The 144,179-nt window shown below is 37.0% G+C and overlaps 3 protein-coding genes across 5 annotated transcripts; 2 read left to right on the forward strand and 1 right to left on the reverse strand.

The window, feature by feature from the left end:
- Nucleotides 1-38,863: 38,863 nt before the first annotated feature.
- On the reverse strand, nucleotides 38,864-74,471 carry myom2b (myomesin 2b). The gene is made up of 39 exons (XM_079239507.1): nucleotides 74,346-74,471; nucleotides 71,044-71,145; nucleotides 69,125-69,182; nucleotides 68,705-68,859; nucleotides 68,423-68,509; nucleotides 67,171-67,259; nucleotides 66,895-66,945; nucleotides 66,605-66,769; nucleotides 66,105-66,266; nucleotides 65,729-65,870; nucleotides 63,097-63,296; nucleotides 60,893-60,946; nucleotides 60,656-60,783; nucleotides 60,358-60,541; nucleotides 60,101-60,275; nucleotides 59,763-59,884; nucleotides 59,440-59,627; nucleotides 59,196-59,322; nucleotides 58,883-59,061; nucleotides 56,986-57,100; nucleotides 56,722-56,884; nucleotides 56,508-56,614; nucleotides 55,462-55,506; nucleotides 55,034-55,170; nucleotides 54,404-54,548; nucleotides 53,933-53,995; nucleotides 53,555-53,622; nucleotides 52,861-52,974; nucleotides 52,037-52,124; nucleotides 51,359-51,397; nucleotides 50,395-50,500; nucleotides 49,637-49,703; nucleotides 49,205-49,301; nucleotides 48,582-48,618; nucleotides 46,746-46,768; nucleotides 46,597-46,652; nucleotides 46,434-46,523; nucleotides 40,597-40,722; nucleotides 38,864-40,227 (listed from the first exon to the last, which is right to left on the reverse strand). Exons 2-39 carry the CDS (start codon nucleotides 71,124-71,126, stop codon nucleotides 40,009-40,011), a joined length of 4,254 nt encoding a protein of 1,417 aa, XP_079095633.1. The 5' UTR covers nucleotides 71,127-71,145; nucleotides 74,346-74,471; the 3' UTR covers nucleotides 38,864-40,008.
- Nucleotides 73,333-86,972, forward strand: rnaset2 (ribonuclease T2). 3 transcript variants are annotated; one of them, XM_079239516.1, is made up of 10 exons: nucleotides 73,342-73,440; nucleotides 79,839-79,916; nucleotides 80,128-80,182; nucleotides 82,247-82,296; nucleotides 83,634-83,691; nucleotides 83,978-84,042; nucleotides 84,910-85,023; nucleotides 85,236-85,281; nucleotides 85,414-85,488; nucleotides 85,600-86,972. In XM_079239516.1, coding segments are annotated over exons 1-10 (738 nt in total). In that variant the 5' UTR covers nucleotides 73,342-73,438; the 3' UTR covers nucleotides 85,795-86,972. The 3 variants fall into 3 exon arrangements, with proteins under 3 accessions (XP_079095644.1, XP_079095642.1, XP_079095643.1); XM_079239517.1 differs by lacking the exon at nucleotides 73,342-73,440 and adding an exon at nucleotides 77,629-77,795; XM_079239518.1 differs by lacking the exons at nucleotides 79,839-79,916; nucleotides 80,128-80,182 and having other exon boundaries at nucleotides 73,333-73,440.
- A 2,425-nt stretch (nucleotides 86,973-89,397) lies between these two features.
- Nucleotides 89,398-110,140, forward strand: rps6ka2 (ribosomal protein S6 kinase, polypeptide 2; the record flags this gene model as incomplete). The annotated part of the gene is made up of 22 exons (XM_079240786.1): nucleotides 89,398-89,502; nucleotides 94,271-94,387; nucleotides 96,023-96,104; nucleotides 97,996-98,076; nucleotides 99,095-99,174; nucleotides 101,202-101,308; nucleotides 101,416-101,453; nucleotides 101,540-101,682; nucleotides 102,534-102,604; nucleotides 102,964-103,052; nucleotides 104,153-104,217; nucleotides 106,245-106,347; nucleotides 106,578-106,726; nucleotides 106,958-107,080; nucleotides 107,239-107,328; nucleotides 107,458-107,616; nucleotides 107,813-107,974; nucleotides 108,068-108,144; nucleotides 108,498-108,615; nucleotides 108,728-108,784; nucleotides 109,359-109,439; nucleotides 109,976-110,140. The coding sequence occupies 22 exons, from the start codon at nucleotides 89,398-89,400 to the stop codon at nucleotides 110,138-110,140; spliced, it is 2,262 nt and encodes a 753-aa protein (XP_079096912.1).
- Between the last annotated feature and the right edge of the window lie 34,039 nt (nucleotides 110,141-144,179).

Here is a 144,179-nt window from a genome sequence, read left to right on the forward strand (position 1 = left end):
AGGAAGCAGCTGACTACAAGGTATTTACACACACACACATCCACACACACCCACACACACACACACACACACACATACAACACTGAATGAAAGTGTTGTTATCAGCAGGCCACGCAAGAACAAAAGGTTTAGAAAACTCATATGACACATTATGGGTCAGTGTTGGAGGATATTATCTGCAAAGATGAAGATAATGACATTATATTTCCTATGAAAGTAAAATAAAAAGTAAAAACTGGGTATATTTTACAAAGGAACAGTGCATTTTACCAGGTCTTGTAATGACGTGGTTTCATTTCAACGGCGTAGACAGAACAAGCTTCTCATGCAGGTTTAGATCTTTGAGAAAAAAAAAAAAAAACAGAAATCAATCTGTTATTGGCCAAAGGTTGACAGCATCCCTACTTCCCTCTTCAGTGCGTATTGAAATATATGTTTTGCTGTCCCATTTAGCACAAACATAAGTTGACAAATGGTTCTTAAATAGAAGTTTCTATCAGCATTTGTTTTGGTTTTTTTGTTTGTTTTTTTGTAAGCATCATACCTTTCATCAATCATCTCTCACCACCATCATGTGCTGCTGAACTTGAAGTAGGTGCAAAGAAAAGATAACATTTTTGTACAGAAATCTATTTTTTATGGCGAGATTTGTAAAAAAAAATAAATAAATAAGAAAGAAAAAAAGAAAGAAAGAAAAGAAAAATTATTATTAAACATATGCTGTACTTTTTATTATTAATGATGTAGGTAAAAGAAAATCTTCCTCATTCAAGTCAATGTTTTTACTGTTACACATCATGTAAAGCTATATGGTTCAAACTGAGTATCAAATATCAACTCGTCATATAAAGTTGTCCATAACAACTGCTTTTACACAAGAACAAAGAATTTTCATGGGACCTGGAGGTACATTTCTCCTGCTTGTCTCCAAGTCATCCAAAACACTCCTTTCTTGGCAGCTTGCGAAACAGCATAATTTTTTTTTTAAAGCATTAAAGCTTTTAGGGAGTCACTGCAAATTATACGCGCCACTGTAATGACACATAAAACCGTCTGCGTGGCAGCTGAGTTGCTCATGAATTGGTATGTCTTCACATTTCGATATTTACACATTTTTAAGACTTTAGAGTCACACTTGTACACTGAGAAAAAAAAAAATAAACACCAGATGTTCATAATGTCACAAACATGTGCAAGTTAAAAAAAAATAAGCCTTCATTGAATAGATGTTCTTTTGTAAAAGCAGCCTTGTGTGACTGGTCCTAATGTTTATGACTGAGAAGGAGATGACTTTTACAGGTGCAAAAACTTCTTGACCCCTTTACATTGTCAAATCTGATCTCCTATCAACACGAGAAACCCGACACCTTGTTTTGACGTTATCTGCAGAGAATTGTATTAAAGCATTAAACAGTGGTAAATTTGAAATGTTAGTAGGATTAGCAAATTGGCAACTTTATTTTGTTTATTAATTTTTTTTATTTTTGTTTTCTTTCAGCTGGTAAAACTACACTGGTCCTAAATGTTTTAAAGTAATATAAAAACCATCTTTAAGATCCGCGGGGAGGAAACATAACAGTGCTATAAAGAGTTAAATAACAATATGTGAATGCAGCCTCACAATCTGTTGTCAAAGAGACTCACAGTTTATCTATCAGATATTTTGGAGACATTATTTGAAAATAAAGTTTTTGATACAATAATTCCTGTTGTGTTTTACTATTGTGGTTTACCTCCATGATTTTTTTTTTTCAACCGAAAGCTTATCTGTGCAGTTCATGACTGACATCACCCCTCTGGGTGGAGAGATGGTTCGTTCACTAACAGGTGCCACGAGTCACTCCTCTGACTCATAACGAAATTCTGTATTTTACAGCGGGAATATAAAGCAATTAAGCTCTTTGGTTTTTGCACAAATATTTGTAATCTGTACACAACAACCCCATAAAACAAAAAGAGAAAATGTTCAGATTATTTTTAATTATCCAAAAAGAAATTCTACAAAAGACTCCCGTTTTGCCGGTGGGACTCTGGAAGCAACTGATGGGTATCAACAAGTTAAGTGGAATATGGGATGTTTTGGATTGATGGAAGAAATAATTTGAAGACTTCTTCAATCTCATCAACATGTGTTCCAATGAGGCTCTCCTATCTGCAGGGCTGAGGTTGCTGAGGTAACAGCGCACAAAAGGGTGGATGAGTCCTGCCCCAGAATCTTTAAAGCTCCAGATGTTTTGGTTGAGACACTAAAGCAACATTCCATGGACATCAGGGGCAGTGCCTCTGGCAGATTTGGGTGATAGTCCCCCTATTCAAGAAGGAGGGGACAAAAGGGTGTCCTTTAGCTACAGGAGGATCAAACTCCAGCCTCAGTGGTCCTCAGGCAGAAAAGGGTGGAATGTCCTCTCAGGGTCAGGCGAGACAGGCTGATCATTGTGTCTACAGTGATACAGTTTTTGCATCAGCCTTTCTTTGTGATGAAGGAGCTGAAAATGAAGCTCTACATTTCTGTTTCTACCTTCAGCTAGGGTCATGAGTTATGGCTGGTGACCAAAAGACAGAGATTGCAAATACAAGTGGGCAAAATGAGTTTCCAAAAGAGTGTAGTCGAAGTCTCCCTTAGTGATAGGGGGACTCAGAATAGAGCTGCGGCTCTTCTGCATTGAGAGAAGCCAGATGAGGTGGTTCAGACATCTGGGTAGGATGACTACTGGATGTTTCCCTGAGGATGTTTTATGGGCACAGCCATCTCACAGGAAACCCGGGGAAGACCCAGGATGCACTGTAAGGACTATGTCTCTTGGATGGCCTTGGAACACTTTGGCACACCCCTGAATAAGCTGGAAGAAGTGGGCTGGGGAACTGGGGAGAGGCAAGTCTGGCTGACCATTCTTAGGCAGCTGCCCCCATGACTTGACCCTAAATAAGCAGAAAGAAACAGATCTAATTCAAATTTGGTAATAAACATGAGATGTATATTGAGGCACAATGTTAGAGGCTTATTACTGAGCATTTTTGTTCAAAAAAATCTTGTGAGTTTGATATTCAGGATCTATTCATACAAAGAAAAACATTAGAACACGTTTGAATGGCAACCAACCTCACGTGTTGTAACTTTTCATCCTGTTTACATCATGTTCATTTCTCCTGATCAAATGATTATTTTATCGCATTTAAAATGCATTTTTCATCTTTCTTGAAACAATTACATTCACATTCCGCATTGAAAAACAGGTCAATGGGATATATTTTTCTTCACTTCATTATAATTCACATGTTTGTTCTTAAACTGTCTAACGTATTAAGCAAACATTATTTTGTGATTTGTATGACAACATGTATTTTATCTATCTATCTATATATATATATATATATATATATATATATATATATATATATATATATATATATATATATATATATATATATATATATATAAATATTTATGTGTATATAAAACTGCACTTTCAGACAACACATTTGACAAAGTACTTAAGAGTCATGTATTTGTAATAGACAAATGTACTGCTTTGAATTCTGAAGCTAATTGGTTGACACATCAGTGTCATTGCCAGTGAACTACACACATGCTGTGTTGATGCTGAAAATCAGATACATTTAACTCTATTTTATTTTAAAGTGTTCAACATGATCAATGAATACAGAGAATGCCATTTCTTCCTTTACAATGCAATAGGCTGTGTCGAATGTTATTATCATTTCAGTCTCTTTTGCATACCAATTAGACAATTCTTGCCTTTGAAATGCTGATGGCATTTCTGCAATTCCAGCAGTGCATCTGTTCCGATTCATGCTTCATGCTGTTTTTGTTCGTCATGAGAGCTGTATGGTTAAAGTCGCAAACTAGTTTTCCTGCTAAATATGGACTAGATCGATCACTGTACATACACAACACTGTCTGTCCCACTTTTTTTTTTAAGTCTCTCAGCATCATAAACAACATGAGTCACTCCTATTCAAAGTTTCAAATTTCTCGTCTTGTTCTCAGTAGACAGGATTATGGAATGGCATTTGGTCAGAATAATCTTCACATCAACACAACAGCTTAAATGGCCAAGTGAGAGTGACAATACTTTCCAGACACAGGTAAATGGCAGCATGTGCATGGATTAAAGTCTGCACTTGTCTATGGCAAAACATAACTTTAATATAATTCACAGTTTTATTAATCATGAGCTGACCTACATTTTTAACTCCTGTTAAAGCTTTTCAGAGCATGTGTACATTTTAAAAGACAGATGGTCTTTACGCTTATTTAAACCAGTATCTTAAAAGAGTCTTCTGTCTGTTGAAACAAAAAGACAGAAAGCCAGAGTAACCTGCTGTTGCTTTCACCCTCCAGGCCTTCTTCTGTTCTTCCTTGAGGCCTTGGTACTTCTCCAGTTTCTCATGCTCCTTTTTCCCGATATTTCCATCATTGGGGATGGTTACATTGATCATTGCAGCTTTTCTCTGCTGCTTATCCATGATCACTATGTCCAGTTGGTTGGCCACCATCATTTTATCTGTCTAAGTCCCAGAGGATCTTAGCCCTCTCATTCTCCACCACCTTGTGGGGAGTTTTCAACTCGGACATAGAGGTCTCCATTCCATATTCTGCAGAGATGTTCCTGTACACTAAGCCGGCTACTTGGTCATGGCGCTCCATGTATTCTTTGCCTGCCAGTATCTTTCACCCTGCTGCGAGGTGCTGGAATGTTTCAGGGACTCCTTTGCATAGTATGCACCTGGGATCCTGCTTTGTATGGTAGATCTGGGCCTTGATCGCTCTGGTGCTCAGGGCCTGCTCCTGTGCTGCCATGATTAGTGCCTCTGTGCTGTCATTTTTGTGACTCTGTCCTCCATGCTCTATTGTGTCCTCTGTGTTTTCTGTCTCCTCTACTTAATCTAATTTCATTTGGTGGTCTTCTTACAAAGACCTGTAAGGACAGTATGACAGTAGTCTGGTCTGCTAAAGCTAAATGCTTGGACTGAAACGTCAGCTCAGTAATCCTCAATATAGGATTCTTTAGGATTCTTAATGTAATACAGCCACTGTTAGGCCATTCTTGGCAACATTTACAGCACTTTCAAAGACAAAAGAATAATCAGACAGAGCAAATTCCATCAACACTTCTTTGGAAACATTCAGATCTTTAGAGGTGTCTAGACCCAGACAATGTACAATGACAATGAGTTTTTTTTTCTTTCATATGCTGAGTAAGACCAAAGTTATCAAGAACAAAGTGCAACTCAATGGTCCCTCTGCCTTGGGCATTATCAGCATGAATCTTGAAATCACCAACAATACTTATACAGGTAAATCCTCAAAGATTATTGACACCAGTCAAAAAAAAAAAAAAAAAAAAAAAAAACATTGCATAGTATTTAGGAGGCCTGTATAAGTTAACAAACATCACACAAAAGGGGAAATTCATCTGTAAAGCCACGTATTCAAATGAAGCAAAGACATCGATTTGCATTGGAGGAAGCTGTTAAACTGCGGCTACAATGTGATTAGCCTTTGTCAAACCTAGTTTTTAAGTTATAAAAAGCAAGATCAACACAGATTTCTCAGTTGTAAATATGTTTTTGCTCTCCTTCTAAGAGGGTCGGACAAGAATTTAATCAGCTTTCATTATGATGATCTGTCTGAATAATGTCTCAAATTACATTGTGGGAGAAGCTTCTTTGTGTTTGCTGCTAAATATTTCTTGGAGGTACCTGCCCTTTCCCATGCAGTTTCCACAGATGATTTCCCAGATGGTTCTGTACAACAAACCATCTGCTACAACAGTTGTGTGATGATCATAGACTCTAATTTAAACTATACTGCCTACATCTAGAAAGTGAATGAATCTTCTTTTTAATCATCTGAAAAATATTGCCAGGGTGAATTTGCTTCTGTCTCAGGATACTATTGAGAAACTGGTGCTTGCTTTTATTATTAGTTAGCTGGATGGTTGTTACACTCTTCCAGTCTATCAAAATTATCCGCATATTTATAGCACCTTGTATAAAATTCGGCTGTTGACGAGAATCAGAGCAGGATCACCTTTTGCATGACTTTAGTTAGGGTTTACTGCACAGGATATGTTTGATAATGAATTTTTTATTCTAAGATTATAATAAGTTGTAGTCATTAAATGGCTTTGCAGTTCTAGTTGTAAAATCCTTCAGACCTTCTGTTGGTGTCCCTTATATGGTTCAACTGTGTGGACTACCTGGACACTTATTGCAGATATGCACATGGAGAACTTTGCCTATTACTTGGAGCTATATGTTTCTATTACAATTTCCACTTGCACAGCAAGTCAAGTCTGTGGAAAGGTACACTAATCACAAAAAAGAAAGAAAGAAAAGAAAAGAAAGTCCTTTGCAGAGATTTTTTATTTACTTTTTCCCCAATGTGTCCAGTCCAGCATCATACCATGTAGTTAACAGCCACAATGTGGTTATTATTAACATTGTACACACTCTCTGATTTGTTAATAAACACTTGGTAGTCCTGTTAAGTTAAGAGCTTAAAGCTGACTTCACTTCTGTTGAGGAGGAAAGGGATTTGACTGGAAATCTGACCCTCAGACCCTCATTTAGAGTTCTATTATTCAAGAAATAGAGATGACATGGAGATCAAGAGACAGAGAAGGTGAAACAAATGTATGGAGAAAAAGAACAAACAGCTCCAGAGATACTACTGGGTCTGATTTATGTAACAAAACCACAGGACCAGACAAATGACACTGAACAGCTACCCACAAGTTAGTTTTAGTTCACAGAACAGAACATTTCATCCCTTTCTGTGGCAACAATGGAAGTGAAGACAGCCCTGACAGGTTTGGAGTTTATAAGAAGTAAATAAAGACTTTGATCCTCCATCTGGTAACATAAACTGTGTCTTGTTTTATTCCACTGTATTCTACATCAAAAGTTAAAATGAAGACTTTTTCTGTTTCAAACTTTGTGTCTAAATGAACATTACAGTAACTGGATCATTACAATAACTGCTCTTCACTATTGTCTTTAACTCATCATTGTCAACACTGGCTGAGAAGAGCAATTGTTTTATGGAATTGTTTATGAGCTAAATTAAAAAGTAATTGGTTAACGGATGGTACTTCACAGACAAAAGTAAAAAAAAAAAAAAAAAAAATAGTTCAGTAGATGTGAAGGTTGTGCAAATTACACAGTATCACTAGTTTGTAAAGCCTGCAGCACTGTGATCAGCATCACTGAGCTTAAAGTGTCACAATCAAACTTGTTACCAGAAAATGCCCAGTGTAAAGTAGAAGATGAATAAACTAATGGGGCATAAACTGTATATTTATATATGCCCAACAGGCACCTTTGGCTGTCCTCTAATGTGTCACAGAATATGACACATCACAGAATATAAAAAGAAGTCCTCAGCCATGACGCTGATATTCCCTCAGGTCTATCAGTTCAGGCCATTATCAGGCTCGTATCATATAGTCTTGAGAGGCTTTAAGTGACTGTGAAAAACCGTAAACAAGAGTGAGGCAGTCTGTAACTCATTATCAGGAAAGGAACTCCAGCATTTGTCCCTTGATAACATCACAGATTAGAGCTCTCGCTGCTCAAGGTTTAGTCTTTGGCAGCAAGTTGTCGATTTAACAGGAGGACTTTATCCCCACACGGAATGCTGTCACTGAATTTCATTTTTATTTGTTTTCAATGGAGAGTTTTAGTATCACATCAAAATGGTCACACTGCCAAGATGATATCATGGGGAAACTCTGAAATTTTATGTATTATGCACTTGTATTGGTCAATTGCCTGAAATAGAAAATGGCAGTAGATTTTGGCATCTTTTTTAGGGATTTGTCCATGATGATCATTTTGGCCACACTGCTGCCTGGCAGCATGAGAGAAGAATTTTCTCTTTTGCTTTCTTTCTGTGTATTTCTGTGGATCTGGACGAAAGGATGTAAAAGTCAGGATTGCTGTCAAGCCAATTTCTCCTGAGTCTCCAGTTGTCCTCAGCTTGACTGCTCTCTTTTGTCCTGTTGCTCCTTTTTCTCTGCTCCTCTTTCTTCAAATATTTTTCACTGAATAAAAGCAAAATATGCACAGTCTTGTTACAAATTAAGTTAATACTTCTTTGTACAAATAAATATGGTGTTTTTTTTAGTTCCAAAATGTCTACAGCATGCATGAAAATGGTAAACAACGTGCGTCAACTGATCCACTGTGGTTACATATGTGGTCCAATGTCCTCACGGCGATGACCAGAGCACTCTCTGTTCAGTCCTCGCCAACTCAACTGCTGCATTTTTGAGACTCCAGAGGTGGAAAATGGGCTGACATGTCTCATCCTCTGCCTGGTTGGTTTCCACATGACAAATGTCAGAAAGAACTTGTCTACAGTGTTGTCAGCACATGTAAATTTGCAATACTGAGATTTACCATATGTGTTAAGAACAAGTTTTTCTTGGGAACCTAGACCACCTTAGACTAGATTCTGATAAAAAAAAATACATATTCAAATTTGAATTGAAATATTCGACATGGCAGATTAATTCATCTTATTTGTGAGACATTTTTTCTATTTATTAAAATGCATTTATGACATAACACAAGCCTCAGCACTTTGTTCTGAGCGTGCCCCTATTGGAACTAAAGAAAATTGATACGTAAATGGATACGTACAGTACCAGTCAAAAGTTTAAACACATTTTCCTACTAAATTTCCCATATTTCTTGTTTACTTTTGATTTTCTGCAAGTGTTTACTGTAATTTTTGAGTTATAGAGCACGCCTGATATAAACCACACCTTCATCAAGTGTGCAGCAGCTCGGTTTCCTTCTTCAACAGCCACATTAATCGCCTTTAACCTGAAGGCTGAATCATATGCATTTCTTTGTGTGTTTTCTGTGTTGAAGGTGTGTGCATGAAGTGCAGAATAACTTGGTAGCCAGTAAAAGTCTACAAGCCTCATCATTGTTTAAGCCACAGGATTCAAATCATGGGAAAGAAGTAATGGCTTATAGCCTGGAAATTATGGTAATAAATATCTGGGATATGGTAACTGACAGCGGTTTGCATGTTTTCTATGTAAGACTCAAGGTCACTTCATATGAAGAATTTGTTGAAAAAGTGTCTTGAGACAGTTTTTTTGGGGGGATTCATCCATCTTCTGCTGCTTATCCGGGGATGGGTTGCGGGGGAAGCAGCCTAAAGCCACATTTGCCAACTCTGCAGGGGGGAACCCCAAGGCATTCCCAGGCCAGCTGAGAGATATAATCCCTCCAGGGTGTCCTGGGTCTTCACCAGGATCTCCTCCTCCTGTTTGAGGATACAAATCAGATTATTTTTCCCCTTAAAGCAGGTGGTTCCCTTGATGTTTGTGAAATTGCAATATGTTAATATTATTGTGCGACTCTGTACTCATATGGCTTAGATTGGGTTTAATGGTTCTTTTTATTTAGAACAGAACTTCAATGATTCTTCAATCAATTCTTCTTCAATTATTCTTTCGTTCAGCTTACTGCAGCTTCATCATCTCTAACAGCTGATGAAGGTCCTGCTGTGGCAAACATGCCAGTCATATCTGGAGATTTGAGAACATTTTTATTCTTTTTTTTTTAATTCTCTGTGCTTCCTCTTTTCCCTTTCCTTGGTTCTGACAGGTATCCACATCCACTGACATATAACACAATCAAAAGGGTTTTGATTATGCCAAAATGTTCTTAAAGGATCTGACTGGTTCACCCTGCTGCCAATTAGGAAAAGAATTAATGAGCTGCAGATCAATGTGTTTCATGAGCGGGTGTTCAGGAAAGAAAGTCCTTTCCTTACTATTTGAATGAATGAATTGCTCAGGCACAGGGACCACAGCAAAAGCAGATGGTGTTTAAAATGTGATAAGGTCTGCCCACTGTTAGTTAAGCTGCTGATCAGCTGAGTTTAGGTTTTCACAGTAAGACTTCACAGTGATTTGCAATGCCAAACAACCAACAACTTACAGCCTTCACAAATCCATTCATCAAGTGTGCCACACTAAAGAATGTCAAGTCCATTTTAGCCCTCATGTGGTACCTGTTCATCCAGGCACTTTTTAACACTGGTTTTTTCAGCTCGTGTCCATCCAGTCAATGTCTTTCATCACATGATGTCAGCTGCAAAAATGAACACAAAAGGAATAATTACAAATTAGTTCCCCTCACACACTGCAAAACTGCTGTTCCCTTTCCTCGCCAACTGTTTAGAAACCATCACTTAAGAGACTGTAGCTGAATCTGTATGAAGCTACGGTGAAACAGAATTTAGTTTAGAAAAAGAAGAAAAAAAAAATTAAGATTTGAAGATGTTTAAGGGGCTTTAAGTAGGAGCTTAAGGGGGGTTTAAGGGGCTTTTTTCACTAAACTTATATAACTGTAGTTTCCTTAAATGTAAAATCCAGTAGTTCCTTCCCTTCTGTTACCTAATTGTATGTCAGGAAGTGACGTCACCATGCAAGTACTCATTGCCTACAAGGTCAGGTAAAAAAATTTTATCTTATCACAAGTATTTATCTGCTTTGCATGAAAGTATTTCATAACTGCTCTTTGAGACCACAGCAGAATTTATTTCCTGATACCACATGAACATGTGTATGAACACACAAGTGATCACACTTTCATCCGCAGACTGAGAACATGTCAGCAACACATCAGAAAACATTTTCTCATTCTGGGACATGGAGAATGAGTGAGAAGCAGTCAGAGTATTTATCCTGCTCCAGTGCTAAACCAGGATCATGCCCCTCAGGGGAACATGCACATTTAAACAAGCTGAATCATTCAATTAACCATCACTGTCGTCCATTCTTAGTCATTTTTAAAATGGATGCATTTTTGTTTGTAAGTTTTTATTAACATCAACATGTTATTTGAACTTCAAGAACATTTAGAGCAGCCTTACTGTATGAAACAGTTTTCATCGGAACATTTAATATGTTTAACATTTTTCTGCTCCAAGTGTTTGTTTTATTGCAGCATTTCTGATATTTGGAATATCGGATTTCAGATGTCTATGTAGACATATATCAGATTATTACAATTATCTGATTACCCCCAGATATCAGATTTTGATTGCCATGTAAATGGAAACAGTGCTGGAAAAAAATAATAGTTATCTGAGAATGTCTTTATTATTCGAGAAAAATGTGATCATACCGATTCAGCACAATAGTGGTGAAACTCATTTACTTTAAATAAAATACTGAATACTTAAATAAAATACTGATAACCGAGTTCTTCCAGGTATATTTACTGCAAAATGCATGAACAGTTTCTTGGTCATATATCTGAACCAATGACTTTCATATGAAGTATGGTCTTTGAGTTGAGATTTAATATCCTGTTTATACTTTGATAAAAAATACTGTAAACGTGTCATAAATTTATAAATGATAAAATATCTATGTTTTTAATATATTAATATTACAAAAAGCCCTAACTTCTCTCCCCTCCATCCAGGCCATAGCACGGAAGCGCTGCTTATCTTGAGCTGAAAATATCAGCAGACAGCCCTCTTACCCCCATCATGGACTTCTGGCCTCTGGTAAGAGGCTCTGCAGCATTCGGTCTAGGACCACCAGGCTCCATAATAGCTTTGTCCTCCAGGCCATCAGACTGCTGAACTGTAAATCTAACATATACCGCATTTCCTGACTTTTATATTTTTCACATTTTAGTATCGCACAGTACATTACATTTGCACTGTATCTTATATTATACATTATTTTATTCCATTTTATTTATTTATTTTTACTATGTATTGGCATATTTTGTATGTTTTTAGCACTACTGAGTCAATTAAATTACATTTCCTTCTGTATACACTTGTACATATATGAATGATAATAAAGCCTGTCCAGCTCAAACACAAATTATTCAGAAACTTGCTCCAATTTCAGAAGTTTTTTGTTTCTATTGTCTTATTTGTTTGAGTGACAATTATTTCCATCCCCTCACTTTTTCACCAATCCTGTAAATAATTAAAGTTAAAATGCTCAACATCCAAACTTTCAAAAGCACAAGGTATGAAGTAAAAATTAACTACTCACCGAGAATCATACTGACAGACTCCTGGATACCTTTTGCTTCTGACACTTTCAGTTCAAACACTGCAGTATGTCCACCATCTGAACTTCGTTAAGATGGAATGAGTAAACACAGTCCTCCCCTGCCTCTGAGTGGATTCCAGTCTTGCTTCCCAGATTCATGTTCATATTGATCTTTTCATTTGTTCGTTTAAATGTATTTGTTTGGTATTCATAGAATCTTAATATTTATCTTAAGTAGAAAATCACTGTCACTTTTTGAAATTTCTTTAAACTTATTTCAATTGCAAAATAGAGTGAATCTGTGTATCGATAATAGACAGCACAGCTTTGGTTTCCTTTTATGCTTCATTCCATCATTAATTTGTCCACCTCTGGCCTATACATGCCATTCATATTAAATTGAATAAAAATGAAAACTAGTTAATTTAATTCAGCAGTTAGTTTTTTAATCAAAATAAAAACATTAATCAATAAGAATATTGCTGATTGTTCTGGGTTCAATGGACTTGACAAAGACTCACACTAAACACACTTTATTGTGTTTTTACTGTGTATTTCTGCGTTCGTTGGGTTTTGGACAATCAGCTCCAGAGTTCTTCCGATAGCACATTAGCCTTCTTGATCGTTTGTTGAGTCTCTGGCTCTGATGTCGCTCCCCTAGCAGATGGCTACAAAGCTGGTTGCACTTTTCACGACACACTTAAAGAAGACATTCAACACGGTGGTGTCATGACTCCCATTCCTCCTCTGCCAGGTCTGTGCTCATCACTCTAATTCAGCCCACCTGGGTTTACCTAATTGCTTTCTAGTTTCACCTGCTCACACCTTAACTTTAGCCAGGGGTGTCCGGCTCCGGTCTTAAAAGGCCACAATCCTGCAGGTTTTCCATGCATCCCTGTTCCAACATACCTAAATAACTTCATTTGCTGTTGGATCCATTTAATGGAGATCAGGTGTGTTGGAACAGGGGTACATGGAAACCTGGAAGGACAGTGGCAAGGACCAACTCGGGCACCCCTGACTTAAAGAGGTCCTATTATGGTATTTCGAGTTTTCTGAGCTTTCTACAGTGTTACAGTGTTTAATCCTCATCAGACATGTGAACGGCACTGTTTTTTATCACCTAAACGCATATTTGAGTTTGAGTTCCAGCACTCTCTCCGTTCGGTTTCCATGGCGACGAAAAACGCGTCGTTTTACATAGTCTCTTCTACTTCGAAATCCTTGTGACATCCCTGGGTATAAGGTTCGGTGATTGGTCACCTTCTACTGGTTAACAAGGGCATGTACAAATACATCAGGCGGGTGGAAAATGTCGGATAAAGTTATTTCCAACGATGGCTGGTGAGTTTACCAAAGAGAGACATCCTGCTGCATTCGTTGCTGTGGGTTGCTGTTTTCCACTTCGTTTTCAGGGTCTGATTCAGGTTCCAACATGTAGAGCTGTATGCTATGTGTTGACATTGTATGTTGTTTTTTAATTGAGTTCATATTAGCCTAATCCTTCTGTTTATGAGATATGTTACAATGATGGCGAAAGCAGTTGCGGTGCACGCTCCCGATGTAGTGCAGTAGCAGCTGACCAATCAGCAACTTATATCTGGCGGGAGGCGGGGCTTAATGCGGAAGAGTCTTAATCCACTCGTTTTGCCCACAGGCTGATCTGACAGCCTACGGAGAGGGTCGGTCTGAAGTAAATAAAGCAATTTGTGACAATAACTCGATCAATCCCAGCCCTTCTGGGCTCAGAAATAAAAATAAACTAGCCTGAAATGCACATAATAGTTCCACTTTAAGCTCTCTCCAGTCTTTTCCTCTCTGCCACATGATCAACAGGTTTTTTTTTGCTAAACTTTATTTTTGTGCTCTTTCTATAGTTTGTTCAAGGTTGCCTACCCATGATAGACATGGACATGATGGACATCGGATACCGACCCAGGTTTTGTTTCTGGACCACCGACCCTTGCCATCTGATTCTGTTCAGTACCTGCATTCTGCATGCCTGTGTATTCGTCTGTTTCTGTTTCATGTTACTGGACTCTGGACTCTCTCAGTTCTACTCAGGATCAAGTCTGAACTCCAGAGTTCTCCACTTGCTATCCTCCACAACAAAATCTGTTTTTCTTTCAAACTACTGTTGTTGTGTGTTGTTTATGTGTGAGCGGCTGAATTTCTGGGTCCTCACCGTTGCTTATTGCAGTTGGTGTAGACACTGAATAATCTAAGCTTCCTTAATTACTCTGTTCTGTCCTTTCATGTGAATGGCCTCTGTTACTTTTAATCTGTAATTTCTGAACTCCAATGTACTTGTATTCCTCCATCTCCACCTTTTCTCCCGGGATTTAGACAGTGTTTTTATTCATATTCCTCCTGAAGTCAATCATCTCATTTGTTGTCAACATGAGATGATTGTTACTGCACCATATAAGAAATTGACCGACAAGTTATCTGTATTAGCCTCTTGTCCATCACTGATACACCCTACAGCTGCTGTGTCAGAGGATTTCTGCAGTTGACAGTTCATAGTAGTATTGGAAGTCTGAGGTGTACAGAGAAATGGTGCAAATACAGTCCCTTGTGGTGTTCCACTGCTGCAGACCACCATTTCAGACAGATACCCAATTCAAAAACAGACATTTCATCATTTCATGAAAAATATGTACTCTAAATTATTAAAGAATAGATTTCTATGCATTGGGTCTAAGGAGTTGCAAAAGTTAAGGGAATCTGAGAATTATTTGAGAGCTTAATAAGAGCTCATGACACCTAAAACAACCTTTCAGTGTGTTTAAATTTTACATGAAAAAAACTTTAGAAAGTAGAGAAATAACCTGCTGACTCATTTTGGTTTTACACAGCTCTCACTTTTGTCTAGGAAAAAAAAAAAAACATTTCATTTCTGGTTTTCCTTTCCTCTGGGAGATATTTTTGTGCCCATTGGGAGCCAGTTTTTCAGGTTAGGAAACAACTTTTTTAAATCCAAATGAAGACTGATAACCCAGAATTTCTGCAAAGAATTTAGTAAACAATCTTGCTGAGTTATTTGAGTGGTAGTCTGACTGACAGATTGAAACTTAGAATGATAAAAGTAAAGAGCGGAGATGGGGGGGGGGGGGGGTATGTCAATATACAGAGAAAAGGGTATATTACAGTGGAGAATGAAAAGATATATCCAGACTGACTGGACCACAAAACAGACATTTGAGCCAGGTGTGCAGGGTGAATTCGTTCTTGTGAACTCTAATGACAAACTTTGACATGGATTGTCCTGTGTGAAATCAAGTCCAACATTTTTTGGAAATGTGTTTGTATTTATGTAAGTGTGCTTATATGTCAGGATAGGGACAGAATATGTGATTGCACACAAACTTGGAAAGATTTCCCCTGAACTGGGAGACTAAATTTGGTTAACGAGAGTTTATATGGGTCGAAACTTACACTACTCACAAAAAGTTAGGGATATTCAGCTTTTGGGTGAAATTTCACAACAAGCCTAAAATGCATTCAAACCTGTACAGGTGAACTTAATGTGATCTTCTCTAAGCTTTTAAATGCACATGTCCAACTGTTAAATGTTTCAATAAATTTTGCACAAGTTGCTGTTCTCTAACAAGGAGCTTAACGGCAAAAATCACGGCAAGTGTGTGATCCTTGAATTGACCAATAAATGTCCTGGTTCAATTAGAGCTGGTGTTTAAACAGTTGTCCTCATCATGCTGTTCACATTTTGACATCATGAGACCAAGACGACACCTAACAATGGAACAACAGTCCCTTGCCATTGCGATGCTTCAAACAGGACGTTCTCAGACAGAAGTGGCCACTGAGCTTGGAGTGTCACAGAGTGTCATCAGCAGGTTGCAACAGAGATATGGAGAGACTGGAAGAGTCACAGAAAGGCCTAGAAGTGGACGTCCTTTGGCCACATCCCGTGCTGATGACCGCTACATTGTGAACACTGCCCTGAGAAACCGGATGATGAATGCCACTCAACTCCAGGCACGTTTAAGAGAGGTGAGAGGCACCCAAGTGTCACGTCAGACCATTCGAAACCGTTTACATCAGCATGGTCTGCGTGCTAGACGACCTGCACAGGTACTTGACCACACCACCAGGCACAGGCATCATCGTCTTGCATGGGCCAGGGAGCATTTACGCTGGATGAGGAACCAGTGGGCCTCAGTGCTGTTCTCTGATGAAAGTCGATTCACACTGAGCAGAAATGATGGCCGGCAACGATGTTGGAGACGTCAGGGAGAGCGCTATGCATCAGCCACTGTTGTCACCAGGCGAGCTTTTGGTGGTGGCGGTGTTACAGTGTGGGCAGGGGTGTCCACTTGGTACAGAACTGCCCTACACTTTGTGAATGGGACAGTGACAAGCCCATACTACCTGAATAACATCATTAATCCAGTGATTGTGCCCCTACATGAACAGCACAGGCCTAATTTCATCTTCATGGACGACAATGCTCCTGCTCATCGAGGCCGCATCATCAGGGAACGGCTGTTGGAGACTGGTGTACCTCAAATGGAATGGCCTGCACTCTCTCCAGACCTGAATCCCATTGAAAACCTGCGGGATCAGCTGAGCCGTCGTGTAGAGGCTCGAAACCCTGCACCCCAGAACCTCAATGACCTGAGGGCTGCCCTTCAAGAAGAGTGGGATGCCATGCCTCAGCAGGCAATAAGTTGCCTTGTGAACAGCATGAGACGTCGTTGTCAAGCTGTAATTGATGCTCAAGGGCACATGACGAGATATTGAGACGTTCAAATTTTTTGTTGTGGTGTAACTACCATTGTTGTTACCTTTTGTGTTGAATGAATTTTTTGAGATGAGGAAATCAGTAGTGCATCCTTCTACTTAAATGTCTTACTTTTATGATATTATATCACTGTAGCATGAAGATATTGCATTTTCCATAAATTTCACCTGAAAGCCAAATATCCCTAACTTTTTGTGAGTAGTGTAGTTTTAAAGCCAGGGTTAGAATTAGATGGGGTTAGGTTTTAACCTCATGGCTGAGGTTAGTCTAAGGAGCTAGGAAATGCAATGCATCAAAGAGCAATCCCACATGGATAAGAAGAAAAAAAAAACTAGCATGTGCATGTGCATGTGCATGTGCATGTGTATGTGCGTGTTTATGCTGTCAGGGTGTCAGGTGTTATACCCTGAAATCTGCAGAGGTTATCATGCCCTGTATACACACATGCACACAGTGTAAGATATCGGGTTATGTGATGGTGTGAAAGTCCACTGAAATAGAATCTGAAGAGACATGGACATACAGAGATTTATGAGTATATGCTTTTTCCTCCTCGCCCCCCCAGCAGGTTTGTTTCTGGTGCTTTGTAGCATCGAGCACTTTTATTCTTTAAATTACATTTTGACAATTCTCTGGACTTTGTAAAAAAACAAAAAAACAAAAAGAGAATCAGAAAAAGAAAAGGAGAGAAAAAATTCACTCCTCCACAGTCTCTTGCTCATAGTATTTTCCCTTACTTTTAATTGAACTCATTTTAGGCAGCATTTATTATTGCAGTTATGGGTTTTATACCCATTGATAATTAAAGGCTTTGGTACTTATCTACTTTATGTTTTCCTGGTTGGTGGCATTAGGGTTTAATGCTTTAAAGTACAGAACTAAGAAAAGTATTTACCACCTTTTCTGTTTTATTGCCTTATGATCCAAACAACTGAATAAGGTGGACTTGGTGGTCAAAGTGGAGTGCTTGTTTGGTGTGTCACAAACCTTATTTTCAGTCTCAATTCTGTAGAAACTTTGTTTTTTTTATCAAAAGGGATCAATATCTTCTACAATGCATACTTCACTATAGGGGTGACATACCAGGGAAAATGGTTTTGCACCACATGCAATATTTCTCTGTGACAAAGAGACTTTTTTTTTTTTTTTTTTTTTTTTGTTTGTTTTGTTTTGTTTTGTTTTTTCTGTCCAGTTTGGTGTGTTTTTTTTCCCAATACAAAAAATTCTAAGCATTTACTAAAAATGTGCTCACTAAATTTCAATATTTCTCCCAGGTTCTTCTTTTCTCAATAACTTTAATACAGTAGCATTTGAGGTAAAGCTTGACCTCCGATGGAATCTCACAAGTTTATATATCATAACTTAACAACATAACTGATTTGATGTCAGTAGTATTTGTATGTAGTATCAGACATTTCTTCTGGTGACCTTTATCGTCAAAACTATCCTGTGACTTTCCATAAAACTGCATATGTTAACATCACTGTCATTACAGTTTAAAATTGTTCATTTTTTAACATCAGTATTTCATTTGGAAGTGACAAATATGACAAATGTTTACAGTTGATTACACTCAACTGGTTTCTTATTGTAGACAGGAAAATCCTGGTACATTTAAATTTTTAGACTGAAATAATTTTTTCATGATTTTATAGCAGTTTTGTGCATTGACACGTGCCCACAAAGGTCGCTAGATGGTATTGAATTTGTCAATAGTATAAAAAAGACTTTAAAAATTTTTGTCCAAAAGAAGAGTTATTGCAAAAATGTAATGCCACTACCATAACACAAAAATATAGAAAAATGGACAAAAGTGTCACAAAGAGGGGGTAATCATTTAAAGAGCTGTAAATGGTTTAAAATATCAAAATAGTTGCAGACTCATTGTTACAGTTCAAATTGTTATATACCGTATATAACATAAGTGAAAGATTATAAAGAAAAATTTGATTATCAGTGGGTTGTTAAACCAGTGAGACATAGTAAATCTGTACACTGTAGAAACAGCATGTTAAGCAGATGCATGCTATGTATAAATAAGTCATGTAACATCAAGGTAGATGCAGAGTTTGCTGCTCTGAAATGTACAACACTGACAGAAGGTACTTCTGTTTGGTTTAATTTTAACTGTTAGCATCTGATGCAGTGTTTAACAGTTTGGCATTCACAAGTTTTTATTTCAGAAACTATGCTAAGGTTGTGTAAGCTTAAAATGAGTTTAAGAAACTTTTAGACAAGTAAAACTGAATAAGAGTGTTGCAAGGAGAGAACCCAGTACATGTTCCTTGCACTTGAATGTGGTTTCAACAATAATCACACCCACAGCCACTGATGTCTGTTCTCACTGTTTGTTGCCTCAAGTGATGTGCAAGTCCTGAATAAAAAGCTTAAAAGTCAAAAATCATTTCACTGACTAGTGAGTCATGATTTCTCAACTGATTTAATTTGTTTACTGATTCATCCCTGTCACTGCTTAACAGATAAACTTTGAAGAGATCAGACTACATGTCACTATTGTGCGACGTCTATTCAAACTACATTTGTATGAGTATATAAAGTTAATTGCATAAATGGTCATCAGTATTTCCCTTCCTGCTATATCCTGTCAACAAATGAATCACTCAAGTACACAGTTACTCAGTAGTCTGCCCCACCCACAAATTTAAAAGATCACATGACCTCAGTCCCTGTCAATCAGCAGGGAACTCACATTGTTTTACTACTTGTAGAGCTGCTCCCCCTACCCGATTTCAAAGAGCAATGGAAATGGATCAAAATCTTTCTGATGAATCTGTAATAGGGACAATGGAAATGATGTAATTTCCAGTTGGCTTTATGGATGCCTGTTTTGATAGTATGTAACGACTGGTGGGCGATATACCAGCATTTCTTATGGAGATTGGAGCAAACTCAGTGTTTTCCTCATGGCCTTGTGCCAGAGGTTAAAAGAACAAATACAGTGTTGGCAGAGAATGCCAAGAAGAAAAAGAAAGTGAGTCACCAACCATGAGGTTGAACAACAGTAAAAAAAAGAAAAAAGAGAGAATAGACCCATACTAGAAAAAGGTAATTAGATATCGTCCTGCTAAAATGTAATCTCTTAAGAACTGGACCTTCTTCAAGTTGTGATTTTTGTCTACAATGAAAACTACAAATGTTTAATAAATATTCAACATAAATGGCTTGGAAGTCTTCATCGTGCATAAACATAAATTATCCATCCATCTATTTTTTCAATCACTTGTTCCAATTAAGCTGGAGCCTATCCCAGCAATCATTGGGTGAGAGGCAGGGTACATACTGGGCAGGTCACCAGTCCATCGCAGGGCCACACAAAGAGACAAACAACAATTCACACTCACTCTTAGAGAAGATTTGGAGTAACCAAATTAATCTAACATGCATGTCTTTGGACAGCAGGCGGAAACCAGAATACCCAGAGAGAACCCACACATACTTGGGGGGACATGCAAACTCCACACAGAAAGGCCCCCATTTGAACCAGCAACCTTCTTGCTGTGAGGCGACAGTGCTAACCACTGCACCAACGTGCAGTCTTAAAACATAAATTATTGTAACATTTATAATACATATTTATTATACTATAGTAAGACATATGATATATAACTTAATCACTAAGATTTATAATTCAGAAAGCAAAGAAAAATGAACCAAAATTAAACTGATTGTCAGAAGCAGCCACACTGCACACCAGTTTGAGGAATTACCCCACATTCCTTACACTGTGTGATCATACATTTAGATTCAGCATTGGTTTGAAAGTTACAACCACAAGGACTTACCGGACAAAATGATCTAAGTTTTTCATGTAGGATCATCCAGTGTTTGCTAACAGAGATTGAATCTCCTTTCCTAATCAACAGGGAATTTGAAACGCTTTTGTGACTTATGCTACTCTGCTACTTCTGAATGTTATTATGATGCTCTTTTCTTTTGTTTAATCTACTTTCTTTGTTTTTCTTTATGAACTGTTATTGAGGAGGAAAGGTGAAATCGGAGAGGTGTCAGTAGCAGTAACACAGTCATTTGAGCTAATCCTGTTTAACCTACAGACAGTTGAATAAATAAAATAAAAATAATAATAATAATAATGATAATACTTAATAATAATAAAATATATAAATAAATAGTGTAAATAAATAAACTAATAAACCTTTTGTTTTTCAAATATCCACTCTTTTTGAGTTTGATGTCTGCAACATGTTGTCAAGCTGGGATGAAGACAACAAAAGACTGGGAAAGTTGAGGAATGCTCAAAAGCACGTGTTTGGAACATTTCACACCACATCTGTATGGCGTTTGAAGGGGTTGTATATAATCTGTGACTGGCCTTGTCAGAATTTATGATTTATGATGACTAAACATGTAGACGTATTTTTATCTGATGTGAGCCAAAAAAGTGAGAGAACTTTGTTTTCCTTTATTTGGATACTTTTTTATTTCAATTAAAGATCTTGTATTTATAATGTATCGTTTCATTTTTTTAATTTTTATTTTGTATAGAGTCCCAACTTCCCTTTGATTCTGATAAATCATAGATGTTGGTCATCATAATTCATCTCCCCTCACCTCATGGACATTTAAGTGTCCAAGTTTTCTGACAACACCAAAGGTGATCATATTGCAGTTCTCTTAGCCTCGGTTGTGGGTGCATATTCTATTTCTGTGTTGGATGCAAAAAAGGATTTTGTCATGATCATGCTCCTTTCCTTTGGTCATTTGAAGTTTTATCCAATCTCAACAGTCTCTCTTTTGGAATAGATACAAAGTGATTTTCAGACTCAGAACGAGCAAAGATGTTTTTCAGTACACCAATATACTTTTTTCTTAGTATATCTTTTTATAACTCCTGTGAAAAAAGCTTCATTTCATGACATTAAAAGAATGTTAGAAAACTTACCTGACACAGTTTGCCTCTCCCCTTTCCTGCTGCTCTCATCTACCTGAGCCACACTGGTTTATCTCTGTTGCTTTCTCTGAGTGACACCATTATGAAACATTTTTAGCAGAACTTCACTCCTTTCTGAAGAAGACTATAAAACTGTCTTTGATATCACAAGAACATTCAACTCACTTGGCATTTTGGTGTACTGAAAAATGACCAGACGTTTAATTTCCCTTTATCTGGTATTTCAACTGATCTGGCTACCTGGCAAAAGTAAATACACACACAAACAAACACACACACGCACACACTCACTATATATAGCGTGTTCAGTCTCTCACAAGAGTGATTTTGACCAAGCCAAATATGTTTAGTTTCCTGATGCAGCACATCTCCTTTTTCTCTCAGCATATACAGTATAACACCAAGGAACCACATAGCAGTGTATTCAAAATTGAAGCTCATAATGTGTTATCATGCATCTTTTTTTTTTTTTTTAAATAAAACAGGACACCTAATCTTTGTAAGGAAAAGAATATTTGTGTTTCCTGATTATTTAAGGCTGGTTAGGATGCCTCCTGGAGGCCTCCTTGGTGAGGTGTTCCAGGCACGTCCCTATGGGAGGAGACCCCGCGGAAGACCCAGGGATTTTATCTCTCGGCTGGCCTGGGAACGCCTCGGGGTCCCCCCCGCAGAGTTGGCAAATCTGGCCTGGGAAAGGGAAGTCTGGGCTTCCCTGCTTAGGCTGCTGCCCCCAAGACCCGACCCTGGATAAGCGGCCGAAGATGGATGGATGGATGGATGGATGCGTGGATGGATGGATTATTTAGGGTAAATTGGAGATGTGATCAGGTGGCACATAGCTTCACATCTATGCTGATGATACACTGTTTTGCATGACTTAGAGCCTGTCAAAGTCCTTTAAAACTGTATTTTAGACATGAAGTCGTGGATGGCAGCAAACCTCTTTAAGTTTTAATTATTGGTGACAATGGCAAAAGAGAGATCATTTTATCAAAATGATAAAACTTTAACCTTTCTTAGTGTGCAAGAAATAGAGGTGTTCTTTTTGACCTTGAGCTGGATTTTAATTAACACATTAGAAATGTCACAAGGACAGGATTTTATTATCTTCGTCCATTTTTCTCTCTCTTGCCAGCATGGAGGTCTATATGCATGCCTTTATTTCCTCTAGATTACATCACTGTAATGCTCTACTCTCTGGTCTTTGGTCAAAACTCTATTTCAAATGTATAATTACTTCTGAACTCAGCGATATGAGTTATGACAAGGACAAATGGACAGAGACATACTGAGTCTACATATCTGTGTAACCCCCTTTTAAATTTTAAACCCATGAGGTCTTCTGGTACTGGTCTTTTAGCTGTTCCTAAAGTAAGCACCAAAACATATGGCGAGGTCTCTTTCCATTATTATGGACCACAACTGTGGAACAGCCTGTTAGAGAACTTAAGGGAGCACAGACTGTAAGGAAAGTAAGTACTTGAACACCCCATAATTTTGTTAGTTATCCCACTTTAAATCTGAAATTTACATTTAAGATCTATTTCCACTGTGAGAGACAAAATCTAAAAAACAAATACAGAAATCACCATTCTAGGATTTTATTCATTCATTCATTTTATTTCATTCTAGGATCAATTGCGCAATGATTCCTATTTAGACATCAACAAATATGCAATCTACTTGCACGCACACAACCTTTCAGTTTTTCAGGGATCTTAGCAAATCAGGTTTTAAGAATGAGTGTGACATAGATTTACTGATCTGTGCCGCCAGGATCTACAGCAAGTGTAGCACTGACATTCAAACTGGTAAGAATCTGGCTGAATAGTGGCAAAGAGAGTGGCGGTATTCCATACAGAGAGCATTGTACTCCTGGAGGGCAGGATAACAGATGTGGAGGAAAGCTACAAGTACCTGGACATACCACAGGCGAATGGCAACCATGAAGAAACCACAAGGAAAACTGCCACAGCTAAATATCTGCAACAAGTGAGGCAAGTACTGAGAAGTCAGCTCAATGGCAAGAACAGGATTGGGAAAATGACTATCTATGCATATATATATATATATATATATATATATATATATATATATATATATATATATATATATATATATATATATATATATATATCATATATATATATATATATATATATATATATATATATATATATATACACACAGACATACAGACATGTATGTCTGTCTGTGTGTGTGTGTGTGTGTGTGTGTGTGTGTGTGTGTGTGAGTGTGTGTAGATATACATGTGTTTTAGGGACGCCTTCAACTGTAATTTGGGATTGTTTCGATAAGCTTCTTCATTGTCACAAGATTTATTTCCATCTATGGTGTCCACCTTTCCATCTATTTTGTTCCATTTGTTCATTTATTTTTTAATGTAGAATATTTTGAACTTTTAAGCAAAGTAGCAGCTGTTAACTACAGACCATAATGAAGAAATTTGAAAATATATTGTCAAACGTTTAGCTCATAAGATTGTGTTGAGGATTTTTTTTTTTTTAAAGAAACCTTAATTCTTTTCTAAATTTTGTCTGTAAAATTGCCATGACTGATGGGTGTTTTTTTTTTTGGCTTATGGATTTTGCATTCAAAGAGAGGGCTTTCCAAGCACTTATCTGTGCTTTTGCAGAGTTACAGTGTGTATATGTGTATCAAAGTGCAGCATGATATTCATATTCCTCATTTGTTAGTGCAGTGTTTGAGGCCCTAGTGCAGCTTGAAAGGACAGTTGCAGTTCAGTTTTATTTGAATGCACATATGAAAAGTAGAAGATTCAATACATGCTCACAAACATGTTTGACTTGTGTTCAGGACCGCTGAGTATGTAGCTCTTTCCTGAGGGTGAACTGCCTGAACATTGCCAGGCATTTACTACATACACTTTTTGCTTACCTAGTTGATGTTACTCACTCTGTGTGTGTGTGTTTGAAAGCAGAGAATAGCAGGCATGGATGACTGCATAGCTGACCCTTGTATTACCAGAGAAAGCAAAGACTGTGTGTGGGCACTCTCATGTGTGTGTTTGTTTGTGGAGCAGTCTTTTTGACAATGATTGGTCATGACAGGGGATGTTCACAGACCTGCTGCCAGGAGCAAAAGCATCCTACTACCACACATTTACACAGACACACTGTTAGAAATAAATAAATTTACTGTATAAAATATTCTTTCTCAAAAACTGACTCTAAATTATTCTCAACTTTTCATGTTTACAGCTTAGATTTGTAAAGTGTCCCTTTTGTTCTTTCTGTTGCTGTGACTTTTCATTTATTTGCTGTCTATCTTTTACAATAAATTGATAAATGATAAAAAAAATGTCTAAGTTTTAGTCTTTTTTGCAACAATGAAGTGAGAACAAAAGTATATTGATAAATCAGTTGGGTAAGAAAATGTTCCACAAAAATATTTAATTCAGAAAGACACATTAAGCCACTTCAGTTAATTTACAATAAAAACTATGTAAAAAATAAGTTGAATTAGCTGTTATAGCTTTTTTTTAGTCATTTAATCTCAACTAAATATAGTAAGAAAGTCCAACATATTGGACAACATAGTTATGAGTAAATCTTTTCTCTTCACAAGTCAGAGAAACAGAAAATTCATCTCATGATGGTCAACTCCCTGGTTGCATTTCCATTCAGTTTATCACACATCTGCAAGGGTTTCCTCAGGGTAATGATAGACTGCAGTGGTAAGCCAGCAGCATCCTGACACCTCACATCTCATGATTAATATATTGAGTGCAGTAAGAGTTACAGCATTTTAAAAACCTAATACATTTTTAATGATTTTGGCAGAGAAGGCTTTTTGTTTTTAGACAAGGTGGCTCATCGCCTTCATAAAATAGCCTAAGAAACGAATTTCCTTTGAAACAAGCAAGTTAAAACTCATATGTGAATACACTATGTGCCTCAAACTGCTCTGAATGTACTGATTCATCTGCATTTTTACCTTGTTTTGCTCTGTTGGCTTTCATTATGTTTTCCTCTCTGTCTGTAAAGCGTCTTGAGATGGCATTGCCGTGATTTGACGCGATATAAATAAGTTGAATTGAAAAATTGAATTGAATTTAGTTTATGGCACTGATTTGCATTTCAGTATTAATTCATTCTTTGACCATATCATGACTTTTAAATCCATTGACACCCTGAGTAATACAGCCAACTAGGACTCCCAAAATTTGAAGTGCAGAATCATTGGCATCTCCCACTTTATTGTTAAAGCATGAGATAAAATTAATTTTGAGTATGCTGAAGCAAGGTTAGCAAAACCAAGTGCAACACAGAAAACCTGTCACATTTGATGAAATTAGGGTTGTCTATATGGTGTCGAAATCTAATGTAAGGTCTGAGATCTACAGCATATTGTATCATACTACAGATCATCATCCATATCCAGTGCACATACACTACACATTTATTTAGGTCCTGTTTACACTACAATGCTGAAACAGTAGAACAGAAACATTTTGTTGCATTCTGGCCTTTCATTTACACGGTTACAAAGTTTTGGGTGAATAAACTGTAAAGATGTAATTAAAGCCAAAACGAGTCCTGTCCATGTAAACTGGAAGTGGAACTGACGACATCTTTCATATCATCTTGCGCACTCAGATTCCGTTTAACCTGCAAAAGGACAACAATATTGATGGACCTCCGTGTCAGATTTGTGCAGCTGCACGTTTTTAATGCAATGTTCGGGTGAAGAAAAACCTGGTAGAACATTTATACCATCGGCAAAAATGCATGGGTTACATGTTCCAGATAACTGGCGGTTAGCATATACAATGTGGTTGTTTTGTGTTATCATCATAAGTATGCAGCACTCGTGATGATAACTCATTAGGTGTGTCATTAAAGTTTTACTGCTCTCTGAAGGCCTGGAAAGTGCACTACATTGTTTCTGGTCCTAATTGTGTTTTCCCCGCACTTAGATAGTTGTCATTCTACTTTTTTTTTTTTTTTTTTTTTTTTTTTTTTTTTTAAAGTTTAGCATTTTGCATGGAAACATTGAGGTGTAGACAAGTGAAGCACCACAGGGTGACACTGAGTTACTTTTAAAGAGTAAGTTGTTTCAGAATTAGTTGCTAACAAAAGTAATGACTTTATGGTAACATGTTACTAACAACGCATTACAACCCAATGCTGATATGTTGTAACTAACTGTGTCTTTTGGACTTTTATTAATGGAAGTAGGACTTCCATCCAAAACTGAATTAATCATGACCAAATTTCAGGGAGATTTTAAGCGGATTGATGTGTTTTAAAGGTCTCTTTGAAATGTCACTGTTACTTAAGAATAAAGTTGCTTGAAAGTCTGTTTTTGATAAGAAAATACATTTTTGTTTGTTTTCTTTGACCCATGCCTACTCGTAATTGTCAATACTCCAAAGTTTGTTTATTTTGGTGCAGCATCACATGACAAACATAATTAATATAGACATGTGAAAGTACTTTGTTCTAACCATGGTTGTGTTGTTATTTTAGTAGTATTAGAGAAGACAACAGATACTTCTATCTTGTTATTGTTAATAAATGTGCACGTTCATTCTATTCTAATTTGTTTTAATTTCTTTGCTATCATACATTTGAAATCAATGTGAAAATAAACCATACTTGCAGAAAACATTGTTGGAAAATCTAAAAACATCTGCCTGTTCAGAAGGTGACTTTCTGACTTTTTAAAGCCCCTGTGGAAGTGATTAAAGCTTCATCTTATTTAAAACCAGACAGTCTAGTGTAAAAACACGTACTGTTACCTTTTGACCTGGTTCTGCACGGGTGACACTGATTAAAGCACAGATATCTAGCTAGGCCTAAAAGGTTTCCAAACAATATAAAGATCTGTGAAGCAACAGGTGAAAAAGTTGAAAGTGAATAATTCTAAATAATGCAATGAGGAAAAGCAGATCAGAGAGGGAAGACTGCTTTAAGCTTTTATCTAAAATGTTGTAACTTTAAAGTAATTTTTATTTCATTGGACGGCTTCAGAGCAGTGCAAGATTAAAGAGACTGAACATTTTCAGAAACAGACCAATAGACTTTGACTGCAAGGTAGTTTTAGAACAATGCATGAATAGTCCTTCAACATGCCTCAGCAGCAAATCTTTTTGCAGTAGAAATAGTGAGGCAGGCATGCATTATAATGCATGTGCTCACAACGGCTGTGCAAAATATGTGAGTCACTCTCATTAGGCTTCAACTGTTGAAGTTGATCCTCTTGACCTGGTGAGTTGAAGTCATCTCCTCTGATTGTAAGGTCACAACCACTGTACTCTCATGTCTGTGCATGCATATTAAAACACACTTTCACGTGGCAACAATCTCTCCATGCTGCACTAAAAGCAGCTCATTTTATCAGTTACAGGATTTGTCATGAAGATCTTGTGTCTTTTTGAACCAATCACTTGATCCTATTTCACATTTAAACAGCTAAACTATCACATATTTACAAGTATTTTTTTAATCAGATCTGTTGTACAGTTGCTGTATCATTTGTGAATCACATATAAATGCAAGTTTTGAGTTTTGAGGCCGACTAACCTTGTAATGTAGATTGCTTGGCTTTGATTTATTATAATAACCCTATTTGAACAGTTCAGCACAACACTGTGCATTAGCATTCATGAACATGTCTTGCAGAAGAAAAATCCAAACTGAAGCATTTTCGATTAACTCATGAAATTTCAGAAGATCATAAAGGCTAATGGCAGCAGGCTGAGATAAGAATGTGTGTGTTTTCATTTTATTTGGGAAAAAAAAAGTGCCCACGGAGACATTTAGTAGTAGCTAAAAATTACCTGTTGTTTTAATAAAAAGTTTTTCAGGCTTTTGCTTGGAGGTGTGAAAAGTTTGATTTGGAGTGGCTGATCATGATGTACCTTCTGCCTCTGATTGTTCCCCTTAGCCCAAGGAGGGGCAGACACCTGTTTGCTGTAAAGGTCAGAATGAACATTAGATTTATAGAAAGCCAGGTGAGGTAAACCTGTTGTGTTGCCTCCACATAATAATCCCAGCATGACAGCTGGCCCCTATATTTCAGGGAGAAATGCAAATTGCTAGCAAACCTAACAGTTCCATTTTGTCTTTGTGGTTTCAGCATGTTGACATGCATCACTGGCTGCAATGTTTCCGATAAACTAAAAATTCATATAGGTTCAATCTGTGGTTAAAAGGTACAAGAGTAAAGTTTACAGCACAATATAAGTACATTACTGTTGTTTGATAAAAGCCTTTGCTAAACTGTCACCACATCTATCAGGTTGCACATTTCTTTCTTTGACCATGCAGCATCCTCTCATTTTCCTCTCAACTTGGCAATAACTTTGAGTGAACAACTGCTTAGGCTTCTACTTGTTAACATTTCTCTCTGACACCCCTTTTAGTTGCGAATAACACTATGTTTGTGACTGTTTCACTGTGCGGGCGACACAGAAAGTGAAAATTAAATGAAAAGCGTAACATGCACCAGAAAAAAAAAAAAAAAAAAAACAGAACGGGAGGCTTGCATAGTGTCGTTGTCCAGTTGTCTGGGTGTGCTTGTGAAGCTGGAAAAATCATTCAAATTGGGAAAGGAATGTAGGAATGCTCACTAGTGATTTTGATCTGAGCCAAATTTCTCTGTCAGGAAAAATCCCCCAGTAGCTGCCATGCAATTTCACAGTGATTGGACAAGGAGTGAAAGGAGTGAGGGAGGAGAGACTGGAAGGGAGAATGCACAGAAGAAGAACCAGGAGAAGAAATGAATAGAGGGTAGAGGGATCAGAGTTAGAGGAAGAAAAAAAAAGCAGAAAGGCAGACAGACTGAGGAGAGTATGGTAATACTGAGTTCATTTTTATAAGTATTTCAGCTACGGGGAGAGGAGAGCAGTGCTGTCAGATGACAGACTTACATCTTTGAAAGTAAGCTTTTTAGGAATGAGCAGCTAAGGTTAAAAATCTCAGATCACTGCCATTGTCTTCATTCTCCCGAACTCTGCTCAAATTACCCTGAAAAATCATTTTTTTCTACACTTTGGAAAAGAATTTCATCACTGCTACTACCCAGTTTCAATCAAGGGCAGAGTGACACAGTATCAGACAGAGCGTGCGTCATATTCATGAATGTGAGCAATTTAGATAGTTCAGTCAAACTAATATTCTTTTCATTCCCAAGGTACAGATGAGACAGATTCAAAACAGTTTCTCAGCAGGTACTCATCGGGTGTGTACAAAAGTTGTTTTTTTTCCAAATTGTTATGACTATTTTTATTATTGTTACTATTAACAAAGAAAAACATTTTTAAAGTATATGTAACTTTTCTCAATGATGAATGTGGAATCCTTTAATATTAGATATTAAATTACTGCCTGAATTCTTATGATTAGCGACAAACGTTCAATAATTCTCCATTTGGATCTGGGTCTGGCAACGTCCTTTGACAATCTCCATACTTTTAGGTTAAAATTCCCTTGCTGTGAATGTGATCTTCAGTTTCTTGCAGATTCCAGATGGAGTTTATCCAAAATCCAGGACAGGGTACACTAAAATGTTTATGGACTCTCTAATATCAAACATGCACTGCACGAGGTGTATTTTTTAAAAACTTTTTAAACTGGAAATACTTGCAAGGCTACATGGACAAAGTGAACAGAATGCATTTGATAAAGATATGCCTTAGAATAACTTTTATCTTTACAGCTCATAAAGTATTGCAAATATCAATACCAAATATATGCAGATTTATCCTTATTATCATCATGTGGTGAGCAATCCTACAACCAGATACACTTGCTCTTATTAAATGCTCTAGAAGATTAGGTCAGAAATAAAATAGTTTTACTTTATGATCTTTTGGAAATGTTAATCGAGACCTGGCTAGAAAATAACCACATGTATTCCAGAGCAAATGTTGCAGATATTTGCATTCACGCAGGCGTCCCCTTCAGCACATCCCTGACACAATTCAAAGGGCAGCACAGTAAAAACAATTCATGTTTTATGCACTTTGGCTATCAGCCTTTTCTCATAAAAAGGCATTTAAGTCAATTTGTCAAATATTAATTCACCTTTTTGTAGTGTGTGTTCTGAACTTTTACCCCTTACTCACTGATAGATGTGATTTGATGCTATATTTGCACATTTTCATGAAATCCCATCACAGCTACACGTTTCAGATTGCAGCATTGTTGGAATATCTCATTTAGAATAGATTTGCCCTGATGGTTTTCTCCAGAATCTTTATGTTGAGCATTTTTCTCGGGATATCATTTTCTTTGGCAAAGATTCCAGGCCCAGTGGCTTATGGACATAAATAAAAGACAAACAGAAAAACAAAAACTTACTTTGTTAAAAGTGCTGACAGGTGCTTTCAATTATTTTTTTCTTTTCTTGTTTCGATGCGTAAACTCATGTTAATTAATCCTTGTTTTTTTTTCTTCTTTTTTTTTTTCTTTCATGAAGGAAATTTGTATTTTCATTTTCTGATTGGAGGGCTGCTGGCCCAGGTGACCAAACTAATTTGGTGTTGGAATGTTCAATAAAAGACATCCCCTTACTGCTGAATTGTGCTGTCAGCTGAATCAATGAAGCAGTTTTGTTTGTGTTTTTAGGTAAAATCAGTGACTGTGTTTTACATATAGGTCTTAATCCAACACTGAACCATTACGTAGTTTAAATCCGCGAACAAAAGGTAAACTTGTGATTTGCCTGTTGTTGATTGAAACCTCTGTTATGGTAAGCGTCCACAGATAACACCACATTTACAAGAATGTCTAACTTCATATGGTGTTTTGAGAAATCCAAAATTTTTCAGAGGATGATGTAATGCTTAAACATTGTTTGATTCACTGAAAAGAAGATTATGCATCCACAAATGCTTAAAGTGGAACTATTATGTGCATTTCAGGCTAATTTATTTTTATTTCTGAGACCAGAAGGGCTGGGATTGATCGAGTTACTGTCACAAATCGCTTTATTTACTTCAGACCAACCCTCTCCATAGGCTGTCAGATCAGCCTGTGGGCAAAACGAGTGGATTGAGACTCTTCCGTGTTAAGCCCCGCCTCCCGCCACCACGCTACATTGGGAGCGCGCACCGCAACTGCTTTCGCCGTCATTGTAACATCTCATAAACAGAAGGATTCGGCTAATATGAACTCAACAAAAAAAAACAAAATACAATGTCAACACATAGCATACAGCCCTACATGTTGGAACCTGAATCAGACCCTGAAAATGAAGTGGAAAACAGCAACCCACAGCAACGAATGCAGCAGGATGTCTCTCTTTGGTAAACTCACCAGCCATCGTTGGAAATAACTTTATCCGACGTTTTCCACCCGCCTGATGTATTTGTACATGCCCTTGTTAACCAGTAGAAGGTAACCAATCACCGAACCTTATCCCCCGTGACGTCACAAGGATTTTGAAGTAGAAAAAACTCTCTAAAACGACACGTTTTTCGTCGCTATGGAAACCGAACGGAGAGCGTGCTGGAACTCAAACTCAAACATGCATTTAGGTGATAAAAAATGGTGCCGTTCACATGTCTGATGAGGATTCAACACTGTAACACTGTAGAAAGCTCAGAAAACTCGAAATACCATAATAGGACCCCTTTAACAGAATCAAGTCCAGACCTGAATCACATCCAGGTACTGTGGAGGCAGCAAGAGACCAGAATGATTACAAGGACGTCTTCTAACCTGGAGTCTATCAGAGAACACAAGTGTTTCAAAACCCCACCAAAAGATATAAACATAACAAAAAGAAAAAAAAAAAAAAACAGTATTCATGCAATATTAAGAGCTTTATAAGGATAATCTGCCAAGAACTGTTTGATGGATGTCATGGAAAATAAAGACTTCCCTGCTAATCACTTGGGAAGCACAAGATGGAATTCAGACCTTTGTAGTGGAAATCCCTCCAAGACAGAAAAAAAGGAACTTATGAGTGACCTGATAAACCTGAACTCCAAATGATGATTGTGGCTCAGAGGAAGGAAAACATGAACTCTTCACAAGCGCCACAAACCCTTTTCGGAAAAGATCAATACAAGCCTTTTTGTTTCACCAGATCTGACAAAGCTAATCAGACTCCTTGGTGATGATTGATTATCATTTGTTCTTTTGGGGAGAAGTTCATGCAGCAGCTCCTGGAGAAGAGTAAACTATACGTTCTTTCACGTTACTTACTAAAAGTCTCCAGAAACAGAAAAAGACACTAGAATTGTTGACAGTCCTGTTTTTTCTAAATAGACTGGTTAAAAGTAGTAAAATAAACTACACCCAGCTATTATTGAAATAATAGCAAATGTGAATGCCCATTCATTGAACTATGCTGAATGACTGAAATGAAATTCCACAAGTATAAGAAATTGAAAAAAAAATACTTAATTGACATTTTTTCTAGATGGCCCACATCAGGATTTGAACTCACAACTTCCTGTTTTGAGGCACACTGACTTTACTCATCATACCACCAGCCCTCTTAGTTGAGCCTAGGTAAAAAGCATTCAAATTTTTTCTAATTAGCATGGGTATGTCTTTTGTTTTTCACTTCCAGCAGGGGGTAGTTAGCGGGATTGCAAAAACATGTGCAAGGTTCAACTAAAGTCCAGTAAAGATGTGAAAGACTGTTCAATGTGAAAAACTTTTTTTTCAGTTGTTTAAGATTTATCAAAGTGTTGAAATGTTGCAGGTAGCATTTTTGGAACAAATCCTTCATATTTAACTGGGACATTTGCAAATAAATTCCTTTGGTCCTTAAAGTGCGTAGCTGAGACCTATAGTTTATGTTAAGCAGCCTGCAGAAGTGGACGCCATTACACAAGCAACAGCCGACAAACAATAAACAGAGCTATATGTTAAATGCTGCTGCAAAAAAAAAAAAAAAAAAAAAAAAAAACCCCTTTTGTTATCATTAATAAATGTGTACCTTGTATGTGTACCTGTGTCCCAGTGCACAAAATGGACCAATCGCTGAGCTGAATTCTGTTTTGTCCAATCACAGGAACGGATTTCAATACAACTTGAATAACTTAAAAAGGTTAAATGTTACAAAGACCAAAAGTCATAGAACATATCTCCTGAATGGGCTTAAGAGTTTGATACTTGAATGGTTGAAGTGAGACAAACGGTGTAGGAGGAGTAGCGTTTCAAAGATTTTTCAAGAAAGACACTGGGGACGGGAAACTGATGAACCGGACACTGCAAACCAATGCAGAGCTCTGAAACCCTGTTGACCAATCGCTGTGCTGAATTTTTGCAAGGTCCAGTCCGCATATGTTTGGAAGGACTTTAATCCAATCACAAGGCTGAATTTATTTTTACAAAATGCTAAATATCTCAAAAACTACAAAGATTTCAAATAAAAAAAAAATCGTAGCACACATGTCCTGAAGGAGCTGCACAGTTTGAGATGTGAATGATTTAAGTGACCTGAACGGCGCATGAGTAGTAGCACGGCAAAGTTTGGCGGAATAATAATAAAAATGGCCGAACAGGATCTCAATAATGTGAATGCCCACATGGGCGCCAAGGTCGCTGTGCTATTACTGGGGATCTTCTGTTTGTTGGTGTACCAGGAAATTGTGGACTGACAAACTAACAGTGTGTTCAGACCAAACGCATTTTCGGCGTCGAAAACGCTCAAACTTTTGTGTCCAACACCCAAAACGCTCCCAACGCTCCTGCCGCGTTTGCCGCTTGTCTGGAGCGAGCGGCAAACACGGCAGAAAAGAGAGGGGGAAAGGCGGCGCTTTTCTTCCAGTCAATCTGAATGATGGCAGATTCAGTAGAGCGAAGGTATGGTTTTATTTAATAAATAAAACTAGAGAACGTTGTCGTAGGGCAGTGATAGTCAGTATTAATGCCCCCCGCCCCAAACAAAGCGTTGTTAGGCAATATATTCTGCTACGTAGTCAAATCAGTAACATTCAACTTTTTAGCAAGGAATGGTTATCCTAAATATTACACGGAGTAATGACATCTCATCCCCGTGTCTGGGTTCGCCACAGAAATCCTCAGGAGCTGCGAGCTGATTGCTCTGATTGGTTGACGCCTCGCGTCAAGTGGCAAAAGTTCAGCTTTGTCCATCTCTGGCTTTTGACGCGCGTTCCTTCACGTTCCTTCTTAAATTTTCGGCACGTTCTGGAACGCCGATGCTCAAAACGCTCAAAACGCAACGCGAGAAAGCTTGACTAATCAATATTAGGGAGATGATATTAATATTTATCTTGCAAAGGGCTTTGGAGTTAAAAAGACAAAGAATGTGAATGCGAGCCAACCAATGGTAGCTATTGTTTTTGTTTTCGTAAATTAGCACTGTTGCCTTTACTTTTCTCAAACAGTTGCGCGTAATAAAAGTTAAAAACATTCACTTTGTTACATTGTTTACAAACAAAAAAAACTAAATTTTAATTTATCAGGTATCTCATTCAATACAAAATGTTTAATTTGACAAACATAGTTATTAGTAATAATAAAAAAATTAAGTTACTTAAATTTCAGGCAAATTGTATCAGTATTGTTATCAACGATATTTGCTCTTGATTTACTTGGTATCAGATTGATACCAAAATTTGCAGTATCACCCAGCCTTACTAGGAAAAAGTTAAAAATCAGTTCAGTTCTAATTGAATCACTTGGTTGAGTTACCTATTATTTCCTCCCATTCTTTTGACTGTTTTAACAGTAGGAATTACCAACAAATACTTAATTTCCTGACTTATTATCTTTCCTCATGTCCTCCAACGACTCCTCATTTCTCTTTCTAAATCTCTTTTTTAAATTTCATCTTCAACAGCTTCACAGTTTAGCATAAAATGTCACGTAATTGCTTCATTCCCATATTTTGTGTTTACACTCAATTTTCTGCTTTGTTCATTGCCAGTGTTAAATATATATTTGGCTTATTTTAATTGGTCAATGTTGTGTGTTTCCTGCCAGATCTAAGGTGACGTTCAGCACAGGACTCCACCAAGCTAATGTCTTGGGACTGATTTATTTGTGGATATCAGTTATGGTTTACCTTTAGCAATGCAATAAAGAGTGATGCTCCTCATAGTTTTGTATAAAAGATTAATATTTCAGATTAATATTAATGTGTGCCACTAACCACCTTACATTTCCTTTTAAAAAAAAAATGACTAGGTAATTTCCAACCTGATGAAAGCTGTTGGTCAAGTAAAATGTCATCCTTGTTGTAAATTATACTTGGACAATTTTGTGCCCCAGCTGTGCCAGACTTAGCACATCATCAAGCAGCAACATTGATTGTCACAGAAAATGGCATTGGGGGTGAAGATTAGAGCTTGCATGGTATTTTGGGGCTTTTTTTAAAAACCAATGTGGCAACTCTGAGAGCGACACACATCGTTGTTTTTCTTTCACGTCGCACAAGATGATTTATTGCTCAGGGCTGAGACAGTGTCTCTGGATTTTATGTTTGTAAGACCTACAGTAGCAGCAGAGTGGCATTATAACCGCAGCGTAGAATGGCAAGTAGGGACACTGTCCTTGGACCAGAGTTCCGGGGTTTAAGTCCTTGCGTTGTCAGGCATCCACCCCACTGAAGCCTCCAACATCCACACTGAGTCCCTGGAAGCTGCAGGATAGCTGATGTGTTGCTGAGCTACCTGACTTCCATGCTAAAAAGCAAGTTGCATTTCCTAAGCACTTAAGATCTCAAAACCAACCCAGATGTGAACATTCAATGTTTCTTGTGAAAATCTGGGTAAAATTAAGTTTTCGATATATAACATTCCTTAAAACAAAGAGTGTTCATTGAACATACATGCATGATAGGATTGAATCTAATCTGACCTTATTGTTTGAAACTTCTTATTTTCACTATTTTCATTATTCTTGGATGGGCTTAGAGTAGCACAGCAGAACGAATTCAGTGAGCATAAAGAAAGCTCAGTTGCTATATTTTCATCTCTCTCCTACTTGCTCTTTCCTTTTTTCACTGACTTTCCTTTCATCCTCCATTCTTTGTGTCGACATCCTTACCTCTTCTACTGTTCTTTGCTCTATTTGTGATCAGTATTTGTTGTATCTCCTATAATACTTTATACGTATTGCACAGTACAAGAACCTCAGTAACAAGGTTGAAAACACAGTTAAGGATTACTGGCTGATTTCCTCTGAATTTTTCACCAGTCTGAGGGGAAATCAGCTCTGTTGACAAAGGAAAACATGGCCTTTTTGTGTTGCTAGGAATTATGTGTATGAATAACATTAGCAATTCTAACTTTGACATTTTATGATCCTTTAAACCACATCTAAGTGTAATCTCAACTATTTCAGCAAATCCTGCATGCTGTAATAACACATGCAAACAAATGACATTCATTGCTACACACACTTCCATTACAACAAAGTGTGACACTTGTTTTATTGTGAAGCTGTTACATGTCGGTGACACAAAAAAAAGTGATTTACAGCAATTACTATCTGAAGCCATGTGATGTTTGTTTCTCTCCCACCTCTTGAATACCCATCTTTTTTTATTTCCCAAAACATATTTCTCTTTATTTTTTCCTTCTTGCTGTCTTTATGTACTTTCTTTCACTTCCAATTTCTCTCTTCCCATCGTTACCCTTTTTGCTTACAGTAAAGTAAAGAAATGATCATCTGTGTTGAAAAGGCCACTAAACTTTGCAGAATACCATGCTCCTCTTTTTAGTGCTGTCCTTTGCTGTCCTAGTGTCTCTCCCTTCTTCCTGTTTACCAACATTCCTCCTCCTCTCTCTCTTTTAGACTAAATTCTGCAACAATCAATGTCACCACTGGATTAATAAGCATTTACTCCCACAATGCAAATTGCAAATTAATAAATGTGTCAGTGCAAGGATGTGTGTGCGTAAAAGTGGTATTTTAATATGAATCTGTGTGTTAGTGCACACCCACAAAAGGCCTCTGCTTCGAGTTTATCTCATTGCTTGAACAGTGCTGCTTTAATTAGGACAGGCCTGTCTATCTGTGTGTGAGGACAGTGTGCATGTGCCTAAAAGTGAGTCGGAGACATCTAAATTTGCATGTATGGTCCCATAGTGCCCTCTTGTGGAGAAATATAGAAGGCTAGAGACACTTTAGTCTGGTTTTCAACACACAGACACACACTCCGCACACCAATGATACGGTGTTATATTTGGAAACACAATTTCATGCTATCAGTACGTGCTAGCAATTCCATTTAGATAGCAGCCATCTACAGTATATATACGTGTGTTTACGAATGTGCGTGCCAGTGTGTGTGTGTGTGTGTGTGTGTGTGTGTGTGTGTGTGTGTGTGTGTGTGTGTGTGTGTGTGTGTGTGTGTGAGTGAATGTGTTTGTGCTTATGTGCACAGTCGCGTTTCTCCATGCATCGATCATGCATGTCAGAGTGAACAGACTGTGTGTTTCACAGTCATTGTCCAAATTTATTGAAATTAAAAGTTGGTTACCACGGCAACCTATGAATTCACAGTAATTATGTTGAGTAAAAATACAAAAATTAATTTAAGAAAAAAAAAAGTCAGGGAAATGATCTCACAGCAGATGATCAGCAAAACATCCAAATGATTCAGTCCTATCTTTCTCTGTGGTGCCGCAGAAGCCCGTTGTTCTCATAAAACACTGAATCATCTACATTCAGCTCTCACTAAAGCCTCACATTCACACTTGTGCATGTCCAATTTGGCATGTTGAAATTTGTCCTCTTGTCAAAACTAAATTCACACAAACCCCATTTACCAATTTGCTGTTGCTCTCTCCTATTTGCTTCACTCAAATCATTCTCAAGCTGTTAACAAGCGTGTCAAGACATGTCTCATGCTGCCAGAGCAGACACAACGGTAACTCAGCTACAGAAGAAACCCAAAACCCCACGAACCTCAGGCTCTCACTTTATTTCAGGCTTTTGTTTTCGCTCTCTTTCTCTTTGACAGAATGAATTAACAGGCTCAGCAAAGTGTAATCTCATTCTTTTATTAGCAACAGCAAACACAAAAACAATGACTTTACCCTCCACCTACTCCCTCTCTCCTCTGCGTTTGCTCTTCTCATCAGCTTTAATGAACCACAAATCTCATCAACCATCTTCTCATCAGCTCTGCCATCCCCACCTCCTGCACTCAAGCACAACTCTTTAAACCTCACAACTTATTGCCTGCTTCTGCCTGCATTTGGATAAAGAACAGGATGGTGGTACATAATTAATATTTGTCTCTAAGATAGAATAGACATAAATTTCTAAATATATTGTATCCTAGCAGAAAATATATTAATTTAATTATGACAGTTTTCATAGCTGAAACTTCACAGCCTTGGCTCCTGAGGTGATTCACTGCCAGATGATCTTCAGCATGTTCAGCATCTCACCAGATGACAGCGCTGAAGAGGTGGCACTGTGGCTGTTCCGCACAGTCTGGTTTACTCCTGTCTTTACCTGTTTTAACATCCTCCTTGTAAAAGTTTTTTTTTTTTTTTTTTTTTTTTTTTTTTTTTAAATAAGGAGACAGCAACATTGGTCTTGCCAGATGTAGTGGTAAATATGAGCTGCAACACTGTGTTGTGTATCAGCGTTACAGGAGAGAGATTATCCAAAACATGTGAATGTGTTAATGGCTTTGAGGATGAGCCAAACCTCTGATCATATAGGCCCATCTCTCTCCACTGGACCGTGAAGCGACTTGGCTTGGCCTCATCTTCAAAGGGGTGGTGGTTTATGTGTATGCAAGAGAATTAGGAAATTCCTCCCAGTATGCAATAACATGACATGCAGCACACCATAAAGAATTCAGACTGCAGTAAAAAAAAAAAAAAAAGATGTGTACAGCTTTGATGGATTTAAGCATCTGACATCTCTGTGGTAGCCGACAATATATTTGATGTTATGCATATTTTATTATGTTGTCTGTCTTGATCTTTATCTATTTGAACAGCGCTGTACACTTCCCATGTAAACACATTTCACTCATTTGTCAATCAGGTTGTGTTGCATTATCAGTTTTATTCATTTTAATTCAATCAATCTGATTTTTAATTTCATCATGTGTTCATCCAACATTTTTTTCATACAATGACTCTCAGTGAAACCTAAAGGGGGGGTTATGTTTACTCTTTATTGCTAAACATATTAGCTCAGTTTCCAAGAAGGAAGAGAACACCAGTAAAGCTTTTGCATATGGTCTATATGTGCACCACTGTGTTGGCGTTTCTCATCATAATTTATGGCTGTCACGTTTTTTTACTTCCTCCGAGAGGGAGTGGGACTCTTCATCCCTCTTCCAGGTGCTGCCTTTGGGGGCGTGGGGCTGGAAACAGGAGGGGCAGGGCTAGGAGCAGGGCTAACAGGCTGGGTCTTAGGCTGAGGGATCTCAATGGGGAGTTTAGGAGGGATGATCGTTTTAGGGGTCAGAGCAGGCTTTGCTTCAGGGATTTTCTCACCGTGGCGGTATACACTGACCTGGTAAGAAAAGAAAAAGGACAAAGACATTATGGTAATACATTGTAAACATTTCCCATCCCAATACTTCTATGTATGACATTAGAAGACAGAGTTTCAGATATGTGCTGAACAGCTGTTCTGTTGACTATGTGCTATGAATGAATATTGGTTGAAAAGTTGAACTATTTCCTTATATGGTCAAATATCACAACGTTAAAAGTCAAAGGGTCAAATATAAAGTCAGCTTTGTGCTGCTGTGATCATACAAAAACAGAAAACAAATCTCAACTGGCAATGAAAAGATAAGATTTCTGTTGCAGATTGTCAGAAAAATTTCATGGCTCTGAGTAAATCCAGTCATTAGTGGTACACAGCAGTGACACTCACCACTATATCCACAGACTCGCCTCCGTATTTGTTCTGGACAATCATTGTATATCTGCCAGAATCCTCCATGGAAACACCTTTGATTGTCAGACTAGCAAACTTGCCCTGGTCCAGGGAGACCACATACTGAAAAAACAGAAGTTAAAGGAGAGATAAGCAGCACATTGAGTTAAGCATGATTTAATGTCTGAAATGATGACATTTTACTTAATGTTTGATTTACAGTAAATGCTGAGTTGTCTTTAACTGAAAGTAGTACTGTAAGCTTTGATTACCTTAATCAAAATCTTAGGGCTTTACAAACACATAAGGACAGATGATATTCCATTATTTGAGTCTAAAGTCTGTCTTATTCTTCTTAGCCTTTTTTTGCTGGAATAAAAGGCAATAAGCCACATCCATTCTGGAATTCATTGAGCCCAATAAGAAAATACTACAATTCTTTAAAAGTTTCAGAGTCAGAAAACTGACTCTATGCAACTGGTGCAAACAAGTTTACAATAGCTATTTTAATTCCCCTCATTCATACCTGCCCCCTCAATTTTAAAGGTCTGCTTATTAATATATGTTTTTGGAACTGCACTTATAATTGGCTTATTACATCCCTATTAAGAGAAACACTTGCCTTTAATTGTCAGATGTGAAAAAGCTTTACCAGTCTAAAATCCTAGAAATGCTGGCCATTTTTTTAAACAGTTTTTGATAATACATTTATTTATTAGACCACTTTAGATGAACATCTTGTGCTTGTTTCTTTCTCTTTTGTTGTACTGATGGAAGAAAGCTTTCATATGAAAAGCATTATTTGGTGATTGCCTTTGTTTTGGTGACAACATTGGGAAAGGCACTAAAAGATTTTAATCAGTCTCAAAATGTACAAAAGCACATATTTATTTATTTATTTTAACCATCTTCTCCTCTTTGCCTCTACTTAATCGTGTGCATCTCTGTCTGCGTATTTCTACCCTGGTTCAGAGCAAAATTCTCTGAATCTGTATATATTTGTTTGTTTTTCTGTTATCTTCATATCCTCTGTGGCCTCTGCTTTAACAAGGTAAGGAGGAGAAACCCTTGAGGCTTGAAAAACATTTCACCAAGGACCTCAGTTCTTGTTATAGACAGATTATTAGCAGGTGAGGGAATGAATAAAGAAGAGGGCAAACTTGAGCAGAAATTCCTCCTGGACCATGGTTTCTCAAACTTGAATCTTCAAAGCTGATAGGAGCCGCAGGATGCTGTTGAAAGAGCCTCTACTGACTAGGGAAAGACTGAATAGACTTACTCTGGTTGGCAAGTAGGTCGAATAGTTATGTGAGGTTTATTTGTTCCATTACTGATCCATGAGTGTGCTCATAATACTGACCTCACCTAAAGCCCACTGCAGCAGAGGTCCTTTGTTCCTCTCAATTCCTGTCACTTCATTAGTAAACAAAGGGAGAACTTTGACTCCAAAGGGACCTCCACTTGCACTGTCTGTTCCCAACAGGGAACTAAAGTGTATCATCTCAAATCTTGTGTATTTCATCAGAATGAATTAAAACATGCAATACTGGAACAACACAACTTAACAAATTGGTTGTTTTTCCAACATAATAAATGTATTTCATTCCATTAGATTATATAAAAAGTTTAAGTTAAATAGCTTGTTTGGTCCTTTCAATGATATTTCAACCATTGGTTTAAACATTTTAAATATTGTTTTTGCATATTGCATAGTGCACCAATGTCACCACATAAAGCTCTTTAGGGAACCAAAAAAATTTTTTTTCCTTTTTTGTTGTTTTTATTTATAGCTTGTATATATATAACAATAGTTATGCAGTGGTATTTACCCTTTCAATCTCTTTTTCATTCAGAATGTCTGATGAATCTAATATTTTCAACTTTTGAGTTTTGTACTTAGCTGCTGTAGCAGTTCTTGTGAAAAATGGGAAAATGTATTATTAAATATATTATTTAAATTTATTTTTATTTTCTCCCTTATTGGAGGAATTGTAGTGATAAGCAGATTTTTTAATGGTTTTTCTATAGACTTTAATGCGACCTCATCTACCTACACAAGAGAACACACTGAGACCTCCTTTGCCTTTACTTCTAATCTTCCTGTCTCCTGCAGTCAGGTGAAAAAGCAACTAGACTGAACTGCAACAAGGTTGCAAGTCTGAAAACCTGTTCAGAACAACTATGCTGGATTCTTCAGCACATTTCCAACACCAGCCTGATTCAGAAAAGAGTTCTTGTGCTTTGAAAACCATCCTGCATTGTTCCAGTGCCTAAAATATCCCAACCATCTGAAACAAACCAGCTGCAGGAGTTGATTGTCCAGAAAATAATGATGCACAAGCTGCAGACGATAATGGACAATTCTTCACTTCACTTCACTGCATCCACTACACAACACAGTGAAAAAAACAATGGCGTGTGTTCTGTGTGAGGCTTCATCAAGTCCCAATGCAAGACAGAAAGGTACTGGAGATCATTCATGCCAGTAGTCTCACCCTCTGGAACAAGGCAATATCTTCTGAAGAATTCTTATCGTTTTATTGAAGAAAAATTTAAAACCATTTTCCTTTGGAATTTTTAGACGTCAGTTATAGATTATTCTTGTACAATTATTGCCAAAGAAATCATCATGATTTTAGCATTCTTTCCAAAGACCATAAATCTATAAAAAAAAATATATGATCACTCCTTATAGGTCTCTGATTTCTGTTTATTTATATGTTTTGATGCCAGGATAACAAAATCATATTACAACTAAGTAACCAAGGAGTCTCATTTCAACTAAATCCCCTCTGCTGTGTGAAGAGTAAATGAGTTCCAGCATATTTACTCTGGATTTATCCCAGAGATAACTGATAGAAAAGACTACAGGACCTCTACCTGGACTAAGCCAGCTTCATTCTTGAAACTGCATTATGAAAACTGTTTTCAAACATTTCTTTGCAACCAACATAGAGAATTTAAAAATGCATGAAAAACATCTAGCTATCTTTGACTTTCAGCTGTCCTTAGGAGAATATCTGCTGTTTGACGCATAAATTATACCAGAAGAGTGGAAATAAAGAAATTAGACCATTTACTTGAAATACTGGCCCTGAAATTATTTGTCATCAGATTGATACCAAGATCAGCATAATCATCCAACAATAACAAAGATGACTTCATCTGTCTGTTTGGGGGAAATAGAGCTGTATTTTTAATCGCAAGGTGTTTGCATAAGGTGGATTACCACGTCATCCCCATATGCTCTGCGTCAGCTTGACAAGGGTCAGACATGATGGCTCAAACATAATCTTTTTTTTTTTTTTTTTTTTTTTTTAAAAGCAGACAATATTGAAGGATATACAATTCATTAATCATAGCATTTGATACTGTGATTAATTGTGGAATTTAGTAATTGTGACATCCCTACTGGCTTTCATAAGGTATTTTTTTCATTTAATTTTTGTTTGATACAGTGCATTAAATGAAATAGTTGATTCTGTCTGTTTTGACATCTGTCCTTTCCTTTCATGACATCCAAAATGTATAAATTTATTCTAAATAAATCCACACAGATTAACAGATTATATATTGGATTCCATGGTTATGATATCAGAATAAATATCTAACTTACATATAAATAATTAGCAGCCTTCTTGCACAAAACATCTACATGCAAGAAAGATACAGCTATGCACGTGAGATCAGCTCACTGCACACAGCCAACCCCCCAACATGCACTCAATGCCTCTCCATATGCACATGGGGTTCCTCCACACATGCAGGACATTCTGCCTGGTCCCTGCTTGGGAGTATTTCTGTCCTCACATGTAGTTTTGCTATGAAAATTTAAGTTTGCTCACAGAACCCATCCTGACTCCTGACAGCTCATTTATAACTTTCAGTTGTCCTCACTTTGATTGACAGGTGGCGTGGATATGTGCGACGCTACCTAAATAGTGGATTCCGACACTGTCCTACTGACAGGATTAGGGACAAGGACCTGCTATCACATGGTTCACGTAGCAGTTAAAAATTCTAAGCAGCTCCATCAGCAGCACTATATATGTGAAAGCTTTCTGTAAATCCTCACCCATATTGTTTATTGATCACTATATTGGTTAAGCATACATGTAGATTTTCATAGCATACCCAGTTTAAGCCTGTCTGCATTGGATTTTACACCCCCGATGAAGTTGTGATGTTGTGACATCAACATCACAAAAAAATTAGTGTACAATGATTTGCAAATCCTTTTTAACCTACATTCAGTTGAATACACTACAAAGACTAGTTACTAAATGTTAAAACTAACAAACTTTATTGCTTTTTGTTTGGTTTTTCAAATATTCACCTGATATTGAATTTGATGCCTGCAACACATTTCCAAAATGCTGGGACAAGGGCATGTTTACCGCTACATTTCATCACCTTTCCTTTTAAAAACAGCATTTGGGGACTGAAGACACTAATTGTTGAAGCTTTGCAGGTGGAATTCTTTCCCAATCTTACTACATATGCAACATCACGAGCACATCAAACTCCCATACCATCAGTGATGCTGTCTTTTGAACTTTGTACTGATCACAATTAGAGGTGTAAAAATGATTTCATTTGAAGTTAATCAAAGTAGTAAACAATATAAATTGTAAGGATCAATCAATATATAATTTTTTATAATGTCTGAACTATAACGCGGATCAGCCCAAAGTCTGCATAGAACACAAACAAAGTTACATCATTTCTGGGTGTTGCCACATTTGTCAAAAATTGAATTAAGTCAAAAATTGCTAAGACAAAAATTGATTAAGTCATCCTTGTCTGACTTTTTCTTTCGTCATTTTTGTAATTGTTTTCAGAAAAGTTGCAGAGAAAAGAAGAAATACATAGAACACATTTTACCACATAGTAAATAAGGTCAATGCACAGCAGGCACGTGCCGCGAGCCCAAGGGTTAGGTAGGCAGGCAGTCGCCAATTACACTGTACACATATAAATATTTAAATGTGTAGGCAGATAATTGCCTGCTTAATTTATCACAAACAAGATCAATTTCAAGACGCCATTTAAAAACTTGCAAAGCTAGTGAAATGATTCAGTATCAGTCTCCAGACTGCTTAACTTTGTATGTCTTCACAACCAGCCACAATAAGCTTCTCTAGCAGGGTCATTCCTCGCATGAACACGTCAACCAACTTTGAGAGCAAAGCATCCATCTACTATTTCTTTTGAACGTACGTGGACAATTGACATGGTGCAGTAATGTAAAAAGGCAATGTAGCGACCTGCCTTTGTATGTACATGATTTTATATGGGGAAAAAGACTGTGGAGGCATGAACACACATCGTTGCAATGAAAGGAAAAAGCAGAGCAGGACTGTGCCTGCCATTACCTCAACCGTACAGCTCAAAGGTGAGCTGTGCAGCTTCTCTGCCTGGCCAGGAGGAGGTGCTGTTTAGTCATTTTTAATTGAGCAATGAAAAGCAAGAAATGCCATCGGCTTCAAATAGATTGTTACTACAGGTTTTAGGAGATTATTATCTCAAAGATTATGTTAAGCTGTGAGTAAGGTAATCCTAAAGTATCCCAAGGATTTATCAACAGCTCAATAGGATTGTGTGTTATTGAGTAAAGAAGCTTGATGTTACAATGAAACATGTAATTTTGTTGGCTTAAGTCAAAGTCTGCAGTTGTTTTTTGGCACTTAGGAATCAAACCAGTACATAGAACCCGGTGGTATTACTTATGACTCACAGAAACTAACTCGTATTTATTGTTAAAACACATGAAGTTGCTGTCAGGTTGTGAAATGTATCTTGACCCTGTCATATGTTCAGTTAGAGTAAATTACCTGATCATCAGGTTCAACTTCTGCTCCATTCTTCAGCCATGACACTTGAGGTTTGGGGTCTCCGCACACTGTACACGTTAAACTCAGGGTCTATTTAAAGCAAAATATCACTTTTTAGAAGAGCATATGAGAAATAAGTATGTGCACACGCTTGAGCACTTACCTTCTTTTCCATAATTGTAACCACATCAGGCAGTCCTCCAACCACTTTGCCACGATCTAAAACAAACCATAACGTTATTACTTATAAATATTGCATATATTGTGAAATTGTTACACAAAGAAACAATGAGAACAGGAAACTGAACTCACTTTTCTCAGCATATGCCTCAGCCCTGAAAAACACATCAAATTAGATATAAAACAACATTTCTGGCATTTTGAAACATTACTGAGATTGGCCACATATTTCTTCCAGGAAAAAATTCAGCAAATAATAAAAATATAACTGCATTCACTCTATGATTCACTTATCTTGTTCTTTGCACCGATAACACACACAATTTATTCTGCTATTGAATAACTGACATGGGTCAGTTGGTATGTCCAAAGGAATTCTGGGATTTGGGCCAAATGACATTGTACTGCTGTGTAGAGTTTCTGAATCTTTTCCCTTGAAAAAATTATATTGTTTGGTGAGGTCTGTCAGAGCAGCATGGCAGGGCCAGAGGTCAGCCACAGGACCAGATGGCTGGGGAAGTCTCTTCTCCTCTTGGCATGCTGATGCTCAATCAGAAGGGCAGCAGGGTGTCACTTGTTTCAATGTGTTTGTAAAATCTTGTGCCTTAATGTATCTCTTTGAATGTTAATTAGAAAAATGGGTTGAATGGCTCCCACTTTGCATGCAGTGCAGCCTTTGGAGTTTCTTTCATTTTTATTTCAATGGATTTTCAAGATTCAGTGTGTGGAATTGTCTTTGGTCCAATTAGCCAAAGGGACACTTTGAATCTCTGCTACCTGATTGCTTCTATTCCTAACCTAACTTCTTATCTCAGATCATATTACTGACCCCAAGGCTTGGAAGATTTAAGTAAATGTTTGGTACATTGCACTTGCAGATGGAGAGATTAGTCAAATCCAGCTATGATAAATATTCATGTACTCATATGTATTGCTCAGAGTTCATAGTATTTGCAAATTTAAGCATGCAGAGGAGATGTCAAATTTACAGTATTTTCAGAGAACATTTCCAAAGAAGTAGCTAAATCTAAACTGCAATAAGGCATTAAGCAGCATGTGTTTAGGTTCCATTCATCATGCAACACTATCAATACTGCATTAAGTCAACTAGTTCAAGCATAGAGTAATACTCACGCTTAGTTAATATGGCACGTTTGGATACTTCACAGAAGGTTTAATACATTAAGGGTATCTTTTTGTTATCTGGGTTCACCAACCTTCACATACAATTATGCTAAGCTGTGCCACTACAATGGTTATTAACTTAGTTCAGTTTCTGAGTGTTTAGATTATTATTTCTGGTGAAACCCAAGCAATGTCAACTAGACTGGAGCACTTAAATCTCATGGTGTCTCTCTACTCTGATCAACATCAGCCAGTCGGCGGAGTATAATTAGACAGAGAACTCTGAAAGAGTCTATTTCTATGAAAGAATTGTGGCCCATGTTAACTTCCTAAGATATCCTGCCGGTTAGGGCTGTGTTGAGCTTGTCATGCTGAACTTCTGCAAAATGTTATCGATTCCAAATATTCAAAACCACACTGAAGGATGGCAAAAAGATCCAGAGTTATCAATTTACTGACTAAATTAATAAAAATGTTGTTCAAATGTAGTAGCTAAAGCCATGCTGTGTGCAGAAATGGACAAATATTATTTTTCAATTTTGCATAATGTATATTCTTTAATCAGTCTTATAATAATTCAAATTAGGAAATGAAAACTAAACTTTTTAAGATGGCTGGCAGATGCTATTTAAAACATCTAAATTAGTCTGTAAGAATGGCAAATTGACCCTTTTTAACAAGGTACAAAGGCTAGTGGTCTTTGTTTGAACAATGCAGACAGCAGTAATTTAATCAATGTAATGAAAATGAAACCCACCATTATGAAGGGAATTGTAAAACAAAGTGTGACTAAATATACCCAAATGTGCAGGACAATATAAAGACACAGACTTGAAGACTTACTTGAGTTTCTGGAACTCAGCAAACGCCTTCTCATAAACTATGAAAAACAAAAACAGAAAGTTATTGCCACTTTTCATACTAGTCTTTCCTTAGCTTCATTTTACAGAACTTTGCCTCAAAAAATGCATCTTTAGAAACAGTACACTCAAGGCTGGTTAGAAACCTTATCTTTTACTTGCTGCTATATGTACAGCAAGGGAGGAGGATGACAGTAATACATGATGCAAAAAATGCAATATCCACCGTCTGTTGTTGTTTAAATATACTGAACATACTGAAAATATGTTGGGGGATGAGAAGAGCAGAGAGATGTTCTGCATGTAAACCCACTGCAATGCATCGCAATCAGCATGAATTCAATCTGACCGCAGACGCAGTTCTTTGTGAGGGAGCAAACTGCAAACTTTTCAATAGCCAGATTTTAGCCCTGAGGAGCTGAATGTTTGATACTCAAAGAATAGTTTCTGATTGGAGTAGCACTTGAAGTATCAAGACTTCAAACTGAAGCCAAGAAAACCATAAAAATAAAGTGACGGTGTTGTTGCCATCCTTTCTCCTTTCCTCTGGATTATCAATTTAGAAAAATAAATGAATAAATAAATAAAAGCGGGAAGGGCACTGACCTTCACCACTGAGGTCCAGGATTCTTTTGTGTGAATTTTCAGAGTTGGCGATGACAATGGAATATGGTCCTTTGTCCTTATCCACTGGTTCAATCACCTGGGAATCAGTCAAGCAACAAACTGCTTAGATTATGTGACCAACTACATTTTTACAGGTGTGTTTTGCCTTGACTCCAAAATGATCTGTTTATCTAATAGGTCATAATAATAATGAAGTTTCTGTTAAAACAAAAGAAGAAAACATGGTTCAGTTAGGTTAAAGAACTCCTCATGGTATTCACCTTAATATTCATTAGTGTCTCTTCAGAGGCAGTTTAAGGACTTTTTTAAACAACAATGTTTGGAAACAGTGCCTCTCTCTGAGGTGCTTTACGGTAATTAAATTACCCATTTCTTCTCCAACACGGAGGCATATAAAGAACACGTTCATACCTCCATTGTTGCCATAGCAGGGGTTCCTCCAATCACCGTCTTGTCACTGTGGGAGAGCTTAGTCTCACTGAAAAGTACAGAGGAGAGGATACATTAGCGCGGATGTGTAAAAAAGTAAAGTATGAGTAAAAAGTGAAACCCATTTCATATGTGAAGGTAAAGCTTATTTACAGAACTCCCTAATATTTGAAATGAACATTACGGAAGAAAGTGCCAATAGCAAACATTTTCTTTACATCTATTTTTCCCTCATTTCTTCTTTATTTTTGTTTCTTTCGCTATCTGTTTTTTTTTTCTTTTTCAAGTTAATCTCTAATTCTTTATCACACACGTTCCACATTTTCTCATCTCCAATGTAGGAAATTTGGTTTTAAATGCAGAAAACCTCTGTGTCTTCAATGAAAATATTAAGTGTGTTATATCTGCAACAAAGCAGGGAAATTAATGCAACAACCAAGGGTATGAAAACACTGATCAACAACCCCAACTTTGATGACATGGCTTTTCCTTTGTTGCTTTTTTGATTGTTTGTTTGTGTTTTCAGTCGTGACAGTTTATCTTGAGAAAAAAGTACCGGTAAAGATAATGGCGTTTTGGTCAACATGTTTTTTATAGGACTACTCCGATGTCTTTAATCATTTTTGTAACTACAAATTCGTCAGTAACTCATTTTTATGTTCTTTCTTCCCTTCTCATTGATATCTTCATATAGCATTAGTAGCAGGAGTGTCATTAGTCTTAAAAATCAAAAGCCTTACCCATGATACCAAGTGACATTCATCTCTGAGGTGTAATACTTCAAGTGACACTGTAGCTGAATGCCTGTTGCTGTGCACTTAATCACCAACTCTTGTGCACTGGCTCCTAAAGAAGGTGACAGAGCACATTTCAGATTAAATTCTAATACAAGTTTCCTACCAGGTTTCACAGTCTTACCCATGAAGGACACAGCATGCATACAGTACCCATCCCTCTAGCCACTAGTTATACATGCTTTACATGCATAACACGATTAATCTAGCAGAATCTGCTTCTGTTCTGGATATACAGTGATGTTGTCCGATTTTAGGCAGCAGAGTGTTTGTGTGTTGGATTCACTGCAACCATAAGAGGCTTCATTACTGTTTTATCTTTTTTTAAAGCCATGATCTCTGAAAGACTTTTTTTTATACTACACTATATCTGTGTGGAACTTTGCTCACTGCACATTACAAGTGAACAAGTGTGTCATCCACCTGGTCACATCACCATGGTTTCCCATTATCACAATAATGAACCCTGTTCTCCTCTGCAAGCACTGCTGTAACAGCTGCTGCAGAGCTGTCAAGTGAATGTCGCTTAAAATAGGAGTAAGATGCTCCTCCACACTGCCACTGTGACAGTGCAGTGGAATTTTAAAGTGATTTTACCTCATGATAGCAAGATGGCATTATGTTTTCTGCATGACAACTTCTGCCACCTCCTGAAAAGCATGTATGTGTGTGACAGAGGGATTTTAAAACAGGAACATCTCAGTCTGATGACGTGTCTCTTTAATCTTCTGCCAGTGTGGTGTAATTTTTTTTTCACAATAGATTATTTCAGCAAGATTTAATGGGTGTAAAATGATCCCAGTGATGTTTGGTGCTCTTTTTCTCATAGGCATATCTGCCCATGAGACAAATGATGTGCACATTCACCTCTGAGCATGTGCATAGGTGTGCATAGAGAGAAGATACCTACCAGCCAGTTGGTTGAGCTTGTTTAGGGCATCTTCAAAGACTAAAAGGGAGGCAGAGGGACATGGGTCAGTGAAGGAGTCAGAAAAGATACCACACTGCCCTCTAGAGGCTGCATTCAAACTCTAGTTGACAAGATTTCAACTGTATTTCTGCAGTTTTCTGGGCATTTGTCACTCCATGGTCACTGTCTCCCACACATTAGGCCTGCCTGACTTACTATCCTTGTTGCTTATACTAACATTTTTTTACACAACTTTCCTTAATGTTTTCTTCAATACTTGCCAACTCCTAACACATCGAATGAGTGATGATCTGAGGAGGACATGCATGAAGGCTTACTTCTGTTCTCAAAATATGAGCTTTGCATGAACTTTTTCTGCTAAGTTAAAATGTATCTTCTTCTCAGTTGATCCATGTAAGTGGTGTTAACTGTCACGCGGCGAGAATTATTGTCAGAGTAGATTTCTTCAATATGTTTTATTCAAAACTGTTTGTGCCATCTATTTTTAATGTGACTCACTATTTAACTTGCATCTCCAACTACTTTTTTGACACTGATGATTTTCATAGGCCATTTCACTGGAGGTTATCATTTGTACTTAGTAAGTGAACATGCCAGCTGCTTAGTCTGTAAATCACTTCTAATTGAAAGCAAATTATGCATGAAAGACATCCATACTTTTCCCACTGATGTCAATTTGGCTCATATCTTTTCCTCTGTCATCACTGATGGTGGCCTTATAAACGCCTGTTGTCTTCACTGAAAACTGGGAAAGAAACAGAGACACGGGGAGCACAGACTTATTCAATTGGAACATTTTATGAAAGCCTTTTTAAATATGTAAAAAAAAAAAAAAAAAAAACATCCTCAGGGATGTATTACACATCCAGGCAACCATAAGGTGAGCCCTGATTAAACAAACACTTAGCAGGTTCTTTGCTCATGCAATGCCTTTCCGGAAATTTTCACATCCCATTTTTACATAACCTTACATCTCACCTCGGTAGAAGAATAAATGTTGTAAAGTTAAACAATTTTATTAGGTAGCAAATTAATATACAAATCATACTTTGATTAAGTTTAACTATCACACTGCAGCGGGATTCTAAGGTATATGAAGACTTTACTATTGTCCATATACATGCAAAAACATGACTGAAAATGAGATATTTAAATAAGTCCCGTAAAAGTGTAAAAATGAAGCAAAGAAATGTAGAAGGTAAATAAAGAGAACCTTAAACTGATCACACATTAATTTTTCATCTTTAATGTAGGAAATTATGAACCATGTTTTCAAACCTGGTGTGAAAGTCAAAACACCTAAATCAAATTTAACTTCAGGTACTTTACCCAGATATACTGTCTTTAATTAATCATCAAATATGCTTTGTGTTGTTTGGTTGTTTTTGTAGAACATAAATAAAAAAAAGAGATTATATATGTGAAATTATTCTCAAGTACACTTAGCCTTCAGAAGATAAAGAATATTAATGTGTGCTTACCAGTTTAATTGGCAGTTTGCAGACTCCTGCTCCGAGGTCAGGCTTAACATCAGGGACAATCTCAGTGTCTTCTTTGTACCAGTGGAACTCAGATTCCTTCTTCAAGTTAGCAACCTTCAATGACAAAAATATCATTATTAAGATCTTCAAAATGATTTTCAACAGCAAGAATATGTCTGTGTGTGTGTTATAAAACATGATGGGTTTAATTATTAGTTTGAAGTATCTTCATGGTTGGTTTTTACCTATTTTCTCCTCCAACTCAGTAAAACTTGCAGTCTGCTCATTGGTGACCACAGATATTTACACATTTATTTTTTTGGCTAGGTAATGATAAACAAACTAAGTACAGATGATTTATATTTCTACCTAGTGTCTACTGTTTATGCCTGCTGAGCAGCATATTTTACAGCGTATTTACTCTCTCTCTAAAAATGTACTTATCTCATCTAAACTGACAAACACATTCAACAAAAATTAACTTAAGAATCTCAGAGGATATGATATAGCATTCTGATTTAAACGTCTCAATAAAATGTTTCCTTTTTTATAAAACCTGGACAAGTCAGACATATATGGTTCTTTCCACTCCAGTTATCATACACTTCACAAAATGTCTACTTACCTCTCCACAGGTAAGATACCCTTTTGTTTAGAATAAAAATATTAAGTAATTTTTAATTTGGCTGCTTACCTTGCACACCAATGTGACGGAACAGTCATCTCCAACCTGAAGTGACAGAAACTCACTGAAGTGGGGGCCTGTGGTAGAAAGAGACAATGCTGAATTTGACTGCAAGTTGCATTGTGCAACAATGACTTCTTAATACAAGCTACTATTGTACAATCTGAAAACATTTTTTCTAAAATCTGGTCTCTTTGTCACGCATCGCAACTTTTTGAGAAGGATCCATTTTGAGTTTTCAGATTCCACCTCCTAGCTAGAGCAGAGGTGTTCCACTTCTTTCATGTATGCTCACTGATTAGTTGTCTCCCAGGAAACATAGTGCTCTGCTGGTCTCAGGCTATGAAAAATAAAGCTTTAAAGTGGGTGAGGTTTTGTATTTCTTACCCTCTTTGACTCTGATGTACTCTCTCCTCTGGTAGTCAGCCTCTGCCAATGCTGCCTTGAAAGCTGTGGATATGGATAGGTGTAAACAGAAAATACTTATAGGATCAAAGTGAAACCCATAGTTGTTAAATTCTTTTTTTCAATCATTGGATTATCTGGCTAATGGTTTCCTGTGAATGGATCATTAACTTCAAACTTTTCCTTTTTTTTTTTATCTATCTACCTAATATATTTCATTAACTTATATGGGATCAGTAAATAGACAACCACATACATAAAGTGCTGCATATTCTGGCTTAGGTTTTCCAACACACCCAGTAATTACTGAATCTGTGAGGAAATTAAAGTCCTTAAAACTGTGGCATTAAAACTTACATAAAATGTTGTGCTAATGTGTGTTCTTTATGTGGCAAAACATTAGGTCTACATGAAATACAATATGGACAAACATTGAGAGCAGGCCACTCTTACCATCTCCAATCAAAACCAATGAGCTCTGTGCTTTGCCTCCACCATCTGTGATCTGGCAGGTAAATGTACCCTCATTGTCTTCTGTGAAATGGTCCAAGATGAATTCAATGATACCTGTAGAGATGTCATGACCCATCTTGTTGGGCTGAAGAAAAAGGAATTATATTGTTGAAAAGACACACACACCCTTTTTTTCTTTGTCTGTGGTGTTTATAAATACATATAAATATATATACATATATAATATATACATATATATATATATATATATATATATATATATATATATATATATATATATATATATATATATATATATATATATATATATATATATGTATATATATATATATATATATATATATATGTATATATATATATATATATATATATATATATATATATATATATATATATATATATATATATACAAATATATTTTAGATATATATATACCAATGTGACTGAACAGTTATATATACAATATAAAATACATACATATATATATATATATATATATATATATATATATATATATATATATATACACATAGTATATAGTATATAAGTATAGTATATATCAGTTCTATATATGTAGTCTAGGTATATTCACACTACAGTGTTTCTTACATCAGCTCCAGACAGTTCTTTGTTGTTTGCAAAGAATTTGTAGGTGACATTGGAGGAAATCCCTTCGGCCTGCAGCCAGAACCTCATTCTGCCTCTCTCCAAAATCTTATAGGCCAACTCAGATTTCAGTGGGATAACTAGAAGAGAGGCGAGGAGAAGAGGAAAGGAGAGGAGATGGTAGTTAGGCAAGTGATGCAAAAGCAGGTAAGATTTTTTGGATCAAATACAAAAGAAAATATGCCCCTAAAAGAATAGAAAAAAATCTGAGGGGTTCAAAAGCAGTCGGAAGAAGGCAAAAATGCAACATGAAAGCATGAAAGGGAGAGACAAGAATAAAGAAACTAGGCTAGGCAGATTAAGATGCAGCACAGCAGAAGTTAAGAAGACATGCTAAGAGGACAAAGAAGAAGATTATGAGTGATACCTACTTGGATGTCTGATATCATAGCTCAGTGCCAGCATCTTTTCTAACTCTGAAACACAGAGTGGATTTATTCATTTTCTGCTGTCATGCACACAAGAAAAAGCAATTCAAATATACATTATACTTATTATACTGGTGTAATTTTTTAACCATGCAAAGATGGAATACTTTAAGTACTAAGCCTAGAGTTGGAAAAGTGACTGCTTTAATTGCATTTAATGGCCAGATGAATGCACAAACACTTTAAAACTGGGGCAAATACATTCACAGGGAAGACACTGCATCAAGGCTGAGTGTTGCTCACAGTCTGTGAGAAGTAATTATTGAAGCCTTAGAGCCTGTGATGTACTGAAAAAAATGTAAAACTTGTAAACTTGGAGATCAAACACATATTGTGACTTACGGTGAAATATCTGAGAGTTGAATGTTAGAGAATCTGTGGAAGGTGCACTGAATAACACATTATAGCCTAGTAGCATAGCGGCGCAATAGAGGGGGTAAAAAAACATACTTTGAAACTTTCTGACAGGAAGTCTTTTGCCATGAAGACGCAGCGATAAAAAACACACACTGCCCCAAGCTTGGAGAAATAATGTGAGCAATGTGCTCAGATGTTATTCATCAGATGTGCAATGAAATTTTTCATTGCCTACATGCCACTGAGATCATTCCTAAGTACGGTCTCATTGCTTTCATCTTCATTGCATCCTACACAGCACTGCAGTTCTTCGATACACAGTTTCCTTTTGATATTTTTGCTCAAGTCTGTACTTTTGATGTGCTTGTCTGGATGTTGCTGTACAGCTACTCAAATTTTCATGATCAAGGAATAAAAGATATTTACATGCAATACAACAAAGAAAGAAAAAAAACCAAATATTTAACATAACTGAAAGTAGCAAATATGCTGATGAGAATGAACAAAGTAACATCACAAATTTTAACTGTGAAGTTTGCAGTTTCTCTTTTTCTGACTACATTTTCAAAGCCAGAGCTTGGCTGGGTGGTTAAGCACCAGTTACACCAACATTAGTGATGAATGAATCCCACCTTCAGCTGTGATTGTATGGCTGGATGACACCCCATCTGTGTTGGTGACAGAAACAGAGAAGGTTCCAATGTCTTCTTTATCTGGCTTTGTAAAGATCAGCTTAGAGCTGTGATGTAGAGACGGTTGAGGGTTAGTAAAATGAGACTTTAAAAATACAACATTTTACAGACAGTATGTGTAAAGTTGTGTTCTTGTGTGTGTCTTTAGTCTTACTGGCTGCCTTCAGTCTTAATCACTGTTCCTTTAGAGAAATCTGTGATTTCTTTATAATCCTTCTTCCAGATGAAGTGAGAGCCCTCGTTCATTTGGCAGGACTCAAATGACAGAACAATATCACCTGACTTCTCGTCTACCACACAAGCCACCTCCTGGGAACCTGTTATACACAAACACACAGAAGCAATTTACAAACTAAAACCTGTATGGTACAAATATATATTCAGATATGATGCCCCACTCGCTCTGGTTAATGGTTACCTGCCACAGCCTTGGCAATCACAGGATCAGAGGCCATTGATGCTTTGCCTACACCCGCAGCATTGACCCCACGCACTCTAAACACATAGCTTGCACCAGCCTCCAGACCTGTTACCTTGGAAACAACCAGATAATGAAAAAAGTGCTGAACACAGGAGCAGAACTGTAAATATTTAGAAATGTTGATTGAAAAGTCTTATTTCTAAGAGGTAAGATGGTGACCCTGTAAGGTTCCCTACCCTGCAGCCACATCCTAAAAAAGTTAGCACGTTGTGGAAAATGATAAGAAATGACAGCAGATATTTGAAATCCTATGTGTAATTTAAACGACACAACAAATGTTATACTGCAAAAGTTAGTCTAGCGATATATGCTCAATTTACATTTGATGCAAACAATACTTTGAAACTGTCTGAGGACAGAAGGAACATGCTGACATGAATCAAAGTATTTTTAAAAAGCCTAAGCCAGATTGTCTCACTCCTCTTTAGCTTGGAAAACAAAGTTTTCATGATTTCTCTATATATTGTCGTTTTTGTTAGACCACAGGAACGGTATTCCTTTCAACTGAATCCATTTTAAATGGCCTACAGCTCATAGAATGATGGACTTGGGAAAGTTTTGTGCTTAAGTGAATATCTTATTTGCATGGTCATTTTGATTTACATAAATGAATCCAAAGACAAATTATGTAAATAAGAAAATGTTTTCAGAAGTGTTTCTGAACCCAAGCAGCTGTATCCAGGAATCACGTCTGTTTTTGATTAAGCCACCTGATCATTTTTCTTTAGAATTTAATGCTGATTTTTTTTTTTTTTTTTTTTTTTAATGTAGCACCATGACATCTGTTTTAACATATGTACAGTGGTTTAGAAATATAATGCATAATGATAATAATAATAATAATAATAATAATAATAATAATAATAATAATAATAATAATGTTGTTATTGTTGTTGTTGTTATTATTATTATTTTTATCATTTTTTTAATTATAATTATTACTAGTATTATTAATAAATTTTCTTCTGCTTATCAGGGGTCCAGTCGTGGGTGAGCTGACTAAGCTCTTTCCCTTGTCACGTCTTCTAGCTTATCAGGGAGGATCTTGAGGAATTCCCAGGCCAGTTGAAAGATGTAGTGGGACATGCCCAGAACACCTCACTTAGGAGGTGTCAGGAAGCATTCGAACCAGATGTCAAAGCCACCTAAACTGGCTTCTCTTCCTGCAGAGGAGCAGTGGCTCTACTCTGAGCCCCTCCCAATGACCAAGCTTCTGCCTCTATCTCTAAAGCAGGCCAGCCTGCAGAGGAAACTCATTTCAGCCACATTCACAGTCTTGGTCAGTATCCACAGCTCGTGACCATAGCTCGTGAGACCTAAAGTTGACTGGTAAACTGAGAGCTTTGCCTTTTTCTTTTTTCTTAAATTTGCATTTAACACAAAATCTTGACTGGTATTAGCATATTTCTGAAACCTATGTGCTTGTAAAATGAATTTTTACAAGTCAACATCTACTTGTTTTTTGTTTTTTTTTTTCGTTTTTTTTTTTATTCATTCATGTATAATGTATTTCTGTTTTATGATCTTGTATGTCTCTTACATAAATCAGATTTGTTCAGTGACAACATTAATTCAATTAATCAGTCAACTTTTTAATGCACCTTAAATGTACCTTTGATTTTTCTTAGTTATTGAATAATTACTTACTTTACCCACTAGATGTCAGCATAGCGCAATTTAAAGTAACTGCAGCGTAGTGTTTTATAATGCAGTGTTCAGTACAATGGCCTTACCTGTTAAGTCCTTTATAAATGATATTAAGATAACTATTTTAAATAACATATTATCATCATCCAAAATAAATTCAGCCTAAAGACCCTATAGATCCTCTTACCTTTAAGAAGCGGTGACTGACGGCTGTTTTATTAGCTGTAGTCCATTCAGAGGTTCCCTTTTTAGCATACTCCACATGATAGCCTGTGATTGGTCCAGAACCAGCATAGACAGGCTTTTGCCATTCAACCACTAATGAATTGTCTCTCACTTCACAGAATGTGAGGTCATAGGCAGGGCCTATATGAAAGATAAGGAGAAGAATCATACATTCACTCATTGCATGACTGCCTGCCTTGATGTATTAGAAACCCATGTTTGATTGTTTATTTTAAAATTTTAACAGTGTCTTTAAACAGAAAACATTTACTAACCTGGCTCTGGCATAGTCCAAGCCTCACATGTAAAGTCTTCTGAATGTTTGGAAGCTGGTCCAAGGCCAGCCAGGTTGGCTCCATACACACGGAACTGATAGACCGCTCCTTCGGTCAAGCCTTCCACCTTTTATTGAAATATTACTATTTTACCAATGTCAATATCTTTAGTTGACCTAATATGCTGAGTTTTTAGGCTTAGTTTGAAAAACAGTGAATATAGTTAAAAACAGAAGTTTCATACCGTATAAAGTCTTTCTTTGACTGGTGGGATATGAACTTCCCTCCACATGGTTGTTCCACTTTTTCTTTTATCCACATAATATTCCTTGACGTTGGCACCTCCAGAGTGAAGAGGCTTCTTCCAGTTCAAAACCATTGAATGGCCATTACAGTTCAGCAGCGCAATGTCATAAGGAGCAGATGGGGGTGCTAAAAATACGTTTAGGAATATTTGTTAATTTAAACAATACAATATTTTTTTCAATAACAATCAGTAGCTGTGAGGAAATGCAGACAATGATTATGATCATATGAAATAGCAATCATAACTATGGCAATACTAACTCAGAGCAGCTCTGACACTTAGAGGAGAAGATTCCTGGGATTCATCACTAAGACCCAGCTCATTTATAGCCTGGACACGGAACACATATGTTTCTCCGGTGGTCAGGCCACTAACCACAAATCTGAAGAAAAATAATCATAAATGAGCATTGCTGTCACACCTTCTAGCCTTCAATAATATATATACATATATATATATATATATATATATATATATATATGTATATATATATATATATATATATATATATATATATATATATATATATATATATATATATATATATATATATATATATGTCATAACAATCTCATTTATCTGACTAAAAAAAACTTACTTAGTGTCCTTGTGAGGCTTGTGATTGGCAGAGGTCCAGTTTTTGGACCCCTTCACACACTGGTCAATGTAATAACCAATCAGATTGTTTGGTTCTTTTGGAGGAGCCCACTGGATGACAACAGAAGTGTCTGTTTCTCTTGTTGCAATCACCTGTCCGGGAGCAGATGGTACGCCTGAAGAAAAATAAGATAGAAAGAATGTAGCAAATGTAGCAAATGCAAAGAATTACAATAATCCCTTCCTGACTTGTCAGACCTTTAAGTGCCTGAGTCTCAATAGGTCCAGTTGGGTCTGATGGCTCACTGATTCCATACATATTAGCCGAAAGCACTCTGAACTTGTATTGTTTGCCTTCCGCCAAGTCAAAGACGGCGTAACGGGGAGAACGAATAGGGACCTGAGTGTTCACACGTTGCCATGCATTGCTGTCTGCCATGGCCTGTGGACAAAGACAATGGTTCATAAAATAACAACTTAAGAAGGAATACATTACCAAAAAGCTACTGTGAAAGTACTGGTGAGAGGTGTTCATTAAACTGGCCACAGTTTTTACCTTTTCTATGTAGTACCATATGGGAGCCTTGCTGAAATATGCCGGGGCTTTCCAGCTCAGAACAACATATGTCCTATCTGTTTCAGAAGCATAAATTCCTGAAGGGGCACCTGGGGGCTTTCCTTCAGCTACACAAAAAACAAGGACATATAATGGGATTATAAGAAAAATTATATTATGCGTAGTAATGAATATATACTGTATACATATATGAATTACGTTGAATGAATATCTCACCTTCCACATCATCATGGTAAGATACAACATCCACTTTCCCTCCAAGCTTTTTGGCTAGAAATGAATAAAGACGTCATAATTATCAGGTTGTTGGGTGGTAACACTGACACTTATGGACTCAAGATGACAGTTTGGTTAGATTATTCATACTCATCAACATTCATATGAAATTTATAAAGTAGAGACTGGTCATGAAACATTTAACAAACTTAACATGCTGAATTTTTACCATTGTTTATGATTGTTGTGAGTCTTTTTGTTTGTCTGGGTGATAGTTTACATACAATACATACATACTTTTTAATCTGAGGTTTAGGCTGACATGTTTTTAACATTTAGACAGTTTGGGCTTTGTACATGCAGAAGTAAAGATTGATATATTTACAGAATCTGAACAGGATGCTGAACAAACAGGTGTGGTGAGACACCAGAGATGAAAACAGTTGTCGGCTGCATGTGCAACAAGGAAAAGTCTATAAAATAAATGGTAACAACCTGGATGACACAAGAAAGTCAGTTTTGTTGACAAAGTTGTGACCAGTTGTTGTGCTCTGATTAACATGTGTCCCAGTGTTGTTCTGTCATCAACTCAGATCCAGTGAAGTTTTCTTTTTGTTTGTTTGTTTTTTTTTTAAGATTTTTGCTTGCTTTAATTTTTACTGCTCATTTTGCTCAAACAACATGTATTAAATAGATAACATAATTCCGTTTATTTAAACATCTGTTTTGGCTTATAAAATTATTAAATATATTTATTCATCAGACATTAATCAACATACACTACTACTAGAAAATGTTAAGGATATTCAATAGTCAGGTGGAACATACAGAAAAGTTCATTCCACACTTATATTCTATCATGAATTTATGATATTTAAGTAAAATTATACGATGGTAATTCCTTTAGTCCTGACAATTAGTTGAAACAAAAACTATCAACAGAGGTGAGTATACAACAATATATAAATGTCAACGTCTTTATAAATTGCCATGCATTCGGAACTGTCTCGGTCTGATGATGTCTGAATTTGAACAGTATAATGAAGAAGATTATTCAGATACAAGCTATAATTAAATCAGAACATTTTTTGTCAATTTATGGGCATTGAGAATGCTGCAGTTTGTGGCATGATTCATGAACATACTTGTTCCTATAAATTCATGTTTCACAGCCTTCTTTTAGGTTTTTTTTTTTGTTGTTGTTGTTGTTGTTGTTATTGTGGGTAATTATCTTCTCAGAGGACTGAGTACTTTAACGCTTAGAAGTTGTACACTTGCATTCAAAATTTTTGTGAAATTTAAATTAAGTGCATCTGTAAAGGTTATAGAACATTTTGACATCACTAAGCAAGCCAAATACCTCTTACTTTTTGTGAGTAGTGTAGCTGAGCATATGCTTCATATATCAAAATCATAGTATCAAATCATTATATGTAAAAAAAAAACAAAAAAAAAACATATAAGCTAAATAAACGGTACATTGGTGGAAGCAGGTTTCCATCCAGGCATTTGTAAAATTGCTGCATGTGCATTTAATGATTAGTAATGTCAAATTCATGACATGTGTATGAACTTATAATAAACACAAGTTTAAGCATTGATTTCCAAGACTGTAGCAGGTGGCAACACTTGTAAACCTTATTTGTAGTTGATGTAATAATCAAGCAGTTATTAATTAGTGCTGTTTTTGCACCAAAACAATTCTGCTTCTCTCGTGAGCTCGTTTTTAAACATTTTTAAAATAATCTTGAAGTAATAAAACTTGAGAGTTTATATGTAAATAGTAGCAAGGTTCCTCAAAACAAGCAGATAAAGCCTCTAGGACATTACATGTGTGTTGTTGATTGAATGGCAGTCATGCAGAACTGACACTGGGTATGTTCCAACCAGTTTCAGTTCATTGTATACGTGTGTTCATTGCTTCATTTTAGTGATGTGGCCTATTAGTTGAGCATATGGGTCAAAAGGAAACTGTGTGCGAGTATCTGGATGCTATCTGTCAAGCACTTAAACATCAGTTCCAAAGCTGGGTCTACCCTACAGAGAAACTACAGCAGCTGAAGCATTGCTATAGTTTGACATCATAGCTTTAAATCTAAACATGTCAAACCAACACGATCTGCATAAACTACAAGGACCCATTTATATGATGTTTAAATAAGGGGAGATATGATGTTTCTTTATAATAATGGAGTCAAACCCACCATGCAGTCTTTCAAACTCAGTGGGGTCCAGCGCAGCAATGGGATCAGACATTCGGGAAGGTTTGCTGATTCCATGGGAGTTGACAGCTCTGACTCTGAAGTAGTAGGAGTGTCCTTCAAACAGTCCAGACACTGGGTATTTACAGATCTTTATGGGGTGATCGTTGCATTGGCTCCAGTTTTCAGTTCCAACCTCACATCTGAATTTAAAAAGACAAGTAGAAAAGAGTTTAGGAAATGAAGAACTTAGAGAACTTGATGTAAACTTGGGGTTTGTTTAAAAAAAATCTGTCATAACAAATGTTTTGTTTTTGATATGTATTTGATATGATGATGACTTTGTCCCACTATATGATGTAAATTATTTGATAACCCTACTATATTCCCATATAACATCTGTTTGGATGCCATAGAACCAAACACTCATTTGTGGATTTGGATGTGGATGTGTATATGTGTAATGGTGCAAGGAACCTGGTTATTTCATATTAAATAAGAAACTTTGTCTGTGTACAATTGGCAGGGTCCACATCTGCAAATGCCATGTGCTGTATACATTTTTTTTACTTTCTTACTACTTTGATCACCTGTTTATTAAAACTATCCATTCAACCTTGCATCAGCAAAAATGCAGAAGTGACAACTTTCTGCTTCCTACTTTTCCACGTTAACCACACCCACCTCAAATGTTTGACCAATAACACATTACTTCTTCGAGTCACACAAGAAGCAAGTTCAGTTTGGCTGATGTGTCAAGAACAAGCCACAAAATGTCGTCAATCCCCTCATTTTGTTCTTGTGGCCTTAAGAACAGGAAAAAAGCTCTCACTTCTCCCAGATCACGTAACAGGCTTAACATGAAATGAATATCTCATTTATGGGTTTGCACAAAATTTGATGAAGTTCATCAATCTGAATCAGGTAGGTTGGAACAGCAAAACATCTAAAACATGCGGGACAGTGTGTCCTGACGATCTACACTGAGAAGCACTGTTGTAAGAGGCCCTTCCTACTTCACATAGTGATATAATGCTGTTCTTCATTTTTTTAAGTGATTGTACCCTTTTAAATTCAGTCCCTTCATTCTAAAGACGTGGCTCTTGGACAGAAATCTGTTGTGAGAATTGGCTCTTAGAGTCGGTTTGTTCATCAACAATGCATCACAACTGAGCCATGAGAGAGCTAAGCAGCAAAAGGAAAAGACTAAAATCCGTTTTTTCTGATTCACTACTGATTCATCTGGATTCACTTGAATCTGCCTCCCCTCCCGCCAGACCTTCAACCAGGTTATACCATTTTAATTTTTTTTTTTCTGGAGGATCAAGGTGGGACCTCCCCCTTCCTCAGGCTCCCAGGAACAGTCATTCTGCTTTCCTCCAGGCCTCACCAAAGGACAAAGCCTGGGGACTTCAACTTCCTTGTCTGTCATCTCCAATTCAGCCTGCTAGAAGCAGTCAGTTTCTGTTTTGTTTTGCAGCAGCAGTTCAAACCCTGAAATCTTCTCAGACAAAAGAAGTTTCCCTCCAATACAGCCACTTGATTAGCCTTATTGCTAACATCCCCAACCGAGAGGAAGCAACCAGCCTCCTGAACGCAACTGGACACAATTCGATCAAGCTTCACAAAGAATGCCTTCCCAGCTATCCGTCCTTTTCCTTAAGAACCATTTCCAAAGGATTGTGGTAACAAGGACACAAACTTGGCTTTAGAAGTAAGCATTAGCTTTACTCTATGGCTAATAAGGGGCCTCCAGCGTAATCCCTTTGTTCTGTTGTACCACATGTGTTGTTGCTAACAAATGCTGGCACATGGATACACACACAAAGAACCACATGTTCACAGGTCTCCATGACAACAGCAGTCCTCTTGAACAACGACGACAGCCATTGTGTGTCTTCCCCATGCACATGACAATGTCTCGATTTTGCCCCCATTTTTTATCACCTAAATTTGCACTAGCACCACATACCCACACACACACCCTTACAAACACAGACAGTCACCCTCACACCCAACACAGGTGTTTGCCTTTACTGTACAGTTACTAGCATTCATATAGTATGGTAGAGTTCAACCATAGCATTTATTAACTAAAGTATGATTGACTGATAATCATTGTGCTCTACTTTAATAATAAATGTATTGTTATATTTTTAAATGAAAACTTGTTGTGTGATCATTCTGTTTATGTATTGTGATTACGGCTGGCTGTGAAGGTTAGTCCTTGGATTCATAGCCTTCATTATCTGCTCTGTCTATGTCATATCTGTCTAAGACTGACACATACATACAAGACACATGTTCAAGTCTGGTCAGCACTCGGACAGCTGAGCTTCCAATCCCAGAAAGCCATGAGTTCTGGGATTTCTTCAGTTGTACCCCAGAGTTAATGTTTTACTAATGACTCTATTAAATATAAAATAAGTATTTAATATCAAATAAGTAAAGACATGCAATATTGAAGCAGCGTTACAAATTAGCTGGTTCTCGTTAGTTCTCTTCTCTCTACAAATGAAAAATCTTTTATTTGTACAGCTATCTAAGAAAACTTGATGTGATGACTCACAGTAATGAATTTGTCTTTTATGTTTCATAGTTTGTCTGTTTATATGTTTATATGTGAAACTCCTACTTGTCCACAAAGTATCCCAGGATTGGACCCTCTGTAGTTGTGTTGGGGGGTTTCCATGACACAATGACATAGTCTCTGTTGGCATCATGGATCTTGATGTCCATAGGAGCACCAGGTGCATTTGGAACTGGAGGAGGACCATCTATACAGGTAGCAATGTGGATAAATTTGATCAATTTTTGTGAGCAACAAGGTTTTACAACAGTTTCCATATTAGTAAAATGGCTGTTATATTTAATAATATCCATAAAATTGTTCAAATTGGCAAGCATTAAACTGGCAACGAGTCAGTGACAAGGAATTTAAAAATTCACACCTAAATTTGAATCATTGATCCTTTTTCTTAGATTAATTTAATCAGAAACTGCTATCTCACCTGCCACTGAGACAAATGCACTATGTTCTGCTGTTCCTCCTTTAGTGACCATGCGCAGTGTGTAACAGCCTTCATCATCTTTGTACAGAGTTGGGAGAGTCAGTTTGGTGAATCCTCTGCCAGTTTCAATCTTCACCCACTTGGAGTCAAACAGACGAGTGTCTAGAAATTTAAGCAAATCACACAAACATTAGAAATAATGTTGTCAATGTATAATTGTTAAAAATCAAATAATTTGTAAAGCTTGAATAGAGCAATTCTGCACAACCAATCATTCATATAGAGCAAATGAAACAATCACAGCCAACTCATGTCAGCCATTTTAACTGTTTTGGGTATAATAATGGGTAATAAAAATATTATCTGGATGATATTTTCTTATTCTCTCCTCCTATACTTCTAGTAGCCTGTAAGCTAACTTTGATGTGCTAGTCACCGTACAAATAATAGTAATTACAGCGTAAATACTATGTCATAAAATATGACTTCGTAGCATTTACCATCTCTATACCACTGTGCCTCTGGCTGTAGGTTGGCCAGGTTGGGGTTCAAGGTCATTGTTGCAGACAAAGAAACAGAGTCTCCTTCTGTAGCAAACACTGGGCCAAATTTCTCCACAAACGTAATGTCGATTTTAGTGTAATGGATCTTGGGAATCATGGCAGCTAGGAGACAAGAAGAAAGGCAGATATAGAGTGAGAGATGGACATTGAGTTTATTCAACAGACATTAAATTAGCAACATTACTCTTGTCAAATTTCGACAAAGTTGAAAATAATTTGGAAGTTACCCGTGTATGGCAACCATGCATATGGAGAAGACTCCTCCTCCTCCTTGTATCCTGTACATCCAAAGTAAATAACTAGATTAAATGAAGAAACACTACAAAGTCAACATTTAAATATTAAATGACTCTAAACCATGTTTCCACAACAACTGGTATCTTTTGCCGTGTTGTTTCCAGAACATTTAAAAATATTTTCAATACTTAGAATAATTGTTAACAAATAATCTTGAATTAAGAGTTAAAGTGAATGCTGTACATAAAGAAAATATGGTAACTTACGTTTTACAATAATAGATGCCTGAGTAGAGACCTGCCCGTGGTTGTTCACAGCTACAGCAGTGTACTGAGCGGTATCCTCAGTTGAACATCTGTCCATGAAAAAAGGAGCAAAGGTTTGAGGTTCAACATAGCACTCGGGTTGTCACACAGTGTTTGTCAAGAAATGACACATTAGAGAATGAACAACACTATTATTTTGGACGATATAGTAACATTTTCTTTTTTTTTTTTTAATCAAGCCATGTTTGTGTTTCGTCTTAAGACTGAAGTAAAAGATCCACTGCATAGCTGTGAGGATCTGCTCTGACTTGCAAAGTACATAAATAATTAGTTATTTGCTTCTACATGTAAAATCAATGCAACAAGTGAGCAATTATTGTCCCCATGAATGCCCCATGTTGCCGGGCATAATAAGCAGCAGATCATCCATCAAAATCACAAAGGACTTTACTATTTACGCATAAAACTCAACCAACATGTTTGATTCTGTTATTTAGGGAAGATATTTGTATTTGGTCCACAGCCCCCCTGTAACATGCAATTACTGCTCCAGCCATTCTCACCTTATATTTTTTGCAATGATTACAGAACTGTCAGTATATAACATTATAAATAAGACGTGGTTACTTTATCCATATTGTTAGATCTGTTCAAAAATGTTTCTTTTAAAGGCATGTTTCTGTGAATCTGCAAATCTATTCCACACATTCAAGAATGAATACGTCACTCAAGGAAAATGGTCACGTATCTAACAGTGTTATTAGTTTTAGACCACTCAGGAAGATGGGATCCATTCAAAGAGTGATGAGTGAAAGAATCCTGAAGTATCACATGGCACTGTGGTCAGCACTTGAACAGCTGAGCTTCCAGAGACTAGAGTGGGAGTTAGACTTGCTCTGCCTCTACTGTAAACACGCAGCTGGCAGCCTCATATTCAGCTGTTTCTGTACTTCTGTACTTGATCATAATTTTATATTGGTCCCTATAGACTTAAGAGCACAGATTTGTGTTTGGTGTTTGTTTTTAGCCCAGTGCCCAGCAATTTATTAAAGCACATTTTATTAAACAGACTTAGAAACCATGATGTTAAAACTCTGAAATGAATCAAACAAATTAATTCACCATGATTCCTTTTACCTGTAAAAAGGAGCAAGGAGCCCAGAGAACCACATTATCATGAAAAATGCTTATATGAGGCTTTTTTTAGGGTTGAAAACTAGAAACTAGAAACCTGCTGTAGAATATACTGTACCTTGGGATCTTCAAAGAATGGCTTCCACCCTTGACTTCAACCAGGTACCTTCCTGAGGACAAGTCCAGGATCACACCATCTTTGTACCTAAAGAAGAAGCCCCATAAAACAGCAGGTCACCCAACACCCAACATGTCCAACCATAATCAGAAATATTCTAAAGCAACTCTCTTAATTTACTCTCATATTACCATTTATCTTAAAGAAAAACAAAAAGATTTGAACTGAAAGATTCCTTGTCATTGCTAACATTCCCGTGATAGATTAACATTGCTTACTTACCATTTTACAACTGGCATGGGGAAGCCCTCAACAGTACAGAAGAGCTTGATTGGAGTGTTTTCAAACACAGTGTGGGATCTAAGCCTGACCAGGAACTGTGGTCCCCGGATCATGGGCTCCTCCCGCACATACTTTTCCACCATCTTTGCTTTGATCTACACAAGAAAACAGGATAGCTGTTAATGCTGAGTAACCTGATGACATCAGTCATTTTGTTTCGCACATTACTACATTGCCTTCAGCCTTCATACTACATTCCACCAGGTCTAAATGCATGAATGTTAAAAGAAGCCCTTTGTGACATCTAAAAGCACCTAACTGTTATTGCATAAATATGAAGTTAAATGCAAGTCATTACAGTCCTTCTTCACTCAGTGTTAATAAGCAAATTTCCATAAAAAAGACTGCACATATTCTTACCACTTCCTCGATTTGAACTCGAGTTTTGTGCTCATATCTTTCCTCCATAGCCTCAGAGCTAAAGACAAACATTATGTCAGTTTCACTAATAATTTCTGTGAGTAACGTACCACTGTTTCCTTGGCAACAGGTTAGTGCAAAAATCAAATTAATAAGCACCGAGTGCAGCTCATGTTGACAGCAACATTCTGCATTTATCTGCCAGCAAAGCATCTCTAGAGTGGTGATGTGTGCGAGTTTCCTTTTATCTTTCTGCATGTACTCTGTGACAAAGCGCATGTGTTGATCAATTAAATTTGGCCTACACTTATTTATCTAATTAGTATGTTGCACTAGCAAACTTTTCAGGTCAGCTCAATGTCGTCTGCCAAACACAGGCAGTGAAATTTGCATCTTCAAAACTTGCACGGTGCTGTCTGAAAGGTTTGCTGCTCTCCTCCAACTGGGTATCCAAGATGAATGATAAAGTGGCACTGTAGAGGCTGTGTGTGTTTCCTCTGTATGAGTGAATAACCTCTTTTTCCAAAGGTTTCTTTTCTCAGACAAATCCTTGTTCAGGTCTGTATTTAGTCTCTTACATAGCAAAGCATACATTTCTAATTACCATTTATGGACCTCCTGACAAATCCAGACATCAACTGATTGAATTTGGAGTTTGAAAGATAAATATGACATAGAATAATGACTAATCACAACAATCTATTTTCTCATACTTCTTATTTTCCTTCCTGTCGTGGCGTAACACCTGCTAATAAAGAACTTCAAGCGCTGCACAAGATGCAGCTCAGAGCTGCAATCTGGGAAAGATCCATCCAGTCTGAGCATGTCTTTTAGCACTGGTATCTATAAAGCATTCGAGCAATAGCAAACATCACCAACACCACCAGATGTCCTCTTCCAAAAACTGGTGAGACTGGACCAGAAGGAAAGATGTAACATACAGGGAGAAGAAACGGCCACCCTAGACCAAAATATTAATAAGCAAATGGCATGTTGGGATACTTCTGGTCACACAGTCTAAAATGCAACTGGGTATTACATTTTTATATTAATATTCTGCAAATCAACCAGTCTGTTTGTCGTTAATTCAGGAAACATACAAAAACTTACACTTCACTTATACCCAAGTTTAAACAAAAAATTTGAAAATCAGTAAAGGAATAAGATCTATAGGAGCAGAAGCACAAATATTGTTTTTGCAAAACAAAGCCAACATTTGCTGCTGAAAGCTTGGATCAACTCATGAAGTAGCCTTTATTTTGTTTGTTTGCTGCATATTAGCAAACATGCAAAAGAAATAAGAAGAAATGAACAATTGTAGAGACAACCTTGAAAGACTTCTTTTAAACTAAACAGTTGTCGAGAACCTGACTGTATACATAAATGAACATACACACTGACATGAAGAAGATTTGCCCATTGGTGTTGGAAAAGGTAACTGTGAAAATTTCAGTGGGTTGATTCTCATTTTTATTATTATTAAAAAAAAAAATAACACAGACTACATGAAACAAAAATCAAGCAAATCAAGCCCACATTGGAGAAATTATTCTTGAAAGACTGTCAAAAGATCCCTTTATTTGTTTCTCTTCATGTATTCTGTCATCTCCGGGAAGCCCAGAACTGAACTCCTGCCATAAAGTTATATTGACTCTGCATCTACTTTTGAGGAAATATGTGTTGAAACAAAATTTAGCAAGCTTGAAGCTATTAGCATTAATTTTAACCATAGTTATTTTTGCAGGTAGCGGTGAATACTGCTGGATTAGCATGTTTATTGTGAGCAACGTCACAATGCTCTTGCAATTTTATAGTAACATATATATAAATTTATAGTACTTATATTAGTAATGATATAGTGATTATTATTAGTGCTGTATTAGCTTAGCACCTTCATTATTAGCATGGGTCTCTTGTACCTGCTGTATTCTTTAACCACATATTTGCTCTGCTTGTGGTGGAATTCATGGTTGTAAGTTCCAGGTTTGATCCTTGCTGACATGATGACTGTTGACACAGACCTGTTGGACAAGCAACACATATAACACACAGACTGACACAATAACTAAATTACATTGGCAGTTTGGACCAGGAAACTATAACACAGACAGACAAATGGCACACATTCAAGGCAAATGTTGAGGAGTGCTCATCTAGTTGCTTAGAGTCTGACATTATGTTAGCATAGTTTTCCAGAAGATGATCCATTATTAATAACAATGGTAAAGTTGTTTGAGAGTTTAGAAGATGGTCAATTTTCAAGTCATATTGAGTCACCAAAGTGCTTTTTATGCAAGCCACAATTACCCATTCAGACACAGGTCCATGCAAAGCTTTTTTATTCTACATATTGAGCAATGCTGCCATTATGAATTAGAAATCCTGGTGGACCAAAAGATTTTTATTGTAGGGATTTATTATAAAGGGCACAACTACAGAAAACGGAAAGCATGTTGATGGAAATGTGTGTTTTACATGATAAAAAAAAGTGATTGCTACTCTGGATAAGAACTGAAAAAATAAAAAATATGACTCAAAAGCAATAGAATTTTGCAAGAAGAGTGTGTAAGCGCCAGGGAGCCATTGACAGCCCTTCTGATACCTGTAAAAGGACAATAAGGAACAAGAGCCTTGTTTTGTAAAGCCTGGCCTTTGTCAAATAAACTCAGCTTAAGTGGAAATATGGATATTGAATTTGTCACATTTTCAAACTTGCTGCATGTCATTTAAATCAAGAAAAATACTTTATGTCAGAGATGTTTTGTTGTATTTATTATTAATGTTCAATCCTGCTAAGAGAAAAAAAATGCAATAAACATTTTCTTTATTAGAAATACTCTCTTTTTACTTTGTATGACTTTCCCTTGTAGTAACTAATCTTATTACAACTCACCTTTTTAAACTGAATTAGCATATCAAATTTAAAGTTATCACAGAATGGGCACTTCTAAGTTTTGACTAATAAGTGTCATGTTTTTATTTGGAGCCAACGCTTAGCTTCACTGAACACTGCAAAAAACCAAATAGTTTGAGCAAAATGTTGACCACAAACAAGGGTGTTGCATCATTCATTCATGTGAGGAGCTTCTTCAATTCTGTACTGAACTGAAGGAGCCCTTCAAATGAAAGTGAAATGTCTTCATTAATAAAAAAAAAAAATTTAAAAAAAGCCTTTATACAAGCTGCCAAGAATAATATGACCGGGATGACTGACAAGTTATACTTGTTACGTATAACATATGGTTAGGTCCATCCTTTATATACAGTCTATGGTGTTTATTTACCCTCTACAAAAAGAATCGGCCTTCTGGAATTTGAGCACATGGGACTTGCAACACTTCCACACACACAAATAAACACAAATACAGCATATGGCAGTTTTATGGCCACAAGGAAGGTCACAGTGATTTAAAGACACCAGCAACAAAGGCACGTGTACATAGATATAAACATAAGGTATAAATGTGGACTACTGTTAGACTAGAAATGTATATAACAAACAGTAACTGGCCACAAAGCTGCACTAAAGATCTATGCAAATTTGACAGCTTTTAATTCATCTCTACCATTTACAGCAAGTTTAATTAACACCCAAGAATTGCAAAAATCTATCTTTAGTGAACAAAAGATTATCTAAAATATAACCTGGAGAAAGTTACTAACTTTCAGCCATATAGGATATTCCTGTTTGGTTCTATTGCTTACAATATTCTATTGTTTTTTTTATAAGAAGGGAAACTCATTCTCAAACGGTGTTAATAACAGAGTTTGCATCTCATTTCCTAAGTGTCTCCAAGAAACATGCTTTATGATACTGCCCTTCAGTAAGAGGGACAATAACAATGCCTTACATCATGCATACAAGAGAGCATAACTGCCTTACACCACTTCATAGTCCTCAGACACCCAAAATAAGTTCAGTTAAAAAGTCATTCCCTCAACCTAACCTCCCCCTGAAGGCGAGTGAGACGTGTTATGTCACATTCCTATTTCCATATCCCTGAGATGTTGTTCCCAGCTTCAGTGTCACCTTAACGATCACCAAAGCCAAGTTCAACTTACATTCGGTGCCCTAAATCTGCCAGTCAGACAGGGAACCAACCAGACAAGTGAAACCGCATCACGTTCTAACCCCCTTGCCATCTAACCTCTAACCCTTTAGTCAGTAATAACAGTCTAACTCCATTTGACTCGTTTGGCAGTGTGCTCATAGAGTTGAAGTTCAAAGTAGTTTATCACTCTTTCATTTTCTTAAGGTAGTAGCCCTCCCACATACATATGTCCTTTTGAAGAGGTCCACTGAGACCGCAAAAAATGTGAGTACACACATTTCATACCTCCTTAACAACCAGCTGGTCTGACTTATTGCAGAGTAGCATCACTAAGGTCCTCACTATAACCTTGTGAGGGCGAAAAGCTTATTCATAAATCATATTCTAAAGGTAACAATAAATCAACACAGGACGAAGGTGTACTTCTGATTCAAGTAAATATTAAATTTATCTGACCCCAAGAAATATCACGCAGGTAGATCATATTCTTTTGCCATAATTCCTGCACTTCACTCGCTTTGTCAGCCAATTCAATACTGTAACGGCAAAAACGAAAAAAGAAAAAAACTGAAAAGTGATACCCAGGCTCTTACATCTATATGCCTGTAACTGTAAACCTCCAAAACTCTCTGACAGTCATACAGTCCAGTGCGATACAATTCCAATATCCATTTTGCTATGCACTAACATCAATAGTTGTAAAACCACTAAATAACAACGATTCCTTTATTGTGATGTGTGTGCCACTGAATTTACACAAAGTCAACACATTTTAAGCCTGAGTTTTACTAACAGGAGTAAAACAAATGTCCTTGCCAAATGTATTCTGCTTCGACAGATTGCTAAAATTTTGATAAATACCTGTTGATTGACAAACAATGCCACTGAGCAATACACCACTGAGCAATAGCAACAAAAAGAGCCCCCTGTTGGACACTCATTTATTCCACTTAAATCACCACACATCCTTCATAATCACTGTATTATATCATTCATCACCTTTAAGTACCATTAGCCGTGGCTAAGGATCATAACACATCTCTTGGCTGTACTCTCCATAGCCCCCCCATCCCACTGAGTCCACCTTTGAGCTTGAAATGGTGGATTGAAAGGCTGACAATACAGAGGACATAAGACCAGAAAACAGAGTTTAAAGTTCTTTTTCTTACCCCTTGAGGTGATTCTTTTCAGCAACTTCGGTTGTCAGCCTGAATCCACAGGGAGTCAGCCTAAACCAAGTACTGTACCAGGCCAACAAAACCGCCACCCGTCTCCAGTCGTCCCCCACCTGCCTCTCCGAGAGGCCTTATAAGGACAGAGTGCTGCCTATATATAACCAGTATCCTTCAAGACTCATAGCCAGTACAACCAGTGAACTATTTGATGAACAGATGAACATTACAGTTATTAAAGCAAAGGTTTTAAAAGGGAATTACTCATTTCTGTCATATTATCGGAAAACTGCATGCCAAGCATATGGTTGTGAAAACATATCAGGTTTTCCAGACAATGCAAAAAAAAAAAAAAAAAAAGTGATAATGGTGATGTTATTGGGGAGAATAACAGACATTTACCTGAATAATCAATGGCTCCAGTGCCAGAATAGCAGCTACAGAATGAACTTTCTTAAGTGATATATTAAGCTTGACCTTTGTTTGCTGCAAATGCACTTGAATTTATACATACATTTGTACATACATGTAAAATCTTAATTTATTGTTGTATTTCAACATAAATAATATCATAAGAATACAGGTGTTTTAAATCTAGCATTGCTTTGGTCAACACCAAGCGCGCTGTAAAAGCGTTTTGTCCATCTGCATTAAGAAATATCTTGAGATGCTGTGCCGCATGCTGAACTTTGGCCATGGACTATATATAACAGTAGCTACAGTTACTGCTAGACTATTCCTGACAGAGTGAAGGAGCTGGGAAACTCATTTCCCATCCGAGACTAAATCATGTGAGGAGACAACGTGAGGTTACATTTTGCAGCACAGGGGTCTGGGAAGGAGTGTTTAATGTGAGTGATGTCGATAGAAGGAAGTATGTAAAGGAAAGCACTCATTTAACTGCTAATGTTGCTGTCATTTGGACACGATCTTTTAATCATTTTTTTTAACAAATAACTGTATAACTGTCAAGCAGAGAATCAATCAGAAAATTCTGGGATATCATTTTCTTAACCTTTGACATCTAACCTCTGACCCCTGAAGTCACCTGTGCCACTTTGCATGGAATTTTGCAGAAGAAAATGATGTGAGAGATTCATTTGTTCATGCACCATGAAGCCATAACAAAGCTTTGTTACAACTCAGGAAGAAAAATAGATTTGCAATATTTTTTATATTGAATAAGGCATCATTAGAAAGATAGTTTTCTCATTCTGGCTTCATGTGTGCGTATTCTTGCATGACAGAAAACCGGTCTGACGTCTAACTGAAAAAGAGCCTTTTGTTTCCAGCCTACAGTTACTTCAGAGCTCAGTGCCATGTGTTCTGACAAGGACTAGAGCGGGTCGAAACACTACACCAATTTTAAAATCATTGTATTGGACCCCATACAATTCAGGAGTTATTTCAAAGGTCTTTTAGCAGTACATAAAAGTCTTCAAGGTCTGGGGCCTTCTTATTTATCTGACCTGCTTTATATTATCCGTCCTGGAGAACCACAAGGTCCTCTGGTACCGGTCTTCTTGTTTGATTTTGTCTAAGTCTTATTAATTTTATTTAATTCCTTTATTCTATTTCATTTAAATTAATTTTTTATTGTGAACTCCATTATTTATTTGTAGTTTTGTCACTTTTGTTACTGTACTTATCTGTAGTTATTGTTTTAGGTTTTTTTTTTTTATCTTTTTTTTTTACTTTTTAACTCCAGTGATTTCCTCCTGGGCACTCAACACTTAAGTAACTTTGTCCACTTGGTTCATGTGGTTGTTGCAGTGCTGACCGCTCTGGTCTGGGTGGCTGTGGGGGTCCACCACTACATGCCTGTGGCTGTGGTGTTGACCCTGGTCCACGCTGGCCTGGGTGGGCTGGCTTCTGGTGTAATAATATCCCCAAGATATAGCTTCTTCACAGTAGCATCAAACCAGATGTTTTTATTCAAGTGATCATTTTATGCTGACATTGATTTGCAAGACAGTAATGAGGGATAAGAGTTAGTGGAAAATGGAGTAGAGGTATGTAAGCAAAATGTACATGTGCTCTATTTGTATGTGTCTGTGTGATTGTGTCTAAAAGAAAACTGAGTTGAGTGTGTTTTTAAATTGCTACTTCATGGGAAATCATGTTACAGTAGTTTGTTTTGTTTATGTTTTTTTTTAAAAAATAAAATAAAAAAATAATTTACTTTAAGATGCAAAGATATGTATTTATGTATTTATTTATTGCTCTGCAATTGTGAACGCAAAGGTTTTTGTTGTTTTGTTTTGTTTTTTCCCAAAGAAAACCTGCAACAGTCTAAAAAATATTAGTGCAATGCCCCAAAGTAACCGGTAGGGGACGATCAAGCAAGCCCAAACTACTGCGTGCTGACGTTCAGTCCATGCGAAACTCACGATTTGCTGAGAGTGGGTCCGCTCCTTTCCTGTTATCAGCCGGATGACGGGGAGAAATGAATGGGAGCGGCCGATGAGGATTTAACCATTTAAATGGAGTGGAAAACGGCTTTGCCTAAACAAAAGGGCCATGCCGAAATAATAATAATAATAATAATAATAATAATAATAATAATAATAATAATAATAATAATAATAATAATAATAATAATAATAATAATAATAATAATAATAATAATAATAATAATAATAATAATAATAATAATAATAATAATAATGTCCTGCGATGGACTGGTGAGCTGTCCAGGGTGTACCCTGCCTGTCGCCCAAAGCCGGCTGGGATAGGCTCCAGCTTCCCCGCGACCCTGAATTGGAATAAGCGGTTCGGAAAATGAATGAATGAATGAATGAATAAAAATAATAATAATAATAATAATAATAATAATAATAATAATAATAATAATAATAATAATAATGCAAGTATATACAAATTTGTTTCCTGTTATAGTTTTCAAACATGTATGAATGAAACATTAAACATGTGAAAATGTTCAACGAAAAAGGGAAATTTGGTGGATTGTAACATAATGTCGGTACTTAGTACAGATAAAACTGTTATAAAATAAGCAGAAGTTATTTTAGGAATCATATTTATGCAAAGTTGTCTACTGAACTTGAATAACACATCATTATCTAGTTGCAACGTTGTGGAAAAGTGTATCTGTTTGTTTAACCCATGTGGTAAAAAGGGGGTGCTCTCACTGAACAAGCCGTCATTTCTGAACGGGTCATGATCTGGCTGGTGCCCTGGCTGTTTCTCGGCGTTGCTGGTTTTTAAATGTAGTGAAAACTCCTCCCAGCCTGCTCTCCGCCGGACCATCCTAGCGACAAATGGTGCAGACCCACGGAAGAAGCCTCGGGATATAAACAACTAGCTGCTGTGTCTTGGTAATGTACTCTCGTTGAATGTTGTAACCTAGTTATCTCAACAAGATACACCCCGGCCTTCATTTCAACACCACACCTCTCTCTTACTCTTTATACGATCCAAGGAAAGGTAAGTTTCTCTAATGCTTTAAGTCTAATTCTCTGTCTGCTAACTGAACTTATAGCTTCCATTAATGTTTTCTGCGGAAATAGCATTTTCCTCACGAGCCTGTTAACTACAGCTTTGTGCTCTTTTCTTCGTCTTAGAAGTCGAAGTTTGACTAAATATGGATTTTCCAGAGGCTAATATAAACTAAGTTTTCCTTCTCCTAAACTATTAATAGTCAATATCCACGACACTTTGTTCTTCTGGTGGCATTATGAATTGCAGCGCAGTCTTAAACGGTTGCTACATAGTTACCTATATGCGACATTTACATTTATTAGGATTGTTTTCTAGATTAAAAGTAGCTGGTTTATCTTAAATGTAACTAAGCTTTAAAGTTGAATATTGAATGGAGGAAATGTGAGTTTAGTTTTTCAGCAGTACAATAGTTATTGTGTTTAACCCTTTATGGGGCAAGTGACTATTTTTGATCATTTCGTTTTCTTTCATATTGTTGTTGTTGTTAATGTAACAACGGAATGGAGGTCTTTATACATACCAGAAGGACAATTTCAGGTTAAAATTTCTAATTTCAAGGTGTTTCACTGAGTGCCCTATGAAGGGATAAGGAGCCTTCCCAAAGAATTTCCAAACTCACTTGCAACCAAAAAGTAACATTAGCATGTGTCATTAAAATCTTTTTAAAAAATAAATTCATATGTCTTTGTGTGGAGCAAAGGCATGTGAATAATTCATCAAACTTCCTGGAGCGTTCAACAGGAATGTTGACTGAAGCAGCGACCACAGAATAACAAATCATTTTTAAAGGAGTCACTTCATTGGTAATGCCACATCTGATAAAGACCTTTAAGCCCTCAGTAGTATTTCTGGTGATGAAATAGGTCAGGTCTTAATTCAGGCATCTTTGTGGCCTTTGTCAGCCGAGCAGTGAAGTGTTTGGAAGCATGTAAAAGGACATTGCCCAGTAAAGATTTTAGGCCTTCAGATACGCTGCAAAGTTATTCCTGAACAATTGCTTGAAGCTTCCAAAAGCTGTTCGGTCAGCGGAGTCAATAAATTATGAGTCCATCATCAACTCAACAGGGTTCATTTAACATTTAGTTTATGGCATCTGTCTGTGCATAGCAATACACTCTCACCTGACTGGGACATTACTTGCTTCCTGCTTATGATGTTAATCTTAGTACTTCAATGCATTTATCCATGGCCACGTGGATGCTTTACATCTTGAATCTCTAGACACTCTGGCAAACTAAAATGTAGACTGGCATGTTGCTTTGTGCTTAGACTATCCATCCAACCATTCACGCTCACTCCTAGGGACAATCTAGAGTAGCCAGTCGGCCTAACATGCATATCTTTGGGTGGTGGGAGGAACAGTACCTAGAGAGAACCCACACATACATGGGAAGAACATGCAAACTCCCCACAAAAGGCCACAGTGCTAACCACTACACCATGTTTACACTATAATATGTTAAATATATTTTGTTCTCACTTATATATGTATATTTTTACTTTCCGTTGTTACAAACATTTGTATAAGTAGATCTGGAACTGTATAGTCGATTGATTTAATGTCTGTGTGAATGATGAGTTTAAGTTTATTGTTGGTTCAACTCTAACAGGTGGGATGTTTTCAACTATGATATTTCAACTGCATTGAATTATTAAATTATTAATTAAATGATTAATTATTAATTAAATGATCACTTGCTAATTTACACCATTCTTAAAATTTCTCATGTCGGTCACTAAAGGTAACACTTCTATTTTGGAAACTGTGTGTATATGTGCATGTTTATAACTTGCCTGATCTCTCTTTTTATTATTATTTTTCATGCATTGTTTCACCAAAACCTTGAAATAGCAATGAGTAACAATGAGTGCCTATGCTTTCTGATTAAATTCTATTCACACCAAGGTTAGTATGTGGTTTTAATGTGGATGTTGCAGTAATCTGGAATTCTGTTGTTCAGTACTGAGTGCTACATAGAAACAGTTTCCTGAGTAAATTTTCTTGTGAAATCTGTTTTTCTTTTCTAGGTCAGCCATGAGGCTCTGCTCACCTCTTTTAGTCTGCCTTGCTGCAGCCCTGTTCTCTGGAGCTGTCATATCTTCTCCGTGAGTCCAGATATCACAGGAAATGTGTAGAGATGATTATCATAGGAGATTGTCCAAGTATGATGCTGTTTTACTGCCTCTGTTTTTGTCTGTTTTTATATTTACACCAGCTCTCTCTGTGTAATATTGTCTTATAATTATAGTTGTCTATGGCATTTTATACAAATAACAAACAAATAAGAAGCTGCTAAGAAGTGTCTGTTCATTTCAGCCATATGTGGACCAAACTGGTCCTGACCCACCACTGGCCCAACACCTTCTGTTCTGTGAGTGTCTTGTTGTACTTCACATTTTGGAACATGTGCTTTTTTTTATTCAATGTTGCAATTACTATGAAAAAATGATAAAACTAGAGCCAGCTTTGATTATATTGTGTTGTTTATACACATTAGTAGTATGTTTTTACTTAAGATCCAGAACCCAACAAGTTGATGATTACTTGCTACAAGATCGTGCATAATAAGATCATAAGATACAGTCTCTTTGCCACAAAAAGTCAGTCCTGAATGATTAGAGACTTAAATTACTTGTACCAAAATAACACCCTGTTTTATGATCTCACATGAAGTTGTTTGGAGAAGGAAGAAAATGTGGTTTGACAGTCTAAAAATGCAGAAGTGGGGAAGATTTGTAGCTGTCAACAATATCCAAGATATTATTCCTTTTACAGAGATACTGACCTTTAACAAGCTAAACAAAAGAGGAAAACAATTAAACTGCATCTGGAAAGTTCCACATATGTGCTGATGATGTCATACAATTTCTGTTGTTATGAAAGTTTTGGGGATCTGCGCCTAGAGAAACCAAAGTAGTATAGAAGGAAAACAACATCTTCATGTGACTGTAAGGTCTAGCAATGGCAGCCTTTTACCAGAGACCAAGCCATCTCATCCTATCCATTCTCCTCCAGCTCTGACATAAGCATCTGGGCCAGAACAAAAATGTTTCTAAAAAGCTAAATAAATACTTATTGTTATTAGTAGGATATGGACATACATTGTTGGCTTTTGCATCAATATATATTGTTGAATATGTCTTCTTGAGCAACTTTATTTGGTCCATCTGGCTTTGACGTGAAAGAGCCAGTAATCTTGACAAGCTGGTGTGAAGCATTGTCAAGTGAACTACTTCTCTGTAATGATTGGTAGAGAAAGATGAAAAGCCTTTGTCACCATGCCATGTGTAAGTCATGAGACTGAATGTGTCATCAGTGTCGTAGGGTGTGGTAACTTTCTGCTTGTGGTTGAACAGTAGTTTCTGTAAGTTGCAGCATTTATTTCGCACTTTGTGGCCACACTTTTCCTGCTCATTATGCTCTCTTGAGAACCTTTAAGATAGTTCAGTTGGGTTTTTTTTTTTTACATAAATGTAAGTTGCTTTGGATAAAAGCATCAGCTAAATGAGAATAGAATAGAACAGATGTTTGCTGAATAAGTTTGATGTGTCAACATTGGGTTTTTAGTTTCTATTTAATATTGATTTATTTTTTTTTTAATGTTTATAAATGCTTTTGCTTCAGTAAAGCTGAATATTATGTTGTAACCATCTTGAGCACACTTGGACTGTATGGTGTTGGTGAGGATTATTTGATGGAGAAGCTATGGAAGATGTAAATAGCAACTTAATGGCAAATCAAAGTGCTGAATTTTCAATTTAAGTGGGACCATGTCAGCCTTGAGAAGCGTAAGCTTCTTAATTCAGTTTAATTCAGCTTTATTTGTATCGCGCAACTTCAAAACAATGTTGTCACAGGGCACTTTACATACACGAATCAACATCCACATCATTTCAAGCCAATTCATACATATCCTATTATAGAAACCAACTGATTGCATTGAGTCATGACTTCGATTTAATCCCCCATCCTGAGCATACACGAGGCGACAGTGGGAAGTAAAAACTCCCTTTCACAAGAAGAAAACCTCCGGCAGAGCCCGGCTCAGGGAGGGCAGCCATCTGCCTCGACTGGTTGGGGTGGAGACGACAGGAAAGATAGATCAACATGTACAATTGCACTTATTCAGGAAGACCTGCAGAAAAAAGGAGAAATAAGTTAGAGATGGCAATATTGTCACATATTTATACATTAATACATTAGAGAAATGGAGCGAGGTACATCTCAGTGCATCAGGTGACATGCCCATTGCTACATAAGTAATAGATGGCTAGACTACCGATAACTATAAGAGCAATGAGCATAACATGGACAGTTGGGTAATTGAGTATACATTTCATGTTTGCAAGTTTTAACTGTGTAATACTGACATTGTGCCTTTTATACAGTATTATTTATTTATTATTTATTTATTTATTTATTTATTACATTTTAGATGGAGCACTGTCACCCCAACATTAGCTACTGGACGCTACATGGACTCTGGTGAGTGTGTGCACAAGTGCTTTTTAATCATATTGGAGTGTATTTTTGTATGTGTCCACAATAGCAAGTGATTACTTCTGTGTAAGAATAGTTGTGGAAAAATGTGTTGCCAGAAAGTTTGCCCACAGATACGGGGGGGGGGGGGGCGCAGATATTTCCGAAAGATTTCACACCTCCCTTTGGCTTCCTTAGATCAAACATAATTCAGGCAGATATTTGTTTAGTAAGGACAGTTGCAGGAAAAAAAAATGTTTTATTTATTTAGTTTTTTTCACTGATCAGGTGCCCACGTCACCTTTATTGTGAAGCCCTTCAGGAGTATTTCCAAACCATGTGCATATTGCGAGGAATGTTCTCACCTTCCCATGCAGTGTAGCCAGTGAGATCTGTTTCTGCTGCTGGTTCTGTTATTTGGTTATGAAAAAAACACAGCTGGAACCAGGAATGGTGAATGAAATCGTGTTTATGCAGCATTCTCCTGATCTAGATCAAGGATATGCTTTAGTTTATTTTTTTTCGCACATTTCCAAAAGATCATGCTGCACAAGGTGCTTCACAAGCTAAAACACATCTATCATAAAGAGTTCATAATAATGAATAAAACTAAATCAAAGCAGTACATTGAAGTAAAACAATTAAAATAAAGGGTGTATTTATAATTAATAAAATATTTATATGCAGGTCGGGTGTCAGGTTATATATAAACAGGTCGGGTCCAGATTTCAACAGGAGATATCAACAGGTCGGGTTTGGTCATCGTAATGCATTTAGCTGACTCCAGGTTGTTGTTGGACCCATGTAGGACTCTGGTTCTGGTGTTCCTAACTTTACTGCAGTGTGCAGAACATACATTCTCTGTGTGCGTGCTATTGGTTTTGCTTTTCCTCCTACCCAAGCAATAATCTGCATCACTTCCTCCTCCTTGATGCTTGATGTGGCTGGCAGACATCACTTTCATTTTGGAAAGTCTGTTAGCAAGCGAACTGAAACCCCTGGCTTTCCAGCAGGCACAGACCGGAGCTCACTTCTGTCTACATCAGAGTGCAATTGGTCTTCACACTGTGCCAAAGAAATCATACTATTCTTGGAAGCAAATCATGGTCCGTTTAAAGAGGACCAAACAGCAGCAGTGTGAATGTGGATAGCACTGAAACACTGAACAGGAAAGTGCTGCAGATTTGCAACTATTAACTATGTTGAAATGGGTAAAAATAATGATGAAGTACACAGCAAAAATGTCCTTGATTAATGTTTGGGTTAAATGTGCACTTTTTTTTAGTTCTGTTACTGTCTCTTCTTTCTCTCTGAGGGAAATTGTGAATCTTTGTGTGTTTCAGGCCAGATCAGGGGATCGACTGCAATAATTCATGGCATTTTAACTCTTCCCAAATAGAGGTAAAACACTGTTCAGACCAAACATATTTATCATTTAAACTCTTAAATGTAATTTATCTTTACCTGGACTGTCTCAGACTGGTAGATTAATTAGAATGGTCTCCAGTTCAGTGCAGTTCAGCCAGGATGAAGCAACACTAAAGAATACTACTTTAGGGATGCAAAATAATTAATTTCATACTTGAATCTGTAAAAAATGAACAGATATATTAATGTTTTACTCTTCTATAAACAGAAGACTACCTTCTCTGATAGAATGAATATGTTTTTGGTTGTGTGTTTTCAGGACCTGCTTCCAGACATGGAGAAGAGTTGGCCTGACCTGCGTCGCCCTTTATCTGCTGGCTTTTGGTATAACTGATCTGTCAAGCTTACATTCTTCTTATTGCATGTTTGTTTGGATGTTTTGTTTTTTTGTTTTTGTTTTTGTTTTTTTTAGCTTTTAACACTGCAGTGCTACACTAATACCATTTCTATTATATAATTATCTTTCTACTTGCCTGTTCAACACATACTTCAGGATGTTCAGGAACTTGGTTGTTTCCATTATGGACGATGATCTTAATGAAGAACTACATTATTGCTACTACAAAGCCATGAAATTAGTTTGTGCATAAAGACTTAAAAGAATTTTATATAATAATCTTTTTCAGAATATTTTTTTATTTATTTAAATGGTCCCAAATTATTTAATTTAATGCTTTTTGCTGTTTCAAAGTTTGCCTCCCCTCTGATTGGCTGCAAGAATTTGCTTTGCCAAAGTTTGTTCAAGCTGACTGTCTATGTTTTTTCTCTTCTTTTTGGACTTGCCTGCATGTAGTGTAGGAATGTCCAAAGTCGGTCCTCAAGTGACACTGTCCTGTTCCAACACACCTGGCTTCTATTAAATGGATCCAACATCCAATAAAGTTCTGCACAATGACTTATTAGTTTGAGTCAGGTGTGTTGTTACAGTAATACATGGAAAACCTGCAGAATAGTGGCCCTTCAGGACTGGAGTTGGACACCCCTGATGTAGAGTGTATTTATTATTGTAATGCAATATAAAATATGATATAAGCAGATCTTAGTGAGCAGACCAACTTCACATGTGTCGATTTCAGGAACTATTTACTGAATAGTACAGATATTCCATAATATGGCAAAGTATTTCATGGCTTCTGAATTGAGGATGTTTACATGAAATAATAAACCACCCTATTTGCATTTTTTCAACAGGAAATATGAGTGGCAAAAACATGGCACATGTGCAGCCAAAGCAGCTACATTGAACACTCAACACAAGTACTTCAGTAAGGCACTGGAATTGTACCATAAAGTGGATTTGACCAGGTATTCAGCAATAACATTGTCACACATACATATGTACACAGTCAACTACATTCACACCCACCCGATTTGTTCAACTAGTTGTATTGGTGTTATGTTCTGTACCTTAAACATCCATGTTTGCCATCGATAGTTTTCTGTTTCATGCTTCATTTATTTTTGTCTGCCAGTTACGACTTTGTTACTTTAAAGAATTTGTCCTTCTGTTTTTGCAGCATCTTGAGAAAGTTTGACATTATCCCATCTGAAAAATACTACACAGTAAGCCTTTATTTATAATATCAGTTTTAGATAAACACAGATCTAATCTTGTGTAAATAAAAAAAAAAAACAACTAAATGGTCACTGCTACGGCCTTTCACTAATGCTCTCCTCTCTGCTCATGTTGTGCAGTTTTCCCAAGTTGAAGGAGTGATAGAAAATTTCTATGGGATCAAACCTAAGATCCAGTGTGCCCATTCCTCAAAGGTATACATCTCTAATTTAATTCACACAAGGAAATCAATTCTAAATTATGCGTTTTCCTCCTTTCTAACACTTTGGAGATTAAGTTTTTTTCTTGATTTTTGTGGTTAACAGAATGCTGATGTCCAGATTTTGGGGCAGATTGAGATTTGTTTCGACAGTGACTTCAACCTGCTGGACTGCGAGAAACACTTCATCATGAACACTGTTTCAAAGGCAGGTTGGGACGATGACAGGGCTATTAACAAAGCATCAGGATTCATGGTTTGTGACCATGACATGCCCGTTTACTACCCACCACTTCCATGACATGCATACATAAACTGAAGCGTAATTACACACTAAAAATAAAAAACCTACAACTTAATTCTTGTTTACAAATCAACTGATTTAGTTTGCACACACACATTTACTGATTTTTTTTTTTTTTTTTTTTTTTTTTTTTTAAATTTTATTTTAAATCAGGCTTAACAATAAACATTGTACCTCTATTGATAATGTGTGAAATGATTTAGTGTAATCTAGTAACTCATTTTAAAGGTCTGGCTGGGATTTAGCTTTCAGATAAGATGTTTATATTTCTGCAAAAAAAAAGAGCGCAAACACAAGCACACATGTACACTAACATGATGCTGTGCTGCACTTAAATTCTATCACTGATTCTTCCTTGTAGAGTCTGACAGAGGACATCTCTGCACAACATGTTAATACCATGTTAATCTATAGAGTTTTTGTGTGATGGTATATTTCTGGTGACATGTTGATTCTACAGTTGTTTTTATGTGCCAATTGTTTTTAATGTTATAATTTTTATGTGTATTATTGGAACTTTGTTAGTTGAAAAATGTCTCTTAAAATTACCATTGAAAAAAATTCCAAAAAACACATTAATTGATAGTCATCAATATTGTTGAACCAGTTTGCACATTTATAGTAGTCAGTACACATAATAAGGTTTTTTTTTCAACAGAAAATTGTTATTTTAAGAGCTTAAATGTCTTGCTTTGCATTATCTCTATATTTCATGCATTGTAAATGAATGTGACAATTGTCATTTACTACTTTTTGGATCTTTGCCAAGTAAATGCACTTGAGTTAAATTTGTCCTGCTCAGGTCTGTTTCTCTGTGGGACACACCTGTAAAGGGTTTACTTCCTTCTGCGCAGTTTTTTTTTTTTTTTTACAATATAGTAGCAAATCCTGGAATGTGGAAAACTCAAGGAACATGCACAAGATGTCAAACAATCTCTTTACAAATCATTTTGGCTGTTCTGAGGCCTGTGCAGATTAATGCTTTGTTAAGAGTGATTGATTTGCATAATGGCCTGTTTCTCTCTGGATTGGTTAGCTGGGGCTATTTCCTAGAAGAAGCATAATCAGTTCAATTTAAAGCTAAATGATTTTTCAATATCTGCAGTTGACTCCTGTGATGTAAAATTACTCAAATGAACAGCTGTACATTGTAATTTGTAATGTCAATAAAATATCTTGACATTTTTCCTTTTTGTCATAAATTGCTGTGTCAATATTCAGTACTGTGCAAATATCTTGAGCCAACCTTCATTTCTTTGGATATTAGCTGGAAAAAAGGAAATACTTGCCATGCTTATTGACATGGAAGGATGTACAATTTTTTGAGACACATTTGTTCTTCAACAGAGTCTGAACCCTCTTTGGGATTCATTTTCCAGACATTGAATGATAACCGCACTCTTCTGGAGACCCTTTCTTCTTTTTTTTTTTCTAATAAGGCTTCAGTAAACAGTGGATGGGTGAATTAAAGGGCCTGCTCCATTTCATGTCTTGTTGCTAGATCCTTTGTGGATTTTATTTCTATTTCATAACTTCTTTTTGAATTGCTGTTTATTTACTGTACTTTTAAGACCTACTGCATCTCATGTCCACTTGGCAATTTTGTTCATATATATTGAAGACCAAATCTATCATACTTTGTGCTAATGTTTCTGAGACATCTGCACCACCCACATAATTAAAACTTTTTTTCTCCACTCATGTTCTTTACAATTTGACATTTCTTCTGCATCACAGGACAAGGGATGTTTCTTTGTATAGCATTGTTCATGTATAAGACAACTCAAAGTGCTTTAAATTTGTATTCCAATAGGATTTAATGATTGTATGATATTACAAGCAGTCCTTTGGAGTAATTCTCACAATGGCTGTTAAATATGTCAAGTTTCTGGATAACAGCTCTCAGTTACCATCCATCAAACTTATCTGGGATTTCTTACAGATGGAACTAAAGAACTGGGGACAAATTATGTGTGTTTATGACCAGACTGGACTTAAAATAAAAAAAAGAAATACTTACAATACTCTTTACAATATCTTTTCTATTTGCATTTTTAATGCATGACAGTCACAGTGAATGCAATCTTGAGGTAAAAGTTCATTCTAATGTCTTTCTTTTAATGTAGTAACGCACAGTACAAGTAGGTAGTCACAGTAATATATTTGAGTCTGTCTGTCTCTCAGTTTGTCTGTGAGTATAGATATTAATGTTGTGATCTCCTTACACAGCCTTAATCCTACTGGGACAAAGACACCAGTCCATAATCCCGAATCTCCGCCCACAACACAACACAGCTGACTGACGGAACACATCTGATTACATTTTCAGTGGTGCTGAAATGTCCTAAAACAACATGCCTTATATCCCAATGTGGTCTAAATCCTGTCAAACACTTGATGGTAGCACCAAAAGCTCCACAGGTCATGATAGTTCAGGTTTAGCGATCACAGTTGGAACATTTGAGATGAATTGGACGGAAACTTTCATTTAGAGAAAATGACAGTTTAGGTCAACTGAAGACACTTTACTCAGTTGACCAGCAGTCCTCATTTACCCTCAGCTCTAACCAATCTAGTCTCCATTGCCACCTCTACCCTTTCTCTCCATGATTATGTAACACTGCAGCTCTGCAAAGCTGCTGATGTGACATATCCAAATACCTACACACAGAGATTCGCGCACACACACACACACACGCAACTGATCAACCAGATCATGCTGTACTCTCTGTGATTGCTGTCCCTTTTGCTGTCACCAGTATTGATTGCAGCATTGACTGTTGTCCTTAAAACTACTGAATTGTAGTGTGAAGTCAAGTTATGAGCCATGGTGTTGTTTTATCTCTTGACAGGCGGTAAAGATTTTTTTTCCATTTGTCACACTGCATCTATATGACCAGGGCAAAAGAGAACGGACAGAAGACGAGGGAGACAGGGAGAGGTTGTTATTTTACCCCATGTGACTTCGCCAGCTGTTGCTGTGTGCTGTTGGGAGAGGGGGACAGGGACAGGAACCTCGCGTAGGGAGGGGTCGGCTTGCCGGCGGCGCACAATGTGACTGATGTCAATCCCCTGTTCCGCAGAGAGGAAGGCAGCGGGGGATGAAAACAAACACGCACGAGCAAAGACGCGCGGAGGGTGCTCACACACACGCACGCGCGCGCACACCTCCTGATTCAGCAGAACCGTATTTATTCGTCACCTCTCCGCGCAGCCTCGCGCAGCGTGCCTGCTGCAAAAACACGGGACAATCCCAAACCCCGGCAGCTATCATCCCGCTGCGAGACTGCGTGGATTAACAGCTCTGCTCCAACTCTGCGGGTTTACTGGAGTCCACCGCAGCTGACAGACACTGGGAAAGGGGAGGTGGTGGTGGAGGTGGTGTGGGAGGGAGACGACAGTCTGAAATCCACCACAGAGACAAGCGGCGCGTGAGAACGATGGCAAAACAACGAAGCCACCACCGCACCGAGGATGGAGAAACTGGACAAATAGACAACTAAGGAAACCAATTTGTACGCCTCTACATTAGGACTTCCTCCTCCTGTCGCAGGGAGATGTTGACCATTATGGGATAGATACACAAGTCTGCTTGTTGCCATGGATACCAGCACGCGAAAATTCACAGTGCGGAGATGGTTTTCCATCTACCTGAAGAACAAGGCAGCGCGCAACAAGAACAGCGCCGGATTCTGTCAGCTGGAGGTCAGTCTCTGTCTGGAGTGATTTAGCAGAACCAGCTGATATGAACTGCATGCACGTGCGACTCCGTGTTTTTCTGGAAAGGGGCTCGCATCCTAACGACATGATGTGTGCTTGTGTGATGACAAATAACAGCATCATTTACACAAAGCATTTGACAAACGTGTGTGTGTGCCAGTGTAAAGATTCTGCGTACACATGAAACTGGGTTTGTAGAATTGTTATCTGTTTTGTTTGCATTATTGACACAAATAATGCTGTCCTTATCTGGCCATTAAACAAATAACCAGGAGGCCAGGAGAGGCCAGCCCTCCATTTATTTTCTTGGGAGTGTGTGGTGAGACAGGTTATAGAAAATGTGTCCAGACAAGGCAAGCCAGGCAGATTGCTAGATAAATGGATCCAAGCAGATTGATTCAGTTGACAGCAGAGGAGTTCTATTTATAGCCCAAACACATCAGCAGGGGAGAGAGAAAGCCACTGTGAGGTTTGCAGGACATCTACCTGTCTGTGTGACCTATAAAGAAATAAAGAAAAAACACACACATACTCTCCCTTCCTCCTATGTTTTGTTGTAATTGAGTGGGATCAACGTAGTGATCTACAATGTGGTTGTCTTTCAGGATGGCAACTGTGCCTGCTTGTGTTTGTTTACCTGTTTAATGCCTTTACATAAACAGCAGTGTGGTGGCTTATTCTCTATGAGACAAACACCTCTCGCGTTGAAGGAAAGGTCAGCGTCAAATGAATAACTGCAATGCAAAATATCTTAAACCTTTATTGAGACACTCAGTTCTCTGTAAGCTGAAACTTTCCAGCATTTTACAATCAACACTAAAGTCTTGTTACACTAACATGACTTTATAGTTTTAGGGTTTATTTATTTATTTTGTTAATTTTTTTTAGCTGCAGCAAAACTGAAGTTATTCTTCCTGGAGTCCAACACAGGGTTCAAATAACTATATTTTAAGGAAAAAATCATTTAAAAGATATGTTTTATCAGCTGGTGAACAAAACTTCAAAACTCTTTAGTGCTTCCTCAAATGTTACGCCCTGGGGTAACCTACCAGCTTCTGTCAGATCAATGGAAATAGATTTTCAAGGTAACAACAGGACCAGCTACCCAAAATGGAACCACACATACCTATTGTTCTGTGGACAGCAGCTGCAATGTACTCACACACACACACACACACACACACACACAAATATTAATATAATTAAATCGTCATTTTTAGGGTTTGACTTTGTTTGTTTGCCCTGCAATGTACTGGCAACCTGTCCAGGATGTACCCTGCATCTCGCACAAAGGCTGCTGGGACAGGCTTTCAGCTCCCCTGCGACCGTTGATCAGATATGCGGTTCAGATAATGAATGAATGAATGATCAAATGAATGAATGACTTTGTTACATGTGATATATCTTTGTCATTTTTTTTCATCACATAACATTGTGTAGGCCTTTTGCCCAAAGACTGCTGGAATAGGCTCCAGCTTCCCCACAACCCTTAATCTGACTAAGCAGTTAGGATAATGAATGAATGAATGAATGAATGAATGAATGAAAGGCTATGTAGGTGTATTGTTCATGGTGTCATGAAAATGTGGTTTCAACACTCTTTACAAAATAAAGTTGTTGTACTCATCAGTGTACAGTGTACACATCAATATTGGTGTATTTGTACTTTTAAATACCATCGTACCAGCTAACACAAAACAAACAAACAAAAAAAACAGGAATACAATAAACTTTTAGGCTGTTTTTAGCAAACATAGCTCAAGTTCAATAACTTAAACATTAACATGGGCAATTACTGACCTCCAAATATGTGATATTTCAATTCACTGCACATCATGCATTATGTAACCACCTGTTGTTTATGAACAGCAGATTTTTAAGCCTTGATTGTTGTGTGTGACCAAATTTAGACAATAGCATGCACTGGAATAGGATCCTTAAAAGTTAATTGGAAAAGTGTGTCATTGAAGGTGTATATATGTGTATCAGTATTGCATTAGACACATATATTACTATTGCTTTTTTTTTTTTTTTTTTTTTTTTTTAATTTTAGTATCTAACTCTGCCTACAGCTTTGACTTTACCTTGGTTGTTTAAGAGATTCTCCGAGCCCCTAGTCATCTGAGAGCTCTGACTCTGTGTCTGTGAGTCTGACTTTATCAGAGTGAGTCTACAGACACAGAATGTCCCTGCTGTGGTAGCAACACCAGCAGGCTGGCCAAGGACTCTTATGTGCAAATAATTGAAATCACGCACACTCCTCTCCCAGATACAGTGATATATAGTCTAGTGATTCAGAAGAACAGGACACATTTAATGATCCGTCCATAGTTTTTATTAGTTTATAATGGACATCAGCAATTCAGTTCTCTCATTCAGTGTCTATATGTAGAAGTGTGTGTTAGCATGGCGGCTCTTCTCTTATTTTTTCTCAGGTACACATATACACACATGCAAACATTTTATACATTATCCCGGAGGTGTCTTTACATGTCACAGCCCCTCCGTCACACTCCTTAGGACTTTTGCTGTCTCAGCAGCCACACAGGTGCTCCATCTTTATAAAATGGCTACTGCACTGGGGGCCTTGCAGTGGCTGCATTGGTCCCATCAAACTTTCATCAGAAATTTTCTAAATGAATGTTCAGAATCAAAGTCCGGACAACAGTCAGAGGAAGTGAGTCTAGACAATGACTTGTTTAAAAAATTTACCACCTTTGCATGTAAAGAGAGATATGGAATTTTTAAATGGAACTTTGGATGAGTCCAAGAAGTTTTGGAACCTCTCCCAGCCATTGTTCATATTGCATTTTAGGCACTTATGCATAGGCCATACATCCAACAGCATGTCTTTGTCCATCATTTATCCAGTCTATAGCATGATCTACTGCAGATGTTTGTTTTAGCTGAAGGCCAACATAACATGTCATTGGATTAGCTAGATGTAAGCGCACAAATATGACATAAAAAATACAATAGGGAGTGAAAAAGGGAAGAACTGTAGGTTTATAACTCCACAACAACAACAACAACAAAAACTATGACATTTAGGTCATAACAATACAGCCAGGATTATATAGCAAAACTACTGGCTGTTGAATTAGCAAATCTCTTTTCATTATAGCTTCTCAGTGGCGTAGAGGTTAGCGCTGTGGCCTCACAGCAACAAAGTTGCTGGTTCAATTGGGTGGGGGGTGCTCGAAAGGTGGCCTTTCTGTGTGCATGTCCTCCCTGTGTATGCATGGGTTCTCCCTAGGTCCTCTGGCTTATCCCGACCATCCAAAGGCATGCATGTTAGCTCAACTGGTTACTCTAAATTTTCCCTTGGTATGATTGGTTGTATGTCTCTCTGCCCTGTGATGGACTGGTGACCTGTCCAGGATGTCCCCTGCCTCTGGCTTAATGACTGCTGTTGTAGGCTCCAGCTTCCCATGACCCTAAGTTGGACAAAGTGGTTCAGAAAATGACTGACTGACTGTTTTTATTGGCATCATTACTTAACAGAAGATTTTTTGTAATCATCTGTGATGTTTTCATTAAAGACATACAAGTTTATGTTTCCCTTTAGGAATTAATAAAGTATTTTTCATTTCATTTCATAAGGCAAGTTATATTCTTGTTAGAGTATCGGACTGCAGAATCTGCTTATAATTGCCATAAAGCTCCTGGCACAAGAAAAACTGCTACAGCATATTTGAAATTATTTTGTTTTCTGTAAAGTTTTGTTCATATCCTACTGAATAAAACCAAATTTGGACAGTCAGAATTGCTGTGCTGTATTATTGTTTTTAAGGGAGACTAACAGGAAAGCAAAAGCTCCATCACAGCCTCCGCACTCTCCCTACAAACACAGCATCAAAGAACGTGCTGTCTTGGCAGAAACTGATCCAAGTGACAGTTTATTTTCAGAAAGCTTCAGAAAACCATCCAAGGCTGGTTTTCATAATATCAGTAAATTTCTGTCTACTATTGATTGGGTTGCTGTTAATATAGTTGACAAGGCCTCTGATGGTGACAGATGGTCAATTCTTCAAGGTAAATGTTAAGTTAAATCAGCAATCAGTTCAGGTTTATGGCTTTCTTCATATTTAAACATGCTAGTAATATAAGGCATATAACACAAAAACATGTGTTTTATTGCTTTCAGTCAGACTTTGTGCAACGGATAAAGAAACTATATTGGCTCCTATTTCCCATTTACTTTTGGCCTGTTTTCTGTCATGCCAAGCTGCACATGTAAAGGCCTTTCAGTGAATAAGAAGCACAAATATTTGCTAAAAATAAACATAAGTGACAGTTCATTTCAATCACAATGATGCTGTCAAAGAAGAATGATTTTTAGCTATCACTTTTCCAGAGCAAGCCTTGTCAGAATTTCATGGAAAATTGAAACAGAGATGTTACAGTATATAAATTGATTTGTGACACATTTCAGTCTAAGCTGATTGTCCCCTTGGTGGTTGATCTTTTTTCTTTCCAGCTAGCCAATATGATTCCAGAAATTGCTACAAATTCTCATTTAAATAAACACATAAATAATTTACTACCATTAAGAGTTTTATCCGGTAAATGATACTTTTTGAAAGTTTATTAAATTTGCATTGAGGTTCAATGAGCAATATTCCAATATACTGTTTATCTCAATTTAGTTTTGTTCATGTAAATTATCTTTAGCTTTTGTTAGTTTTTCTTGACTTGTTTATTTTACATGTTAATAACTTGCCAATAATACTATACACCTTCCTCTCCTCAGGATGACAGCGTACTTAAGGAGTTTGACATCAGCCACCATGTTAAAGAGGGCTGTGAGAAGGCAGACCCCTCTCAGTTCCAGCTGCTGAAGGTGCTGGGACAAGGCTCCTATGGAAAGGTACTAACCCAATAATCATTCCCATTTCTGGGTTGTTTTTTTTAATTAGTCTGAGTGGCTGAGAAGACCACCTTCATAATTAGCATGTATGCCACTTGGAGTCTGCTTCTGGTAGTTTTACCAAATTCTCTGAATTTCATAGTATACCTAAAAGTATAAACACAGTTGATGATTCTAAAAAAGCATGACATTTAATTTGCTGCTATGATTGCTTCTAATCTTTTGGGAAGTATTTCAAGTAGAATTTAACTGATATTCTTGCTAAAACTAAAGTCAACACTATTTTTTTTTTTAGGTTTCCAGGCATGGTTTATTCAGATAAAGAAGCAACCTTGCTCTGCTTTCAGTAAATGTGTTGCAGATCTGTTACAATTAGTGGACAGTATCAAAGTGTCACTTGCCATAAGACTTCTGTTTGATTCTTATTTTAAAATGTCTTTAAGTGTAAGGACGATGACTACATTTCAGTCTTTACAAGCTTTTGTTATTCCGAGGTAAATGTTGTCCTGCCCAGTCTTAGCTGCACAGTTGTTACTCAGGAAAGACGCTTAATACACAACAATTCAAAGTCAATTTTTTTTTTTATTGACAATTAATCATGTCAGAAAATAGAGAGGACTCAAAATACAGTTCTCACTTTACCACAGAGAGGATAAGGTCATGTGAAAACAAGTTAAAGACAGACATATAGTCAGACGATAATAGATGAAAATACAAATGAAGTGATAACAGATGTTCATGGGCCACCAAGCAATGTCAGAAAATTCCATAATGCGTATTTAAGAGGCTACAAAATGCTCCTACAAGTGGTTTATGTTTTGTTGTTTGTCAGTAAAGTATGGCACCAAGATTAATGAGACATAAATTAATTACATAATTTTCATATTCAGGAAGTTGAAAAGGCCTGAACACTTTCCAATTGTAAAAAATTACAGCTTTTTAAAAAAAACAAAATAAGGACAAAAAAATGTGTGAAAGGAATGCTTACTTTCATTCTACTGTTGTGTGTGTGTGGGTTTGCTGTTAGCAGCCAGTCATCTGCTAATGATAAGCCTTCTATTTCCAATTAGCTGTAGATTAGCTGCCTTGACAACAGCTTCAGAGATCACTAAGATTATTTAAGTGAGTAAAAGTGCACCCATTGATCTACTACTGCAGATTAGAGGTCTGCATGGGCTGGACATGTAGCCCTGGCAGACACTGGCAGGTGGACACTGTGTGCAAAGCTGGAAGCAGTAAAAGGTAGGTCAAGTCACACAGTGGCCTGGATTGCGTATTTACTGAGCTGCCATGTTGGCTTTTGACATAACTTGCCTAAACCACAGCTGCTGCCACGGCGCTATGACAGCAATAGCATGCCTCTTATATGTTGTCTTGTATAAATTTGATTGGAATGAAACATTTAAAAACATAATTTAAAAAAAAAGACTGCTATGAAATATGTGACTTCAGCTTCTTGAATCCTTGTTTTTTTTTATTTATTTATTTATTTAATATTTGTTCCTAAAATGTCTTTTAAAAGTTTTGAGCCATGATTTTAACCACACATGAATTTCTTTATCTAGCTCCTATGATCGCTGATAAACTACTGTTACAACCAAATATAATCTCAGATAATGTGGTCATGATTTGCAGGTGTTTCTGGTTAGAAAGATAAGAGGAGTGGACAGAGGACAGCTGTATGCCATGAAGGTCTTGAAGAAAGCCACGCTGAAAGGTAATTCAGTAACTTTATATTCACAGATTACATAAAATGTAAAAGTCAATTATAATTAAAAGTTGACATTTAAAATACAGAAATTTTCCCATGTGTTATTTCTAGTTGGCCAAATAAAAAAAAAAAAGGAAATATAACAAACAAGGTAACTTCCTAACAGCTCCAAGTGACAATTTGTTGGAATCAAAATAGGGTTTGTGCAGGAATGAAATGAGATGTGTGGTTGGCAGATTTTCTCACAGTGTCCTAGATTCGGGGGATTTGGAGTAAAACAGGTTAGTTTGTACTTTTGATTCAGATAAAGTGTTTTACTTCAACTGGGATTAATGTAAACTAGAGTGTTCCGTAAAAGCAGGTTGAGATGTCATGCTGATCCAGTGTCTTCGTAAGGGCCTTAATCCTCTTAACCAGCACCTCTGGAATCAGAAGAGTTACAATATCACCCTGTTAAGGAGACAGATGCTGCAATCATGATGTTTTTCCTGGTTTCCGCTGCACTACATAGTTGCAGCACAATGTCATATTCTTAACCTTTTCAGAACTCCCCAGAGTGAGGAATTTAGAGAACAGATGGTGAAATAATGTGCCAAAATGGATATTTTGAGACCTCATCCAGAAATGTCCAAAACCAAACCTTTCCACTTTTGTTCTGCTTCACTTGATGAGACTTGGCCGATGCTTTTTTTTTTTTTTTTATGAAAATCATTATATTTTTTTCTAATTCTTGTTCAATAGAAATATTTCTTAAAAAGCAAACCAATAAGTTAATTTATTACATATTACATCACTCATAAATTAATATTTTGTTAAAAAATCCTTTATTGTTTCTGCTACAGTCAGGTACCTGCTGACAGGTATTTTGTCACTCTGTTCAACAGAAAAGTGCTCTAATTTGTCCGGGGCCAATTTGTCTTTTGTTTTGTTTTTTTGTTTGTTTTTTCTTCTTTCTTCAACTCAATTAAATGAAAAAAACAGTGTCTTAAATTACTAAGTTATATTTTTTGCAAATTTTTAGTAATTGTTCCTTTTTTAAGTCTCCAGTTATTTGAGTGTAAATTCAGCGTTTTCTTCAATGAAAGGGTTTTTGAACTAAAACATATAAATACATATATATATATATATATATATATATATATATATATATATATATATATATATATATATATATATATATATATATATATATATCTTTATATATATATATATATATATATATATATATATATATATATATATATATATATATATATATATATATATGTTGCATATACTTTTTTATTTTTAAAAAATCTCATGATTTTAGAAAATTACTAATAGTTTCAGGCACTTTCGTGGACAGTATGACTTAAAACACTAGCCACTTGCCAGAGTATTTTCCTCTGTTGTGCCATGATGGTGGAATGACCTCCAAAACTCTCTGATCTGCAGAGTCCTTGTCTACTTTTAAGAACAAGCTGAAGTGTCAGCTCTTTAAGGAGCACTTCCACATTTACCTTCACTATATTTGTCAGAGGAGTTAAAGAACTTAGCCCTGTTCTTTACAACAAATATTGTGGTATTCATTCTTTGTATTTTAACATTGGGAATGTTGTGGGGTGGGAAGAAAAAACAAAACAAAACAAACAAACAAACAAAAAAAGCCTGTAGCACTACATGTCATCACCTGCAACCAACTGGACTCACAGCAGTCTACTGGCACCTTCCTATGATGTCCTCTACTGTTTAATTTCGTGCTTTTTCTCACTGTCATAAGTCGCTTTGGATAAAAGCCTCTGCCAAATGACAATAGAATAGAATAGAATAGAATAGAATAGAAAAACAATATTATTGTATCAGAGACCTTTCACAATAAATGCAGCTCTGTTAAAGACATTGTTTATATCTTTCTCAGTTCGAGACCGAGTGCGATCGAAGATGGAGCGGGACATTCTTGCCGAAGTGAACCACCCATTTATAGTTAAACTCCACTATGGTAAGTGTAGATTATTCACAAATTTGCTGAATGATATTTCATTACATTTCATATAAACACACAAATCTTTATTTATTTACTTATTGACATGGAAAGCAAGGCTCTTTTGAAGCAACTTTTTGACTTCACAGCCATAATTGAGCCATATCAATAAGTCATGCAAATGCCACTTCATACTGTTGGCTTTTACTTGTATGTGTACTTCATTTAAAACCCATCATTTAAACATTTTTTTTTGTTTTTATATTTTCTTCCTGATTTTTACCCTTATATTAAAGAAAAAAAATGATCTTACTTTCCACAAAGTATTTTCTAATTGCCAGTTTATTGGAGCTTGTGTCCAACTTTGTTTTCTTATTTTCATTAGCATCAGTGTAAATAATTGTGTGTGATGGTTCTCCTTTTTATTTATAATCTTTCCAAATATTTTTGCCTTTTCAAGAGTATGGTATTTGAAATTTTCAGAGTTGGTAGCTTTTCTTGCTTTATCATTTCAGTTCAGTGTTTGTTTTCTCTTTTAATTGCTTCATAGCTCTACAAAGTCACAATGACTGAGTTAAAAGGACAGGACATGAGCATCTGACGGAAACTGCACACATGTACATATCTGTGTATGCATATGCACAAGAATCCACACTCAGTTTATTGCATCTGGCCAATAATTCTCATCAAAATCTACTTTGGCAGCTCGGTTTTAGAGCTGAGTCAGTGGCTAATAACCCAGATGGTGCGAGTAAACAAGTTGTTTTCATAATATGGATACTGAATACACAACATGTTAATGAAAGAATGGAGAGACCAAACAAGTCAGAGGTTTCTTTAGGTTTGCTGTAACAAAGATATTTCAGAATGTTGCTATAAATGAGCTTTAAATACAAAAACATGCCCACATACAGATGAATATGCTCACTGCACAGCAGATATTTGGACAAGACATCCATGAGAATAAAATATATTACACTTAAGTTTTTAATAATACCTTACTACTATGTCTGTGTATCTGTATGTGTATGTACAGCCTTCCAGACAGAAGGGAAGCTCTATCTGATCCTGGACTTTCTCAGAGGAGGAGATCTATTCACTCGTCTCTCCAAGGAGGTAGGTTTGGTGATCTATTTCTAGAATAAAAGCAGCAACAAACAAAGAATATACACACAGGTACATCTCAGAAAATTAGAATATTATGAAAAAGTTCAATATTTTTCATCACTCATTTTAGAATGTGAAACCTATACATTATATAGATTCATTACACATGGAGTGAAACATTCCAACCATTAATTCTTTGAAATTTTAATAATTGTGGCTTAAAGATAATGAAAACTCAAAATCCAGTGTCTCAGAAAATTAGAATATTGTGAAAAACTTTAATCTCGCTAAGTCATGGTGTCACACATTAATCTACTAATTCACTCAAAACACCTGCAAAAGTATTCTGAGCCTTTATGTGGTCTCCCAGTCTGGGTCAGATGGCTACACAACATGGGGAAGACTGCTGACTTGACAGATGCCCAGAAGACGATCACTGACCCTCCACAAGGAGGGAAAACCATAAAAGATCATTGCTCAAGAAGCTGGTTGTATCCAATTATTATTAGTGGAAAGTTTAGTGGAAGGAAAAGATGCACCAGCAAAAAGCAAAACCGCAGGCTTGAGAGGATTGTCAAGCAACATTCATTCAAGAATTTGGGGAGCTTCACAAGGAGCGGACTGAAGCTGGACTCAACGCATCAGCAGCCACTACGCACAGACAAATCCTAGACATGGACTACAAATGTCACATTCCTTGTGTCAAGCCACTCTGTGATGATTTGGGGAGCCATGTCATCTGCTGGTGTTGGTCCATTGTGTTTTCTGAAGCACACAGTCAACACAGACATCTACCAGGAAATTTTAGAGCACTTCATGCCTCCTTCTGCTGACAAGCTTTATGGGAGATGTCGACTTCATTTTCCAGCAGGACTTGTTACCTGTCTACACTGCCAAAAGATGCTTCAGTGACCATGGTGTTACTGTGTTTGATTGGCCAACAAACTCATCTGATCTGAACCCCATGGAGGATCTGTGTGGTATTGCCAAGAGGAAGATGGGAGACACCAGACCAAACGATGTAGATGACCTGAAGGCTGCTATTAAAGCAACATGGGCTTCCATTACACCTGAGCAGTGCCACATGCTGATCACTTCCATTGCCACGATGCATTGATGAAGTAATTAATGCAAAAGGAGGTCAACCAAGTACTGAGTGCATGGAAACGAACACACTTTTCAGAAGCCTGATATTTCTGTTTAAAATATCCTTTTTTTTTTCATTGATCTTGAGTAATATTCTTATTTTTTGAGACACTGCATTTCGGGTTTTCATTATCTATAAGCCACAATCATCAAAATTTCAAGAAATTAAAATTTTAAATGTTTCACTCTATGTGTAATGAATCTATATAATATACTGGTTTCACATTCTGAAATAAGTGACGAAAAATATTGAACTTATTTCCAATATTCTAATTTTCTGAGACATACCTGTATGTAAAGTATAATATTATAATATGTAATATATTGTGTTCATATATATAATAAACACAGGGCTTTCTCATTGACAGTCTATCATAAGAAGTTTATTGTGTAAATATGTTGTTGAAGTGATTCCATGACAATGCATGTTGATGACATGGCATGTTGTTGGTAAAAGACCACACACGTTGTGAAAAGGGATTTTTAAAGATAAGTGCAGTCACATTCTGAGTTTCCATTAAAACCCAAAGCTCTAGCCTTCTGGCTTCACTGAAGCTATTTTGTGTGATTTAATGAAGCATTTCCATTCTCCTGAATTCAGTCTTTCTATTAAAAGAAAAGAAGAAACTAATTCGCATATTAAGCTTAAAAATTAAATAAGAGTCAGATATTGGTCTTCTGTGAGGTCTTAAAAGGGAAAAGGACAATGTAATTGTAAATCCTTCATTTTCTGGTTTTGCATTAGAAGTTTATTAAAAAGTTATTTATTCATTTATTAATTGTTTTTTCTTCTGAAGAGGTTTAGGCAACAGTCCCGATTTAATCAAGTTTTGACTTAAAAATGTGTCTGACCTGACTGTTAATATATCCACATGTCTGTATTTGTTAAGGTCATGTTTACAGAAGAAGATGTAAAGTTTTACCTTGCAGAGCTGGCTCTCGCCTTGGACCATCTGCACAGTCTGGGGATCATCTATAGGGATCTCAAACCAGAAAAGTATTACTCTATAAAGGCTCTTTTTATTTACTTATTTTTTGGTTTGTTTGTCGGTTTTAGAAAGTTGCAACTTCAGGTTTTAAACATTTCCATTTTTCCCCTGTCAGTATTCTTCTGGATGAAGAAGGACACATTAAAATTACTGGTAAGCTGCAGACAGTGCAAATCCAAACTTTTCTCCTTCTCTTCAAATTTGTCTTACTTTGTACTTAATCTCTTTCTTTTGCTCAGACTTTGGACTGAGTAAAGAAGCTATTGATCATGATAAGAGAGCATATTCCTTCTGTGGAACAATTGAGTACATGGCTCCTGAGGTCGTAAACAGGAGAGGGCATACGCAAAGTGCGGACTGGTGGTCATTTGGGGTACTTATGGTAAGAACTGTTAAATGTTTCATTGAAAAGAAAATGATTGCATTGTCTATTCAACTTTGCACCCAAGCCTGTGACTTTATTTGCTACTTGTAGATTTTGCATAATAATGGACTTGTTATGTCCTACAAGGTACACGCAAGGCTCTTATTTGCAGTGTCAGTGTTCTGGTGTCCTCATCTGACAGGAAAGCCGCTTAATTACAGTCTCTGCCAGATTAAGTAGCTTCACTTTCAGAAATCATGCAGCTGCTAAATTTAGCTTGTTTTGTTAGCTTTTTGGCTTATTATACTAATGCAAAGAAGGAGGTCATCATTCTTTGACATCTGGCGGTTACACCACTGATAGATGTCACCATCATGTAGCCATGGCTAGTATTTAGAACATACAAGTGTAAAAAAAAATTACATAAATAAGGACTTCGTATTCTTCCAAACACAAATTTGGAAAAGAAGAATGCTGAAAATGAAAACAGTTCTGTAAACAAATCTTCAATCACAAATTACATTCAGTTGAATTAATTTATTACTCAATAGTTTTCAGTGTCCCTTTCATAACTGGAACTACCTGGATTGTCAGATAATTTTGCTGTTTCTTTTTAATGCAACAGATATAAGTTTTCTTTTTTTTCATATTTAATTCCCTAGTTTGTTTTAAGAATAAGAACATGATAGTTTTGATAATATTGGGTCAAATGTGTCTGACTTCATATGAAGCGAATAAAAAAAGCAAAAGTTTGAATGTTTGTTGCTGACGATAGCTTATATCTAGCAGAGATCAGATTGATTCACAACCTCTCTGTCTTTTACCAGTCAGCTGATTTTTCCTGATGGTCATTTTGTTCTGTTTTCCAGTTTGAAATGTTGACAGGATCTTTACCATTCCAAGGAAAAGATCGTAAGGAAACAATGGCACTTATTCTAAAGTAAGAGCAATTAAACATTTCACACTCTTTTAATTCTTCAGTACTGGTTGTTATTTATTTATTCATGCAGTTTTCTGATGTTCAGTTACTATTTTGCTCTTTTTTTTCTGTACTTTTGTTATACTGTTGTTTGTCTGATCAGCCTTCTCCTTCCTTCTTTTTCATCAGTAAATTAGGATAATTTGTCTTTTAATATCTATGATGAAAGGCAGTATATAAATGTAATACATTATTTTTCTACTTGTTGCTTCTTTGTTGTTGTTGTTGTTCTACTTCCTTTTCACTAGATTTAAGGGTTTTTTGTGTGTGTGTGTGTGTGTGTGTGTGTGTGTGTGTGTGTGTGTATGCTGTTGATCCAGAGCAAAGTTGGGAATGCCACAGTTCCTGAGTCCTGAAGTACAGAGCTTATTAAGAGCACTCTTCAAAAGAAATCCTGTTAACCGGCTAGGTATGCCACTATAAATCCTTGGACCCTGTTAAAAAGGGGTTTACATCATCTTATTGTGCTTATGCTATTAAAAGGAACAAACTTTAAGGTACGAAACAGATGTAGATGACAAAAACACCAGATATAAAAATAATGTAAAGGAAAAGTTGAGTCTGTCAGTGTGGCTCAACTTTTTTTTTTTATATACATCTACTATTAAATGCAATCCAACGCAATGACAGCATTACTCGTCTGCAACCCAAACCCGGTTTTAGTCTTGTTAGGTTTGCATACTCATTGTTCTGTTTAAAGTTATATAATGATCAAATAAGCAGTCGCCATCAACTTACTGATTAGTACATAAATATAGCCCACTACAGTTCACCATTGACACATGTTCATATTTACACTCATTTAGAAAACCAGACATCTAAGGGATCAAACCTGTGGACTTAAAAGGAGAAATGTCAGAGTTGACCATCAGGAAGTAAATAAACATCATTGGCACATATTATATTGGCTATTCAACAACATCTTCAAAATTTTATGCAATATTTACAGTGGTACATAAAGTATAGAAACATTTTCATGCAGTAGCTTGTAATAAAAAGAAATACAGCGCTACAGTATCAAAACTTATTGTTTAGGTTAGAGAGATTTTAGTTAGCAGAACACGATCATTGTACGTTCACTTAGAACATATTCATTGATTCATACATTACAGCTGAAGCAAATTTATAGTCACGTCTTTACTTTTCTTTTTCACATTAAAATTGTGGGTTCAGATTCACTTGTAATGTTGTTAAAGTTTACAACATGAAGTGGATCTATTGGCAAAGACAAATATACTACATCTCTATATGTATTTATTGCCCGAGAAACATCTGTGACAAACCACAGTCCAACATTGCCGCACTCGCCCAGAGGTAAATAAACACTGGCTCTGAAATGGGCATTTCACCTTTTGTTTGGCCAGACTGCGGTATATTTGGTTGTAGTTTTCAGTTTATACTACCTTATGTGTCTATAAATACACACTGGACTCTTAAGAAGATTTTTGCATATTGTTTGTATTTCCTGTAGACATCATTGTTTCTATTTTTCTGCTGTATGACTGATAGGTGCAGGACCAGATGGAGTAGAAGAAATAAAGAGACACCGTTTCTTTGCATCAATAGATTGGAACGTGAGTAAAAGGATTAAGAATATCCTGCACTATACATGATTAGGTGTTGGTAACTTGCATGGTATACAGGATTCATACAGTACACTGACAAAAGTAAACTTTTAGACAAAGTCTTAATAGAAATAGAAATAGAAAAAAACCTGACAAAGAAAGCAAGATATTTTATGTACAGACATTTTTTTCTATAACAGTAGTAATTACTAATAATACATTTCTAAATGGTCAGGTTATTTCAGTCAGACAGGATCGTTTCAGCGAAGGAGTTTTATATTTTTTTCCATGGATATGACCTAAAACAACACAAGAATGTGGCATAAATCTTCTAAGTGAATTAAGACAATGCAGTTACACAAATGAGAAAAATAGAACATGTATATTCTTTCATTAGATATTGAGTCTATTTGCATGACTTGATCTTGGAGAAATAATCGCCAAGATCAAGTCATGCAAACATGCAAAGTCACAAAAGAACCAATGGAACTAACAAATGCTGCTTTCACATTCATTGTGTTTATGTGCTTAGTTTCTGTTTGTAAACTCGGCCAGACCTCTTAATTAGTCCACTGTCCAGCCTAGAAGGGGCTGACTTGCTCCTTTTTAATGTGCATAAATAAACTCACAACAGTGTCGCTGTGTGTTAGCATGACTTTTTATGAACTAATTTACTACCATATCATTCAGACGAACATGTTAACATGTATTTTTTTTTTTTTAAAAACTGTCATTTTCATTTATTTATTACTCAGGATCATGTGAAGAGCCAAAAGCTGTTACAAAAATATTTTTTAGATGTATGAGACAAATGTAGAACTTTCCAGTTTAGATCAGGAGATCAGTTTTGAGTCATATTCTTCAATCCAACACATAACATTATCTGTGCTGTTACACCTGCACAGGTCGGGGAATTATAATCACTTGGTCCTATTTTGCTGCTTTATGTATTGATGAAAGCTTGACTTAGAAATTTTACTTTTCATTTTCAGTAAATCAGTATGAATATTATATTTGTTCTATCTTTTTAAATGAGTTATATTTGGAAACTTTAAAGATTTTTAAAAATGAAATAGTTATGTTTCTGTCTCTGTTTGAGAATAGTGACTTTAATTTCCAGCAAATACAATAATCTCTGCCTTCACTGTGGACTCATATTGCTTTTTTTTTTTTTACCACAGCTTGTTCACTTCCTGCCAGGCAGCAGATTTTCCAATTTGCTTAATATTTGCTTAATATGACGAGCTATCAAAAAGAGGCTTATGCTCTCCTCTGCAATTCTGATTAAATCCCTGTCCTGTTATCAGGCAAAGTGGTTTCCTCAGCCTCACCAGTCTTTCAATTACTTTTTTATTTTTGTGTTTTTTCTTTTTACATTTTACATTAAATCTTAAAAAAAATCAAATTAAGAAGGTGCTTTACTTCTTTACTGGTGGCAACAAACACAAATACAGTTTTGATGACCTTTGCAATGTTTATGACCTCTGGCAGTTACCGAATATGTTTCACCTCTAACTGTTTAAAGACGGCAGAAGGGTTGACGCAGCAAATATGACACCTGCAGGCCGTATTGAGTAATACTTCTAAATGGCGTAGATGTGCTGTAGTATTGAATGACATCCATATACAACAACTTTCAATGGGCATTTGAACACCAAGACTGAAAAAAAAGAAAGAAAGAAACATTTTTCTCAGCAAGATATTCACAGTCTTTCCGTTTGTATGCTTTTCATTTCAATTACATTTCAAGGTGTAGGGATAGCACTGATGAGTCAGCACATGTTGAGTTTAAAAGTTATATATGTTTAGTTTGTGTGATTGCATTTATCTGATACAGATACTTTAATGTGTGGCATGTTTTCTTTGTTACACGAAAGATAAGAGTTTCATGGAGTCAAAGTTGATATTGTCTTAATTCATACAGATGTAATCTTGATTTTTTTTTTTTTTTAAGAACATTGTCTTGTAAACGTACACCAGCTTGACAGACCATGTGTATTCTGCTGACGTAACAAAGCTGTTGTTGTCATCTGTAGAAGTTGTACAGGAAGGAAGTAAGGCCTCCATTCAAACCAACTGTGGGAAGACCTGAAGACACTTTCCATTTTGACCCTGAGTTCACATCCAGAACACCAACAGGTAACGAAGCACATATAAAGTACATGTGTGTGTGGATTAATAGTCAGCAACATACTTTGTTTGAGAAGATTCTTTTGTTGCTTTTTAATTTACCTGGTTATTTTAGACAATTTCAGACTTAGATTTTTAAATTTATATTTAGTGAATTATTGGAGAGACTTTGTTAGGAATTACTGAACCCTATAGATCATTTTCTGAAAACTATTTTATTTGTATACTTTTTTATCCAGATTCTCCAGGCATTCCTCCCAGTGCAAATACACATCAGCTGTTTCGCGGTTTCAGCTTTGTCGCAACTAACCAAAGTCAGGAGGTTCCTGTTGCTCCAGTGCCGCTACCAGCTTCCCGTCAGGAGGTGAACATCAACCCTATAGCACAGGTATGTACCTTGTCAGAAAAAAACAAAACAAAAAGCAATGCACAAGCACTTGATGAAATAGCTGTTTTATCAGTTAGATGATAAACAGAGAATGTTAAATGATTTAACATGGCCAAAATACTCCTCTCCCATAAATACTTCTTTCTTGCTGCAGAGCTGCTGAACACTTACACATTCACTCATGTGTATTATCCATGGATGTGTTCATGTATCCGTTGTGCTTTCCAATAGCATATCCGTGGTGATGTGGCCTTCAAAGATGTTTACGAGCTAAAGGAAGAAGTTGAACAAACAGGAGCTTCTGTCCAAAGAAGATGTTTGCATAGAGTCACTGCTGTGGAATATTCAGTGAAGGTAATGGGATTTATTTAGAAAAAAATGTTTTCCTGAAAGGCTTTGGAACAGTTTAAAAAACTTTGTTGTACCCAAAACTGGCTGCAAATTGTTAGTTGGAATATGTTCCAAATATGTGCAATGTAAAAACATATTCTTTGGGTTTGTGCATTTTTCAGATTATTGACAGAACTAGAAAAGATCCAGCAGAAGAGATTGAGATTCTTTTAAGATATGGACAGCATCAGAATATCGTTCCCCTTAGGGATGTAAGTATAACACAGGCTGCCACATTCTACTAGTCCAGTAAGAGCAACTGCAGAGCTTCTCCTCTTTATCTTAAGTTGGAGATAATGATTTTTTCTTTTTTTTTTGTGCATCTTCTCTTCCACCTGTAGGTATTTGATGATGGCCAGTCTGTGTTCTTAGTTCAGGATCTTGTAAGAGGAGGCGAGCTGCTGGACAAAGCTCTGACACTCCCAAATTTCACTGAGAGAGACGCATCTGACATCCTCTGTACACTGACTAAAACAGTGGAATATTTACACTCTCAAGGGGTAAGACAGCTGGATATACATAAGTAAACCAGATTTTTTTTTTTAAACTGGTAATTTGAATGCTTTCATGGATGAAAGTTGTTAAAAGTATTGAAGTTTTTAAGACATTTACATAGGGCATTTATATATTCAGACAAAGTATATCAAAAGGGTATAGTATGGTATAGTTTTGATTTCTTTGTTTGTTTGTTTTCAGGTTGTGCATCGAGACCTGAAGCCCAGTAACATTCGTTATGCAGATGACACTTTGCTCCCAGAATCCATCAGAATATGTGATTTTGGTTTTGCCAAACAGCTCAGAGCTGAAAATGGCTTATTGATGACACCTTGTTATACGGCTACATTCATGGCTCCTGAGGTATAACAGTAATCAGAGCTGTATCATGAAATCTCTCACGTCCTAAATGAAACATCCGGCAAACACTTCTGTGTGTTTTTTCTGTGTGTGCAGGTCCTAAAGAAACAGGGTTATGATGCAGCCTGTGACATCTGGAGCCTGGGGATCCTGCTCTACACAATGATAGCTGGGTCAGTTTTAAATCTGAAAGCAGTTAAAAGTATCAACACTAATGGCTGGTTAGAGTTTAATTTAGCTTTCTCCTGTCAGTTTGTAAACTATATAATTTCAGCATTTTCTGCAAACAACACTGTCAGCAAGCGAGCAGCACTGAGTCCTATTTAAACTGTCTCTGGTGCAATAACAGTTAGGACAATAACAGATTATGTGTTTTTAACTCATCATACCAAAGTTCACTGCTTTATTTTCTCTATAACAGATTTTAAGGTCTCTAGATTCATATTAATTTAGAAAATGTTGTTAAAATATTTTGTCTTACTTATTTGCAACGCAGTGTCTGTAAAGTTGTGTTCTTGTTGTTCAGTTTCAGTCCATTTGCAAGTAGTCCCAGTGATACAGCAGAGGAGATTCTGGCTCAAATTGGCAGTGGGAAAGTCATCATCACAGGAGGGAACTGGGAATTAGTGTCAGATGCTGCCAAGGTAACACCTTCATTGTTTTTTCCATCTGCATTCAATATTTGTCCTGCAGAAGGGGACTGGTATTGTTAACTAATACTAATATCCCCTGTGCATATGTATTTGTGTTTAACAGGACATTGTGACAAAAATGCTTCATGTAGACCCTCACCAGCGTCTGACTGCCCCACAGGTACGATTGTAACAAGTAAAGGTGTAAAGCAAATTAGCTAAAAAGGAAAATAAGAAAATATAGAAAATGCATGAAACATTTCAAAGAAAGAAAAGTGACTGATTATGAATGCAACACAACTCAAGCTGCAGAGAACTGACTTAAAAGTTTTTTTTTTAACCAATTACCAATTGGCATTAAAGTTACTACAGGTGACACCTTCATTCTATTTTATTTTACATCATGTCTGTTTTTATGACTGTTTTGTAGCTTTTATTTTAATTTCTGCACAGCACTTTGGTCCAGTGCGGTTGCTTTGACATGCTTTATAAAAATCGCTGGTTTGGGTTTATTTCTTTGTATTAAGGTCAAACAGTGTAGGGAGAATAAAGAGAAGATACACAATGTATTCTATACCATACACTTTTCCTATATGTACTTTTGGCTTCAGTTGTAGAAGAAGAAATAGGGAAATATTTATTATTTAAAATGAATCAATTTTCTGTAATTGCTTGTAATATACATTGCCGCATTATTTACAGATGTTGGAACAAGTCATTTGGATTATTTTTAGCTTAATTGCAATGTTCTTCAGGTTCTTCGACATCGCTGGATAGTAGAGAGAGACCAACTCTCTGATAAACCTCTTACCAGACAGGATGCACTCACTGTCAAGGTCAGTTGCACTGTGCATGTGTGTTCACACATGGACACGCTCCACCAAACTCCACAAAATCAGCTGCAGCTTGTCCAAATATGCTTTTTGCTATGTAGAAGGATTTATTATTTTAGAGGGTGATTCGTTGAGAAAATATTTTAATACTTTTACCTCATACATTTCTATATTTTTGATTTTTGTGTAATATCTTGCTTATTATGACTGAAAACACTTGAAATTCTGCTGATAGTTTATATGCATTCCCTTTACTAAGCATGTAATATGCAATGTAGTTTTATTTTGAATCAAACAAACATAAATAAATATTAGATATTTTTAGAAAACAACTAGTTGTTTATATTTAAATATTGTCTGTATTATAGTCAGATCTCAGCATCCTAAAAAATATTATCTTGCTTGGAAGGAAGTTGATGTCAACTGTACAACAATGTAATAAACAGTAATGCATCTCTAAGTCCAATAAGCAACATGTCTACAATGGTACGCATTAGTCCCCAGATGTCACTAATGTAGTGCTTCTTATGATCCTGCAGGGGGCTCTGTCTGCCACCTACTCTGCTCTGAGGCGCTGTACTCCCACTCCAGTCCTGGAACCTGTGCAGTCCTCCAGCCTTGCTCAGCGGAGAGGGATGAAGAAACTGGGGAGTCCAAAAGTCACCTCAAACCAGAAAGAGAAGGAAACCCAAAATAAATCTTAAGTCTTAATTACAGACCCTCATAATTAAAGGAAAAGCACAAACCATGCCTGATTAACTTTACCAGTGGATCTTCCCACTGGCATCAGGACTGGCTTTCATTCTCTCAGCTCATAGCAGAAACCTGAAATCTTATCCATTTTAAACTGTGATGTAACATTCAGAATGCGTATCCTCATAGACACCTTGCACTAAACATAACTACAGCACAGAGGCTCAAACAAAGAGGGTTTCTTTTGAACATGCAGATGCCTTGTTAGATCGTTTTTATTTAATTGTCCTGCAGCCATTTCATCCTGAAAGCTTCCGACAGATCCAATTTGTTACAACGTTCTCCAAAATACAGATGTTACAAGCATTCAGAGGAAACTCTCATATATTCTCTTTTTTAACTAATTTATTTATTTTTTATTCTTTGGTCATGTCTGAGGGAAGATTCTTGTGCAATATACAACGCGCAGTATACACAGACATACTGCTACCTGCCTTGAAATGTACAGTGCAGCATCTAGAGTAAAATGTTTTGAGTGCCACAGTCTATGTTAAAACATGTATGTGTGTCACTCCAGGCACCGACACGTCACACACACGTACACATACAGTAGCCTATATAGTGTTGGACAATGTTTTCTTAGATAGAAGATTAAACTGTCTCTGTAATCGGTCTGGGCTTTTGTTAGTTAAACTGTTTAAAAAAAACATATTACTCATCGTTCATCAATGCCGTTTATTCATGATGTGTTGCATATTTTCACTGTAAGTGTTTTCATCTCCCATAAATACAGTATTTGACCCTTTTAAATATTTTAATGTTAAATGAATCACCGCGGCACGTTGCAGATCTGATTTACCAGTGAGCTGCAATTGTTAAGTAGTTTTAAAAACATTGTCTTTCAAGCATTAAAAAAAACTCAAAAGCATACCCAGTTATCTTATACTACAATTATTAAACTCCTTTCAGTTTATACATTACATTAATAAATCTGTTCTTCAGTCCGTGCAGCCTGTAGGAAGACTACCAGTAGGAGTGTTTGTTAGAAGTGTCTGAAAGCCAAAATGTTTGACAACCACTGTGTCAAAAGTTTGTATATACTGTCTATTGCTGCTTCCCTGATTCTAACTGAGATGTACAACCGCTGATACGAGGTAAAATGGAACAGGCAATATGAAATGCAAATATAAGTAGCACTTATGCTGTGTCTAACACTTTAAGTGTTGTACAGTTTGCTAGTCGTGTAGATTATTCTGCTCTGCAACTCATACACACTTACTATACAGAGATAAAACAAAACATAGTGAGATGTGCTACCCAAAATGCACTGTAGCATAGATGTAGTAATTGTATACCTATTATGTTTGCTGATACACACATTATATGAGCTGTGTTGCATTACACAACTGTAGCAAGTGTAGCTTTGAATGATGCCGTATTTAGGTATTCAGATAAAGCTGTAGTTTTTGTGTACAACACTGCAAGCTCGAGGTAAAGCCGTGCATACTGTTGGCTAATTTTAACTGTACATACTGTCACATAAAACCATTGCTGGCTCTGTACAGATACTGAGCGATACATCTGCCCCAAAGTCATCTGTATATATTGTCTTTAAAAATATATTGAGAATGTACAGAATAAGATGTGTTGTGCATATATTGCTCAGATTGCACATACTGTCTACAGCAAGCCAATTGTTGAGATAACTGGCTAAAATGCCAAAGTTTTACAAATAAAGAAAATAAGTGAAAATGGCTGTATTTAAGTAGTGGTGTGTGTGTGTGTGTGTGTGTGTGTGTGTGTGTGTGTGTGTGTGTGTGTGTGTGTGTGTGTGTGTGTGTGTGTGTGTGTGTGTGTGTGTGTGTGTGTGTGAATTATAAACATTTACTGACATTCCTACACAAATGTTTTTTACAGATATGAAACTTCCAGGTTATTTATAGGTATTTTAAACTGGAATAGAAGCAAAATGGCAGCTGCTACTAAAACATACAGTAAACATCTGTTAAGTTGTTTTTTAATACACCCATAAATCAGGTTTTGTGTCAATGAGTCAGCACAGTACCAGGCATTTAAAGCAGTTAACTGGACTACAGCCAGAATGACGAGCAATGTACATTTGCTAGTCCTCATGTTACATCTGAAAATGTATTATTGTGAAGGGGGGCATTTCAGTGCAGTGAAGTATTTAACATCACAGATTATTTTGTTCCTGAGAATAAAAAAATCAGATTATTACATCACTCTCCCATATGTTAACAGAAGAACTAAGATAAAATTGAATGAAAACTAATTCTTGTAAAGACACTTAAAAACAAATAAAACACAACAACAACAAAGAATTCTCATCATTTTCGTATTTTATGATATGATGAAAGTCGGAAATTGATTACAGTGTGGGGAGCAAAAGGGTCAATTCAAAGTTGTTGAGGTTAAGTAGGTCAAACCAGAACCCAGGAAACTGTGTTTAAATACTTCTTTATAATCAAAACCAAAATATCTCTAGAATTTTTAATTCATTCACTTTTCTTCCTTTACTTGATGCAGCGTGATCAAATGAACTAAAAGTGCCATGTTCAGGAAAAGATCATGGTTTGGGTTGATGCAGATCTTTCCAAATCACAAACCTATCAAGACATCTAATGTCTCTTGTCACTATTGATTTAGAACTCTCACATGGAGGTCAGTAAACTTTTAAAAGCCACTGTTCAAGGCTGGATCAAAAATGTTTGCAGACATGTATTCTCCTAACACATAAAACTGATAATTGTCTAGAGAACCAGACATATTTTTAGGTTGCAACAATTTACTCGTGCAGGCATTTCAATAAAAATCAGTATAAAACCTGTAATATTTGCTTTGTCCTTAATTAGTGTGATATTTACTGAGCAAATATGTTATACATATATATATATATATATATATATATATATATATATATATATATATATATATATATATATATATATATATAGATAGATAGATAGATAGATAGATAGATAGATAGATAGATAATAGATAGATAATAGATAGATAGATAGATAGATAGATAGATAGATAGATAGATAGATAGATAGATAGATAGATAGATATAGATATAGATATAGATATATAGATATACTTGATACAGCCACAATAATGGGAATACAACTCCTGGCAAAGCCACTAGATGGCAACAAGTCATAGCCAGTCCTCTCACTTTCACTCTCTCTCTATCTCCTTCTTTGGAGAGTTGTCCTTTTAGAGCTATAATCCCCTCAAAAAGAAGAAGAAACTCTTTAATTTATATCAACCACCAGGTTCACACTCCATAAAAGCTTTTAGCAGGCGCTGAGCTGATGTGTCAAGTGGGTGTGGCGGGCTCATCAGTCCTGACATTTAAGTGCAGTAGTGCTCAGCACAGAAGGGATTGTAGCATATGAGTAGATACAGATGACAAGCCCCCCTACCAGGATGATTGCAGTGGAGTGACAAGAGGAGACCAAACAACAGAAAGAGGAAGAAGAAGGTGTCAGGAGGGGAAAGATGAAAAGCTTTGAGAAACAATAACTTATCCTGACAATTATAGCTTTGTCTGAATGTATATCATAGCTCACAAAGGGAAAGCTTCAAATCTATTTAAAGTAAAGATTTTTATGAGTTGTACCCAGTATTTTAAATATGTTTTCTTGAAGTTTAATGATATCATTGGTAACTTTAGCCTATTTTTATTTCTAATAATAAAAACCCAATATAGGTAGAAGATGTTGATATAGCAAGAAACCAAAAGTAAGAAACTAGATTTTAGCCTCACCACTGTGTTTCCTTGTTATCAGGGAATCCAGTGGATTAAGCCATTGAGCATATAACTTACACATTAGTAGCATAAAAGGACCTTTGATTTTCCTGTAAAGTCAAAAACTGATTTTTTTTCTTTCCCTTTTTGGGGGGATGGGGAGAGGGAGTTGAGGTTGGAGGGGTGTCATTGTGGAAAAGAGTCTGACACTGAAAAGTTATTGGAGGTGAGTTGTTGAAGAAACAATGGTCTTTGTGTGAGTAAAGAGAAGAGGCTGCTACCCAGTCTCATGTCATGCTTTAAAACTTAGTGGCAGACATTTGGAATGAGATCAGGCGCATCTGCTGTCACCTAAAAAACAAAAGAAAACAAAAAATAGATGCTGACAGACAATAGACTAAATCATAGTATATCATGTAAAGAAAATATTTGTCTGTTGCTATTTAAATAAGCATGAGCGCAAGAGGCTCTGGAAGAAACAATTTTGTGAATTAGATGTGCTACGCAAAAAGCAAAGTCACCATATTTACTACAATATTTAAAACTCACACTGTGAGGAAAATTATAAAATAAAAAGTTTCTCATTTGAAATTCATGGAGGAGAACTCTTGACCATATCTACCATATCCTCCTGACTACCAGTAGTTCAAATTTATCCTCTGTGGAGGACCTTTGTAAACCTAAATATTTTCATCTCCATGAATGCTACTGAACTAACACCTTTTGGTCTTTAAGAGGACATTTAGTGCTTTTAAATGGTACCTCATTTGTGGGGGTGGGGCTTTGTGAACTTTCTTTCTCTCTTCAAGAAAAATGGCCTCCATTGCAACAAGCATGTTTTATGGGAAGAGCAAAGTGCATAATACTTTTCTTTGTGCTGATTTGTACTTGAAATTTTGTAGTTATATTTTCATTGAATATCTTATAAACACATTAAATCGTTTCTTAGACAAATATAACTATATTTTACCACAATATTTAAAAGTTTAAGCAATGTCCTCCGTAGTGGACATTTGTAGTTACACAGTTTTTCCTGGTAGTCAGGAGGTTAAATTTGATTAAGCTGTCATAAACATGTGGAAAGACAAAGATGAACACAGGCAAAGAGAGCATTTACCAGTATACACTGCTTAATCCAAATTACAACGCTGTCTTTTGCAAATAGATCTGTTCCTCCCCAGTGCAACATTCCTCCTTTACAATACAGAGAGCTAAAGACAAGCGACATACACACTCTGACAGGGACAGAGATCCCACCACCCATGTCAGTAGAGGCGCACACACACTCACACAAACCCCTTGGACACCCTGTGGCACTACAGCTCGACCTGCCACTCGGACATTCACCGAATCAGACGGACAAATCTCCAACAGACGGCTCCTGACAAAGAGATTATCACCGTGACAGGAGAAGGGTGTGCAGCTGTGGGTGGTGGAGTTTGCAGTGGGAAGATGAGGAAGGACGGGGGTGGGGGTGGGGGGTGTCTTTGTATATTCACACATTTGGCCCTTTCTCATCACCCCAGCATATGCAGTCAAAGACAAGTTTAGTACTGTCTGTATAAGCTACACCTGTGTATGCACTGCACATCCATCACCTCACATCCATCAGCGTGTGTATGATCAAATATGCACTTGTAGTAAACACTCAGGTTGAATTCTTTGTGTCTATGTGTGTCCATGAAAGAAAAAACAAGATGTTAAGTAGGGTAAAACAAAAGTCAGGAGGGGGGGGGGGTTAATGCCAACACTGACAAACATGCAGAAAACTAAACTGTAGTTTTCATTTAAGTTACTCCATGAAAATATGCCAAAAACACATTAATATAGTTCACAAACATACTATATCAGTAGCAGCTACTATATAAATTAAGCCATGGTGTATACTATTGTACTTTTACCTAACAAATAATATATGTCTACTCCAACAATCACTTCACAACAATGACAACAGTGGAGTCTGATTACATACAAACATTTCACACACATTAGCAGTGGTGTGGCTTAGCTGTGGGAATATGAAAACTTGAAAACTGGGCCATTCAATTTATTTTGTGTCCTGGTAGATTACTAGCATCTGTATTTTTAATGTCTACATCACAGAAAGAGCATTGCAACATGGCTGCCAGGGCACTACTTCACTGCTCATTTAAGACCAGTGTAGCTCCAATGTATGCACGCCTCTTCTGGCTTACAGTCATTCACATATTCTATCAACTCATCTTGTTCATTTGAAATGCCGTATTTTTAAAACAGCCACCATTTGTAGCTGAAAAGTTTAGTTTTGTTGAGAACACCCACAGATACCTGACCAGAAAGGCATTAAGTGGCAATTTTAGACTTCCTTGTCCTGGGACTAATTGTCTCAGGTCCATATAGAGTGGGAATCGGCTTCCAGGCATTTACAATTAAAGTAAACAAAAACTGAAAAAGATCCTAACATAATTTCTTAATTTTCTCTTAATGTTCTTTTAATATTCATTATTGCATGTAGTCTTCTTTACATTTTTATGGCATTGCAAATTTTTCTCTTATTACAGCTGTGTTTTTTTTTTTTTCTTGGGGGGGTCCCCAGAAAGATAAGTGGCCACTAAATGGACAGCTAATGGGGATCTTAATAAAACAATAAATACATAATAGTGAAAGTTGAATAAAAAATGAAAACTGCTGTTGACTGTTTACAAAACTTACTTATTTTTATTATTATGTTAAACTTCTTCGTAATAGTATTGTTTTTTTCCTTTTTTTTTGGACATAAGACTCACATTGTTAACATGCCATCTTTGCTGTGAATTGTTTCAATTGGAAATATAAGGCATATATCAAGATTTGTGTATCACACTGTCTAAAACCAAACTATATTTTAAACAACATTGCCACCAAGATTGGCACTAATAGCATGAAAGTATGAAATAGAACAAGAAGAAGCTTGAAAAAGTGGCCGATTGGAAACAGTTTGATATTTTCTGACATGGTCTTGAACCAGCCACAAATTGCCACAATAATTATGATATAATCATGTAATCCAAACACAAATACACTCACAAGTCAAAGGTGCCAGGGGAGGATAAGTGAAGCTCTGCAGAAAGTCAATTAATCTTTTCAGCAGTCCCCCTTCCCTCCGCCTTGCTTAAAAGCTTCATTTACCTCCTATGGAGAAAAGATAGAAACACCATTAGTGAGATGATGGCAGGACTGGAAAGGGGAAAGGAGAATCTCACAGTTGGATGAGCTGAAACAGTATAGGTCCCCATCTCCACAAAAAAAAGTGTGTGCACACAAAAAGACGAGCGCATCTTCTGCATGGATGAGCTCAATTAGGTTCTATCTTGATTATCAAAGGTAGTGATGTACAACTTTTAAGAAGGAAGTGTGCCTCAGATCCAGCAGATGGCAAAGGGTGAGCTAACCTGCAGAGCTGGGCCGATAACACTGGATATATGGGGCTCTTTGCTGAATGGAGCTGCTTTTGCAAGGTGTGCATTAGTGGATCAGACCCCAAACATAATTTCCATATCTCAGCTCATGTCTGTGTGCGTGTGTATATTTTTGTATTTGTGTGTTTCATTGGACCTCAGCTGGATAAATGCTGTTCATGTGTCTTTACATGCACGCGTTTGGTTGTGTGAAATGCCAGTGAGCATGGCGGCTCTGCTTCACTGAGCTCGGCTGGCTAGTGGAGCACAATTGGGGGCCTCTCTGTGTGACATAGGTCGAAACACACACACACACACATACACACAGGAATGCAAACACAAACAAGGAAGTCTGGCTGAAGAGACTTGAGAACTGCAATAATCAAACGGTAAGCAAATTAGCAACTTCCTACTCTTTTACTGAGATAAGCAATTCCAAAATAAATGTCTGAGTCACAATAATTTGACTCTATAAATGTTAGTGTAATTCAGTTATATTTCACAATGTTGTTGCATTTCTTCATGTATTTCCTGACATTTAAATTCAAGCCTCTCAAGTTTGATGCTTTCAAAATTATGTCAGTCAAGTTCCAGGTTATTTTTCCACCTTCACTCTTGTCTCTGCATGTAACTACTGTATGTCTCATCTTAGGGCAGCAAAGTTCAAATTTGCTAAATAAAGCTGCTGCAAAAACAAAAGGTCAACTTGAACATGAGAATGAACAGAAATTCTCAGGCCTCATTACCAGGAGATGCTTGTGTTTACCATGTGAACCAACGCAAGACATGTCGATCAATATGTTCAACAACTGTTTCTACTCATACTTATTAAAGCGACGATTAGCTTGGATTAAGGATTCACAAACTAATTAGTTAGGAGTCAGCAGCAGGATTAGCTAAACTTATCTGTGGGTATGGTACAGTCTCTACATCTCCCACAAGAATAAATACATGGCTCAATGTATCTATGGGCTTGTATTTGCTAGTGTAGTGTGTAAACAAATGTTTTGTCCCAGTTAACTAGATCCCAGTTGGACCAAACCTATTTGGCATTGGTCTATTGATGCTGGTGTGCATGCATTTGGGCTGCATTAACATGTATGCAGGCATATGTGTGCTCTGTGTACGTAGCAGCCGGGGGGGATAGCATGCTGCTGCTGCTGACACTGGGGCTGTCTGCCTGGTGTGTCCCTTTCTGCACCAGTAGAGCTGGCACTGCCTCATGCCTCTGCCCAGCCGATTCACAGCGGGCCAGCTGGGCACTACCAGGAGAGGCCCCGCAGAGAGAGGACACAGGTCAGCTGTGACAGAGGTACACGTGAGGAGGGAGGTGTGGAGTGTAATGGAGGGTTAGATACAACACAGGGATGCAAATACACTAAATGGAAAGTTATGCGGGCCTTGGTGGAGAAAGATGGAGTTAAAAAAAAAAAAAGAGGAAAATCGTTCAGTTGTAAGACAGTCTAAATGAAGTATATTGCTAATCATAAAAAAGAATAATGAATATTTTATATGGAAAAATTTGGCTGATATTTCATCTGCTGTTGTTTTTATATGCCAGACAAATGTTTTACTGCAGTTTATGGCAAATAATAGATTCCAAATGCAGTTTATAAGAGGAGTTAGCTCAGAAACGTCCAAAGTCAGTCCTCGTGGGCCACTGTCCTGCACGTTCTTCATGTGACTTCATGACTTAAATTATTGGATCAGAGTATGAACTTTAGCACAGACCTAATAATTTGAGTCAGGTGTGTTAGAGCAGGGATACATTGAAAACCTGCAGCATGTTGGGGCCCACGATGACCAGAGCTGAACATCCCTGTGTTAGAGTGTACTCAGTTCTTCACTAAAACTCTGTCGACTTCGTAGCTGTTACAGATTAGATTAAGTTGTAAAGAAGCAATAGTATTTCTATCAAAACTGTGACAAGACATTTCCAACATTAAGTTTATGTTACTGTGCAAATGTACTTTAATACAATTTTTATAACTCAGTCTCTCTCTCAACTAATTTGAACCCATCTGGAACTTTAAGTTTTCTCCCGTTTTGACATTATGCACTAACAACTGCTGATGTGCTTAAGAGGTTCTCCCATCTCCTGTTATAGTTTTTCAAGACTTTATTCTAACCTGATAGAAGTAGATTGTCTTAATGTTGGGGTAAGTAATGTTGGGGAGCTAGCAAGATTTGAAAGTAGCACCTGTCTTGGCTCCTTCCCCTCTGGTTTTGATCCTTGCGTTATCCAAGGCTTTTTTCCTAATCTCCGCCAAGGAGGTTATGTTTTTTTGTTTTTTTTACCAGCGTTTATCTGTTTGTGTTCAAGATAACTCAAAAAGTTACTGACGTATTTTAATTTCATTTTCAGGAGTTGTTGGAAATGTGAAAAGGAAGAACTGATTTAATTTTGGTGGTGATCTGGATCACTGTTTGGATCCGGGAATATTTTAAATGCCGTGGCGGAAGTTTGCGCTCTCTGAGTGTTTTTCTTGTTCGCAGCTTTTTCCACCCACGATTTTCTCTTCCTCGGCTGTTTAGCAGGAGGAGGCAAATAAACCGAGCTGGGTCGGGGAAATCCTTCCTGCATTTTCTCAGCCATGTTTACCTTCTGAGTTTCTTCTTCACTACTTTGTATTTTCATCCAAACACGATATTTATATGCAGGCTGTGCGATGCAGGAAGGTGAGGAGGGGAGCGGGGAGAAGAAGCTTACGGAATATAAGAAATAAACTTCAATCCGACCCAAACGTTTTGATTGGTCAGAGAATTTTACAGATTTACAGTAAACTGAGGGGTCTAACTATATTTTTATTCTTCATGATTACAAAATGTATAGGCTACTATCAGGATAAGGAAACACTTCAGTGGTTAAAAAAAATGTCTCTGAACAAGATAACCCACCACAGCATTTATCTGAGTGATGTAGTCAAGTGGTTACAAACACTATGCTGCAACAAGAGCTGGGAGATACTGATTCAATACAGAGCAAATCCAAAGCAAGTATCACAGATACCAATAATATATTGATGCTTTTTGCTTAAAACTTCACAAACATTTAACAATTTTACCTTTACTTATTGGTAATGATTATGATTATAATAAAACACAAGACAACATTTTTTGTTAAATTCTTTTATTAACATGAACTGAACTGAACAGAGCAGAGAAATGTAAGCTCCCCCCCCCCCCAAATTATATAAAATATCAATGCAAATAAGATGAATAAATGCAAAACCTAACACTGGTTGGCTTGAATTCAAAGTCCTCTGCAAAAGAAATATCAATCTCATTACACTGGTATTGAACCATACTGATAGCAGCCTTGGTGCCGATGGTATCAATATTTGGATTGATCTGCCTGGGCCCTGCTGCAACCATTTAAAATCTGTAAGTGAAAAATTGTTTTGCTTTCTCACTATAATAACACAAAAAATGCATTTATTTCTTACAAAGACTGGCCACTGCAGTTTGTCAGCAAGAACACGATAATTTGCAGTAAGTTTTGCTCTTATTCAAGGAGATGTGAAAAAAAGAAATGACTAAACATGGGTTTAATCTACGGTATTGCTTTTAATTTGCTCCCTTGCTGCTTCCCTCAATGAAGAAGTAGCTGTGTTTTTGCTGTGGCTAAATGGATTGAGTGGTTGTTGTCTAACTGGAAGGTGGTTTGAAACTCAGCCTCTCCACATGTCAAAGTGACCGTGGGGAAAAGAGTGAATACCATATGGTCCTTTGATAAGTTCATCAGTGTGTGATTGTAGAGAAAAAGTGCAACATATAAATAGTTAACCCATAAAGTGTGTGAATGGATGAATGAGTAACACATAAAGTGCTTTGTAGAACCATAAATATTTATCAAATGTGATAATATCTCAATCAGTGTAAAAAAATGAAATCCTACAATTTGGGATTTTCAAACTCTAAAAGTAAGAAAGGAGATTAAAAAAAAAAAAAAAAAACATCCTTGACATCATCTGATTTTAGTGAACATCTTTAGATCAAATCAGGCTCTGTATTTCTTGGTTCGTTCATCCATGTATAAAGACTTCTTGCAGTGTACAGCAAGAGCAGTAATTAGAGATCTGCCAGGGGTATTTCAGTTCAAAATCTGTCCATAAAGAAGTTGCTTCCCTAAAAGTCAAACTAACTCTATTTCAGCTAGCTGTTGGAAGCGCCTCTACAAATATCATACCTTTGTCCAGGACAAGATAAATACTGTTTTAGTAAAAAAGAAAAAAAAAAAAAAAAAAAAGGTTTTGGGAAAATCTTCCCTGTTTAACAAAAAAAAAAAACCAAAAAAAAACCACAGTTGAAGAATACCTTTGTGGTGGCATAATAAGCTGTAGTTCTTCCAGTATTTCCTTACAGTTCAGGAAATGCAATAATGTGTACAAACATTTCATTAACAAATGTTCTTTAAAATACATCTTTAAATGTAAGTACCCTCAGTCTGCATCACATCCTGTGTGATCCTCACTGTCTATCAAGAGGTACATACTGAGTTTTTCTAGTCAAGACAAACATTATTTTGTACAAAGACCAAACAAGAAGTTTGTAAACTCCCCTTTTGGTTTCATATCCTGAAAACAACAGGCATCAGGGGCAGCCAATTATGATTAACACATTTGTTCTCAAGCCCTACTTACAAACCTATAAAGATTGTGGATTCATTAAAATCTTTGAATGATCTTCCTACCAAAAACTCAGGAGTACCCATGGAAACACATGAGGACTGACATGAACAAAGTTAGTGTTTGTACTGTCTTTTGTTGTTGACTTTATTAAAGCATAATGATAAAATTGGCAGAATTCTAAATAACTTAATTCACAAAGCATTTTGTTATTTTACAATAAATGATAAGATATTTCAGGTTGTGCTCCAAGATGGTTTTCCACTAGCAAAACTTAAACTTTCATTAATCCAAGGACTAATGAAACCAACTATAACAGGAGACAAGTTAAACAGATATTTTAATGATAATAAATTCTGTGGGGTGGTGTGTCCAAGGTTGAAGAAGATTAGACGTAGACAGAATCAGCAGTTCTGGGATTTCATTAAAAATGAACATTTTATTTTCCATAAGTTGTCCATCATACAGTTTCAAAGATCGGGGGGCATTCAGTCACCAGTTTGACATCCTTTTCCTCATTCTCTCTCCTCGCGAGCTCCCAAAACTGATTACTTACATACCCCATTATACACACACCTGATTTAATTTAGCTTAAACCATTTCCCCATATCACTATCCCCAGCAACCTTATTCTACACCAACATTACTAAACAAACCAAATTCCTAAACAAACAAAAATACACAAAAGGAATACCAGTTCTAATATATTATTTCAAATAAGCCCACACTTAAAGAAACTACAGAAGAGGAAATCCTCCACTTGGTTTCTCCCAATCACCTAATCTAGGAAATCACTCACACCTGCAATGAGGAAGTGCTGGGTTGGCCATTCCTCAACACCTATCCTGCAAGGTGGAGTTAAACGAAGAATAATGTTAAATGGTAACACAATGAAAAATGCAACACAATGCAAACACTAACAACCCGGGATAGTAAGTGCATCATGGTTACCTGGAAACAGAACTAACAGAATAAAGTTAAAGGGACAAATATGAGAAAAGGTAAATGTTAGGGACAAGTGGTGAATAATTACAGTCTCACCCACTTTGTCACAAATTCAGATAATAAAATTACATGAGGGATGTCAGCTTGTCTCATACTCCTCAACATTTCAAACACTTCACAGGCCACAGGGCCACCAGAAGCAATGTGAATGTGTAGCATCAGTTAGGTCAAAGGAACCCCAACTTCCTCACCTTTTTTCTTTTTCTATGATTCATGCCCCGCCATGGACACCCTCTGAACACCCCTCCACAGTTCAAGCCTTCTCCATAGCAGTCTCTCTCACCCTCTTCTCCATGGGCCCTGGGTCTCTGGCTGGGGCAGGCTGGCACAGCTGCGCCCAGAGCTGTGCTGTCACAAGTGGTTAGAGTGACAGCCACTCACACTTCATAATGTCCCTCTCACAGGTCACCGAGCGACAAGCTGGGTCACCTCGCTCCAGCAGGCAGCCCCAGGGGAAGCTGATCCCCCACCACCACCACCACCTCTCCTTTCCCTTACCATCACTACCACAACCTCAATCCCTCCCTCTCCTACCACCTCTCCATCATCCTCCTCCCTCCTATTGCCCAGGAAGATGAAGAGACAGGAGGGGCAGGTGGAGGGAAGAGGTGCACCATTCTTTCTTTCATGTCGAAGTCTATCCGGGGTCACAGCTGAGGTGAGCATGCCAATGCTAGTTCTTTTTATACAAATGATGCTGACAGTGTGGGTTAGAGTCAGTATGAGATGCTACAATAGTAAGTGTAAACCTCATAGGGAAAATTATGTTGAACTACCTTTCCAAAAACTTTGGGTCTTGAGGTTATGACGTGGAATGCAATGAAAATACAGCTGTGATGCAATTATGTCCTTACTGTATGTGGAAAAGCTATGGAAAAAAACAAGAAAATAACAGCTACGCAATGTGCTGTTCACACACACACACACATAAAAAATGTTTTCTGTCTTTACGCACTAACAAATGACAAGTTAAGCATATGAATTCGGGGTCAGATTAGCTAATTGAATGCAATGCCTGGGGTTGCCTTCAGCTGTGAGTGAGAGGCCTCATACCTAATTCCTGTTATTCAAACAGTCACGCCCTGAGAGCGGTTAATTCACTGAAGGTGCGCACACACCCACTGAACAATGTGTAGCAATTAATTTCGCTCTCCCTCCCACATCTGGCGCTCCAGTGTGACCGTGTCTCTGCTGTGCCGTGTCGCGCAGGCTAGGCCAGCCTCTGCAATTTCACACGTAAGGGACCCCAATGAAACGTGAAAAGAATATGTGGCATTGTTAAATTGCATTAAAGAGTTTAAAACAGTAGATCTGTAACCCCCCCCTTGTTCAGAAGAAAACAAAGCGGTAAATGTGATCAAATGCTCAGTGACGAGATGTGACACTGTAATGTGAACAGAAGATGCATTTTCACAAAGGGGAAAATTTCATCATGAGGCCTCATCTCATGGTAAACACCTCTGATGCCACCACTGCAGTCACATCAAGGAGACTATCGGCCCTCACTCATGTTGCTTAACTATCAGGCAAAGTACTTTTTGAATTTTTCAAATTATTTGTAGGCTGAAGAGAAGTTAGTTCAAATGCTTGGACGTTGTGATAAAAAGTTCTCAAACAAGTCTCAGAAAAATTTCACAAAAAGTTTTAGGAATGTTTAGTAGACAAAACAGAAAACTTGGAGACTATAGGTACCTGATGGGACTCATCTTTAAACAGGAAATACTCCCCATCGCCATCAAAAAATCTTTTGGCAGCATTAATACTAATGTCTTAAAAGTACTTCGTACAAGGGTTGGTCTCATATTTTCTGATGCTTGCTCAAAGTCAGTCTTGACCACTCTGTAAGTCAGGAAAGGAACATTTTACTGCATTATTATAGAGCTAGTTTTAACTTAGTTAAACTATAAATACTTTTATCTTTTAAACCAAAGCACAAAATATACAAAAGTCACATTTCAAAGTAGAGTAGAGTAAATTTGGAGAGTAGGCCTACTGGGTGCAGCTTGACGACCATGTAACTTTACCTGCAAACACCCCCGTGACTTTATGATCTGTTAAATCGGATGACATGCTTTTTAAGACGTTTCTCACAAAACGCCTGGACAATATACAGCGTGAAGTTGCTATTTTTGGTCCACTTGCACAAAATAAACTAATACGCTTCTGTATCTTGATACAAATCAGATGTTTACATTACTGAGCCAGACTTGCAAACTTTAGCAAGACTATTCTGCTATCAGTATCACACTTCCACTGCCAGACAACAAATGAAAGAGTTTTCATTTGTTGGGCCGGAGGAGAGATTGGGCTCTCCCCAAAATTGACCCCTATCATGCACACTGGGTCACTGAAAAGAAAAAAGAAAATTGGTGTGAGGGATAATTATGAAAATGTTTTTTTTTCTCCACTTCACAGTCATCAGATCAAAACCAAGGTGGCCAGCTCTGACAGATATTAGACGGATGTCATGAACCAGGGATGAACAGAAGGTTCGATCTACCCCATGGGATTTAATGAATGTGAAACTGACAGAGAGGACATCAACTGCAACTCCAATAACAGTATCTATAATTCTTACTATATTACAATAAGTTTGCTTTTTTTATATTGAAATAAAATACAGTTACACAGCATTTACAGGGGCAAAATCTTGTATATTTTATGTTTCTAAATAGAAAATACAACATATAGTTGTACAGTTCAACTCCAGAGATGAGAATTCAAGTTGCACAGTCACATTTCCAGTGACTTGAAACTCAACTCGAACTCACGATTTGAGACTTGTGAACAATCTTTCTTTCTCCCTCTCTCGCTCTCTCTCTATCTCTCATACACACTCTCTCTCTCTAATGTCCTTTCTGCTGTCTGTGTTGTGTGCTGCATTTGTCTTTCTGCAGCACCATTATCACTGGTGATGTGTGATGCCACTTATTTTACTTTTGATCTGATACAAAGTAAAATTCAAGCCAGTATCAGCAATACTGATCCATTACAAAGACTTAGTACAAATATTCCTTGTGTTTGAGTTATTGTGTTAAAGCAGTCTACACTAAGAGGAAAGGAACTAATAGTTTACATTTGTATTTGTGTCGGAAACTAAAATTGACATTAAAAAGCAAAAATAAAATATAAATGTTACAATGATTACATGTTAGCACTTAATTATAATATTCAGTTAATGTTGTTAATGGATTATTAATGGATTCGACTTGTGTAGTGCTTTTCAAGGCACCAAAATTGCTTGTTGTTGTTATCTAGCTATCCTATCTATTAAATATTTTTCACCCAAGTTTAATTTTTTTAAAAACCACACAATGGTTGTTTTAAACATTTACTAATATTCAATGACATACAGCAGGGGTGTCAAACTCCAGTCCTCGAGTGCCGATATCCAGCAGGTTTTTGTTGTTTCCCTCTACCAATGCAGCTGATTCGAATCAAATGCATCCAGCAGCTTCTAGTCAACCTGTTTTTAAGTTTTGGTCAGGTGTGTTGGAGCATGGAAACAATAAAAAACTTCAGGATACCAGACTTGTGACATACAGCCTCATCAGCCATCCCTATCAGGCTGAACCTAGGCGTGCTGAATTGTTGTGAGCTGGTTTTAGGGACATTTATCTTCCAAGCTGAGCTTATACAGGTACTGTATTTATTGTAGCATTTACTTATTTCATAACCATATTCAATACTGTACATAACTAAAGCCCTAATCCAGGATGCCTTAGTCTTGCCTTAGTGTTAAGAATAAGTGGGAACTCCTGTTTTTGGAACATAAAATCTTGAACCTGGCAGAGAAATGAAAATAATTTTCCCAAGGGTTACATCAGTGATACACAGCTCCACATTTTCTCTGTTTATACATAGATGCATACCTCTTTTCTACTCTTCCTCATCATAATTTCATGAAATTATGTGCAATGATTGACTCTTGGATGTTTTGGGAGGTTCTTTGCTGTTGCTACAGTTACTGCAATCTTTCCACACACATCATACAGTATAGTTGTCCATAAGCTCCACATGTGAGTACCAGTGGGTAAGAGTCAAAGGGATACAATGTTCCTTATTTCACATCCGACCATGGCAGGTAGAAGAAACAATAGTTCCTACCAGTTGGGTATTTAGATAAGATCCTGATGTTATATTTACTTTTAGCATATTCCTGTTCATGACAAACTGCATATTTACCCTACTTACTCAAATTACTAAAATAAACAAAATAATCAATTCTCAGATTTTAAAAAACTGGTATTGGAGGTATTGATATTTCAATACTGATCTGCATATCACTAATTGTTACTTTTGTATATTAAATACATAATAAATAGGACAAAAATAAGAGCAACAAACTGCATAATCTGTGGTGTAAAAAAATGTAGGATTTTTACTACATCTGGAGAAGTTAGTTACTGATATGAAAGCTAAAAGTTAGCATCTATGTTAGCAATGAGGTCTGCGCCACCGCTTTGGCTTATAACTACCTTAACACTGAAATAATGTCCATCAGATTGGCTCCACTTTTCCAAAGATAAATGAAACATTTACTGATGACATCATCTATAAACTGTGACTTTGCCATGATTTATGTGTTTCGTATCTTGTTTTGTACCACATTTTTAATTTGGACTCCAAAGTTTGATGTTAAATTGATTGTAAAGTTATTAATATAAAATGTTTATCCTTTGCAATTCAATCAAACCAATAGTTCCTCCCGTAAATGCCGCCCTGAGCTTTTAGCACTGGGTTTTAACATTTACCTCTGTGGCTCTTTCCTCAACCCAAACACACCATCTCCTTCACTCCCCTGCCACACCACCTCTCTGTCTCTCTCCCTCTCTGTGCCGCTGTGCCAGTCACCATGCTCTAGGGCTCTGGAGATATTTCAAACATATCTCGGAAATCAATCTTACAGCAAACTGAAGGAAAACATCGAATGTCATTGAGCAATAAGTATGAAGCCTGTCAGAGATGAACCTGAGAGCTGGGCCCGCGGCGAGTTAGGCCTGCCAGTGTCCCAGTGAGAGGCTTTGTCAGCTGGGCCTCCTGCTTCTTCACATGCACTCACATGCACACACAAATACACAAGGACAATTACTATGTGGCTTATGCTGTTATGTCTCTTTTGCTTAACACCACTATCACCTTAGTTAACTATATAGAATAAAATCATATTTTTTTTTATCTCACACACGTATATGTTTCTATATATTTGTAAGTTTTTGGAAACCAGTTATATATTATGTATATTATACTACAGAAAAAAAAGTTGAAAAAAAAAAAGAAGAGAGGGGTCAGGGAACGATCCAGGATGTATGTACCTAACTCTAACAATAACAAACTTAAGGTTTTGTGAGAACTTAGTCTATTAAAGGTTTTCTCAATTTGAATGATAATAACTAAAGAACAAGTCAAGGATTTTTTACTGTCAGAAATTATAATTCTTTTCATGTGTATTTGGTGAGTTTTGTGAGTTCTTTTTTCATTTGTGTTTTACAGGGACACATGGCTCCTTGAAATTGCACTTGCACTTTAAAACACAATTTAGCTTTAAGAAACAATCACTCATTGATGACACAGAGAGATTTTCCCATCTGTGCCATAAATTCATTGACAAACTATCTCATATTCAAACCAGATAGTCTTTACATTAGAAATAAGCTATTGTATAGTATTATTCCCAATGTGTTATACCTACCTGACACTGTAATAATTCTATGCAAACTAATACAAATAAAAAGTTTTCTAGGACATAATCGTCCTTATTCTGATTAGTTTAAATCTGATTTTGCAGGACACACACACATGAATCTGAACAGTGTTTGAAACATCTGCTTTGGTAATTTGGATATTAACTATTACAAGCAGCCTCTGCAGGACACTGTATCACAAAAAGATCACTTGCTCGGAAACTTTATGTCCCTCTAAGCACAAAGTTCAAGAATTATCCTTTACATCTAGCAGGGACAGACAGGCAGTTACAGAGAGGGGGGGAGCACAAATAGAAAACATGAGAGGAGGATGAATTTCAAGAGGCAGAAGGGGAGAAGGACAGAAGAAAGGGAGAGACAAGGCCCAGACAGACAAGTGAAGAGAAGCAGAAATTGATGAAACAAGATGTCACAAATGATGGGTCATTACACCCAAGTAAGCATGGGACACTAGCTGCACTACCCCCCCCCCCCCCCCCCCCCCTTCTCCTTTTCTATGTTTTAGTGCCCTACACTGGCAATTACTACATTATCGCTGTTGCTTTAGTTTCACACTATCAATGTTAGCCTCTGTGACTATTAAATAAAAGAAAAACACTATATTCTATCGTTGTGCCGCCCCCTAACTGTCCATCTGCAAACATACATAAACATATAAACCAGGTCAATTGAATTAGGCCCTATAATGAGCCCGGATGCTGAATCTCTAACAATGCTGGAACCATTAGAGCAAAAATTTGCACAAATCAGGTGAATGCAGTGAAGTGTTTACACTTAACATCACACACATCCTGTATTTGTCTCACAGTTTCTCACTGCATCCATCCTGTTGCTCATTATCGCAACTCCAAGTACGCATGAAGATCAGGGAAACTGTCCATAATGCTGCATCAACGGGGTGAGTGTATGTGATCAAAAAGCAACACTAATCTAAAAATCCCTAGTGTGAGATTTTAATAGTGAAGCTCAGCCATTATTTGCTTTGAAGCTCACTCATTATGCAGCGTCCTTATCACACAGCCACTGGCTTCGTCCCACACATGACTTCATAAGAACTTGAGGTGGCAGAAAGTGAGATCCTGAAACTTTGGATGCCATTATACAAAAATATGACTTAATTCAGTGTATGAAGAATGAATTAGTGATCTGCCAGTGATTTAGATGAATAATAAATGCGTGTTTCTGTTGATGAATAGGGGGGCTTAGATAAGCACTTTGATGTGAATATTACAGTGGGATAAGAATTTGGTGGTCTTTGAGCTGTTCAGCAGCAGGGAACAGATAGGTCATCATTTAAGTAACATTGCTTGAACAGATAGACTCAGTGGACTGTAAAATGTAGGGTTTTGTGTGTGTTCAGTGTCTTGCATCAGCTTCAGCCATTGTAATTTCTCTGCATGACAAAAAAGGATATTATACAAACATGACATCTTAATGACTACTTAAATATGCAATTAGTAAAATCATTCTTATGTGTCAAAAACAGAAAATATTTTCTGTTTGTCTATACAATATATAAGCTATATATTGACCCACAGAGTCAAATCTTGCGTGGATGCAAACAGCATAGAAAAAGTTCTCACCCAGCCGAACCGTCTCCATCCCTCACACAAAAATGTCAAAACTAATGTAATGTAATCAGCATCAGATAACAGTTTCAGGTTTTCACACATGAAGCAGCCCAGAGGGAGCTCACATCAGCTTTCATGTGTGCATCTAGACTAGTGAGTGGAACTAAAACTCAGCCTGCATACCAACACGTCCTGGCTCCACTGGGACACACATAAGCGACAATAACAACTGAATTAACTGTGCACATGCGGGCATCAGCGCATTGAGCTGATACTGGCTAGTTGTGGGCTCAGTCTGCAGCCTTGGGTCCACTCTGGTCCACTGATTCTAAAGCTACCAGAAACCATCATGCACAGCAGCAAGGATTGTGTACTGTGAAATTAGACTGGGGTGTGAAGGTGGGAAAACCAAATAAGCATGAGGCCGAGACACGGTATCACACTTTGTTGCCTCTCTCGTTCCCAGGATTCAAAACTGTCAGACTTGATAAAAAAGGCAATTGTACATGATCAGAAATGGCTTGATTTCCTTGTTATGAGTAATGTTCCATATTCCTCTCTATTTTCTTAAAATACTTTATTCCTAACTTCAATGGATAAGCCATGCAAATATTCTCAGAAGAGAATAATTAAATTTTTTTTATAAAAAATCTTGGAATCTTGTCTTCTAACTTTTCAAGGCTTCAAAGACAAAAAAATGAGGGCAAGTAATGAATTAATAAACAACCTCCAGCAGTTCTCTGCAGGAGATATCATTTTAACTTCCACATAAGTGACTTTTTCTTTGTCACTTTCTGTCATTTTTACATTTACTTTGACAAATTGTGGCTTTAGATCGCTTGGCCATATCCTCTTTTATTTTTTTATGCCCATCTGAAATCCTCTTTTGACCCTCAACATGCTGCTGCCTTCATGCTGGCAGCTCTAATAACATCCTATCCACAGAGACCAAACGAACACTGCTTCTACACAAACACACACATACCCAAACGCACCTCTCCACTGAGATTTAGATATAGCCTTTCTGCAGCATTCCTGCAACACTGATAACTGGATTTTTTCTTCTCATCCCTCATGTGTAATGCTCAAAGGTCATAAATGCATTAATGCAGAGGCATGCACACACACATAGATGTCACAGAGGTCTTATAAAGAACAAAATAAGACATACTATGAATAGCAAAGAATACACTGACATGTTGCCCTATTACCTGGACCTTTGGGGTCTTTGTTGTCATGGTGGCATCTGAAGGTGGAGCCTCCAATTTTAGTATCCATGATATACACACACACACACACACACACACATTTATACTCAGAGTGACTGAAATAGTCAACACAGGCTGGCAGAGCGATGGTCTCCAGCACTCTCGCCACACCAGGCCTAGTTATACTCTGTCTGTGTGAGGTACACTGATTACTGATATTACACACACACAAACACACACACACACTACCTTCACTGTAGGGTATGTGTAAACCCACCATGCAGAAGCAGGTCGCTGCATTAAACACAAGCATATGCTAGCAAGGAGTCTTACTATGATCTTGCACACAGCACTCCACTAGACTGGGCTTCAACACGCTACAGTAGTCTGTATTGGGCAGGCTAATGCTAGCTGATGTGCTGCCACACAGTGTAACAAGTGCAGGGCCTTGCTAGCAGGTTTGCTATGCTAGGCTAAAGCAAATCAAGGCCTCCTGCAGTCATTGGTGTGAGAGCCCATTTTCACAGTTCACACCCGACCTGCTAATGGCTGATCATTCATTCACGCTCTCTGTTGATTGCACAGGCAGGGGGTTGGCCAATCGTACAGTTCGCTAATGTACCGTACATAGTGAGGATAATCGGTGAGAGCAATAAGCATGCTAATGTTCTTTTGGCCATGAAAACAGAGGTCTGGTAATCTCTTGATGTTTTAGAGCATGATCACTGAGTGAGTTGTGTTTGATTGGGAGTTGCAGGTACGGACAGTGATGGACATAAATATAAATCAGAACATAAACTTTTCACTCACGACATGCATTAGGGTCTTGGTTTTCTAAATTGCTTCATTTTTCTGTGTTGTGTACTACTAACTTAAACCTCCTTTATTACTTTTGATTATTGTTGGACATAAAACAGACAAATAATAAAAACAGCTTTAATTTATGTAGAGCTGCCTTTTTGGTTTCTTACATTTCTTTACAAACACCCGTCACTGGACATTTTGGTTGCTGGCATATTATTCCTTCCAGAATATATTTAACTTTAAAACCTATTAGTCATTTTTCTTTGAATCAAACTGTGAATAAAGTGCTATAAAATCAAGTTATGTCAGTTTTATAAAAAAAATGGATTTCTATAGTTGTTTATAACAGATTTTAATATGTAAACTCCTGTTGGGAATAAGCCAGCCAACTCAGCCAAATGACTTTTAGGCAAAAATATTAAATTACTATTAAATTATTTTAAGCACTAGGGGAGGCAAGACAAGTTTATTTGAATTACATATACAAGATAATTCAAAGTGCTTTATATAAAATATTAAAAACATTACAGAAGGCAGAAAAAAGCATAAAATACACTAAAAAAAAAAATAGAAAAAGTAACAATAAAAAAAATGAAAATAATTAAAATCAAGATAAGTTAAAAGTTAAAATACAGGTGCAAATACATGACAAAATGTTTTTAACCCGGATTTAAAACATATCTACATTTGATGAAAGTATTATCTCCACTGTCAGTTTGTTTCAGTGATTTGATAACCAGTACAACTTGAAGTAGAGACAAGGTAATGACAAAAGCTAAAAGACATTAAATATTTATAGACTTTGCTTCATGGGACATGCTTATTATTTGAACTCCAAATTTACATGAAATTAAAAGATGCCCAGATAATCTGACACTGTATTAAAACAATCAAACTCGAGGTAATAGAGCTTTCTCAGTGGCAGCTCTTAGACTGTGGAACAGCTTTCTTCTCTCTCTTAGGGACTCAAGCTCCCAGAGCAGTTTAAGTCCAGCTTAAAAGCCCATGACTTATCCCTGGCATTTAAAACTTAGCTAACAGGATATTTTGGCCATTTTTTTGTTCTTATTTTATTTTTTAATTTTATTTGATATTTAAATGTCTACTGACCTCCTTTTTTCTCATACTTGGGTTTTATTGTTGTTTATATCTGTTTTATTGGGTTTTACCTGTTGTCCTCATAGTATTTTCTTTTAAACCAAAGATATTTTCTATCGATATCATTGGTATGCATATTTTTAACTTGATAATAATTTTGTTCAGCACTTTGGTTAATGGAGGTTTTGTTAAATGTGCAATACAAAAAAAAAAACTTAATTGATTTGAATCATCTTCATTAATTATATCAAATACATTTTAGTTTTTGCAATTGTATGAATCAATATATGCCCTCAGACAGCTTTTCTGTTAGAGGTTATGCCCATTGTTCATCCATTAGCACACTTGTAAAGATAAATTTTTCTAAATCGATCAAATGTCTTTATTCCTAAAGCTATTTAACAACTTCTTGATATATACCCCCTGAAAAAACATCAACTTTTACATAGTTATAACAGTGACAAATGAATGCGACAAGTAAACCTGATTATGTTAGTAATTAGTGAACAGAGAGGAAAGGGAACTTAGTCTAAAGGCAGAACAACCCACTCAATTAAAACCTCACATGTTAAGGCAGTGTGCCTCTGGCAAGACGGAGATATTAAAAGCAAAAGCACATTTCATTTCCTATCATTAATTCTAGTACATAAACAGAAAAAGTGCACACATTATCCTCAGTTCTGCTTGTATTTAGAAATTCTAATTGACATTAAGCATGTATCAGTTTAGCATTTTCAGTGTCAGCAAAGAGCTGTGAGGCATGCTGATGTGAAACATGTTGCATCTGCTCCCTCACAGGTTTTTCACAGTGCATTAAGGAAACCTTGTAGAATTAGTCCATGAGATCATAGCATATTTTCTGAGCGACTACACATCCTTACCCTGTGGATGAGCTGGACTCTTCTACTCTGTCCATCTGGATTTCCCAACTCATCCTAGAGAGTCCAATTCAGCCAAACATGACAAACTATCTCAACTAGATTGGATTTTAGCACGAGAGCGCATGCAGCCATGGCCTTTGAATTAAATGTTCTTCAGGCGAAAAGAGAGTGATAGAGTTAGTGCCAAGGAAGCATAATTAATGTTCTTAATTGGGCTTTTCCTTACAATGGCGACTGATAGTCCACTCATAGCCAACCATGGCTCGAGGGCCATTGCCATGTGCTGTTACTGACGCATGTCCTGTGCTTGTCTGATCTCATACAGTTACTGGTCTTCTTCTACAAGAATCTGTCATGCAGCTCTCAGCTGTGGGCAGAGAAAATTAGCTGCATGCATACTGTACTCTCCATTCATCACAAGCAGGTTTACCATTTCACCTAATGCCCTTATTCCAACTACTCGATGAAGATTGTGAGGTAACAAGCTTCCTCTGTGTCCTATCTGATTGAGCCTTTGTCCACTACAATATTTACCTGACCTCCTGAAACTGCTTCCCCCCAAAGATCTTTCTTACTAGCACTCTCCTCCTCCGTCTGACCCATGGCTTAGTGACATAGAATGAGCAACAAAGTGTAAATCCGTTGCTCTCAGAGATCTCACCACAGTTAAGTCATGTGTGACACATGAATATTTAAGAGGGAAAATAGTTTATTGTATCTATTTGTGCTGAGAGGGCATACTGATTTGTTTAATTTAATTTACATTGTTATAGAATTTGTTTTTTAATTACCTTAATCTCAGTCTGCATTTCTTAATCATTAATACGTAACTTTCTTGTTGCATGCCATGTGCCATCACTTCCCATGTTTTCTCACTCAGTCATAATATTATATACACCAAAGAGTTTACATTAAAAATAAACTAAAAGCAACAAATATTAATTGCTTGGATAAGGTCAATCTGGAAAACACCAAGTAGGATGTTTTGGTTTTGTTCGGTTTTCTCAAGATTTTATACCATCTAATATATCATGTAAAAATACATATGTGCCAACACATAACGCAAAGACAAGGTACAAATTTGTCAAGGGAGAAAATACTCAATGTGACTTGATTTATCTTCTGGAAAGATCCCAGCAGCAGGGGGCAGTAGTGCACCACTATCCCAGTTTCTTGGTGGCAGCTGATTAACTTCCTCTCAAACCAGTTCTTGAGAGGACAAGATTTTAAAGGGGCTACTAATCATCTAAACAGTGTAAATAAGTTTTCCAGATTGACTTTTTTTTATTATTATTATTATTCTGAATTGATTATAAAGTAAAGTAACATGACATTTAAATTTAAAAGAGAGTATCATTTCAAATAATTACTCTCATGCTTGTAGCTCCTGTTAAACACGTGGACGAAAGTCACTAAATCAACTGCTGAGTGAAAAAAGCTTATTTTACATCCTAATGAAAGTTGGAGTAAGTAACTGAGACATCGGTGGGCACAAAGGTAAATACTGACTTTTTTTTTTTCTTTTTTTTTTTTTTTTAATTGCGAAATTTAATGGTCATTTTATACTTTTCACCTGAGTGAATTTGGATATTTAATGATGTTTATGGCCTATTTTTAAATTCACTTTATTTTTAATGAGAATTCATGTGCATAAAGCTTACGCTTATACTGTATATTGTGAAGCCACAGATTTGAGTTAAGAATAAATAAATGGAATTAAAGGATAACTAGCTCTAAGGTCCACTGACTTTAAAACAATCCCATAATACTCAACCAAATTAAAACCATGTTATTACATGTGCATACAAAACAGTATGCTGAAATGCCCTTTTTTTTTCTTGTCTGCTGTTATCAGAAAGACTGGGTGGCAGCTTAGTGTCCTACACAGGGAGAGACTGACACACTTTCATTGTGTTTTCACCCTCAGGCAAAGAGCTAATTAAGGAAGGACTCTGGTTTTATTTACTGTCAGCTCCTGGCCCCTGGGTGTGTGTGTCCATGTGTGAGTATGTGTGTGAGGCGGACTGATTTTGCCCTATCTGAGACCGTTTTCAGTCACACCAGTTTAGCTGGGCCTTACCATTTTGCCCACATTCAGCCAGCGGCACTATGATATCGTGGCAATGCTGACTGTTATCCATTAGCTAAAGCCTTTCTTGGAAGAGTATCTCCACAGCAATGCACCGAGGTGCTGGGCACGGCAGCTAGCGCTGCAGGGAGAAGTGTAATTGCTATGCCCTCAATATGATCCACAGATATTAAAGATGTGATGCAGAGATCCACTGTGTCTGAGAGTCAAGCAATGAGATCATTCAATTCTAATTCACTGAATGTACAGTATAATATTACAAATGTTTTTTCAATATTTAAAATGATCCAACTGGTTTTGTAATGCCACCATGTTGTTTTTAATAATTAAACCTGCTAAGGTCGTATTGACTTTTTGCTATAACAGTCTTACCATTGTTCAGTAAATCTCAATTAACATCTTGAGTGAGCCTCTTGAGTCATAGTTATTATGTTTCACATACAAGGCTAGACATTTTTAAATGACTAGTATATGTAAATGTTTTGCTCTTCTGAATTTTGAACTGATCTGTTCCTAACATCATTAAAACCTGCTGCACATTTAAAGAATTTATTGTTATCCTGAGTATACATTCCTGATTCAGACTGGCAAATTATTCATTCATCTACAGTGGCGTGTACACAACAACACCCAGCAGGACTAAAGTGCAACATTAAATTAAAGTAGCAAGACAAACTTGGGATAACTAGCTTATCCAGTAGTAAAAGCTAAATAAACTCCATCTCTTTGCATGCATATTTTGCTTATTGTTACTTTACAATCATGCTCGATGATGATGTCTTGGAAGAGTTTTGAAACTAGAAGGTTACTTCACAATAATCTGCTAAAAGGTTTAAGTTTAGTTTTTCTGCACTTGATTTAAAAACCTTCTTACGTCTGCAGTTTTTTCTGCAAAACTTAGATAACTTTATAGATATCATGGTGTTTTGTTTTTTTTTATCATTTTCTTTTTAAAATTATTCACAGAAAAGTTATTCTTTTACAACAACAACAAAAAAAAAAAAAAAAAAAAAAGGGCCACTAGATGGTTGTCAATGTAAAGAATACAGTACAACCTTTCATACTCTTATATCTGCGTATTAGCTTAGCCTATGAAACCTTGCTTCAATACAGGCCATTATAATAAATACCCACTTGTCTGTGCTGACAGTGGATGGTCATTTGTAGTTAAGCTGACAGTGGACATCCTCCCAACATCAGCTGATGTTGATCAAACAACCTGCGGTCCCCCACTGGCCCCAAGCTGATTCTAACAGCACCACAGCAGGGCACTTTACAGGGTTCCACTGATGCTCCATTTGTTGGTGACAGGGCTGCTGCAAAGGTGAAACACCACAGTGACAGGGCCAGCCTTCCCCCACAAACACACTTACTTTCCAGTATAGTTCCTAACCCAACAGTGGTGTCCCTGAAAGCCCTGTACCTCCCACTTGCCAGTCAATAAAACTGCAGGCGGCCACATACACCACACACACACACAACAGCAACAGCACCATTGACAACCTGGAAATGTTAAGGACATTAGGACATAGAGGGAATGTAAAAGAAAGGAAATGATGCATGGGTGGAGGAAAGTGGTATCTGAACAGTGAACAGAGCCAGGAGAACTCTCATTATGTGCTGTCGTGTCTGACAGTGACAGTGCTGTAGCTGTTATGGGGAGTTGATGACCCAAGTGACCCGGAAAGCGAGGCGTAGCCCACACAGCTGTGGTCACTGTGGTGATCTCACACAGTGCAATTAATGCACACAATCAGAAGTGTCTGAGTATGTGTGCGTGTGTGTGAACACACATGCAGGGGTTTGCCTGCTTATTACAACCAAACAGTGAGTTACTATCTGACAACAGAGAGCTCTGGGTAATTTCCCATCATGCCTCATCAGGAACAGTGGGGGGCCAAGAGCCTCACCGCATCAGCTCACTCTCGGACCTGGGTGGAAAATTACCATCATTAAACAGAGATGTGCAAGAGAGAGAAAGAGGGAGCCAAAAAAGAGAGAGAGTCCATAAAAGACAATGGGATAGTCAGAGAGAGGAATGAAAGACAGGCTCTCGTATATAAAGAGCCTGACAAAAACAAAGAGCGGGAATTACAAAGTTGTTACAGTAAAAGCGAAAAACCTGACTCAATACTGATGAATAACAACTGGGACTCTTGGTATTAGAGCGTCATAAATCTAGGACAAGGTTCCAATTTGATGAAAACAGTACTGATGTGGGTTGTAATACACACATATGTTCGTCTTATCTATGTCTGCTCTTCTTGTTAGTCAATGACTACAATTGCACCAGACTGAACAGTGACTGTATTGATCGGGCAGCCCTCTGAGAACTAATGTAATCAGTGGCTGTGCAAGCTCAGAAGCAGGCCATGAGGGGTGAGATTAGCCGTCGGACAGGTGGGAGTATAGCCAGGAGTCAACCACTGGGGATCCCATATATACACAAACAGATATGTAGTTACCAGTACTGGTGATAAGTATTTGAATGATGAAATAGTGTTTTTGTGTTTTAAAATTGTTGTAATAAATAGTAAAATGTGGCCTCAGCTGATCAAATCAGAACATAATTTAAATTGATTTAACATCTTAGTTTTTCACCTCCTGATTGTAATTGCCAAATGGAGAGAGGAAAACAAAGTGATGTCTTTTTTGTTTGTTTGTTTATTTAAAGTTCGATATTTATTTTAATAATCACGCTATCATGAGTTATTTTGGCCATATATTATTGCGGATGGAAAATCAAATATAGCTACATTGTGTGCTGCAAATAGACACATGAGGGAAAGCATGCAGAGCTACACAACTTCATAATAAAAATATGCTTTTGAAAAGGAAAATGTATGTTTTTTCCCTATTTGTGGAGGTTAAACAGAGTGAAAGCACTGCTTGATTCATTAGAATTGCCCGCTTGTCAAATTTCAGTCCATGTCTGAAAAGTGAAGAACACACAGTATGATAGATGAAGGATCTGCAGCAAAGCTCTGAGCTGAATCCACAATGTTTCGTCTCAAGCCTGCTTAATGCAACAATGACTTCTTAATGTATGAATGTGATTTTGAGTACATATTTAAAAGCTGTGGTTGTGGTTTTTAGACAAATCTGTACAATTGTAACAATAATGCTTTGAGTTCAAACAACTTCTGGTTGTTCTTGGGGGGTACCCAATGTTTCCTGACAGTCTGTTGTTTTGCAGCTCCCCAACCACTCTGACAGCTCGACTAAGCCCGTGGCTCCTCTTAACTCCTTCTGTCCTTCCCATCTATTTTTTTTTCACCCAACGGTGTAAGTGTTTACCCTCCTATCCACTGCCATTCACTTCAGTGTCACTGCACAAATGTCTGCAGCTCACCACCTTGACTCCCTTTCAATTCAACCTTTTTCAGTTCATGTTTTTTATTTGTTTGTTTTAGTTTTTTCATCCCACCCCTTTAGTTATCTTGTAAAGGCTGCAAAAATGCCATACCTTGATCACTTGACTTCATGTTCACTTGGCTTCTTTGCTGGCTAAAGATTAAAAGAAGGATGAGATTAAAAAGAAAAAAAAACACTAAAAACAAATGAGATGGAAAATGAACAGAAAGGAAAAAGGAAAACCCTAGAGGAGGGATGGACATATGCAGAACAGAATTTATGTTTTGAGTAGACCCCATACTTTGCCAAGCAACCCCCCCCCCATCCTCCCTTCCTTTTTATAATACATACTGTATCTTCACTACAAGTTCACACAAACACAAACAAACGCACACACTCCCTATGCAAAGGCCTACACAGATGCGCTCTTGGTGAGGAGGAGGAGGAGAGACTGAGTCTTTGCATGGATGACCCAGTTGGGCTTGTGCCAGTTCTGCAAGGGCCTGGAGCCAAAGTATAGACCTGGAGACACACAGACACACAGGCGCACACGCACACACATCCACACACACACCATCTGGTCCCGTGCCTTTTAATAACTAAAACAAGGCACAAGATGTAGGCAGCGTGGTGCATGGTTTCCCATCAGCCTGGCAGCGAGAGAGCAGTAAGTAATAGCAACAATAGCCCTGAGAACAGTAAATATACAAAGCATTACAGGTGCAGGTAGAAACACAGCAGTGGACGAGACTTTTGTTTTCAGAAAATTGGAGGGTTTGTTGAAAGAGTGAATAATGTTTTCCGAGTTTCAAATCACAGGGTGTTTTTAAAAAAAATGAAAATGTAGCCCCACTTTCTCACCATACCCAGCATAAATTCTTTCTCTTCTCTTGATCTCTGCCTCTCTTTTCTTACTCTGTCTTTCTCCCCTGCTGCGTACAGGAGTCTGCCTGACTTTTGATCCTGACATCTGCGTCTTGCAGGAATGTCTGTGTGCTCTCTCTGCCCTCTGATGTAGCTCCAGGAACTAATGGAATGTGAAAGAGACAGACGGGCTTCTCGTCTGAAAAACACTGCCCTCTCTACGTACACGTGTGCATATATGTGTGTGTATGTTTTTGTGTGTGTGTGTTTGAGGGTCCTCTTGTTCTTGCACATATCTACTGTCTGCTGCAATCCAGCCTTTTCAGCAGCCCCAAAATAAAAATGAAAGAAATGAAAAGAGGTGAGGCAAGGGAGGAAAGCAGATGATAAATGAGCGGAGCACTTAAGTTTATGTTTTTGCACATGGCAACATAGATTTGGTGTGACTTTGGATGGGCCAACCTTTGAGCTGTGGTGTATGGGTTAATTCCACAACTCTTTCACTTTCTCTCTCCCTCTTTCTGCAGAGAGAGTCTGAAGGTCTAAAAGGGTGTTTACAATTCACTAATCTGACTTCAAAACCGGCTTAACTCTGGGAGACATCAAAGGTGCGCGCGTGATGGCCCCACTGATCCCAGTAAGAGGGGGATGTATGATAGACTGGAAACATAGTGAGAGGGGTGGGGGGTAGAAAAAGGAACAAGAGGAAACTAGATATTTCTGAGATCTTGTGATGATTGTCTCACTTTAAAAAAAAAAAAAGTTCTAGACTTATGATAAGGCAATAAATTAGAAGCACTTCAAGAGTCTAGTTTGATCTGCCTCAAACTCAAACCTGTCAATAAATGAACTGATTGAAGTTACATTTAACCAGCTTTATGAAGTTTTTCTTGCAAATTTGTTTCAAAGTACACCTCTAAAATATATCCTAATTATGGATGTGCCTATCGGAGCCTTATCAAAATAACTCATAATTTAAAAAAAATAAAGGCTTCTAGTTTATCAGTCCCTGCTTTGCATAAACATATTCATTAAGAATTGAAAGCTGGATTTTCAAATGTAGATCGAGAAAGTGGAAAGCGGAGTCTTTGTCCTGGTGAGGCTAACTAATGATGAAGAGCTCATTTAAAAACGACTTGCATGAATATCTGCATCGGAGAAAATACAGGCAAGGTAAAATTAGCCTGTAATAAATGAACAGTGTGGAAATACATCTGGCATTAATTGTCATCCAAAGGATACGGTTCATTAAATTACTATTAAAGAGTTTGACAAAATATATTTGGTGTTCACTGAGGTATGCTGGCTTTGTGAGGTGAAATGTATAAATAACTGTAATAACTACAGCTGTGTTTCTAAGACCTATTAATATCAGATGGGAAGCAGAAGTCCATTCTGCAGGGATATTATCAAGAGATTCGCGCTATTAACAGATGTATTTTTCCTCCTCCTTGAACACATAGAAATAATGCAAATTATAATAAATTGTCATATAATGAACAGCGAGTCCCAAAAACGTGGACAATTTGATGGAGTTGAGCTGATCAGGGTCGTATTATTTATTCAGTGCGTGTGCTGAATGCATCTCAACGCAAAGTTCTTTTGTGATTTCAAGTTTGTCCCACATTTCCATTGAGCTATCAGGGACGGACATGCGAGACCGCCTCAAGCAAACATCTGCTCACACATGTACACATGTGTATGAACACACATAGGCAGACGTCCATGCCCACCCTGTACCGGTTGGAACACAAGAAAATGTAAATCATGAAAAAAAAAAAAAAAAAAGAAGAAAAAAAAATTAGCAAGAGATGAGAAAATGCAGATGAGCGTGCACAGTAGGGTTATTTTTGATTAGAAGAAAGAGAATGGGAAAGAAATAGATTGTGTGTGTGTGTGTGTGTCCTAAAGAGGGAGGCAGAGCAACATAAGACAGAAAGACTCGGGTGGACAGACACTGATTCCCCCAGGTGCATGTTGGGTAAGTCTTCAATAATCTGGAGTGACAAGGAACAGAAGGAGCCGATTTCTCCTCATGTCATATCCTCTTTCTCTTCTCGCTTCCTGCTTCTTGTCAACAGGACTTTAAACTGGTGTTTGTTAAATTGGATGTCAGGTTCAAGAGAGGACTTTGTTGCATTGTGTGTACGTGTTACCCTACACATGCATAGACATGAGTGTTCAACACAGTCATTGTAATGTGGTGGCATATTGTCTCCTGGTATTAAATTGTCTAGGTCAGAGTGTGTAACACTGCAGAAACTTATTCACATGAGAAATCCATAAATTAAGCTGCGATATAAATTTTGTTTCGTATTTTTAAACACAGAAGCCTCCATTGCACTGATTCACAACCACAGCAGAATCCCCACTGTACTGGACGGAAAAGCCTCGGAGCCTCGACTGTTCAGCCATGTCACTGTAGTAGGTCTATCCTGCTTTTCCAGGAAGCCTCAGATGAGTCGGAAGCCCCTGAAGACCTCCGTTAATCACTCATCCTTAAACAAGCACTTTTAAATGACCTTAGAGAGACAGAAACAAGAGACAGACAAGCCACGCAGTCAAACAAAACCCTCAGGCCTCCAACCAATTTAAATCCAATGAGATTTTTTTCAATACTCTCAAGAGATAAGTGTGTATTCATATATGTTCATGTGCTAGAGATTACCAAACAACCAGTTCTTCCATAGAAAAAGCAAAGGTCATTCGCTGACTGAATCTGTGCATGTTATTGTTCCGATTAGTGTGTGTGATTTTGTTTTGACTGATACTGTTACATTCATACAAACATCTGACCTTTGACTGTAAAAAATAGAAGATCACATCACTGTCACTGTCAGAGGACATGTTGTTTTTCAACTTTCAATAAGAATTGAAAACAGATAAAAACTTAAAATGGGAATAAAAGTAATGAGAAAGGATGAAAAAATGAGTGAAATGTAACACACACACACACAAATACAAGTTCCTGTTTGTCCTTGCATAGTTATACCACAATTGCTGCAACACACTGCATCATGCAGGGAAGCATGAAATAATATATGGTAAAAGATGCAAACTCATTAACATTTTCTGTCTTTTCTTTTCCATTTAGTCCTCCTTACTAAGATTCAGGCCCACTGAAAAAATTTACAGCTTTCAGCTCTTATAACGGAAAAGATGAAATGTTTCAATTTTTAAAATACAGTGAGAGGACGATGTGACTGTTTAAACTGTTTGTCTTCTACATTCAATGATTACATTGAAAATATATTAAATATAGATCTTTTGTAATTAGCTGCAGGCGTTATACTGTGTGTCAATGAGAGAAAAGGTCCATGATTTTAAAAGCTAATTATATTTTCATGTTGTGTCTGGTGACAGCTGTTAGAGAAATCCATTGGCCTATTAATGCCTTTGGACACATAAACAAAGACGCGCACATACAATTACAAACTCACACACACCAGATGGCCACTCCCCCTTCACCTCTTACATTAGGGTCCCTGTGGCAACAGGTCAAAACAGGTCCCACCTGAACAGGGCATCTCTGGTTCACAGGTGAGCCCTCTCTCTTTTCCTTTTTTTTTTCTCTCTTTCCTTTTTTCCTTTTAATCATAGTCTCTTCCTGTATCTCTGTCTCTGACAGCAAATGAGAGCGGGTCAACATGTG

Source organism: Telmatherina bonti (genome assembly GCF_933228915.1).
Source record: "Telmatherina bonti genome assembly, chromosome: 1".
Classification (NCBI taxonomy): Eukaryota; Metazoa; Chordata; class Actinopteri; order Atheriniformes; family Telmatherinidae; genus Telmatherina; species Telmatherina bonti.

Bases quoted from the DNA above. Each gene is read 5' to 3' on its own strand.
- myom2b (XM_079239507.1), bottom strand. From the start codon at position 71,126: ATGTCAGCAAGGATCAAACCTGGAACTTACAACCATGAATTCCACCAC. The intron at 60,542-60,655 runs GTAAAAACTGTG...CTTTGTCCACAG, and splicing joins TATGGTACTACATAGAAAAG to GCCATGGCAGACAGCAATGC. The intron at 59,323-59,439 runs GTATGAAACTTC...TTTCAATAAAAG, and splicing joins TCAAAGAAAGACTTTATACG to GTGGAAGGCTTGACCGAAGG.
- rnaset2 (XM_079239516.1), top strand. The intron at 83,692-83,977 runs GTAAAACACTGT...GTGTGTTTTCAG, and splicing joins TTAACTCTTCCCAAATAGAG to GACCTGCTTCCAGACATGGA. The intron at 85,489-85,599 runs GTATACATCTCT...TGTGGTTAACAG, and splicing joins AGTGTGCCCATTCCTCAAAG to AATGCTGATGTCCAGATTTT.